Source organism: Budorcas taxicolor, chromosome 18, assembly GCF_023091745.1.
Source record: "Budorcas taxicolor isolate Tak-1 chromosome 18, Takin1.1, whole genome shotgun sequence".
NCBI lineage: Eukaryota > Metazoa > Chordata > Mammalia > Artiodactyla > Bovidae > Budorcas > Budorcas taxicolor.
Genome location: NC_068927.1, coordinates 56,854,338 through 56,983,178, shown reverse-complemented (window position 1 = coordinate 56,983,178; position 128,841 = coordinate 56,854,338). Strand labels below are relative to the sequence as shown.

The 128,841-nt window shown below is 48.6% G+C and overlaps 4 protein-coding genes and 1 non-coding gene across 5 annotated transcripts; 1 reads left to right on the top strand and 4 right to left on the bottom strand.

The window, feature by feature from the left end:
- Window positions 1–41,395: 41,395 nt before the first annotated feature.
- LOC128064237 (U6 spliceosomal RNA) lies at window positions 41,396–41,502 on the bottom strand. The gene has a single exon (XR_008200954.1). It is a non-coding gene; the product is annotated as a U6 spliceosomal RNA (small nuclear RNA).
- A 15,143-nt stretch (window positions 41,503–56,645) lies between these two features.
- TRPM4 (transient receptor potential cation channel subfamily M member 4) lies at window positions 56,646–96,866 on the bottom strand. Its single transcript, XM_052655831.1, has 25 exons — window positions 96,843–96,866; window positions 96,450–96,517; window positions 91,081–91,255; window positions 90,634–90,814; window positions 90,284–90,447; window positions 89,935–90,118; window positions 84,143–84,204; window positions 83,817–84,008; window positions 83,382–83,481; window positions 80,444–80,556; window positions 79,816–80,148; window positions 79,509–79,640; window positions 74,205–74,334; window positions 73,884–74,029; window positions 72,217–72,329; window positions 71,785–71,862; window positions 67,226–67,657; window positions 61,794–61,926; window positions 61,439–61,613; window positions 61,039–61,216; window positions 58,023–58,216; window positions 57,607–57,739; window positions 57,324–57,396; window positions 57,126–57,231; window positions 56,646–56,884 (listed from the first exon to the last, which is right to left on the bottom strand). The coding sequence occupies exons 1-25, from the start codon at window positions 96,864–96,866 to the stop codon at window positions 56,880–56,882; spliced, it is 3,624 nt and encodes a 1,207-aa protein (XP_052511791.1). The 3' UTR covers window positions 56,646–56,879.
- A 1,465-nt stretch (window positions 96,867–98,331) lies between these two features.
- On the top strand, window positions 98,332–102,320 carry HRC (histidine rich calcium binding protein). The gene is made up of 6 exons (XM_052655731.1): window positions 98,332–100,304; window positions 100,380–100,450; window positions 101,009–101,077; window positions 101,353–101,407; window positions 101,864–101,900; window positions 102,083–102,320. The coding sequence occupies exons 1-6, from the start codon at window positions 98,537–98,539 to the stop codon at window positions 102,117–102,119; spliced, it is 2,037 nt and encodes a 678-aa protein (XP_052511691.1). The 5' UTR covers window positions 98,332–98,536; the 3' UTR covers window positions 102,120–102,320.
- Window positions 102,321–103,099: 779 nt separating this feature from the next.
- Window positions 103,100–118,998, bottom strand: PPFIA3 (PTPRF interacting protein alpha 3). Its single transcript, XM_052656723.1, has 28 exons — window positions 118,759–118,998; window positions 118,400–118,501; window positions 117,864–118,028; window positions 117,435–117,509; window positions 116,896–116,970; window positions 116,362–116,583; window positions 115,209–115,355; window positions 114,986–115,120; window positions 114,338–114,421; window positions 114,082–114,213; window positions 113,585–113,647; window positions 113,371–113,450; window positions 112,947–113,091; window positions 112,207–112,400; window positions 110,852–111,074; window positions 109,608–109,771; window positions 109,362–109,489; window positions 108,597–108,690; window positions 108,161–108,242; window positions 107,307–107,507; window positions 106,573–106,635; window positions 106,379–106,405; window positions 105,139–105,314; window positions 104,632–104,729; window positions 104,257–104,432; window positions 104,101–104,169; window positions 103,697–103,868; window positions 103,100–103,256 (listed from the first exon to the last, which is right to left on the bottom strand). The coding sequence occupies exons 1-28, from the start codon at window positions 118,996–118,998 to the stop codon at window positions 103,198–103,200; spliced, it is 3,591 nt and encodes a 1,196-aa protein (XP_052512683.1). The 3' UTR covers window positions 103,100–103,197.
- Window positions 118,999–125,006: 6,008 nt separating this feature from the next.
- On the bottom strand, window positions 125,007–128,613 carry LIN7B (lin-7 homolog B, crumbs cell polarity complex component). Its single transcript, XM_052656406.1, has 6 exons — window positions 128,558–128,613; window positions 128,015–128,133; window positions 127,657–127,728; window positions 126,729–126,938; window positions 125,456–125,619; window positions 125,007–125,109 (listed from the first exon to the last, which is right to left on the bottom strand). The coding sequence occupies exons 1-6, from the start codon at window positions 128,592–128,594 to the stop codon at window positions 125,088–125,090; spliced, it is 624 nt and encodes a 207-aa protein (XP_052512366.1). The 5' UTR covers window positions 128,595–128,613; the 3' UTR covers window positions 125,007–125,087.
- Between the last annotated feature and the right edge of the window lie 228 nt (window positions 128,614–128,841).

Below are 128,841 nucleotides of genomic sequence, written 5' to 3'. Positions count from 1 at the left end.
GTCCATTTTAGTTTGCTGATTCCTAGAATGTCGACATTCACTCTTGCCATCTCCTGTTTGACCACTTCCAATTTGCCTTGATTCATAGACCTGACATTCCAGGTTGGCCACAGGACTGGAAAAGGTCAGTTTTCATTCCAATGCCAAAGAATGCTCAAACTACCGCACAATTGTACTCATCTCACACGCTAGTCAAGTAATGCTCAAAATTCTCCAAGCTAGGCTTCAGCAATACGTGAACCGTGAACTTCCTGATGTTCAAGCTGGTTTTAGAAAAGGCAGAGGAACCAGAGATCAAATTGCCAACATCCGCTGGATCATGGAAAAAGCAAGAGAGTTCCAGAAAAACATCTATTTCTGCTTTATTGACTATGCCAAAGCCTTTGACTGTGTGGATCACAATAAACTGTGGAAAATTCTGAAAGAGGTGGGAGTACCAGACCACCTAACCTGCCTCTTGAGAAATCTGTATGCAGGTCAGGAAGCAACAGTTAGAACTGGACATGGAACAACAGAGTGGTTCCAAATAGGAAAAGGAGTACTGTATATTGTCACCCTGTTTATTTAACTTCTATGCAGAGTACATCATGAGAAACGCTGGATTGGAAGAAACACAAGCTGGAATCAAGATTACCAGGAGAAATATCAATAACCTCAGATATGCAGATGACACCACCCTTATGGCAGAAAGTGAAGAGGAACTAAAAAGCCTCTTGATGAAAGTGACAGAGGAGAGTGAAAAAGTTGGCTTAAAGCTCAACATTCAGAAAACTAAGATCATGGCATCCTATCCCATCACTCCATGGGAAATAGATGGAGAAACAGTGGAAACAGTGTCAGACTTTATTTTTGGGGGCTCCAAAATCACTGCAGATGGTGATTGCAGCCATGAAATTAAAAGACGCTTACTCCTTGGAAGAAAAGTTATGACCAACCTAGATAGTATATTCAAAAGCAGAGACATTACTTTGCCAACTAAGGTCTGTCTAGTCAAGGCTATGGTTTTTCCTGTGGTCACGTATGGATGTGAGAGTTGGACTGTGAAGAAGGCTGAGCACTGAAGAATTGATGCTTTTGAACTGTGGTGTTGGAGAAGACTCTTGAGAGTCCCTTGGACTGCAAGGAGATCCAAGCAGTCCATTCTGAAGGAGATCAACCCTGGGATTTCTTTGGAAGGAATGATGCTAAAGCTGAAACTCCAGTACTTTGGCCACCTCATGCGAAGAGTTGACTCATTGGAAAAGACTTTGATGCTGGGAGGGATTGAGGGCAGGGGAAGGGGACAACCAAGGATGAGATGGCTGGATGGCATCACTGACTCAATGGACGCGAGTCTGAGTGAACTCCAGGAGTTGGTGATGGACAGGGAGGCCTGGCATGTTGCGATTTATGGGGTCTCAAAGAGTCGGACACGACTGAGTGACTGAACTGAACTGAACTGAACTACTCCAACTTGGCCAGTAACAGAAGGTGTCTCTTCATTATTTTTGATACTTTATTCTTTTATATAAATTGTAGAGACTTCCCTTGTGGCCTAGTGGTTAAGACTGCGCTTCCAGTGCAGGGGGTGTGAGTTTGATCCCTGGTCAGGGAACTAAGATCCCACATGCCGCGTGGCACAGCCAAATAAATAGAGAGTAAAATCTTGCTAGCCTTCATGAAAAAAAAAATGTTGAGGTTTTGATTGGAATTGGGGGAGAAATTCCATCTTTATAGAATATTGTGGTGTCCTCCCAAATATTTTATTGTGAAAAAATTCTTAAGCATACAGAAATGTTCAAAGATTTATACAGTGACCATCCATAAACCCATCAACTTAGATTCTACTGTTAACATATTGCCATACTTGATTTATCACATATACACCCATCTGTTCTCATTTGTGGTTTTAAATTACATTTTCTTATTGATGAATGAAGTTGAGCATTGAGTATCTTTTCTTCTTTCTTGGCCATTTGTATATCTTCTTTGATAATATGCCTGTTTGAGCTTTGTGTTCCCTTCCCTCCACTTTTTCCCTTCCTGCCTTTTGTTATTTATTTGTGGATGTTTATATATTTATTTTTTTCTTAAATTTAAATTTATTTATTTTAATTGGAAGCTAATTACTTTACAATATTGTATTGTATTGGTTTTGCCATACATCAACATGAATCTGCTACGGGTGTTTCCCATCCTGAACCCCCCTCCCACCTCCCTCCCCATACCATCCCTCTGGGTCATTCCAGTGCACCAGCCCCAAGCATCCTGTATCCTGCATCGAACCTGGACTGGCAATTCGTTTCTTATATGATATTATACATGTTTCAATGCCATTCTCCCAAATCATCCCACCCTTTCCCTCTCCCACAGAGTCCAAAAGACTGTTCTATACATCTGTGTCTCTTTTGCTGTCTCGCATACAGGGTTATCATTACCATCTTTCTAAATTTCATATATATGCATTAGTACACTGTATTGGTGTTTTTCTTTCTGGCTTACTCCACTCTGTATAATAGGCTCCAGTTTCATCCACCTCATTAGAACGAATTCAAATGTATTCTTTTTAATGGCTGAGTAATACTCCATTGTGTATATGTACCATAGCTTTCTTATCCATTAATCTGCTGATGGACATCTAGGTTGCTTCCATGTCCTGGCTGTGGGTGTTTTTTAAAAAATAAATTTTAGAGGAAAAACATGCCCTTTTTGATTATGTATTTTGTTAGCTTCCTACTGTTGCTGTAACAATAACTACAAACTTAGTGGCTTAACACAACATGAATGTATTATCTTACAGTTATGCAGGTCAGAAATCTGAAATCAGTTTCACTGAACTAAAAGCAAGTTGTCAGCAGGCCTATGTTCTTTACATAGGACCTAAGCTTTGCCATTTCCTAGCGTTTTCCACATACTAGAATTTATCTACATTCCTTGAATCATGGCTCCTTTCTACATATTCAAAAGATATCACTCTGATTTCTGCTTCTGCTATCCTATTTCCTTTTGTGATTTGGAATCTGCTGTCTCCTTCTTTCCCTTACAAGGACCCAGTAATTACATTGTGTCCAACATAGATAATCCCAAATAGTCTCCCCATTTCAAGATCCATAATTTAATCGCATAGAAATGTGAGGTAACATATTGGCAGGTTCCAGGAATTAGGATGTGGATATCCTGATAGAGGGCATGATTCTGTTCACCATGTATGTTGCAGATATCTCCTGTGACTTGTCTGTGTTTACTCAATTAATGGTAACTTTTGATTGAAAAACATTTCTATTTTTAATTTTGCCCAATATGTCAAACTTTTCCTTTATGCCTAGTGCTTTTTGTGTACTGTCTAAGAAATCTGTGGCTACCCTCAAGTCATACAGATATTCCCCTGGGGTTTTCATCTTAAATCTTATTGTTTTACCTTTTGTATAACTACAGTCTGCTCTGAATATATTTTTATTTAATGTGTGAAGTTGAGGAGGCCAAGGTTCATTTATTTCTATATAGATATCCAATTGCACAAGCAACTAGCCATTCACTGAAAGCAGTGTCCTTTCTCTACAGCTTTGCAGTGCCATCTTCGTTGTAAATCAGGTGTCTGTATATGTGTGAGTGTGTTTCTGAGCTCTCCCACTGGTATCCAAAGAATTTTCTGTGATAATGGAAATTTCTATATCTGTCCTTCTAATATGGTATCCTTGTGTCTACTGAGCATTTGATATGTGGCAATATGACTGAGGAACTAAATTGTTAATGTTACTTAGTTTTAATTTAGATAGCCCCTGGCTAGTAGTTATCATATTGGACAGTGTAGCATATTACTCCATTGATTTATTTGTGCCGTAGATCCTTCTATCAATACCATACTCTTTTAATGACTATATCTTTATAATTAGTCTTTACATTTTTTCTTCTCCATCAAGATTGTGTTAACCAGTTTAGGCCTTTTGCTTTTCATGTACACTTTAGAATTCGCTTGTTAATTTTCTCAAAGACCCTGCTATGATTTTAATAAGAATTATATTGAATCTATAGACCAAATTGGGCAACGTGGATGTTGTTAGACTTCTGAGACTTCCAATTCATGAACATGTTAGGGCTTCTTTATTCTCTCAACAACATTTTATAGTTTGTGTGTGTGTGTAAAGGTCTTGCTTATTTTTCGTTATAAAGTTATTCCTCATAAAATTATTTTAAGTCTTTTGGTATTGTAGATGGTATTGTTTTAAGTTATTATTTCCTAGAGATCTTTTCTAGAGTGGAGACTCCATATTCTTACCACATAAGGATAAGAAGGTTGGGGCGGCCTCAGGGATTTTTTGCCGGATTAATCTCATTTTCCCTTAGCTCATAAACCTAAAGTCTGCAGTTCTTAATGTCCTTAAGGTCAGTGAGGAAGAAGGCCCCATCCCTGCAGAAGCAAGAATTAGAGTTCACCCAGGATGACAACTGTTAATGAAGACACGGAGGCTCAGGAAGAGAAATCTCAGCTGTCTGTACCTTCAACTTCCATATCCCTGACAGCTACTACCTCAGCTTACCAGTTAATGTCCGAGATACCTACTGAGGACAGCCAGAAGTTTGACCTTCTGTCAGCACACGTTTGGTCTGATGAGGATAATGAAGACATACTGGAGACCCCAAACAAAGATGAGCCAAAGGATGAAGCCCCTCATCAACGACCAATCTGGGCCAATAAAATTGAGTATCTCCTGGCCCAGGTGGGCTTCTCTGTGGGGCTGAGCACCATCTGGCGCTTTCCTTATCTGTGTTTTCACAATGGAGGTGGTAAGCCTGGGGACCAGAAATCATGGACCCACAAGGGGGTGAGGAGCCAGAGACCTGTTCTGGCTCCTCTGGGGTCTCTGAGATATGTAGGGGCTGAGGATTTGGGAAACTGGCCTAGGCAGGGGCCAGGTACCAAAACCCTAGAACCTTGGGAGGATGGGAGCAGGATGTCTGAATACTTAGTTTCACAAGAATGGTGAAGCTAGAGGCCTGGGTCAAGGCAAGAGAGACTAAGTATCTTGGTCTTCCAGGAATTGGGGGCTAGACACCTGGGACTGCGAGGGATATGGAAGCAGTTGACCCTTGATGCCTGTGGCCCTGAGGGAGGTCACTAGTGGGGAACATGTCTTCCTGGACCTATGAAGAAGTCCAGGCCAGATGGTTGGTTCTAAGAGCTCCTCCTTGAATCCCCTGCACAGGCAGTTTTATCATCATCTACATCCTGATGATGTTTTTGGTTGGGATTCCTCTCCTCTTCCTGGAGATGGCAGCTGGTCAGAGGATGCGTCAGGGCAGCATTGGTGTGTGGAAGGTCATCAGCCCCTGGATTGGTGGTGTAGGGTATACAAGCTTCATGGTGAGGAGCCCTGGGCTGCCCAGGCCTACCCTTTACACCCCTTCCCCATCCTAACCCTCATCCTGGAATGGGTCCCATGACTTCGCTTCCAAGCGTGAAGTCTGTCCAGTTCCCCAGCTCTCCCTCCGGCGAGCCTACCTTTTTCCCATCTCCAGAACTCTTCATGGTCCCTAGGTGTGCGTCATCGTGGGCTTGTACTACAGTGTGCTCATGGCATGGAATCTCTTCTATTTGGTTCAGTCTTTCCAGTCTCCACTACCTTGGTTATTGTGCCCCGTATCAAAGAATTCCAGTATTGGTGAGAAGTGAGGGGAGAACAGGGCAACTGGGAGGGCTGAGAGGACAGAGGAATGACGTAGGAAAAGGATCCTTGGCAGAATACGATGAAATGGGACTGGAAGGAGTAGGTGGGTGTGAAGAAGGGGGAGGCACACCTGGTCTTGCAGTTTCCTCCATGGCCAGCTCACCACAGATTCTGAATGTGCACGGACCAGCCCCACCACATACTTCTGGTACCGGAAGGTATTGAAGGCCGCAGATGAAATTGAGATAGATGGGAAACCAGTCATGCATTTGAGTGCCTCTGTCCTTGCGATCTGGTTAATCATCTGCATCTCCATGATCAAAGGGCCAAAGTCCACTGGGAAGGTGAGCTCCCCTCTGACTCACTGATGCAGTGGACTTCCTTCTATCTGAGATCCCCTAATATTCTCCTAACTTGATGCCTATACGTCTCCAGCTTCTCATTCCCTCTAATCTAACCTCCCTCTGATTCCCAATAGCCTTTGATCTTAGTCTACAGACTTCTGCCTCTGCTGAACTTTTCTTTGTGAATCATACTTCCTACTCAGATGCTGTATATCTCCGTACTCCTTCCCTACATCATCCTTTTCTCTCTTCTTATCCGGAGTCTCACGATGAAAGGCGCATATTTTGGCCTCAAGAATTTGTTGGCTACCAAGGTAAGGCATCACCCACCCTTCAAGTCTCTTATCCAAATAGTAGGGTTAATAGTCTGATAGAGACCCTCCTAGCTCCCTCTTTCACTCCCTTCTCATCTTCTGTCTCCATCATGGCTTGTCTCTCCCCTCTTTGTATCCCCATTTACATGGTACTTTTCCTTCTCAGGTTCCAGCCCTGTATTCTGCGGAAGTGTGGCGCCGAACAGGAAACCAGCTCTTTTTGTCCTTGGGCCCCGGCTTTGGCAGCTTCACAGCAATCAGCTCGTATATCCCTCGGTCCAATAACTGTGTCATCGATGCCTATGCTGTGGCTTTTCTCAACTTGCTTGCCTCACTGACTACCACAGTGTTTGTATTTGCTGTAATGGGCCACTTGGCCACAGAAAACAACGAAAAATGTTACTTGATGTGAGCCCAATCTTTCATATGGAGATCATCACAAAAACCCAAGTCTTAGAAATAGCCCACACAACTCCAGTCTAGGCTGCCATCACTCAAGGAAGTTGGCTGTCAATATGGGGTCCTCAGATTGGATCATCCTAAACCTTAGAAACACCTGAATCCTACCACCTCTGTCTCTTTCAGAGATGCTTTTCTAAACTAGGAAATTCCCAAAATTGGAAGTTTTCAAAAGTGTGTTCACCCCATCCTTAACTGGAGGCTGCCATGGACAAATTAGAGGATACTTTCAGCTGAACCATTAGACAAAAAAGGGCCTGCTGCCCCAGGGTCCCCATAGCCCGTTCCCCATTTTCTTCTCCTATAACGTTCATTCCAAAAATGCTCGTCAGACGTTTATAAAAACATCTCCTATCTACCAGCCCCTGTGTTGAGCTCTGGCAGCACAGCCAATGGTAAACTAGACTACCATCCCTGACCTCAAGAAAATGAGGAAGCAAATAGTAAACAGATAATCACAAACTAGACGAGGACTAGTAGTAGGGATGATGAGTGGACACAGAGGAGGAGCTACTAACTGGGAGCAGTCAGAGAAGGTTTCCTGGTAGAGGCAATCCTGAGCTGAGTTTGTTTCCTAATAAGTAATCACTAGGAGTGTTCTTTCAAGTGTTTCCAATTCAAGACCCGTATATAAAAACATGCCATTAAAAAAAAAAAATTGGCCTATACCATACTACTTTTCTGCAGTTTGTTGATTTGCCCTCATAAGAGACCATGAATAGATTTCCATGGCAGTAAATAGTGCAGTGAGCTGAGTAAGGATTTGTAGGAATTTGCCAAGTGGAGAATGTTTAGGGGGTAGAATTGGGGTAGACTAAGTGCGGATAGATAGAGTAGGATAGTTCTAAGCAGAGAGAACATCAGGAACCAAAGATACTAAGACGATCGAGAGAGCACAGCAAGTTGAAAAAAGCTTAATAATTGAGGACAGCTGAAGTATAGAAGGTTGAGAGAGTTGTGAGTAAAGAAGTTGAAGAGGCCAGCAGGTCAAGAAAGCTGAGAAGCCATAACATTATCCTGAGATTGTCTAGTAGGAGGTAAAAATCTGAAGACCCTCAATGGTACTGTAGCAAAGACCCCTCCAGGAGTCTGCCTCAGTCAGAAATTCTCTGGCCTCACACAAACATTTCTGTGATTATGAAAATAGGTGTCATGCAGGATCTTGGATACCTAGGATTCAGTACAGGCCCTACTTTAATCAAATCAAAAACTTTAGGCTAGTAATTTCCCTTTTCATCTAGAGGCTGGGGGAGGAGGTTATTATCAAAGGCCGAATGGTTCTATATAATTCTATTCTTGTCCCCAGGAATGCTAAAAAAGTGATGGATCTGGTCATTGCCCAGGTCCTGACGCCTGAGGCCCACCCTCCAGACAGTCTGAACCATGATCCGAGCTCCATCTACCCCAAGTGGCTCAACAACCTTCCTGAACACATCAAAAGCAAAATCCTACCCAATCTGACCGATTGCGACTTATCTAAGGAATTGAATAAGGTAGGTAGGGGGTTGAGGATAGGGCTGTAGAGTTCCCCTCAAAGCCCCCAGAGCACCAGAAACTTCCACATTGCTTAGGTGTCTGTAGAATTCAGAAAGGCAAGTCTCAGAAGCATCTTGGACAACCAAGACCAAGATTCATTGTATCCTTTTGTGATAAGGCAGTTGTAGCCTTTGTAGCACAAAGCACTAGAATTCATATAAGCTTCTTTACCCCAACCCCAAAGAGTTGCTAGACCAGGAGGAAATCTTCATGCCTCAAGGCCAGATGAGTATCATAATATCCATGATCAGGGCTACAGATAGTTTTCTAGAGGAGAGGATGGAAACAGAGTTAGGGCTCCCCCGACCGAGCTCAGAGCCCTCACCGTTCTTTCCTTCATTCACAGGTTATGATCGGTCCAGGTGTGGTCATTGTGGCATTTAGTGACATTGTCTCTTTGTTTTCTGGACCCACCTTCTGGTCCATCATTACCTTCCTGTTGCTGGTGAACCTGGGGCTGAGCACTGCGATAGGAATCATACAAGGCATCATCACCCCTCTCCAGGATACTTTCTCTTCCCTCAGGGAGCATTCAAAGCTGCTCACAGGTACTCTGACCTATGACTCTACTCCCACCTATGGCCATCATTTAGTTTAACCCCAATGGGACTTATACAGCACAGGTTCGATACTGACCTTGATTTATATCTGATGTTTCTCTCCAGTGGGTGTCTGTGTGCCTATGTTCCTGGGCAGCCTCCTTTTTGTGAGGCCCTCAGGCAGCTACTATGTGAACCTACTGGATGACTACTGGGTGTCTCTGCCCCTTTTCTTCATTGTCATCTTGGAGACCATCGCCATGGCCTGGATCTATGGGGCCAGAAGGTAATGTCCCAATCCAGGAACTTCCTGCCACACAGCTAAGAGTCCCTTTTGCTCTCACTGCCAGGCTCTTATCCCAGGGCATATGGAGAGATCCCAGGAGGGTGGGAAAAAAGAAGAGCATGCTGGTTCCAGGGGAATATCAATATAAAGTGGGAAAGTGGCGAGCAGTCTATATCAAGTCCTAGGGGCTCCTGAGCTCTTCTTTCAACCAGGGTAGTGTGGACATCTGAAATGTGTAATCCCTCGCTTCTGAAAGCTTGTTCTGTGGACCAGTCGCATTGGCACCACCTGGAAGCTTATCAGAAATGCAGACCCTCAGGCTCCACCCCAGACCTTTGGATCTGTATCTGTATTTTAACAGGAACCCCAAGTGATTCATACGCACACGACCATTTGAGAAGCCCCGTGTAATCCAACGGTGGCAGTGTTTATAGGTGATAGTGACTCTTGGCATCAGTTTGTTCATTCATGCAACCAGTCACTCTCAAATATTTCTTAGAGCCTCCTATGTGCCAGGCAGGCCTTGTGGTGAGTACTGGGGGATACTGAGATAAATTAAATTTAGTTTCGGCTCTCAGAGTCCAAGGAGAAAGACATATCCTTGAGCAGGACGGAGGCAACTGAGGGCACTCTAGAAACACAGATTTTTATCTAAAGAAGATCGAAGAGTCAGTCAAGGAGAGGATGCATGAATAGAATATAGAAAGATGAAGGAGAAGTTTGTCAAGGGAGAGAAAGAGAGAAGGGTGTTCTAAGCAGAAAGAACTTGAATTGTATGTATTGGGATTAAGAAGGTGCACCAAAGAAAGCTGGATATGTGGGCTTAAAGAATCTACTTTCAGGAAGTTGGGCTTTTATCCTGAAGGGTTATGGAGGAGAGAGATTTAAAAGAAAAACCCTGGGGCTGGGACAGAAACCAGACTGAAAGTGGATGAATTAGCAGCAAGAAGACTGGTTGTGGAGGTGTGAATAGAAAGGTTTAAGAAATGTTAAGGGTTTTCTCCCAGGTTAGGTTTGGACCGACCCCCACACCAAGGCTGGGTAAGGCTTGAATGGGCCTCCCAAAGTCTTGTGGCCCTTCCTCCCAGGTTCCTTACAGACCTGAGTATCATGATGGGCCGCCCCATCTCCCCCATCTATCGTTGGCTGTGGTGTTTTGTGTCTCCATTTGTGCTGCTAGTCCTGTTTTTAAGCACCCTGATTCACCTGTCTGTGAAGGAGATCACCTACTTGGCCTGGGACTCAAGAATTGTGAGCCTCCCCCACCCAGACCCCCCTAAGGTGTGGACGTGAGACTTTTCAGTCCACTTTTTTCCTCCCCACTCCCACTCCTAAATCCACTCTTACAACTAGGACACACTCATCTGATTCCCTGGGGATTCCGTTATTTAGTCTGGTGCCTTGGTTTGGCTCCTATCCCTACCCTCTTCAGCCTTCCACTTTAGAGAACCTGGGGCGTTCTAAACCTTCTTCCCTTTTCTCCATAGTCACATGAGGTGACCCGAATTTATCCATCATGGGCTAAAGCCTTGCTTATATTCTTCGTCATCATCACCGTCCTGCCTGTCCCTGTCTACTTCTTTTACACCGTCATCATTCGGGTGGCTTCTCCTGTCTCCATGAGCCACAGTACGGCCATAATAACCTTCCAGCCTGAAGCTAAGGGGAACTCACCGACGGTTGGTCCACGGCTTCAGTTGAGGCAAAAAAGACAAAAGATTATTAAAATGGATAAACCAAAAACAGAGGGAAAACTTTCTGTCCTGTGAATAAATTCAATTGGAAATAAAGACTTGGTTCATTTGGCACAACATCACTCCTTTATCAAGGTGGAACTGTCTGGTTGGCAGCTTTTATTAGAAGAGGCAAATGCAGAAACTACTAATGTAACTGGACCCAAATACCAGTTTTCCTGGACTGGCAAAGTTTTTCTGGCCTGTTAGGGATTAACATAGCAGTCATTCCCTGTATTTCCCACACTTTCCCTCACCAGACCTATAATAATGGTGTTCTTGACTTCTGGTATTTGGTTAATGGTAACTGCTGATATTACTTCTCCTAGGCTACTTTCCTCTTGGAATTGGTCTGTATAAGGTCTGGTCCCTATGAAATCAGAGGAAAAATAATCCTGGTAAATTAATCAGTTCAGTGAAACTTTACTTTTATCATAAAGAGTATCCCAGTTTCCAGTATTGCCTCCCATTGACTGTTAAATTCAAATGCTAGAACCCCAGGTCCTCTCTTCCTGGTTCTTCTGTAAGTACGCTAGACCAAGTAGAGTCGAGTCCCCGATTACGGCAAAGTAGTTAGCTATCTGCTAATCGGTGACCTTGTCAATATCTTTTAAATACCAAGGGGCTTAAAACTTTACAACATCGTATTTCCTACTAACGTGGGAGTTTGGAAGAAGGATATTTGGCAGGGAATGAGGGGGACAATAGAGGCTGACTGCAGAAACTGAAGAAAACCCAAGGAGGACTCCTTTTGGGCAACGTGACAAAAAAATAAGACAAAGCATGCTTTATTACAAGACACCTAAATGTAGCATAAAATATATCAACCATCCTCTTCAAGTGTGTAAATGAGCTTAGAATAAATTAGAAGAAATCTTTAAGAGGTCAAAAATTAATTCTAAACTTGAACTAAGATAGGTAAGGTAGTAAAGCTAGTAATCACTTTGGGGGAATTGCCACTGTCTGGTAAGTTAGGGATTTTGATTTCAAAGGCTAGGTGTAGACAAAGCCTTGGTTCCATGAAAGGAAAAGAAACCCCTGTACATAGAAAGCTTAAGCACTGCACTCTCTGTGAAAGAGTTAAATAACAATAAAATGCATATGTCTGTTGCTGTCTTTGATAGGAGAGAAATAGTTTATTTTTTGAGAATTTGTAACTCTTACATGCAATTTTGGTTCAAATTCACACAACTGGCGTAATCTGAAAAATCCAAGTTTGGATGAGCATAAAAGGTGTCTGGTGGATAGCACATTGCCCCAGAACCTGTCATAAGTACATATAAATAATCTTGCGGAAACACAACTTCTACCAGGCTTCATAGGATTCCCACCAATAAACTACCAATGAACATGAGATAACAAAAAGAAATCACAAAATACGCAAGGAAATGAGGCACCCTAAAGGGAGGATTAGCAGAATCAACAATGAGCAGAATCAGACCTGCAAAAACCTTATATATCAGAATTATCAAGTATATAATATAGAATAAATGTGCTTAATATATTTAAAGACATAAAGAGTTGAAATTAAGAACAAGGAGCAAGAGATTCTCAGAAATGATCAGGGTATTTGAAAAAGGACCAAAAAGAACTTTTAGAAATGAAAAAACCGTTTGGATTTAAAACATCAATGGGTAGGTCAAACAACAAATTAGAAAACGAAGAAGAGAGACAAATCTAAAGAGAGCATAATGATGTAGCACAGAGAAACTGTAGCATTAAAAATATGAGTTTAAACCTAAGTGTCCACTGACAGATGAATGGATAAAGATGTGGTGGTGCTGCTGCTGCTAAGTCGCTTCAGTCGTGTCCGACTCTGTGAGACCCCATAGACGGCAGCCCACCAGGCTCCTCCGTCCCTGGGATTCTCCAGGCAAGAACACTGGAGTGGGCTGCCATTTCCTTCTCCAATGCATGAGAGTGAAAAGTTAAAGTGAAGTCGCTCAGTCATGTCCGACTCTTCTCAACCCCATGGACTGCAGCCCACCAGGCTCCTCTACCCATGGGATTTTCCAGGCAAGAGTACTGGAGTGGGGTGCCATTGCCTTCTCCGAAAGATGTGGTACATATATACAATTGAATATTACTCAGTCGTAAGAAGGAATGGAATTGGGTCATTTGTAGAGATGTGGATGAACCTAGAGTCTGCCATACACAATGAAGTAAGTCAGAAAGAGAAACACAAATGTCCTACATTAATACACATATGTGGAATCCAGAAAAATGGTACAGATGAACCTAGTTCCAGGGCAGGAATAGAGATGCAGACAGAGAACGGACGTGTGGACACAGGGCAGGGGAAGGTGGGATGGATTGGAGGACTGGATTTGACATAAATACACTACTGTGTGTAAAGTAGAGAGCTAATGGGAACCTGTGGTGTAGCACAGAGAGCTGCTCAGCTTGATGCTCTATGGTGACCTGGATGGGTGGGACTGGGTGTGGGGGAGATCCCGAGAGGGAGGGGATATATGTATGCATATAACTGATACATATAGCTGATTTATGTCATTGTGCAGCAGAAACAGGAGAAGGGAATGGCAACCCACTCCAGTACTCTTGCCTGGAAAATCCCATGGATGGAGGGGCCTGGTAGGCTGTAGTCCACGGGGTTGCACAGAGTCGGACACGACTGAAGCGACTTAGCAGTAGCAGCAGCAGAAACACAACATTGTAAAGCAATTATACTCCAATTAAAAAAAAATATGAGTTTAAGAGACATGGAGGATAGTGGGACAAAGTTCAACACACCTCTAATAGGAATTCCAAAAAGAGATCTTTGAAAGACTACGGGAGAGACAATATACAAAGACAAATAAAAAGATGACCATATTCCCCAAATCAAGGAAAGACTCAAATCTTTGGACTGAGGAAACATAACAAATTGAAAAGATTAAACAAAAGGAAACCGCAGTATCCCCAAAATAAAGAGCAACCAGGCAGAAAAGACATTACCTATAAAGTATCAACAGAAACAATAAAAATCTATTATTAGGACTGGAAAAGAGTTTTATCTGAGCCAAACTGAGAGCTACAGCCCTGGAAATACAGAGTCAAGAAGCACTTGAATTGTGTTCTGCTAGACTACAAGATGGAGGTGGCTTATAAAGGCAAAAACTGCAAAATTATATGTTTTTTTAATCAAGATTATAATCAGAGGCTGCAAGAAATAAAGATGCTTATTAAGCAAGGATTGGTTGGGGTCCAAAATGGTTGCCTAGTTTTACGGAAAGACCTTGAGATCTCAGGTTGCAGCTGACAGCTGCTAGCAGACACTGTTTTGAGAATGGCTGGTGGAGTCTTTGAGTCTGATACAGTCCAGAAAATTCAAGTTCTCAGTGATGGAGGAACCTGTCTGAAACCATATCAACAATGGCCATCCAGCTCCAATTTGGATGCCTGAACTGCAATTACTCCATTTTTACTTTTTAAAATGCATTATTTTCTTTAATGGTTAAAGCAGATGTACAATGACTCGAAGGACATGAGTTTGATCAAGCTTCGGAAGTTGCTGATGGACAGGGAAGCCTGGCATGCTGCAGTTCATGGAATGGCAAAGAGTCGGACACGACTGAGCGACTGAACTGAACTGAACTGAGCCATATATGTTTGATAGGCCACAGGCGGGCTGTTTTGGTTATCATAAAGCTTAAGTTACATCATGTATAAGTTAGAATGACTTTCATCTACCTCAATATGTGAAAATTTCTTCCATCAAAAGGAATGACAGGACTTCCCTGTTGGTACAGTGGATAGGAATCCGCCTGCCAATTCAGGGGACACAGGTTTGATCCCTGCTCCAGGAAGAAGCCCTCGCAATGCAGCGAAGAGTAGCCCTGCTCTCGGGAACTGGAGAAGGCCCTCCTGCAGCAGCAAAGATGCAACGCAGCCAAAAATAAATAAATAAAATGTACAAAAAGGAATGACAGTCCACAGCTGGTTTCTTATCAACTACAAGAGAATCCAGGGTACAGCAGAAGAGTATCTGCCAAGAAGTAAAAGTAACTGTCAATTTAAAAACGTAAATCTAGCAAAAACAATTTCTCCAGAACAAAGCAGAATAGAGATTTTTCAGGGAAGCGCAACAGTTTTCCACCCACAAATCTCTGGTAAAGAACATACTTCAAGGAGGACTTCCCTGGTGGTCCAGTGGTTAAGAATCCACCTGCCAGTGTATGGGACACAGGTTTGATCTCTGATCCAAGAAGATTCCACATGCTGTGGGGCAACTAAGCCTGTGCATTGTAACTACTGAAGCCCAAGGGCGGTAGAGCTCATGCTCCACAACAAGAGAAGCCACTGCAATGAGAGGCCTGTGCATTACAGCTGGAGAGGAGCCCTCGAACGTGGTAATGAAGACCCAGTGCAGCAAAAAAAAACTAATAATTTTTTTAAATAAAAATTTTTTTTAATTTTAAAAAAGACTGCATCTCAAGAAGTAGTAAAATGATCCCAGAAGGCAGCTCTGAGACCTGAGACAGAAGAAATGCTGAGCCAAGAAAATGATGATAATGTGGGTAAATGTAAACACATATTAACACTTATAAAGCAATAATAGCAATAGTTAATTTATAAGATTAAAAAACTGACAAATAGCTAAAACACTGGGCAGCTATATATAACACATAGCTAGAGATGGAGAATGATAAACTCAGCAGAATGATAAACACTGATCTTTAGACTTTGATAAAAATGCATGTTAAAATTTCAAGGATAGCTACTAAAAAAGGAACAATTTATAATTTCTATATTAGCTAAGGTAAATAATGATAGCCTCTCTAACAGATCAAACAAAATCTCAATGACTTCCAACAATCAAATTTTAGTTCCGGCTTACATCAGACTACAATACACTATAGCCTGGAATGGGGGTGGTGCTCTTTCTTTCATCTTAGGGCTCTTCCCTCCTCTAGGTTCTGGAGTTCTTTCCAGTGAGCTGGTGCATGTGGAAAGAGGGTGAGTTTTATGGGCCAGATCTGAAAGTGAAGCATGTCCCTTTTGTTCACACTCTATTCACCAGAACAAGAAGGCTGCAAGAACCGGGGAACACTGCTATTAGAGAACACTAGTAGCTGCTGCTGCATTCACACACCAGCAGCAGGGGTGGGAATCAGTCCAAAAGAATGCAAAACAAAATCTCAAAAGTTAATAAAGAGAACATGGGACGAGCAGAAGATAAAATATTAGAAATAAATCCACACATACTAGTAATTGCAATTATTTACACATGGACTAGTAAAAAGGCAAATATTGAAGACTGAATTGTTTTAAACCCAGCTCACTGCTATTCATGTGTTGTTGTTCAGTCACTCAGTCGTGTCTGACCCTTTGCAAGCCCATGGACTGCAGCATGCCAGGATTCCATGTTCTTCACTATCTCCTGGAGTGTGCTCAAACTCATGTCCATTGAGTCGATGATGCCATCCAACCATCTCATCCTCTGTCACCCTCTTCTCCTCTTACCTTCAATCTTTCCCAACATCAGAGTCTTTTCCAATGAGTCAGCTCTTCCCATCAGGTGGCCAAAGTATTGGAGCTTCAGTTTCAGTATGAGGCCTTCCAATGAGTATTCAGGGTTGATTTCCTTTAGGACCGACTGGTTTGGTCTCCTTGCTGTCCAAGTGATTCTCAAGAATCTTCTCCAACACCACAGTTCAGTTCTTCAGCACTCAGCCTTCTTTATTGTCCAACTCTCACATCCATACATGACCACTGGAAAAACCATAGCTTTAACTAGACAGACCTTTGTCAGCAAAGTAATGTCTCCGCTTTTTAATATGCTGTCTAGGTTGGTCATAGCGTCTTTTAATTTCATGGCTGCAGTCACCATCTGCAGTGATTTTGGAGCCCAAAAAAGTAGTCTCTCACTGTTTTCATTGTTTCCCCATCTATTTGCCACGAAGTGAGGGGACCAGATGCCATGATCTTCTTTGTAGTGGGAATTCCCAATAATGTACTTTCACAGCCTTGAGAAATTTCACAGAAGCAGCACCTGGGAAAACAGTATATATTAAGAAACTATGTTAATGATTATCTTTCACGTTTTTCTTAAGAATAATCACCTTGTTACAAACTCCAAGGCCAGACCCAGAATGGAGTATGACTGGGATCATGAAAGCAAGGACCGTAGAACACCGGGTCGGCGCCAGGCATTTATGCTGCCTGCTCACTTGCTAGTTCCTGAGACTAGCCCAGAAGGGAACGGTCTGGGGTAAACACAAGGAGACCTGGACTATGTCAGCGTAGTCCATGACATTTAGGAGTACGTGATTAACACAGCATGAGTCTTGAAAAAAAAAAAAATCTGAGAAAGTCTTGTAGTCTGCAATTAGGAATAAAAGCTGGACTCAGAGTGGACTCTGCACCTCAGTGCAACAGAGGTTGCAGGTCCCTGGACCCATTGCAACAGATTTTCTTCATTCTCGTTGCTCGTTCCTGGACCATTTAGGGCAACACTTAGTTTTTTGAAAGTTGAGTTTTAAGCCAACTTTTTCATTCTCCTTTTTCACTTTCATCAAAAGGCTCTTTAGTTTTTCTTCGCTTTCTGCCATAAGAGTGGTGTCATCTGCATATCTGAGTTTATTGATATTTCTCCTGGCAATCTTGATTCCAGCTTGTGCTTCATCTAGCCCAGCATTTCTCATGATGTACTCTGCATATAAGTTAAATAAGCAGGGTGACAATATACAGCCCTGACTTACTCCTTTCCTGATTTGGAACCAGTCTGTTGTCCAATGTCCAGTTCCAACTGTTGCTTCTTGACCTGCATACAGAGTTCTCAGGAGGCAGATCAGGTGGTCTGGTATTCCCACCTCTTTAAGAATTTTCCACAGTTTGTTGTGGTCCACACAGTCAAAGGCTTTGGCATAGTCAATAAAGCAGAAATAGATGATTTTCTGGAACTCTCTTGCTTTTTTGATGATCCAACAGATGTTGGATCCAGCAATTTGATCTCTGGTTCCTCTGCCTTTTCTAAGTCCAGCTTGAACATTTGGAAGTTCATGGTTCATGTACTGTTGAAGCCTGGCTTGTGGAATTTTGAGCATTACTTTGCTAGCATGTGAGATGAATTCAATTGTGCAGTAGTTTGAACATTCTTTAGCATTGCCTTTCTTTGGGATTGGAATGAAAATTGACCTTTTCCAGTCCTGTGGCCACTGCTGAGTTTTCCAAATTTGCTGGCATATTGAGTGCGCACTTTAACAGCAGCGTCTTCTAGGATTTGACATGGCTCAACTGGAATTCCGTCACCTCCATTAGCTTTGTTCGTAGTGATGCCTCCTAAGTCCCACTTGACTTTGCACTCCAAAATGTCTGGCTCTAGTCCAGTGATCACCCCATCATGGTTATCTGGGTCATTAAGATCTTTTTTATACAGTTCTTCTGTGTATTCTTGCCACCTCTTCTTAATCTCTTCTGCTTCTGTCAGGTCCATACCATTTCTGTCCTTTATTGAGCCCATCTTTGCATGAAATGTTCCCCTGGTACCTCCAACTTTCTTGAAGAGATCTCTAGTCTTTCCCATTCTATTGTTTTCTTCTATTTCTTTGCAGTGTTCATTTAGGAAGGCTTTCTTATCTCTCCTTGCTATTCTTTGGAACTCTGCATTCAAATGGGCATATCTTTCCTTTTCTCCTTTGCCTTTCGCTTCTCTTCTTTTCTCAGGTATTTGTAATACCTCCTCAGGCAACCATTTTGCCTTTTTGCATTTCTTTTTCTTGGAGATGGTCTTGATCACTGTCTCCTGTACAGTCTCACAAACCTCTGTCCATAGTTCTTTGGGCACTCTGTCTATCAGATCTAATCCCTTGAATTTGTTACTTCCACTGTATAATCATAAGGGATTTGATTTAGGTCATACATGAATGGTCTAGTAGTTTTCCCTACTTTCTTCAATCTAAGCCTGAATTTGGCAATAAGGAGTTCACAATCTGAGCCACAGTCAGCCCCAGGTCTTGTTTTTGCTGACTGTATAGAGCTTCTCCATCTTTGGCTGCAAAGAATATAATCAATCTGATTTTGGTATTGACCATCTGGTGATGTCCATGTGTAGCATCTTCTCTTGTGTTGTGGAAGAGGGTGTTTGCTATGACCAGTGCGTTCTCTTGGCAAATTCTGTTAGCCTTTGACCTGCTTCATTTTATACTCCAAGGCCAAATTTGCCTGTTACTCCAGGTATCTCGTGACTTTCTACTTTTGCATTCTAGTCCCCTGTGATGAAAAGGACATCTTTTTTAGGTGTTAGTTCTAGAAGGTCTTGTAGGTCTTCACAGAACCATTCAACTTCAGCTTCTTCAGCATTACTGGTTGGGGTATAGACTTGGATTACTGTGATATTGAATGGTTTGCCTTGGAAATGAACAGAGATCATTCTGTCATTTTTGAGACTGCACCCAAGTACTGCATTTTGGACTCTTTTGTTGACTATGATCACTGCTCCATTTATTCTATGGGATTCTTGCTCACAGTAGTAGATACACCCATTCCAGTCCCTTTTAGTTCACTGATTCCTAAAATGTTGATGTTCACTCTTGCCATCTCCTGTTTGACCACTTCCAATTTACCTTGCACAGACATTACTTTGCTAACAAAGGTCCATCTAATCAAGGCTATGGTTTTTCCAGTAGTCATGTATGGATGTGAGAGTTGGACTATATAGAAAGCTGAGTGCCAAAGAATTGATGCTTTTGAACTGTGGTGTTGGAGAAGATTCTTGAGAGTCCCTTGGACTACAAGGAGTTCCAACCAGTCCATCCTCAAGGAAATCAGTCCTGAATATTCATTCAAAGGACTGATGCTGAAGCTGAAACTCCAATACTTTGGCCACCTGATCCAAAGAACTGACTCATTTGAAAAGACCCTGATGCTGAGAAAGATTGAAGGCAGGAGGAGAAGGGGATGACAGAGGATGACATGGTTGGATGGCATCACTGACTCAATGGACCATGAGTTTGAGTAAGCTCTGGGAGTTGGTGATGGACACAGAAGCCTGGCGTGCTGCAGTTCATGGGGTCGCAAAGAGTCGGACATGACTGAGCGACTGAACTGAACTGAATTTACCTTGATTCATGAACCTAACATTCCAGGTTCCTACACAATATTGTTCTTTACAGCATTGAACTTCCATCACCAGTCACATCCACAACTGGGCATTGTTTTCACTTTGGCGCCATCTCTTCATTCTTTCTGGAGTTATTTCTCCACTCTTCTCCAGTAGCATATTGGGCACCTACCAACCCGGGGAGTTCATCTTTCAGTGTCATATCTTTTTGCCTTTTCATACTATTCATGGGGTTCTCAAGGCAAGAATACTGAAGTGGTTTGCCATTCCCTTCTCCAGTGGACCAAGTTTTGTCAGAACTCCATCATGACCCGTCCACCTTGGGTGGCCCTACACAACATAGCTCATAGTTTCATTGAGTTAGATAAGGCTGTGGTCCATGTGATCAGTTTGATTAGTTTTCTGTGACTGTGGTTTTCATTCTGTCTGCCCTCTGATGAGGATAAGAAGCTTATGGAAGCTTCCTGATAGGAGAGACTGCCTGATGGGTCTTGTTCTGATGGGTGAGGCCATGCTCAGTAAATCTTTAATCCAATTTTCTGTGGATGGTCAGGGCTGTGTCCCCCCGCTGTTGTTTGACCTGAGACCAAACTATGGTGGAGATAATGAAGATAATGGTGACTCCGAGGTAATACACAAATGCTTGCACTTTGTTAATTGCACCTTGTGATTTCATGGCTGCAGTCACCGTCCACAGTGATTTTGAAACCCAAGAAAATATAATCTGTCACTGCCTCCACTTTTTCCTCTTCTATTTGCCAGGAAGTGATGTGACCAGATGCTATAATCTTAGTTTTTTGAATGTTGAATTTTAAGCCTCCTCTTTCACCCTCATCAAGAGGCTGTTTAGTTCCTCTTCACTTTCTGCCATTAGAGTGGTATCATCTGCATATCTAAGAAATATCTTGTTGATATTTCTCCTGGCACTCTTGATTCCAGGTTGTGGTTCATCCAACCTAGCATTTCGAATGATTTACTCTGCATATAAATTAAATAAACAGGATGACAATATACAGCCTTGATGTACTCCTTTCCCAATTCTGAACCAGTTTGTTTTTCCGTGTAAGGTTTTAACTGTTGCTTCTTGACTGGCATACAGGTTTCTCAGGAGACAGGTAAAGTGGTCTGGTATTCCCATCTCTTTAAGAATTTTCCAGTTTGTTGTGATTCACATAAGTCAAAGGCTTTTGTGTAGTCAATGAAGCAGAAGTAGATGTTTTTCTGGAATTCCCTTGCTTTCTCTATGATCCAGTGAATGTTGGCAGTTTGATCTCTGGTTCCTCTGCCGTTTTCTTTGTGGATCATACTTTGAGTTATATGGTTTAATTGACATTAGAACCATCTGTTAATTTAAAGGTTAAACAAAACTCAGCACTGAACCCATCTGGTCCCAGTGCCTGCATCCATGGTAGATCTTTACTCATCTTCTAAATCATTTCTGTTGATTCCTCCTACCCTCAAATTCTTGGGTCATTTTTAACAGTTTAAACTTGCTAAATAATGTCAGTGTCCTCTAGGGTTTTAGATTTGTTGACCTAGAATTTCATATAGGATTCCCTTAAAATTCTAATTTTGGTGACGATGTTGCTTTTCTCATTCTTAATGTTGTATACTTTTATTTTTACTTTTTAAAATCTGGCTCACAAGCAGCATTTGGATTATTTAGATTTTTTTTTTAACTTTTTTCACTTTCTGTTGTATTAATTTCACCTTTTTTCAATTATACTACTTCTAGCTTGTTTGGGTGTTATTCTGATTTCTTAGGGGGAATATTAAGTTCTTTTTATGCTTCATCTTTAGTAATGAATTCACCTATTAAAACCCAGAGATGCAATACCACCAAACTACTATCTGCCTAGCAACAGGTGATCTCACTCCAGCCACAGCAAGGGAGCCTTCTCAAAGAATAAACTTGGAGAGAAGATGCTCCAAGAAGGCAGGGATGATGGGGTGAAAGGAGTGGGAAGAACTGAACTATGCATCACACCTAAGCGCGCAGATCGTCAGGTTTCAAAGCTCTGGGAACCGTGGGGAACGCGGCTCCCTTCAGAGAGATAAGTCCAAGACGTCCGCAGCGGTCTAGGACTGTGGGTCGGAAGCCTAGAAGGGTGAGTCCACAGGGGCTGGGATGGGGGTCTGAAGAGGGCAGGCACCGCAGATGCGAGCGCATTTTCAAGGGAAATTGCCTAACTCACCTTTCGGCTACAGCGAGATATTAAAATCTCCTCTGACCCCAGTGGCAATGGTTTGCACCGACCTTCATACCCTCGTCGCGTGCCCAGGCCGCCCCCACCACCAAGCGCCCGCAGAAGCGACCGGTCTTGTCCAGATGCGCGTGTCAGTGGCGGGTAAAGGTGGGGGGTGGTCCCAGTTCCTGACCTCTCTGGGAGCCAGGCGTCGGTTCCCCCTTCCTGCACCGCTCCGCCTCTGGACACAGACCTCGGAAGTTACCCTCTCATCTCCCTTTCTTCCCAGGAATTTAGGGGTCCAGGATGCCCTGACCCTGGGAGGGAAGGGTCAGCCCCCAAGGGGGTAGCAAAACGCCAGCGGTTAGAGCAGAAGTCTGGTGGCCCGTCCGCCCCGTCTCTGCTCCCCAGCTCGCCTCCCCTCTCCTCCCCCTTTTTCTCTCCTCAACCAGGCGGATGGGCCCGCCCTGGAGACAACGACTCCCTCCAGCAGGTGATGGGGCTGAGGCTGGTAGGGTTGCGTGATAGGCGCGGCCTTCACTGACTCTAGACTCCTGGTACTCTCCCGTCTGAATCAAAGAGCAAACTGCAGGTGAGAAGCCTTGAAAGGGTGATAAAGGGGTGGCTGCTGTTGGAGGTAGGGTGGGGGCTGGGAGTCGGAGGGGGAAGCAGTGGGCTGTTCAGGAAGGGCCCTGGGTGCTAAACTAAACCTGGTGTGAAGCATACTCAGGAAGATTTAAGCAGACCACAGATTTGGTCAGGTTTATATAATGACTCCAGAATATTACGTCACCATCAAAAATCATATTTTAAAAGAATGCCTTATTACCTAGGAAAATACTCATTATATACTCATGTTATAATGGAAATGTATATTATATATATCCAATAAATCTCCAATCTGTAAGAAATAACATATATGTTCATACAGTATATATTAATGTATATTTACATACTCTGTGTTACATTTGGGGCTTCCCAGGTGACTCAGTGGTAAAGAATCTGCCTGCAATGCAGGAGACCCTTGGGGTAGGTTTGATCCTTGGGTGGGGAAGATCCCCTGGAGAAGGGAATGACAACCCACTCCAGTATTCTTGCTTGGAGAATTCCATGAACAGGGGAGCCTGGTGGTCTACAGTCCATGGGGTCCCAAAGAGTCAAACACAGACTGATTGACCAACACTTTCACTTTGATGTGACATTTAACAGTATTATCCAATATATATGTTCTGTCATTGTATCTCATTTGTAATAAATAGACATATATCTATTAATAATTGTAGTTTTAAATTTTAATACTTTCAGTTTTAAAAATATTTATTTATTTACTTGGCTGCATCGGGTCTTATTTAAGGCACACGGGATCTTCAGTCTTCGTTTTAACCATGTCTGTTTATGAACAGATATACTAAATTCGAATAAACTCACCTTTACCTATTGTTTTCTGTATGGTTAGCCCTTTCTAAGTTCTGTTTAAGGAATCTTTCTTAACCTCCACATCATGAAGATATTCTCCCATATTAATTTCTTTAGAAGCTTCCTGGATTAATTTTTGTACATTGTGAGATAATAGTCAAATTTTGTTTTTTCAGTATGAATATACATTTTCCCCATCATAATTGCTTAATTCTGTCATGTCCATGATCTGAGTTGACATGGAATACCTCTCCAGTTACTCAAACCTTTTACTTCTCTCAGTAATCATTTGTAGGTTTTGGTATAAAGGTCTTATCTTTCGTTAGATTAGTTCCTAAATGTTTGAAATATCTTCATGTTATTATAAACACTACCTTTAATTTTTTCATTACCTATCTATTTCTTGTTGGTATTAGAAATGCTATTAGTAGTATTCCATTAACTCTGTATTCAGCAACCTTGTTATTGCTCACTTATTAATCCAATTATGCACTTATGGATTCTTTTTTATTTTTCACATAAATAATGACACTTTTCCTTCTCTTTCCAAACTTTATACTCTAAAAAATCTTACTCTACTTGCTAAGACCTCATATCAATTATCTATTGCCATCAAAATGTTGTTTAATACATCACTTCAGAATTCAGTGACTTAAAACAACAGGAACTTATTACTGGGTCTCCTGAGTCATCAGGCTGGGGTCAGCAAATATGTGTGGGGCTACTGACTGATCTAAGCTAGCTTGAGCTGGGACCTCTGGAGTGATTCAGCTCCGGTTTCTATGTCTCTGTTTCAGCAGATTAGCCTAGATGCGTCCTCGTGGTGATAGCAAAAGGGTAAGAGAGCAAGCAGTAACAACAGAGGTTTTGGCAGCCTAGTCTCTGAGTCGGCACACCAGCCTAGATCCAGGTGATAGGAAAGTAGATGACAGCCTCTCTTAGTGAGAGGATCTTCAGAACATTGTGAAGGGAGTAGATGAAGGAAAAATTGAAGATTTGGGGCCATGGATGCTATTAACCTACCCAAATTTTAAATTCAGTTTGACTAGAAGGGATGGTAGTGGGCACCTTGTCTCATTACTGATCTCCAAGGGAAGGCTTTCAAAATTTTATCACGAAGTTTGATGTTTGCTGTAAGCTTTTCTGTAAACAATCTCTATGAAATTAAGAATGTTCAATTTTAGTTGTGGTGCATGGGCTTAGTTGCTCCGAGACATGTGGGATCTTAGTTCCCTGACCAAGGATAGAACCCACGTCCCCTGCGTTGGAAGGAGGATTCAAGGATCTTCATTTTTAGTCCTACTTTCCTAAGAGTTCTTTTTTAATGAATAGTTTTTGCATTTTATCAAAAATTTACACAAATATTGAGATGATCTTATGACCTTATCCTTTGTTGTGTTATCTTGATTGATTAAAAAAAACAAACTTTTAAGCTTCCTTGCATTACTGGAATAAACTCAACTCAATTGTGATGTCATGTTGTTTTTATGTCTTGATGTATTTGATTTGCTAGTATTTTGTTTGGGACATTTGCATTAATGTTCATGAAAGACATAGGAATGTGATTTTCTTTTTTTTTCATAATTCCCTGCCAGGTTTTGGTATTAAGGTTAGGCTGGTCTCACTACTTTTTCTATTCTGAAAGATTTTTATTCAAGATTAGTAGTATTTATTTATTTAATGTTTAGTACAATTCATCAGTAAAATCACCAGGTCAGAAGTTTGCTATGGAGGAATATTGCTAATTAAGAAGCAATTTATTTAAAAGTTATAGGACATGTATCTTTTCAAGTTATGATTTTCTCAGGATATATGCCCAGGAATGGGATTGCTGGATCATATGGTTAGCTCTATTTTTAGTTTTTTAAGGAACTTCTGTACTGTTCTCCATAGTGGCTGTACCAATTTACAGTCCCACCAACAGAGTAAGAGGGTTCCCTTTTCTCCACACCCTCTCCAGCATTTAGCAATTTATTGTTTGTAGAATTTTTTGATGATGGCTACTCTGACCAGTTTGAGGTGATACCTCGTTGTAGATTTGATTTACATTTCTCTGAGTGCTTAGTCACTCAGTCCGACTCATGGCGACCCCATGGACTGTAGCCTGCCAAGTTCCTCTGTCTGTGGGGATTCTCCAGGCAAGAATACTGGAGTGGGTTGCCATGCCCTCCTTCAGGGAATCTTCCCAACCCAGGGCTCGAACCCAGGTCTCCTGCATTGCAGGCAGATTCTTTACTGTCTGAGGCACCAGGGAAGCCCAATAATTAATGATGTGAGCATCTTTTCATGTGCTTTTTGGCCATCTGTATGTCTTCTTTGGAGAAATGTCCGTTTAGATCTTCCAACCGGTTTTTTTTGGCCACACCACGACCAGTTCCCCAACCAGGGATAGAACCTCTACCCTCTGCAGTGGAAGTGCAGAGTCTTAACCACTGAACCACCAAGGAAATCCCTTTCCTCATTTTTGATTGGGCTGTTTGTGAAGTATTTTTTTGTTTGTTTTTAATTAAGCTGCATGAGCTGTTAGTATATCTTGGAGGTTAATTCCTTGTGGTTCTCTTCATTTCAAATATTTTCTCCCAAGTTGTGGCTTGTCTTTTCATTTTGCTTGTGGTTTCTTTTGCTGTGCAGAAACTTTTAAGTTTATTTTTATTTTTGTTTTCAGTGGATCAAGAAAGATCTTGCTGCGACTTATGTCAGAGAGTGTCCTGCTGATGTTTTCCTCTGGGAGTTTTATAGTACCTGGTCTTCTTTCATTCATATTGAGTTTATTTTTGTGTTTGGTGTTAGAGACAGATTTAGGTTTAAATCTACTATCTGATTAGGTGTTTTGTACTTGTCTTATCTATTCTATATTTCTTTTTCTCTTCTTTCTTGCATTATTTGTACATTGATTGTTTTCATTAGCCCATTTTTCTCCTCTGATAGCTTAGGAATTATACATTTAAACTATTGTTTTAATGATTCCCCCACATATTAAAGATATATATTTTTTATCAAATTATATTTATTTGTACTTTTATCCTCTTACTAGACAATGAAAAGTACTTACAGTAATTAAATTCCCATTTACCACCCTCCTAATCTTTGTTGTTATATATTTAATTCTTTACTTAATTAGAACTAAACAAGGTGTTCATGTTTTTTTTTTTCAGTCTCAATTTTATCCACATATTTTCATTTCAGTTATTCTCAGTTCTTTCCTGCATGTCTGACCTTTCTTCTGGGGTAAATTTTCTTCTTCCAGAAGAAACGTCTGTATTATTTTTGTAGTGCCAGGCTTCTGGCAACAAAACTCCATGGTTTTGTTAGTCAGAAAATGTGTTTACTTCATCTTCATTCTTGAAGAATATGTTTTCTAGAAATGGAATTCCAAATTCAAACTTATTTTCTTTCAGCACTTTAAAGATTTAATTCCACTTCCCACTTGCTATAACAGTTATGAAACATTTTGAAATTGATCTATTGCTTATAAGATGAGAAAAAAAACTGAGTGTCAGAGAAATGAAATTATTTTCTCAAAGTCAGTAACTCATGAGAAGGGCCAAGATCGAAACTCTGGCCTTTGTTGGTCTAAAACCTTTTTTAAAAAGTTAGTTTATTTATGTTTGGCTGCTCTGGGTCTTCCTGGCTGCTGGGGCTTTCTGCTAGTTGCAGCGAGCAGGGGCTACTCTTCATTGCAGTGCTCGGACTTCTCATTGCGGTAGCTTCTCTTGTGGAGCAAGGGCTCTGGGGCACATGGGCTTCTAGTTGTAGCAAGTGGGCTCAGTAGTGTGGCTCCCGGGCTGCAGAGCACAGCCTCAATAGTTGCGGTGCACGGGCTAAGTTGCTCAGAGGCATGTGGGATCTTCCCTGACCAGGAATCGAACCTGTGTCTCCTGCATTGGCAGGCAGATTCTTTACCACTGAGCCACCAGGAAAGCCCTCTAAAACCTTTTCTGTCATGGGGTTTTACAGTCTGGTATCTTGAGACATGTTCCTTAAAGTCTGCTCTGCTTGGTGACCCCAAGATTCCCTCAGGAGTTAGTGGGCTTGTAAGAAGAAAGTCATGGAGTCCCTTGAAGAAATATCAGAGGAAGAGTCCCCCAAAGAGCGCCACACTTCCTCAACACCGTCCTGGAAGCTCACAGCCAAGGAGATTCTGGCCACCAAGACCCAAAATTACTTTGCTCAGACTAAAAGAGCTGAGAACATCTTGATCCAGGTTGCCTTCTCCATTGGTTTAAGCAGCATATGGCGGTTCCCTTACCTGTGTCATCTGAATGGAGGAGGTGAGGCCAGGGACCTGGATCCTGAGTTTAAAGAAGGAGTTTTAAGACTGGGCACCTAGGCTCCGGGGATTTGGGGGAAGAGATAACTGGAGATTAAGAGGAGGGGGGCCAGGACTCCTGGCTGTCTGAGCACAGCTCCTGGTTCTCTTCTTCAGGCAGCTTTATCCTCGTGTACTTCTTCATGCTCCTCTTTTTCGGGGTTCCCCTCATGTACATGGAGATGATCATGGGGAAATGTCTGCGCATGGACAGCATCCGGGTCTGGAAGCAGCTTGTCCCCTGGCTGGGCGGCATAGGCTACGCCAGCATACTGGTGAATGAGGGCCCAGCCAGGGGCATCCCAGCCCACCCCTTATGGTCTCCAGGCTCCCTGTCTCCACCCATCCCACCCTGCCTCAGGCCCACTTGTGTCCACCCCCAGGTGTGCATGTTGGTGAGCTTGTACAACAGCATTATCATCACCTGGAGCCTCTCCTACCTAAGGAACTCCTTCCGTTACCCCCTGCCGTGGGACGAGTGCCCACTGGTGAGGAACATCAATGTCACCGGTGAGGAGAGGGTGGGGGAGGCCCAGCAGAGCCAAGGGAGGCAGGGGCACCAAGCAGCAAGAGACAGGGAGTGAGAACTGAAAGGGAGGCAGTGACACGCAGGGCAGCCGCCGGGTGAGGTGGCACCTAAGGGACTGGCTTCCCCCAGACCTTTCTTGCCTTCAGACTGTAACCCACCAGTACTTCTGGTACCACACCACTCTGAACGCCTCCAACCACATTGAAGAAGAGGTCGAGACCCTCGTCCTGAATCTCACCGTGGGTATCTTCACAGTCTGGTTCCTCCTCTTCTTAATCATGATGGTAGGGCTAAAGATTTCAATGCAGGTAAGCCACTCTGACTGCTGGTCTCACTACCCCTTCACCTTTGCCAGGTCCAAACATCCTCAGGCTCCCTGCCCCCACACCATCCACCTCCTTCCTGCTGACTTCTCTTTTCCAGTCCTCATGACCCATGCTCCCCCCGCCCCAACCCAGAGGGTAAGCTCAGAGGTGCCCACACAGCCACTCCATCAGGGTCCTAAGGAAGACGCTGTCACTAAGTGACGTTGTCACTGCTCCTCTCAAAGAGAACTGCTCATCTCCCATCCGTGGCACAGAAGAGCACCTCAGACTGACCCAGCTCCCTCTTCCCCATCTCTCCTCTGCATGTCACTGCATGTGGGGACCTGCAGACAGCCCTGTAGATCAGACCACGGCCTCACGCCCTGAGCCTGGCATACCCCACCTTCCTGCATCTTGACAGTGCCCATTAACCCCTAAAGGAGCCGATTGGCACTGACTTCAAAGTTTCTCATTTAGATTACTTTATTCCAATCCTTATTTCCAACCCACCCCCTTGGCACCTGGATATTCTCCTTCTGTGGAAAAGTAATGTCAGATTATCTTGGTTAACATTACCTGTACCTTCTGACTCCTGTATCTATGCAAGCAATCAACTTTCATGCCAGGCATCCCTGGAAGCCCAGCTCACCATGTCTTTGCAGCCTTCAAAATAAGCCAGTCACACAAAAGTGCGTTTTACTAATGGCTTAGTAGAGCACACTGTGGCAGGGAGGTGAGTTTCCCTCATCAATCTCTGAGCAAAAAAAAAAAAAAAAATTTAATTCCTATTAAGCATATCATCTTCTCACAGTCTCTTTTCCATTTCTTCTTATCCCCTTCAGCTATGAAGGTGTTACATCCAGTCTTCAGCCTCACTGGTTCCTCTCCCCTTTGCAATTCTTGTCCCTAAATTCAAAAATAGGCCAGAAAAACCAAAGCCCATGAATTGATAGTATCCAACTGCACCACAGGGTTTCCCCGGTATGGTAAAGAATCTACTTGCAATGCATCCCTGGGTCAGGAAGATCCCCTGGGGAATGAAATGGCAACCCAATCCAGTATTCTTGCCTGGGAAATCCCATGGACAGAAGAGCCTGGAGAATTAGAGTCCATGGGGTCACGAAAGAGTTGGACAAGACGTAGCAGCTGAACTACAACTGCACCGCCATTTAAAAGCCATCTTTACCTGGGCCTCTGCCTGATTGGTGGATTTTCCCCCCCAGACAACATTGTTGTCTCCTTAGAATAATCCTCCTGTAGCTCCCTCTTGTCACATCCCGGCCACATTAACGCTGCTCACCTCACTGTCTCCGCTCCTGCTGGCCCCTGCTAAAGCTTGCCTCTCTGTCCTATGCTCCCCTCCTGCCCACGTCTCCTGACTTCGGCTCTCTGTCCTGACCTCTTTGACCAGATGCTGATTTTCTCAGTATTCCTTCCCTACATCCTCCTCCTCTGCTTCCTCATCCGAGGTCTCTTCTTGGAAGGTGCAACCACCAGCCTCAGACGTATGGTGACCACAGAGGTGAGGCTGGGTGCTCCAAACCTTCACCCTCCTTCTCTGAGTTTCCTTCCCCTGCATCTTCTCTCCTTCTGTCCCCTGGGTACCTCTTGTCCCTCCTGTTTCCACCCCAGCCTGCCCCCTCTGCCAGTCCACTGGTGGCTCTGCACTCTGAGCCCATTCCCAAACTCCTCTTGCCCACCACCCCGATCGACAGTTCTCTGCCTGGGCCTCGCTGGACCTGTGGCGTCAAGCAGGAGGCCACATGCTCTATTCCCTGGGCCTGGGCATGGGCACCATCATCTTGTTCTCCTACAAGGCTGGAGGTGACAACTACGCACAGGTGGCCTTTTTGGTGGTCCTGGTCAACCTGGTGACGTCATTGCTGACTACGTCCATCGTCTTTATAGTGCTGGGCTTCTGGGCCACCACCAGTGGGCACGCCTGTATCAAACAGTGAGTAGTTGCAGCCTTGCAGATCCAAAAAGAGGCCCCCCTTCCTCTACTTCTGCAGTCCCCCAGCCTCAGGGACCCTCAAACTCAAACCTCTCCAATAGCAACAACAACAACAATATCACGTTACTCTCCGAGAAAAACAGCTAGAAGGGAACAGTCTAATATCCATCACTTTATAGATAAGAAAAGAGTCTCAGATATATGACCGTCCAAAGACTGGGCTTCCCTGGTGGCTTGGGCGGTAACGAATCTGCCTGCCGTGCAGGAGACTTAGGTTCAACCCCTGGGTCAGGTAGATTCCACGACTGTCCAAAGGTTTCTATAAACTGCAAATGATGTAAAGAAATTTTCAGAATCAATTGTTTCAACTCACAGAAATGACTGTTAGAGCATTCTGAGCCACAGTCAGTGGTTGTGGCCCAGGCTGTACATTGGAATCATTTGGGAAGCCTTAGAAAATACTTATGTCTGTGTGCTCCCACCCCACACCCCACCCCCGCAGAAATTCTCATTTACTTGGTCTGGAGTGCATTCAGGCACTGGGATTTTTTTAAGCCTCAAAGTGGAGTTTTTCTTCCAGTTAAGACATTGAAGGATGCAAAAGTCCGTATTTGTAGAGCAGCAGCACTTTTTAGTGGCTAAAATAAAAATCATACTTTGCTGTACAGGTATTGAAGTGCAGTGGACCCAAGAAGACTTAAAGAACTAGATCTATACCAAGAGAACACGAAAGGAAATTCTTGAGGCTGAAGGGAAGTACCCAGTTTGTATTTAGATTTCATAAAAAGTACGCAGAAGAAAAGTAATTTCACCTGTCTAAGCCGTTCTGAACATACTTGCTAGTTTTTCAATAACTGAATAACCTAGCTTCTTTAGTTTAAATTAGTTAAAATTAAATAAAATTTAAAATTCACTTTCTCAGTTGTATTAGCCATATTTCAAGTATTCAAGCCGCATCTCGTTAGTGGCCGCTGTAGACCGCACAGCTCTAGCGTAATCATCCAAAACAAAACAATAAGAGGTATGCGTCAAATACTAGATTCCAAATATCAGTGCCCTCCCCTGCTTCAGCTGTACCAACCAAAACTGTCTCCAGATGTTGTTAAATGTCCCTGGGGAAAAAGATGGGGGTATCACCCTCTGTTGAAAACCATTGTGTTAAGAATATCAACAACAGAAAAAGTTACCATCATCCTTTAAAAAAAAATTATTTATTTCATTTATGACTGCGCTGGGTCGTCTTTGCTGCACACAAGCCTTCTTTAGTTGTAGTGAGCAGGAGCTACCCTCTGGCTACGGTGGGCTTCTCATTGCAGGGGCTTCTCCTGTCGCGGAGTGCAGGCTCTAGGGCGCCTGGGCTCAGTAGTGGAGACTCGCGGACTCTAGAGCACAGGCTCAGTAGTCGTGGCGCATGGGCTCAGCTGTCCCGCAGCGTGTAGAATCCTCCCGGGCCAGGGATCCAACCCATGCCCCCTGCATTGACAGGGGGAAACTCAACCACTGCCAGGGAAGTCCAGTGTCATTCTTAATGGTTAATTATTGAACATTTTCCTCCAATATTAAAAACAAGACAAGGGTACCTCTTTTCACCACATCTCTTCAATATCATAGTGAAGTTCCTAGCAGTGAAAGGAAGCAAAAAAAGAATATAAAAAGAATAGAGCATAGAAAGAACTAAAAGTGTCTTTATTCACAAATGGCATAAGTATATACTTAGAAAACCTAAGAGAATCTCAAAAAAAAAAAAAAAAGAAAACTAAAATAAATAAGTGCATTTAGGAATGTCTCAAAAATAAAAATCCCCATATAAAAACAAACAAATTTTTCTACATGCTAATAGCAAACAGCAGTTAAATTAAAAATTAAAAAAGCAAAACCATTTACATTAGCATCAAAACCCACCAAATACTAAGGCTAAATTTAACAGAATTTGTGCAAGATCTCCATACTGAAAATTACAAAGCGTTGCCGAGAGAAAGACCTAAATAAGTGAAGAGCTATGTTATGTTCATGGGTTTGAAGAATCATTGATGTTAGGATATAAGTTCTCCCCAAACTGCCAAGTGAAATGGCAGTTTCACATCCCAGCAAACTTTACTATAGAACTGACAAGATCACTCTTAAAATGTATATGGAAATGCAAAGGATGTATATTAGTCAAAACGATCTTGAAAAAAAAAACAAAAACAAGTTGGAGACATACTACTTGGAATGTAAATAAGTATTATGCAGTACAATCCAGCAGTCAGGAGCAATAAACTTGATGTACATTCAGCAACGTATGCTAAGTTACTTCAGTCGTGTCCGACTCTGTGCGACCCCATAGACGGCAGCCCACCAGGCTCCCCAGTCCCTGGGACTCTCCAGGCAAGAACACTGGAGTGGGTTGCCATTTCCTTCTCCAATGAATGAAAGTGAAAAGTGAAAGTGAAGTCGCTCAGTCGTGTCCGACCCTCAGCGACCCCATGGACTGCAGCCTTCCAGGCTCCTCCATCCATGGGATTTTCCAGGCAAGAGTACTGGAGTGGGGTGCCATTGCCTTCTCCATCAGCAACGTATAGCTATCAGCAAGAAAAAAAAAAGGGAGAAAAAGGAAAAAACAGAATGCTGTTTATCGCACAACACTTCAGTGATGACACACAAAACAACATATTTTTTCCACGAAGTAATATCCATGCTTGAAATACATGAAAGTGAATCACTATAGAAGCAGAGGAAAGAGTGAAATTCAAAAATGAAAGAGAGTTTGCCTTCCAATGCAGGGGACTCAGGTTCGATCCCGGGCTGGGGAACTAAGATCCCACATGCTGTGGGGCAGCTAAGCCTGTGTGCCTCAGTGGAAGGGTCCATGTACTGCAACTAAGACCTGACACAGCCAAACAAATAAATAGTTTTAAAAAAAAATGAAGGAGAGAAAAGATCAAACACACCACTCCGCTCTGCTGGTTGAGGAAAACGTATTATGAACAGGCCTAATGAACCCAGCACTCCAAACTTAAGGTCCAAAAAGAGAAAATCCTGAGTGTATTCATTTTCTGAGGCTGCCATAACAAAGTTCCACAAACTGGGTGGCTAAAACAACAGAAATGTATTGTCTCACAGCTTTGGAGGCCCGAAGTCTGAGCTCCATGCATTGGCAGGGCTATGTCCCACCTTGGGCTGTAAGGAAGAATTTGTCCCATGCCTCTTCTGGTGATTTGCTGGCAATCTTTGGTGTTCTTCTCTTGTAGATCTTACTGGCATTCTCACAGGGTGTTCTCCATGTCGTGTGCGTGTGTGTGTGTGTGTCTCTGTGTGTGTCCAAATTCCCTCTTGTTATAGAAAGATACCAGTCACAATGGCCCCTCGCCACTACGATACAACCTCATCTTTAATTACTTCCACAACAGTCTTGTTTCCAAATAAGGTCCCTTTCTGAGGTAGTGGAGGGTTAGGACTTCCACCGGATTAATCCGGGAGGCGGGGACACACAATTCATAACACTGAGGAATTAGCTACTGCAAATATAACATCTCCTGCCACTTAGGTGGGGTCCCCAGGCCAACTGGCCCCAAGTCCATGCGGTTATCTTCTGGTCCCTGCCCTTGTTACTCAGCTGCACTCATCTCGGGCAGCTCACTTTCCTCTTCAGTCCTCGACATCCCTGGTCTGCAGTCAGCTCTCCACTACCTTCCCTTTCCTCTCTCCCCGCTTCAGGAGTGTCTCAAAGCTGATGCAGCTGATAGACGAGGGGGTGCTGCCTCATAATGCCAAGCCCCCCCAAGACATCCTGCTGCGGCCCACCCTGGACTACATAAAATGGATCAACAGTCTCCCGGGCCATCTCCGGCGACAGGTCGTCCACCTATCCCCACCCTGCAGCATCAAGGTGCAGAAGGAAATGGTGCGTGTGTGGGAACAGGAGGGGAGTTGGAGTCCTTAACGGCCCCAGAGGACCTAGGGATCTGCATTTCCTAGGGTCCTTGGCCAGGGTGGGGGGCCACCTAACCATCTTCTGAGGCAAGGTAACTGTTATAATCACTTTTCTACCACCATTTCATATGTGCCCAGGCCTCTGGGGAAACTGTCCCTCTAATTCTCACATTGACCTCAGGATCCCCATGTAATAGAGATGGAAACCGAGGCCTCAAGAGATTAAGCTCTTGGATTTATGTAGTCCAGGGTGGGCAGCAGCTCCTGAAACCAAGAAGGGCATTCGGACCATCCGTCACCACTCTGGCCTCTTTCTTCCACCCAAGGCAGACATTGCTAATCGATCACTGCACCACTTCCCTCCCCGCGTCCAGACCGACCACTGCCTCAGAGCCCTTCTCCCCCACAGTTCATGGAGGGCCCCGGCCTGGCATTCGCAGCCTTCTCCCAAGTCATCTCGTTGTTCCCCGGCTCCTCTTTCTGGGCCATCCTCTTCTTCATGGCCCTGCTCATCATAGGCTTGAGCAACTTGCTGAGGCTCTTGGAAGGCATTGTCTTTCCCCTCCAGAACTCCATCTCCATCTTCAGGAATTATCCCAGGATACTCTCAGGTACTGTGGATTCTCACCCCAGTGACAGCCTTGCCTTTGGCCCCTCCTTATCCGGCCACCCCCGGTCTCCAGGGCTCACTTTGACCCCTGAACCCAGCCCTACACATAGACCTCAAGTGTGGCCAAACCTGCCCCTGCCTTAGCGATCGTCTGCTTGGGAGGTTTTCTGGGCAGCCTCGTCTTCACCAGTCGTGCTGGCAGCTACATAATGTACTTGTTTGATGACCTCCTGGTCCCACTGACCCTCATCATCACCGTGGTCTTCCAGAACATGGCCCTGGCTTGGATCTACGGAGCTGGGAGGTGAATGCCCAAGCCCCCGGGGTCTGCCCAGCCAGGGAACCCTCCCCGCAACCTGGGTCTCTGAGGAGAGTTGGGGCCTGGTCTGGTCCCTCAGTCCTTCCCACAGCAGGAAGGTGTGGCTGAGGGTGCAGGGGTACAGGAGGGAGTGATCTGAGGGAAAATCTGAGGCTGGGAGGCCCTAATGGGACAAGCAGTCAGGATCTAGGGGACTCAGGGACCCTGCCATTGGCCACATGGGCTATTCTGAAGACAAAAGGCTGGGAGTGATGCATTCCCCCAGGATTGGGGGTGGGGGGTGTTTCCCATGGTGAGACTAGATGCAAGAGCCAACCCCAAGGAGGGCCTGGCAGGACTTGGCAGCTCTTAAATGTTGAGAAATTGTGAGAGAACCAGACGCTTGGAAAGCCCACCCTCCTAAGAGCCCCAGGCCCCGGCGGCCAGAGGGCTCCCTTCCAGACGTCCCTGACCGTTGCTCCCACCCCAGGTTCAGGGAAGAAATGTTCAGTGAGATGGGCCGCCCTCTGTGGCCCTTCTCCTCATTCCTGTGGTGCTACGTGACCTTGCCAGGGCTGCTGGCCCTCCTCACCATCTACCTCATGCAGCTCTACCAGGGGACACACCTTTACTACACTGCCTGGAATACCAGTGGGGTGAGACTGCCCCACCCTGGCCTCCCATGCCCACCTTGGGGACCCCTTTTCAGAGGACACCTCGCAGGACCCCAAGTCTGGGCTCCTATGGTCTCCAGGGACCCTTTGACCAGCTTGTCAGCCCCGGGGAAACCTGATCCCCAGCATCATGTGAACTGAGACCCCACCACCGCTGCCTCTTCCTTTCACCCTGGTCTCCTCTCTCTCTGCCCCCAGAGCCAGGAAGTGAAACATCCCTACCCGCAGAACAGCCGGGGCTGGGTCATCTTCCTCAGCATCCTCACCTTCCTGCCGATTCCAGCCCACCCACTCCACCAGTGGTGGTCCCTCCAGGACTACGTTGCCCCGGATCCCTTTGAAAAGCTAATGTCTAAAAAGACACCGATGATGTCCTCCATGTCCTCACAGAGGCCGAAGCACCACTCAGTGAAGTCCCAGGAGAGAACCAGCAACACCTCAACCAGAGGGTTAAGCATGTCCTTACTCAGGTCGCTGAAACCTGAGTCAGGGGGTCTCAGCCAGGACTCAGAAAAGTATGAGAGCTCCTCCTGGTTCAGCCTGCCTCTACTGACCTCCCTGTCGTCTTCCTTGACCATAAGGAGTGCCAGCCTCCATGTCTCAAGGCAGGTGAGCCCAACCTCGGCAACCACAGACAACAGCTCCAAGGGCGGGAAGACCAAGGAAGAAAGCCCCAAAAGGAAATCTGTTCAGTAACTCACGACCTGCCCACCTTTTCCAAGGCAGCAAATCTGTCCAATGACTGGCGGCATTTGTGAACATTTTTCTACAGAAATAGCTGGTTCTGCCAAAAAGGAGGGGAAGGGGCACATGGAAAACTTGCCTAGCAATCGATCACATCAGTCATTTGACCTTGGAAGGAAATGGACAACCCAGAAGCTCTTTGCTCCCCTCCACCACTTTTGCTAAGTGGAACACTCTGCTTTGGGCTTGGGGGACTCAGAAGAAGAAGTCACCTCTATTGCTACCAGGACTGGACCTGGTGCCCCTTTCCCCTTGCGAAGTGGGGGCACCATGCTGGCGTGATGGCATGGGCATCACAGCGCTTCCCAGGACCCAACTTCCAGTTACCAAGACAGACAATGTTCTCTCCAACGCCCCCACCTCTGCCACCAGACTGGACTAGTGGGGCGGCTGACCTCTCGGGGGCTGCTCTCTCAGAATGAGGCTGAGACAACAATGCTGTGAGTTAATAAATGGGTCCTCTGGGACCCCACCCCCTATGCACAGGCCTTGGGCATTGTGTTCTTTGGGTGAACAGCCCAGATGTCAGCCTCCACCTGCAAATACACCCTCCAAACTGCCAATCTCTGGCAAACTAAGCATCCAGTCTGGTGATCCCAGTTTCTCCCTGCCTTTGAGACCCTTCTGTGTCCTGGAGTCGAGCCAAATTGTATGGGGAACTTTGCAGCAATCAGTGTCACTCAATCCAGAATGTGTGTTAATCTTTAAAGCTGATTTGGTGATTGGCGGCCATACTGAATCTATCCCATAACTCTCCTCTCACAACTCCTACCAAGAGGGAAGTATGCCTAGAACATTCCGATCCTCGCTAGCTGGCTGTTATGCTTCATTCTTACTTGAGATAGAGGCCTTCAGCCGTAGTAGGTGGGTCACCAGGTTTCCGTGAGATCAGGACCAGGGAATCATAGAGAACTTGGGCTTTATTAGGGTTTTCTGTGGGAGCTAGATAACACCGCCCTGCCTCCTGAATGGGCTTCTTTCGTGGCTCAGCTGGTGAAGAATCTGCCTGCAATGTGGGAGACCTGGGTTCGATCCCTGGGTTGGGAAGATCCCCTGGAGAAGGGCATGGCAACCCACTCCAGTATTCTTGCCTGGAGAATCCGCATGGACATTGGAGCCTGGCGGGCTACAGTCATGGGGTCGCAAAGAGTGGGACACGACTGAGAATCTAAGCACAGCACGGCCTCTCTGAATGTCACATGGAGTTAAGGCAGCTGGGGTGCAGGGATGGAGGACCTAGGCCCTTTCTGGAAGCCACACCCCTTAGTGACTTCCTGGGCAAAAACCCGTCTCTCCCACTGCCTACCCCCAAAGGTCATGACCTTGGGAATCAATGCCAGCTTCCATCATCCCCAACCCTGGTTCCCAATCACTTCTCAAATCTTCATGTGCACCTTTTATTTATCTCAAACATGTCTAAACATCTTTTATGACACTCCTTTATCAGTGCCCACTTTCTGAAAATCATCCCCAACCTAGGTAGAAAATTTACCTGTTCAGTTCAGTTCAGTCACTCAGTCGTGTCCGACTCTGCGACCCCATGAATCGCAGCACACCAGGCCTCCCTGTCCATCACCAACTCCCGGAGTTCACTCAGACTCACGTCCATCGAGTCAGTGATGCCATCCAGCCATCTCATCCTCTGTCGTCCCCTTCTTCTCCTGCCCCCAATCCCTCCTAGCATCAGAGTCTTTTCCAATGAGTCAACTCTTCTCATGAGGTGGCCAAAGTACTGGAGTTTCAGCTTCAGCATCATTCCCTCCGAAGAAGTCCCAGGGCTGATCTCCTTCAGAATGGACTGGTTCCTTGCAGTCCAAGGGACTCTCAAGAGTCTTCTCCAGCACCACAGTTGAAAAGCATCAATTCTTCGGCGCTCAGCTTTCTTCACAGTCCAACTCTCACATCCATACATGACCACTGGAAAAACCATAGCCTTGACTAGACGGACCTTTGTTGGCAAAGTAATGTCTCTGCTTTTCAGCATGCTATCTAGGTTGTTTTTTACCTGTGACCTCCCATTATTCTATATACCTGATGTCAGTTAAGTTTCATTTGTTTTGCTCACTGGTTAAAAAAAAGTAGATGTAAATAGAAACTCTAAATTTTTCTTCCTGCATTCCCAATGAAATGGCTTCTCTAACCCTGTTTGGAGAGCCCTGAAAGAGGCAGAGGCCCCCAGGCCTTTCCTGCCCCGAGACTCCCCTCATGGCCTCCTGCCTCCTCCCTTACTCTTCATGGATCCTGGGTCTAGGATGACTCAGCTCCAGGAGCTGGAGGTGAGTGGAGTGCGTCTGGTCCCCCTTCTACCCTCACCTTCTCCTCTGTGTCTCTCCTCCCCTGTCAGAGTCAGGAAGGGCCACCATGAATCAGTATTGCCAAGCATCTGGTGGGCTAAGAGAAAGGCTAGTGTAGACGATGAGTCCTACACGCAGAGCAGTAAACAGAAGGTGGTTTTATGCGAGGCTGGGGGTGAGTGAGAAGTCCTGGCATGGAGGACACCTTTCCAGATGCTATGAGAAGTCCACTGCCCCTGTTAATACTTGAACAAGGCATTAACAGACAGGCCTGTGGCCAGTGTCCCTCTCCCACCTCTCCTTTCAGGAAGTGGATATTGCAGGAGGCTCGGAGAAAAGAAAGGACAGCCCTGTGGTCAAATCAACCAGTCAGCGACCCAGGTGGAGGGAGAAGCGAGGTGGTCTCGCTCCCAGTCTGGGATCCTTTCATTTTTCATTTCCCCACCAGCTGGTTAAGTGCTTCTTGACCCTTGCGTCTAGGATACCGGCATGCGACCTACATTCCCTGGTCTGAGGGCCTCCCACAAGCTTGGGAGGGAATTGAGGACGTGCGAGGAGGCCTCTGTGTGGAGGGAGATTGGTGATCTTGGGAAATGTGGGGTAGGGGCCTCAGGCCCCTCTGCAGTGGGCTGTGGAGGACGAGGTGTCTTGGCTAGAACGATCCTGCTGCAGCGTGTATGTGGAAGGGTGAGTTTTGTTAACTGTGATCTGAATGACCATGACATTGGCTTGGGGAAGCCACGTGAGGAACTTCAGCAAGTAGTTTCTGCTAAGACAGTTCTGCAAGCTTTTCCTATAAAGGGCCAGATGATATTTCTGGTCTTTGGGAACATGGTCTCTATGGCACAATACTGCCCCTCAGGACTGCTTGCAGGACCCTCCTACCCCACTTCCCAGATACCAAAACCTTCAGATGCTCAAGCCCCTTATATAAAATGATGTAGTATTTGCATATAACCTACACACACCCTCCCGTATGTTTTAAATCGTCTCTAGATTGCTTAATACCTAATATGACATAAATGCTAGGCAAACAATACCCAGTGTGGTAAGTTTTGCATTCTAAAAAATTTTTCATATATTTTTGATCACGTGTGGTTGAACCCATGGATGGTGGAACAGGTGGATGCAAAGGGGGCTGCCTGTATTCTCTTTATTTGATTTTTACAACTCTTAAAAAATGTAAAAACCGCTCTTAGCTCACAAGCCAGATTTATCCCACACACAATGCATGAAGTGTGCCAACTGCTGATCTAGGGCCATATGATGCCTACAAAAGAATGCTGGTGACTAAACCAGGAATCACTTTGAACTCTCTAGTTGGCCCACTTTGTGCCAGGCAGCCACCTGGAGGGTATAACCACGAGGCCGTCCAGCAGAAAGGAAGGTGACCCAAGAATGGTCAGGGGGCAGAATCCTAAATTCTCAAAATGGCCTATAAAACTCCCCCACCCCTTAAATCTCAGGAGATTAATTATCAGGAGGCAGCCAAGAAGAGACGCAGCCTCACTGGGAGGACCACATTCAGTGCCCAACCTGCCCAACTAAGCCGTGTGGAAGAAGGTAGGAGAGGAAGAAGGTAAAGTCAGGAATCTTTTTGAGTTGATTACTTAGGAGATGGGTCCAACAACCATTACACCAGATGCATGTGGACAGGAGGGAGAATAGGAAGTCCCACCTTAGCTTTGACTGCAGTGTCTTCCAAATTTGGCTCTGGGGTTGGATGACTCCTGTGAAGCCTCCTCCACTTATAAATTTAAAAAATTTTTGGCTACCTCGGGTCTTTGCTGCTGCAGGCAGGCTTGGTCTAGCTGCGGCGAGCAGGGGCTGCGCTTCCTTGAGGTGTGCAGGCTTTTCATCATGATGGCTTCTCTTGTGGAGCACGGGCTCTAGGGTGTGGGCTCAGTGCTTGGGTGCACGGGTTTCGTTGCTCGTGGCGTGAAGGAGCTTTCCAGGCCAAGGATGGAACCCATGGCCCCTCCACTGGCAGACAGATTCTCAACCACCGGACCACCAACCACTAGCTTTTTTTTTTTTTGAACCCCCCCTCCCACCTCCCTCCCCATAACATCTCTCTGGGTCATATCCCGCCCCCACCCTGCCCCGTGCATCAGCCCCAAGCATGCTGTATCCTGCATCGGACATAGACTGGCGATTCGATTCTTACATGATAGTATACATGTTTCAATGCCCTTCTCCCAAATCATCCCACCCTCTCCCTCTCCCTCTGAGTCCAAAAGTCCGCTAAAAAATATGGAACGCTTCACGAATTTGCGTGTCATCCTTGCGCAGGGGCCATGCTAATCTTCTCTGTATCGTTCCAATTTTAGTATATGTGCTGCCGAAGCGAGCACCAACCACTAGCTTTTAACTCTGCTCAAAAAGCAGTGATCCAGGCCTAGTCACTTTAGAGAACCTGTGTAAATCGAAGGCCTCACTAAACCAGCAGATTTGCTTTAGGCAGTGTGCGTGTGCGTGTGTGTGTGTGGCAGTGTGGGGGGTGGGGGTTAAGTTTTCTTCAAATAGGAAGCCCCTACTTTTCAATTGCAAAACTGAAATGACCTGAGGATCACCCTAGCTGTGTCCTTGAACATGCCATTGACATTTAACCATTTAATGCCTTAATAGTTGAGCTACCGCAAAATGGAGGCATCAAGTCAGACAGTCATAAGGTCTCCATGGGTCAGGCAGTCCCTTTCAACGGAGCTTCAGTTCAGTTCAGTCGCTCAGTCGTGTTCGACTCTTTGCGACCCCATGGACTACAGCACACCAGACTTGCCTGTCCATCATCACCTCCCGAAGCTTGCTCAAACTCATGTCCATCAAGGTGGTGATGCCATCCAACCATCTCATCCTCTGTCATTCCCTTCTCCTCCCACCTTCAATCTTTCCCAGCATCAGGGTCTTTTCTAATGAGTCGGTTCTTCACATCAGATGGCCAAAAGTATTAGAGTTTCAGCTTCAGCATCAGTCCTTCCAATGAATATTCCTTCAGGATTGACTGGTTGATTTTCTTGGGTTCGATCCCTGTGTCAGGAAGATCCCCTGGAGAAGGAAATGGCAATCCACTCCAGTACTATTGCCTGGAAAATCCCATGGACAGAGGAGCCTGGTAGGCTACAGTCCATGGGGCCGCAAAGAGCCGGACATTACTGAGTGACTTCACTTTCCGTGGTGGTTCAGACGGTAAAGCGTCTGTCCGCAATGTGGAAGACCCGGATTCGATCCCTGGGTCAGGAAGATCTCCGGGAGAAAGAAATGGCAACCCAGTCCAGTAGTCTTGCCTGGAAAATTTCATGGATGGAGGAGCCTGGTGGGCCCCAGTCCTTGGGGTCTCCAAGAGTGGGACGCGAGTGAGCGACTTCTTCACTTTTCTTGAAAGGGGTGTATGTAGCAGATTTGTCCGGCAGGTGGCGCTCTTGTACTGGGAAATGGCTTTTGAGTGCCTCCGTAGCCATGAAGCAGTTAAAACTGATTTTCCTTTCTTCTTCTGGGCTTCCACGTGGTTTCTGTATCCTGCCATAAAGAGGACGACACATGCTACAGTCCCTGGATGGGAGAACACCCTGACACTTGTGGGGCGATCACAGGATGAACACGTAAAACATCAGTCGCTCACTCGTCCAGTCGTATCGGACTTTTCGAGACCCCATGGACTGAAGCCCGCCAGGCTCCTCTGCCCATGGGATTTTCCAGGCAAGAATACTTGAGTGGGTTGCCATGCCCTCCTCCAGGGGATCTTCCCCACCCAGGGATCAAACCTGCGTCTCTTGGGTCTCCTGCATTGGCAGGCAGGTTCTTTACCGCAGAGCCACCTGGGGACTCCAAAATATCAGTACCAATTATCTATTCAATAAAGGAACTGGCTCAAATGCCCCTACTCTGCAAGGTCACTTCAGCTTCCCTTCCCTCGCAGTGACCCTTATCAGTCGAATTCAAGTGCTCTTTCCTCCTTGAGGAACATGCATGAGTCAGGGACTACAGCATCAACTTTAGTGAAATTTCCACCTGGAGGATGTACTGTCTGCAAACTCCACAAAGACTGATCCTTGTTGAACATCCTTTGAATTCAGGGAGTGCAGGACCAACAGTTTGTCTTTTCTAAGCTCTGACATGTCTATTTAAGCCTAGATAGTCCTTAAGATGATGACTTGGACAGTAGGGTCTGTTTTTGTCTTCCTTCAAGACCCATCCATCCATGGTTAACTGTGATTGGTGGAGGGGAGTGCTATAGATGCAGTGGAGGTCATTACTAAAAAAACGTTTTTTCCCAAAGATATACAAATGGCTAAAAAGCACAGAAAAAGAAGTTCAGTGTCATTAGTCATTATGGAAATACAAACCAGACTCACCATGAAATGTCACACAGGATGTATGAAGTCGCTTCAGCCGTATCTGACTCTGTGCAACCCCACAGACTGTAGCCTGATAGCCCCATAAGCGTCAGGGGATTCTTCCATCCAGGACTGTAGCATGTCCTCTTCATGGCAGGCTACAGAAACCATGTAGAAGCCCTGAATAAGAAAGGGAAATCACAGTTTTAATGGGCTGGCTTAATGGCAATGCAGGTACTTCTATGAGATTCTCCAGGCAAGAATACTTAAGTGGGTTGCCATGCCCTCCTCTAGGGGATCTTCCCAATCCAGGGTTCAAACCAGTGCCTCTTACGTCTAACGTACATTGGCAGGAGGGGTTCTTTACCGCTAGCACCACCTGGGAAGCCCACCCACCAGGAGACCGAAACCGAAAAAAAAAAGAAAAGAAAATAACAAGTGTTGGTGTGGATTTGAAGAATTTGGAACCTCATACACTGCTGGTGGGAATGTGAAATGGAGCAGCCACTGTGAAAATCAATTTGGCAGGTCTTCAAAAACTTTAATGTAGAATTGCCAGCAGTTCCACTCCTAGTTATATGTCCCAAAAAAACACTGAAAACAAGTGTTCAAACAAAAAGTTGTATCTGAACATTCATAGCAGCATTACTCACAATATCTAAAAAATACAAACAACCCACATGTTCATCAGTGGGTTGATGGATTTTTTTGAAGTTATAAATCCATACTATGGATATTATTCAGCTCTGGAAAGGATGAAGTTATCCCACAGCATCGATGAACCAGTGTGGTTAGTGAAAGAAGCCAGGCACAGAAGATCACATATTCCGTTTATGTGAAATATACAGAATAGGCAAATCCATAGAGATAAGAGCAGATTGCTGATGAACCAGTGTGGTTAGTGAAAGAAGCCAGGCACAGAAGATCACATATTCCGTTTATGTGAAATATACAGAATAGGCAAATCCATAGAGATAAGAGCAGATTGCTGATGAACCAGTGTGGTTAGTGAAAGAAGCCAGGCACAGAAGATCACATATTCTGTTTATGTTAAATATACAGAATAGGCAAATCCATAGAGATGAGAGCAGATTGCTGGTTGCCAAGGGGCTGGAGACAGGAGAATTAAGCGAGTTCTTACTGGATACAAGGTTACTGTGTAGGGTGATGAAAACATGGAACTCAACAGTGGTAACGATTGCACAACATTGTGAAGGGTCTAAATACCACTGATTTATACACTTAAAAAGGGTTACAATGGTAAATCTAACATGTATTTTACCACACCTGCAAAAATGCAAACTGGAAAGAATAAAATAAAATTGCCTCTACTTACAGGCAACATGACATAGAAAATCCTAAACAATCTGAAAAAAATAATACTAGAACTAGTAAAGTGAGTTCAGCAAAGTCATAGAATACAAGGTCAAGAAACAAAACACTAGCAGTATTTCTGTATACTAGCAACAAGCAATTAGAAGTTCTAAAAAAAATAATATCAAATACAACATCATTTCGTATGGAATGATGGAATACATCCAACAAAATATGTGCAAGATTTGTGTGCTGAAAAGCACAGACATTCATGCCAGAATCAAAGACCTAACCAAGCTAAGATGCATGAATATTCATTGATTAGAAGATACAATACGATCAAGAGGTCAGTCACTTTGAATTGACCTGTTGATTCAACACAAATCCAAACAAAATCCCAACAGGTTGTTTAGAGAAATTGACAACCAGATTCCAAAGTTTATATTAAAAAATAAATCAAAGGAATTAGGGTAACTAAAACAATTTTGGAAAGACAAAGCAAAGCTGGAGGACTCACACTACCCAATTTCAAGATTCATTGTAGTAGAAAGCTACAGTAATTGAAACAGTATGGTATTGGTGAAAAGACTGAGACAGATGTATGGAACAGAATAGAGAGCTCAGAAATAGACCCACACAGGGACTTCTGTGGTGGTCCAGTGTTTAAGACTCCACACTTTCACTTCAGCGGGCATGAGTTAAAAGGTTGGTGGGGCCGGGGCGGGCGGGGGCGGGGGGGTCGGGACTACGATCCCACATGCCTCGCGGTGTGGCCAAAAAAAGAAAAAAGAATCATCTACTGCCAACTGATCTTCAACACAGGTGCCAGGATAATAGCGAGAAGAAGTCTTTTTAACCAATGATGCTGAACAATCAAGTTACCCATGTGCAAAAATACACAACCTTGACTATATGTATGTATAAAACCTAGGTATTTAACCTATGTATAAAAATGAACTCAAAAGAGATTTCAGGGACTTCCCTGGTTGTCCAATGGTTACTACTCTGTGCTTTCACTGCTAAGGGCACGAGTCCAGGAACTGAGATCCCACAAGCGACACTGCACGGCCAAAAAACAAAACCAAAACAGATTGCCGACCTAAGTGTAGAGCCTAAAACTATGAAAGTCAAAGAGAAGATCTTTGTGCCTTGGGTTAGTCAGAGATCTCTCAGGACAAAAAGGCATCTGCCGGGGTCCAGCCACGGTGGATCCAGGGTAATTCGAAGTGGGGACGGAGTCAGCGTCCGAGGAGTTAATTGCTTAATCAAAGATGTAGAGGGAGATTAGAAAGAAATAGTGTAGTAGGAAAATAGTAGTGGAGAAAAAGAGGCTGAATAACTTGGTTTACGTGGGATACCAGTAAAGCTTCGAGACGAGAAGCTTGCACCACCTACGTAGGCCACCGGCGCCCACTTGAATATCGGAAGGTGCCCCACCTTGGGCTTCCTCTCGCGTGGAACTTAAAGGCCAGGGCAAAATTAGCAGGCTTGGCGCGCACCCACGCTCCAGATGGGAATTCAGCCAGAAAAATGGAGAACAAGAAAGAACACGGGGGAATCAGTCTTTCCAGAAACTGATCCGATTTCTTTATTTTTAGGTTTGCTTATATACCTTTTGTTACACATAGAGACAAATGGAAATTTTAAAGTCACGCGAGGGTCAGCAGTCCTGACCTTTATCAAAATCAGGTGCTTCATATAAATGTATACAAAAAGGTCTTAGGGGTTTTTACATCAACTTCTGGCCATGAGGCCTGCTGACATTTTATGATCCTTTCTTTTCTGATAACGGTCAGTCAACCAGAAACTTATTTTCCAGGGGTGATTATTCTTAAACCAGACACCGCCCTTGGTACCAGATAAAGCTGCATTCCTATAGGGTGAGGGTGTAGTGGGTTACAATTAAGAAAGGAATTTACTCAGCCTAAGGTTTAACATGATTTATCTTAAAGGTTAATACTTATTTCTCCTATATGCTAGTTATATATTCATTAACATGTATAAGGGCAGGGGACTTAGCAGCAAACACTGGCCCAATAAATGAAAAACCCTTCACCAATGTGATTTTTATCTTTAGAAAAACCCAATGCTAACTAAGACTTTCAAAATACTCCAAACTCTCTGTGCTGTTTATGGTTGAGAGGTTGTAAACAATCATGTATGTAGTAGCAAGAGCGTGGATAATCCTGTCACACAAGCTAGTCTGCCAGCAGAGAGGTTAGACCTGAGACACCCTTGTCACGCCCAGGAATTTTTATTAACTGGAGCTATAGGTTAACTCCTTCTCCGAGAGAGGTGATGGGGGAGAGCCCCCCGTAAAGTCAGAGGTGTAGGTGAGAGCATAAAACAGTAAAGTAGGCAGACTCTGGTTTTGGGGGTAGATGCTTCGGAACAGGGGGTTTCCTGAGGCTCGATCCCACCTTTGTGTATGTCAAAGCCTCCTTCCTCATGACCTTTGCCATGGGCGGAGTTCCTCATGCTGGCTCCCGGCAGGCATCAACTGTAAAAGAAAATGCTGATAAAATTTCATTATTAATTTAACAATTCTGCTCTCCAAAAGACACTATTAAGAGAATGAAAAAGTAAGCTTTTGAGGGAAAACATTTTCAAAGTACATATCTGATATAGGTGTATCCATAGTACATTAAATTTTATAATTTATTGATAAGAAAACAACTTATTTTTTAAATGGGTGAGAGATTTGAACTGACACTTCACCAAAAGAGCTATACAGATGGCAATAAGCACATGTGAAGATGCTCAACCTCATTAATCATTTGGGAAAGGCAAATTAAGGCCACAACAAGACACCATTACAAACCTATTAGAATGGCTAATTTAAAAAGTACTGATAACAGCAAGTACTAGTGAGAATGCAGAGAAATTGAAATTCTCTCATACATTGTTGGTGGAAATGCAAAAGGTACAACCACTTAGGAAAAGAGTTGAGTCACTTCAAATAAAGTTATACAGGGGGAATTTCCTGGCAGCCCAGTGGTTAAGACTCAGAGCTTTCACTGCTGGGGCCCAGGTTCAATCCCTGGTCAGGAAACAAAGATTCCACTTATTATACGATCCAGACCCCCCTGTCTTAGGTATTCACCCAAAAGAGAAAAACATCTCTGATACTCAGTTTTTCTCTAGTTCAGTCTAGGTTTGCGTATCAGCCCCTTGATTTGTCTTAAGTCTTTGCTCCACAGCAGCTACCAAATCCATTCCAGTTTTTGGCTGCAGCTCTGCACAGCCTTCACAGCTGTCTTCTCTAGCCCAGCTTGTCCCTTTAACGTAGCAGGTCCTCAGCCCTCAGTCACCAAGCACATGCATTCATGAGTTCTCACTGCACCCTGCCACCTCCTTTTCTCTGATGACTTGCAGTCTCTTATCTGGGGTTTTCTTTTCTGTATAAAATAAACCTCTTGTTCAAATGACCTGCTTGTTTAGGATATTAGTGGCTTGCATATTCTACGGATGGCCACTCTCCCTTCCCCATATCTGAGACTGGAGCAGATATAATTTTTTTGTTTGTTTGTATTATTTATTTATTTATTTGGGTTTCCCAGGTGGTGCTAGTAGTAAAGAATTCATCTGCCAATTCAGGAGACGTGAGAAATCGAACCCAGGGTTCAATCCCTGGGTCAGGAAGGTCCCCTGGAATAGGAAATTCCAGTTTTCTTGCCTGGAAATTCCCACGGACAGAGGAGCCTGGCGGGTCCTTGGGCAGGTCATTTGCAGTCCACGGTGTTGCAAAGAGTCAGACACGACTGAGCACGTATTTATTTATTGAGGCTGAGCCTGGTCTCAGTGGCAGCAGGCAGAATCTTCAGTCTTTGTTGTGACATGCAGGATCTTTAATTGAGGCACATGGGACCTAGTTCTTCAACCAGGGGTTGGAGACCCCTGCACTGGGTGCTCGGAGTCTTAACCACTGGACCACCAGGGAAGTCCCCAGAGCAGATATCTCAGGGATATGGTTCTCTTGCATCACAGGATAGTGAATGACGCGCTCAGCAGCCGCTCCAGAGGACCCTAGACTAGCAGATCATAGCTATGCTGCTCAATCTTGGTTGATGGACATCCAGTCACTTACTGGCCTTGCTGGTGACCTACCATCACTCCTAAGAGGGGATATCTTTCACCTTCATAATGGTCCAGGTAAACTCTGTGTGGCTTCAAAAACAGCATCAAGACAAGTGCTTTGTGGCCACAAGTGGTCATGCAAAGGGGTCAGGATACCCACCACACTAAGGCTGTGCAATGGAGAAGTAAAATGGGTGCTTTGTGGGAAAATATACAAGTAGGAAAGATTCAAATATAAATTTATAGTATTTTATAATCCCTCAAGAACACCTAGCCTTCTCTTCAATTCCAGGACATTGTTTCCAAAATTGATTTATGTGTGAAAATGAAGTGCAGGTTATATCTCTCCATCTGATGACTCATGCTCGGATTTCTACGTGCCAGACCTGGGGTTTTCCTGTCATACAAATATTTCAACAGAAATAAATAGGCATCTTCCAGTATATGCAAAAGTAGTAAGTTAAGAGCTACCAGGAGTAACAAGTAAATTTGGCCTGGGAATACAAAAAGCAGGTCAAAAGCTAACAGTTTTGCCAAGAGAATGCACTGGTCATAGCAAACACCCTCTTCCAACAACACAAGAGAAGATTCTACATATGGACATCACCAGAGGGTCAATACCAAAATCACATTGATTATATTCTTTGCAGCCAAAGATGGAGAAACTCTATACAGTGAACAAAAACTAGACCGGGAGCTGACTGGCTCAGATCATGAACTCCTTATTGCCAAATTCAGACTTAAATTGAGGAAAGTAGGGAAAACCAGTAGACCATTCAGGTATGACCTGAATTAAATCCCTTATGATTATATGGTGGAAGTGACAAATAGATTCAAGGGATTAGATCTGATAGGGTGCCTGAAGAACTATGGACGAAGGTTCATGACATTGTACAGGAGACAACGAACAAGACCATACCCGAGAAAAAGAAATGCAAAAAGGCAAAATGGTTGTTTGAGGAGGCCTTTCAAATAGCTGAGAAAAGAGAAGTGAAAGGCAAAGGAGAAAAGGAAAGATATACCTGTTTGAATGCAGAATTCCAAAGAATAGCAAGGAGAGATAAGAAAGCCTTCCTCAGTGATCAATGCAAAGAAATGGAAGAAAACAAAAGAATGCTCAAACTACTGCACAATTGCACTCATCTCACATGCTAGTAAAGTAATGCTCAAAATTCTCCAAGCCAGACTTCAGCAATACGTGAACTGTGAACTTCCTGATGTTCAAGCTGGTTTTAGAAAAGGCAGAGGAACCAGAGATCAAATTGCCAACATCTGCTGGATCATGGAAAAAGCAAGAGAGTTCCAGAAAAACATCTATTTTTGCTTTATTGACTATGCCAAAGCCTTTGACTGTGTGGATCACAATAAACTGTGGACAATTCTGAAAGAGATGGGAATACCAGACCACCTAACCTGCCCCTTGAGAAATCTGTATGCAGGTCAGGAAGCAACAGTTAGAACTGGACATGGAACAACAGACTGGTTCCAAATAGGAAAAGGAGTACATCAAGGCTGTATATTGTCACCTTGCTTATTTAACTTCTATGCAGAGTACATCATGAGAAACGCTGGACTGGAAGAAACACAAGTGGAATCAAGATTGCCAGGAGAAATATCAATAACCTCAGATATGCAGATGACATCACCCTTATGGCAGAAAGTGAAGAGGAGCTAAAAAGCCTCTTGATGAAAGTGACAGAGGAGAGTGAAAAAGTTGGCTTAAAGCTCAACATTCAGAAAACTAAGATCATGGCATCTGGTCCCATCACTTCATGGGAAATAGATGGAGAAACAGTAGAAACAGTGTTAGACTTTATTTTTGGGAGCTCCAAAATCACTGCAGATGGTGACTGCAGCCATGAAATTAAAAGGTGTTTACTCCTTGGAAGAAAAGTTATGACCAACCTAGATAGTATATTCAAAAGCAGAGACATTACTTTGCTGACTAAGGTCCGTCTAGTCAAGGCTATGGTTTTCCCTATGGTCATGTATGGATGTGAGAGTTGGACTGTGAAGAAGGCTGAGGGCCAAAGAATTGATGTGTTTGAACTGTGGTGTTGGAGAAGACTCTTGAGAGTCCCTTGGACTGCAAGGAGATCCAACCAGCCCATTCTGAAGGAGATCAGCCCTGGGATTTCTTTGGAAGGAATGATGCTAAAGCTGAAGCTCCAGTACTTTGGCCACCTCATGCGAAGAGTTGACTCATTGGAAAAGATTCTGATGCTGGGAGGGATTGGGGGCAGGAGGAGAAGGGGACGACCAAGGATGAGATGGCTGGATGGCATCACAGACTCGATGGATGTGAGTCTTAGAGATGGTGATGGGCAGGGAGGCCTGGCGTGCTGCGATTCATGGGGTCGCAAAGAGTCGGACACGACTGAGCGACTGAACTGAACTGAACTGAGAGATCTCTTCAAGAAAATTAGATACCAAGGGAACAATTCATGCAAAGATGGGCACAAGAAATGACAGAAATGGTATGGACCTAACAGAAGCAGAAGAGATTAAGAAGAGGTGGCAAGAATACATAGAAGAACTGTACAAAAAAGATTTTAATGACCCAGATAACCACAATGGTGTGATCAGTGGACTAGAGCCAGACATCTTGGAGTGCAAAGTCAAGTGGGCCTTAGGAAGCATCACTACGAACAAAGCTAGTGGAGGTGATGGAATTCCAGTTGAGCTATTTCAAATCTTAAAAGATGATGCTGTTAAAGTGTTGCACTCAATATGTCAGCAAATCTGGAAAACTCAGCGGTGGCCACAAGACTGGAAAGATCAGTTTTCATTCCAATCCCAAAAAAGGCAATGCCAATGAATGTTCAAACTACCGCACAATTGCACTCATCTCACATGCTAGCAAAGTAATGCTCAAAATTCTCCAAGGCAGGCTTCAACAGTACATGAACTGTGAACTTCCAGATGTTCAAGCTGGATTTAGATGAGGCAGAGGAACCAGAAATCAAATTGCCAACATCCACTGGGTCATTGAAAAAGCAAGAGAGATCCAGAAAAACATCTAATTTTGCTTTATTGACTAAGCCAAAGCCTTTGACTGTGTGGACCACAACAAACTGTGGAAAATTCTTGAAGAGATGGGAATACCAGACCAGCTGACCTGCCTCCTGAGGAACCTGTATGCAGGTCAAGAAGCAACAGTTAGAACCGGACATGGAACAACTGACTGGTTCCAAATGGGGAAAGAAGTACGTCAAGGCTGTATATTGTCACTCTGCTTATTTAACTTATATGCAGAGTACATCGTGAGAAATGCTGGGCTGGATGAAGCACAAGCTGGAATCAAGATTGCTGGGAGAAATAGCAATAACCTCAGATATGCAAATGACACCACCCTTATGGCAGAAAGAGAAAAACTAAAGAGCCCCTTGATGAAGGTGAAAAAGGAGTGTGAAAAAGCTGGCTTAAAACTCAACATTCAGAAAAATAAGATCATGGCATCCAGTCCCATCACTTCACACAGCAAATAGATGGGGAAACAATGGAAACAGTGAGACCTTATTTTGGGGGGCTCCAAAATCACTGCAGCTGGTGACTACAGCCAGGACATGAAAAAACACTTGCTCCTTGGAAGAAAAGCCATGACCAGTCTAGACAGCATATTAAAAAGCAGAGACATTAGTTTGCCTACAAGGGTCTGTATAGTCAAAGCCATGGTTTTTCTAGTAGTCATGTATGGATGTGTAAAGAAGACTGAACACCGAAGAACTGATGCTTTTGAACTGTGGTGTTGGAGAAGACTCTTGAGAGTGCCTTAGACTACAAGAAGATCAAACCAGTCAAACCTAAAAGAAATCAGTCCTGAATATTCATTGGAAGAACTGATGCTGAAGCTCAAACTCCAGTACTTTGGCCACCTGATGTGAAGAACTGACTCATTGGAAAAGACCCTGATGCTGGGAAAGATTGAAGGTGGGAGGAGAAGGGGATGACAGAGGATAAGATGGTTGGATGGCATCACCACCTTGATGGACATGAGTAAACTCTGGGAGTTGGTGATGGACACAGAAGCCTGGCGTGCTGCAGTCCATGGGGTGGCAGGGAGTCAGACGTGACTGAGTGACTGAACTGAACTGGGTATATGAAACATGTTTCAGAAAACTGGGAAAGAAATAGAAGCACAGAGTTAGAACAGAAATAGTAAACTGCAGGAAGCAGATGTCACCCCATGGAGATGTCTCTCCATTGAGAGACAAAGGGAAGAGAATAGAGTTAGCAGAACCTAAACTTTTGGAGAAGTGCTTCTGGGAGCTGAAACCCACTCTAGAAAAGGGGGCTGCCTGGATGGAGTGGGTGTGACTGAGGGCATACACGGAACTTGTCGTGGGAGTGCAGGAGGGGAGATGAAAACTGCAATCAGAGAAAGCCATGCTATGAGGCTGTCCTCAGGAACCAGAAGCAGACAGGAAGCAGCCCGTCCCCTTCTTCCTCCTCCAGTTGCCGTTCTCCTTCTGCTGTTGTTCAGTCACTCAGTCATGTTCGACACTTTGTGACCCATGGACCGCAGCACGCCAGGCTTCCCTGTCCTTCACCATCCCCCAGAGCCTGCTCAAACTCATATCCACTGGGTCAGTGATGCTATCCAACCGTCTGGTTCCCTGTCGTCCTCTTCTCCTCTTGCCTTCATTCTTTCCCAGCATGAGGGTCTTTTCTAAAGAGTCAGCTCTTCGCATCAGATGTCCAAAGAGTTGGAGTTTCAGCTTCAGCATCAGTCCTTCTAATGAATATTCGGGACTGATTTCTTTTAGGTTTGACTGGTTTGATCTTGCAGTCCAAGGCACTCTCAAGAGTCTTCTCCAACACCACAGTTCAAAAGCATCAGTTCTTCGGCGTTCAGTCTTCTTTATGGTCCAACTCTCACATCCATACATGACTACTGGAAAAACCATAGCTTTGACTATACAGACCCTTGTAGGCAAACTAATGTCTCTGCTTTTTAATATGCTGTCTAGACTGGTCATGGCTTTTCTTCCAAGGAGCAAGTGTTTTTTCATGTCCTGGCTGTAGTCACCAGCTGCAGTGATTTTGGAGCCCCGAAAAATAAAGTCTCACTGTTTCCATTGTTTCCCCATCTATTTGCTGTGTGAAGTGATGGGACTGGATGCCATGATCTTATTTTTCTGAATGTTGAGTTTTAAGCCAGCTTTTTCACACTCCTTTTTCACCTTCATCAAGGGGCTCTTTAGTTTTTCTCTTTCTGCCATAAGGGTGGTGTCATTTGCATATCTGAGGTTATTGCTATTTCTCCCAGCAATCTTGATTCCAGCTTGTGCTTCATCCAGCCCAGCATTTCTCACGATGTACTCTGCATATAAGTTAAATAAGCAGAGTGACAATATACAGCCTTGACGTACTTCTTTCCCCATTTGGAACCAGTCAGTTGTTCCATGTCCGGTTCTAACTGTTGCTTCTTGACCTGCATACAGGTTCCTCAGGAGGCAGGTCAGCTGGTCTGGTATTCCCATCTCTTCAAGAATTTTCCACAGTTTGTTGTGGTCCACACAGTCAAAGGCTTTGGCTTAGTCAATAAAGCAAAATTAGATGTTTTTCTGGATCTCTCTTGCTTTTTCAATGACCCAGTGGATGTTGGCAATTTGATTTCTGGTTCCTCTGCCTCATCTAAATCCAGCTTGAACATCTGGAAGTTCACAGTTCATGTACTGTTGAAGCCTGCCTTGGAGAATTTTGAGCATTACTTTGCTAGCATGTGAGATGAGTGCAATTGTGCGGTAGTTTGAACATTCACTGGCATTGCCTTTTTTGGGATTGAAATGAAAATTGATCTTTCCAGTCTTGTGGCCACTGCTGAGTTTTCCAGATTTGCTGACATATTGAGTGCAGCACTTTCATAGCATCATCTTTTAGGATTTGAAAAAGCTGAAATTCTATCACCTCCACTAGCTTTGTTCGTAGTGATGCTTCCTAAGGCCCACTTGACTTTGCACTCCAAGATGTCTGGCTCTAGTCCAGTGATCATACCATCATGGTTATCTGGGTCATTAAGATCTTTTTTGCACAGTTCTGTGTATTCTTGCCCCCTCTTCTTAATCTCTTCTGCTTCTGTTAGGTCCATACCATTTCTGTCCTTTCTTGTGCCCATCTTTGCATGAAATGTTCCCCTGGTACCTCCAACTTTCTTGAAGAGATCCCTAGCCTTTCCCATTCTGTTGTTTTCCTCTATTTCTTTGCATTATTCACTGAGGAAGGCTTTCTTATCTCTCCTTGCTATTCTTTGGAACTCTGCATTGAAATGGGTTTATCTTTCCTTTTCTCCTTTGCCTTTCACTTCTCCCTCTAGCATCCCCTTTGTGCTGTGTGCTGAGTTGCTTCAAATCGGCCTTTCTAGATACTCAGTTCTGTCATCTTGGGGCCCTGCAAGGAGCTTCCCAGGTAGCTCAGCTGGTAAAGAACTGGCCTGCAATGCAAGAGACCCTGGTTCTATTCCTGGAGAAGGGACAGGCTACCCACTTCAGTGTTTTCAGTATTCTTGGGCTTCCCTGGTGGCTCAGACAGTAAAGATTCCCCCTGCAATGCAGGAGACCCGAGTCGCAAAGAGTCCGACACGACCGAGCACATAAGCATATCACAGCAAGTGCTCTTTACAACCCTATGGACTGTAACCCACCTTCTCCAGGCAATAATACTGGAGTGGGTTGCCATTCCCTTCTCTACGGGACCATTTTCTAGCTCTGTGACTTTGTGAGTCACTTAATTTTGATTGTGCCTCAGTTTTCCAATCTGCAAAATGGAGACGTCAGCACTTACCTTATATGGTTTTCATGAGAATTCCTTGATTTATCACCCGTGAAGCACTTAAACACAATGCCAGGCACATAGCACTCTCATTCACTGCTGCTGTTGCCACCATCGTCATTACTGATGATATTACTACTTGGGTTACTGAGAATTGACTCGGTTATCTTCCAGAGATAGCTGGCTGCCACAAAACACTTGGCAACATTTCAAAGCTACTCTGCACCCAAAGTGGCAGACAGTTGGAATTCCTCCAATTTGGAAAAAGGATGTTTTGGTTTTCATTTTTGGATGTGTGTTGTTGGTGGCTTTCTTGCTATTTTACTAATAATTGCTGTCAGTTCAGCCTTGTCATTACCAGTTTAGTTTGTTACGGGTTGTTTAGTTAAATGGCATGTATAATGATGCATATTTGCCTCAATTCCGGGCGTGCGTGGCCTGCAATTTTCCACTAATTAGACTTTTTAAAGACACATATGCAGTTATCTACTCAAATTTGCATCATCTGTTCCCCTATTGCCAAAGCAGATGTACACAGTGCCCACCCACCCCTCCTCCAGGAAATAATTTGCTTTTTATCTCCAAGTTCTTTTTGCACTGGTAGGCAGGAATGGGTGTTGGGGGGTACAGATGGATGGGGTTCTTGTCCCACTGAAGTGAGAGTCATCAAGCAGTGCAGACAAGAGGTGCTGGGCCTGAGTCAGACAGGAGTAGTGGGGCTGAGAGGAAGCAACAGCCCCAGTGAGACCTGAAATGCAGTAGTAGCAAATGGACCAAGGACCCCCAAACACACCCCCAGCTTCAGGTGCCATCCCAAAAGGATCTAGCCACCCACCAATTCCGCAAAGAATCCAGCATTCAGACCCTACTCCTCTCAAAGGGCTTTATTTCCCCAGTGTGGGGAGCTGTGAGTGGACTCTCGTCCCTGTAGTACAAGGACCTGGTAGCCTTCTCCAGTCCAGTGGGCTGAGACACAGCCCTCAGAGAGGGAACGCCTGGGCTCCAGAGGCTTATCCTCCTAGAGTAGGGCTGGTTCTGGGAGGAGCCAGGCCTGCCATGGTCTGCATGGATGACACTCCCTGAGTGACCCTGACAGCATCCAAGGTGGTAGTCCACGGGCATCCGATTCACCTCAAAGACAAGGTCGTCAGGTGCAGGAGTCAAGGACCTGCTAGGCCTTACTCTGGGAGCAAAACTCCCTCTGGCCGCTACTCCTTGACGTCCACCAGCAGGGCTCAGTCTGGGGGAAGAGAGGAGAGAAAAGAAGCGATGGGCATAGAGAGGAAGGCAGAAAAAATGAGAGACTGGCAAAAAGAAAGATGCACAAAAAGCCCAAAGGAGACCAAGAATGAACCAGGGGCAAAGGAAGGCCAGTGAAAGAGAGAAACACTGAGATATGGGAAGAGACCCAGAAAGCAAGGACACAGACGTAGGTGGTGACAGACGCCAGACATACACACAAGTAGACGGTAAACACTGACCTTTGGGCCCAGGTGGGATTGGGGGGGGTGGTCCCCCTGGGGGTAGCAATGTAGAACGGCTCAGGGCCTCAGCTACCCAGCCCAGGACACGGGTACAGTGCTGGACCTGGGGAGCAGCGGAAGACATCGCGGCACCTGATTGGAGTCTGCTGCCCCTCACCCTAGCCATCCTCCTCCAGCCTGGCCCGGAGCCCTCACCTCCTGTTCCAGCCCTTTCAGACGCTTCTCGTACTCGCGGATCTGTCTCAGCTGCTTCAGTGCTGTGTCCACCCTGGGGATCCAGGGTTTTAGGTGGGTGCCAGCAGCCTACCAGCCCCGCCCACCTTGAAAGACCCGCCCCCCGCAGCTCCGCTTTCCTCCCTGGCGTTCTGGGACCCTGCCCCCGTAGGCTCCGCCTCTAGCCTGGGCCTTTGCAGGAAGTCAGTCAAGAGATCGATCCCGGAGGACAGAAGCCCCGCCCAAAGCCAGGCCCCGCCCTCACTTCTGCGACGTGCGCTTCAGACGCTCAGAGTTGCTTTCCCGTCTGTCCCGAGCACGCGCCAGCAAGAAATTTTCCTTTTGCACTGACTCCCATGTCAACAGCCTCCGCTCCGCTTCCTTCGAGAGGTGAACCCCTGGACAGTGGGGCCAGAATAAAGTCAAAGGGACTGCCCATCCTCGGGCCACGCCCGCTCCTAGACCCAGCTTCCCCACCCAAAACCTCGAGCTTCAGTGATCTCCCAGACTGCACTTCCTCACCGTTCTTGGTCTTCCACTAATACCCCACGCCCAGCCCCTTGCCAGAGTAAGCCCTGCCCACTAGTGCTCCTAAGCGTCCTCCTCCTGCATATACATGCTCTTCTTTCCCTTCAGGTTCCGCCCTCCGAGTTTCTCTTTTGGGCCAAGCCGGGCTCTCACGAAAATCCTCGGCGTCTGGGGACGGTGGCAAGCGCGCCCGGCGCCTGCGAAGTCGATGGATGAGGGAGCGCACGTGCGATATGAAAATAAGAGGCGGGGCCAGTGCGGGCCGAGAGTGAAATTCCCGGATGAGGCTGTAGCGCTGCGCCTTCCAGTAGAGGTCGCTGTTGCCCTGCACTTTGCCGAAGGTATGGCTGTAGGAACCAGAGATCAAGAGTCACTAGACGTAGAGGCGCCCCTTGGAAAAGCGGATCAAGATTACGGGTCAGGCAATATCTGTTTGAAACCCCAAGCAGAAGGCAGATGTCAGGATCAATAAAGTCAGAGGCATTTGGTAGCTGGGTTAGGAGGCTCCAGAGTCGGATGTCAGAGATCAAGTTGGGAAAGCTAACACGAATTAGGTAGAGATTGGAGTCAGGCTCACAAGTCAGCCTGGACACAAGTAACTAAAATAAAAAATGAAAATGGGGACATTACTTTCTACCTTATAGAATCCTACTAAAAACCATTATGTGTGTGCTAAGTCGCTTCAGTCGTGTCCAGCTCTTTGCGACCCTATGTGTAGCCTACCAGGCTCCTCCGCCCATGGGATTTTCCAGGCAAGGATACTGGAGTGGGTTGCCATTTCCTTCTCCAGGGGATCTTCTCGACCCAGGGATCGATCCTGGGTCTCCCACATTGTAGGCAGGTGCTTTACCATCTGAGCCACCAGGGAAATTAAAGTCAGATAAAAATATCACGATTATAGACCAATAGCCTTTATGAATATACATGAAAAAACCCTCAACAAAATACTAGAAAACTAATTCAACCGCATATTAAAAGGATTATAAGTGGGATGTGTGCATGCTAAGTTGCTTCAGTCGTGTCCGACTCTCTGCAACCCTATGGACTGTCGCCTGCCAGGCTCCTCTGTCCATCAGATTTTCCAGTTAAGAATACTAGTCATTAGGAAAATGCAAATCAAAATTAAAATGAAATAACAAGTTCATGCCCACTAGGATGTCTATAACCTCTTAATAAGGAAAGCACCTATTAGAAAGGATGTGGAAAAGCCAAACACAGAATTAACACGTGACCCAGCATTCTATTCTAGAAATAAAACCAAAAGAAATAAAAACAGAGACTCAAGCAGATATGTAAACACCAATGTTATTGCAGCATTATCCCCAACAGCCAAAAGATGGAACAACCCAAGTCTCATTAGATGAATGGATCAACTAAATGCCTTTTATCAGTACATCAGTATTGTTCAGCCATTAAAAAAACTGGAGTAGTGGTACATGAAAACCTTATGCCAGACACAAAAGAACAAATACTGTATGACTCTACTTACCTCCAAGAGGCAGAGTCATAGAGACAGAAAGTAAAGTGGAGGTTACCAGGGACTGGGGGGAGGGGAAAATGAGAACTTATCCCGTGCTTAATGGTTACACACTCTGTTTGGAGTGATGAAAATGTTCAGGAAATAGACAGTGGTGGTGGCTGTATAATGTTATAAATGTAATTAATGTCACTGCATTGTACACTTTAAAATGGAGAAGGTGGCAATTTTTATGTTTTATATATATATAGCCACAATTTTAAAAATTTTAATCTTCAGCCTGGACTCAGAAAGCAGATCAGATTCCAAAGTCCAGGTCAAGAGCACACTCTGGCTGGATTTGGGAACAAGCCAGCAGTAGATTTTAATCAGAGTTCAGAGACTAAAACTAGAATTACTTAGACTGGATCAAAAATCATGCTGGGGTCAAGGGTTAAGCTGGGATCAAGAGTCACTCTGGGGTCAAGGTTCATGCTGGGTCAGGCCAGATCATCAGAGAGCAGTAGTGAAGTCGCTCAGTTGTCTCCAACTGTTATGTAGGTCAGGAAGCAAGAGTTAGAACTGGACATGGAACAACTGTTGGTTCCAAATAGGAAAAGGAGTACATCAAGGCTGTATATTGTCATCCTGCTTATTTAACTTCTATGCAGAGTACATCATGGGAAACACTGGGCTGGAAGAAGCACAAGCTGGAATCAAGATTGCCGGGAGAAATATCAATAACGTCAGATATGCAGATGACACCACCCTTATAGCAGAAAGTGAAGAGGAACGAAAAAGCCTCTTAATGAAAGTGAAAGAGGAGAGTGAAAAAGTTGGCTTAAAGCTCAACATTCAGAAAACGAAGATCATGGCATCCGGTTCCATCACTTCATGGCAAATAGATGGGGAAACAGTGGAAACTGTGTCAGACTTTATTTTTGGGGGGCTCCAAAATCACTGCAGATGGTGATTGCAGCAATGAAATTAAAAGACGCTTCCTCCTTGGAAGGAAAGTTATGACCGACCTAGACAGCATATTCAAAAGCAGAGACATTACTTTGCCAACAAAGTTCTGTCTAGTCAAGGCTATGGTTTTTTCAGTGGTCATGTATGGATGTGAGAGACTATAAAGAAAGCTGAGTGCCAAGGAATTGATGCTTTTGAACTGAGGTGTTGGAGAAGACTCTTGAGAGTCGCTTGGACTGCAAGGAGATCCAGCCAGTCCATCCTAAAGGAGATCAGTCCTGGCTGTTCTTTGGAAGGACTGATGCTAAAGTTGAAACTCCAATACTTTGGCCACCTCGTATGAAGAGTTGACTCACTGGAAAAGATTTTGATGCTGGGCAGGATTGGGGGCAGGAGGAGAAGGGGACGACAGGGGATGAGATGGCTGGATGGCATCACCGACTCGATGGACATAAGTTTGAGTGAACTCCGGGAGTTGGTGATGGACAGGGAGGCCTCTCGTGCTGCAATTCATGGGGTCACAAAGAGTCGGACACGACTGAGTAACTGAACTGAACTGTTTGGGACCCCATGGACTGTAGCCTGCCAGGTTTCTCCATCCATGGGATTTTCCAGGCAAGAATACTGGAGTGGATTGCCATTTTCTTCTCCTGGGAATCTTCCCAACCCAGAGATCAAACACAGGTCTCCCACATTGCCGGCAGACTCTTTACCGTCTGAGCCACCAGGGCAGTAGGGACTCACCTGAACATCGCAATGAGCAGATTGAGCAGCAGGATGTTGGCCACCAGCAGGAAGACAACAAGGAGGAGCACCACCAGCCAGTTGGCATAAAGCGAGACGCATTTGCCTGAGAGCTTCCCTTCAGGGTGCCCCCATGAGCCCTGCGCCAGTGAACAGTTGCTGTGCTCCATGAGGGCCACTGTGAAGGGAGACAGTCAGAGATGGAGCCAGAGGGACCGGGACCTAAGGAAGACAGAAATCCAGAGAGGGGAGGAGAGCAAAGACCCGGGGAGAGGGGGACAGAATCCCAGAAAGAGAGGGGGACAGAGACGCAAAGAAAAAGGGGGAAGGGTCAGAGACCCAGAGATAAGGGAGGAGGAGGGGGGCTCACTTGGATGTCAGGTCCCCTCATCCTCCTTACCGTCCATCTCCCCCTGAGGGATCTGCCCAAAGATCTGCAGGTAGGGCCGGTAGAAGACGCGGCGCAGGATATTCGGGAGGCTACGATCCTGGGGCCTAAGGAGCCCCTCAGTGGCCACCCCGTAGGCAACCAGCCACACGCCGAGGAAGAAGAGGAAGAAGAACACATCCTTCACCTGCAGAAGAGGAAGATGAGACCAAGCCTGGCCCCGCCCTTCCCTACTCTAGCCCCGCCCCAGTACCCGAAGCCCCTCCTCCTCACCAGACGCTCAGTTACAGCGAATCCATGACAGCTTCTTGGTCCCGCCCCTTTCATCCTCAGGCCCCGCCCACACCAGCGTGACCCCACCTCTCACCATCTTGCTCACGATGACGATCTTGGGGCCCAGCTGTTTGTTGACTGTGAAGATGTGCAGCAGCCTCAGCGTGAAGATCATGAAGTCAAGGGAGAGGACAGTGCGGCCCATGTCATACAGGCCCGGGGTCAGCCTGGGTATGGGGAGACGCGGCAGACGTCACTCAAAGGTTACAGGGTGCAAAGAAAGCCCCGAGTCTTCCCAGCACAAGACTGAAGACGAGGATGTGGCCTCTCCAGGGCCAGAACTGGGACACTCCCCACTCCAGTTCACGTGGGGCTTACTCAAAATTTGGCACCGTGACATTGCCAATCTGGGCCTCGCAGGGCGCTGGTACCCATTAAATAATGGCTGTGTGAAAAACGGCCTTAGCAAAAAGCTGGGAAGGAGGTCCCTATAACATAAAGTTGAGAAAACTTCAGGTATATTTGCCCAACCTATAAATGCCAAAATATGGAGCCTTCCAGCAAACCAATAAGCAGAAGACAGTGAACCTAACAGGAAAATGGGTAAAGGATAAGGACACACAATTCACAGAAGAAGGTCAAACAGTGAATAATGTCAGCAATCCCTAAGGGGAAAATGAAAATTATATCCCTATTTTGCATCATCGTGTACTTCAACTTTGAAGGGATTAAAAACCTAAAGTTTAAGGTAAGACATTAAATCTTAATAAGAAAATATAGAAGAATATCTTCATGAACTTGAAATAACTGTCATATAAGAAAAAGAGTCCTATATACAAGACACAAAATCATGACAAAAGAAAATACTGAGAAGTTAACTACTTTGAAATATAAAACTTATGCATATTAGATAACATAAATATGATGAACAGAGGCAAAATTTTCTGCCCAAAAATGTATAGCCTAAGTTTGATTCTAAGGGAGTACTAGACAAACTCTAATGGAGGCAAATTCTACAAAATAACTAGTCTGGACTGATCGTAAAAGTTAAAAATGGACTGAAAACCTGTCCCAGATTAGAGACAATTAAGGAGACATGACAACTAAAGGCAACATGGAATCCTGGATTGGCTCCTGATCTAGAAAAAGGACGTCTGTGGACAATTGATGAAATTTAAATAAAATCTCCCGGTTTTGACAGTGTAAGGTGTTGACATTTGGGGGATCTGGATAAATGGTGTATGGGAATGCTTTGTGCTGTTTCTGTAACATTTTTTTATAAGTCTAAGGGTTTTTCAAAATGAAAAGTTAAAGAATAAAGAATGTTTAAAGAACATATGAAAGTGGAAAGACAAGTTGCAGATTGTGAGATGATATTTAGAACAAAACCACCAAGGATTGGGACCCAGAGTATAAGAAGAGCACCTACCAAAAAATACATACATGCACGAGATCAGTGAACACAATAAATTAAAAACTGGGACAGAGAATATGAAAAGACAGGTGACTAAGCACATGTGCCATTAGATACGAAAGTTGCCCAACTTACCCAACTAGGAGTCTTGGATGCGTGAAGTAAAACAAGGAGAGGTCATTTTTACCCATCAGATTGGCAAAACATATAAAGGTTAAATGGGAGAGCTACGAACTCTTAGATTGAAAATATCAGGTATCTTCAAGCATGTCCTCAAGGGGGCAGTGTCTTACCCAGATGGTGGGTGTGTAGCTGGAAGAAGCTATTTTTACAAGGAAAGCAATGAACCTCAAAAATACATACATCCTTTGACTCACAAAGTGTACGTCCAGGATGTAAACTTTTATGACTTTGGAATAATAAAAAATTAGAAACAACTGAAATGCCCATCCAGAAGGGACTGGCAAAATAAAACGGTTCATCCATTCAATTGGAGAATCCTGGAAATCTGTCCTGTGTAAACTGAGATTTTTGGACTTTTTTTCCCCATGCAATAATTCTTCCCCCATCTAGGAAATGATGAGCTTGACAAAAATATCTAAAATATCAGAGGTATTCCTAAAGAATGTTACCACGTGGCCTTAGTCCTTTCCTCTCAGAAGATACTTGATACAAAATACAAGGAATAAACAAAGGCACAATGGTCTATAAAACTTTCTTATCTTGCTGTTTGAAAAAATTATTCATGTCAAGTGACTTTGTACCATTTTTAACACAGCATAGAGGAACCATGCCTTCAGTGTGTCAGAATATTGAAAAGAATAGAGGGTCATCGCTGTCAACTGTCCAGATTATGAAAGGGGGTGTCAGGATCCTTCATCCCCTATAAACAGTCACTAGGTTGTGACCACAAAGTTCTTTGCTGTCTTCAAATGCAGCGGTGTTCTAACAGCTAATACTTTATTTTTAAAAAAATATATCATCAGAGTACTGGACTCAGAGCAGCTAATATCTGATTAAAACTTCATGTTATCTCAAGTAGAAAATGAAAGACACTTTAGAGAGATGTATTTGGTCTGATTCTCTCTCTTGAAGTGCAGAATTTTTGTCCCACTGCCTCATGAAAAGAATTCATTCATTCATTAAACCTGGCAAGGAGAAATCTTTCCTGGCTGCTTTAGCCAGCAACGACTGGCTAAAACCCCTTCTTCAAGAATCGGATGCAGCATTTTTAAAGAATAAGGAATATTTGCAAATACTAACATGGAAAGAATGTCAGGGACATATTATGGAGAAAAAGAAGAGGTTGCAAAAAAATACATAACATATAGTATCTTTGACAGAAAACAACAAAATTCTGTAAAGCAATTATCCTTCAATAAAAGAATAAATTTAAAAAAACATATAGTATCTTCTGTGTATAATATCTGTGTATAGAAGAAGTATGTAAATGCATAGAGAAAGAACGGCAGGATGTTCACCAAACTGTTGATGGAGGTAATTACAGAGAAAAGGAGGAAGCTTGGGAAAAAAATAAAAAAAAGAAGAAGGAATCTTGCAATGGCTGAGGAAGATAATTGGTTTCTGTTTTATTCTCTTCTACATTGGGACATAATCTTGTTCAATAAGGATGTACTTCTGCATTTCTTTGGGAATAGACTATATTCAGAGATGTTTTAAGTTGCTGGGAGATGAAACAGATGGGGCTTGAGGAGTTTATAATCTTGCATTGCAAAGAGAGACGCAAAAGCCGTGACCTAACCTCTATGGAGGGGAGTTCTCAGGATGTTAGGGGAACACAAAGGAGAGACCCAGAGTCTGAGAAGGAAAAAGGAAGACTTTCAGAGACACAGATAGTAAAGCTGAGGCAGAAAGGAAGTACAGAAGGCTGGCCTGGCCAAGGAGAGGAGGGAAAAGCATTTCAGGGTGGGGGAATAGCATGTGCCAAGACCCAAAGACAACATAATGTATTCCCAAGAATATTTTCGTTTCCCTTTGCCCTCTCTCTGGGCACCACACAACATGATCTAGAAACTATAGAATAAATGAACTAACATTATATATACATATAGCCCAACCTGGGCAACAGAAAATACTTCAGGGTAATTCCCCACAATTTATTAATTAGCTAAGAAATAAGCAGAAAGTCAAGATTTTTATGGAGTAAGTGAAAGTGAAAGTCGCTCAATCATGTCCAACTCTTTGCGAGTCCATGGACAGTCCATGGAATTCTCCAGGCCAGAATACGTGAGTTGGTAGCCTTTCCCTTCTCCAGGGGATCTTCCCAACCCAGGAATTGAACTGGGGTCTCCTGCATTGCAGGCAGATTCTTTACCAACTGAGCTATCAGGGAAACCATGATTTATCAGGGAGTAAAAAGTTGATAGAACACTCAGGCTTCCCTGATGAAATTTAAAACTATGAAATTTGACCCAGGAAAATCAGACATGACAGAATTAAAGTCACAAAGTAAAATTCACAAACATAGTTTGAGCAGATTTTAGCAAAATCTGAAATGGATTAAAAACACGAACAGCGAACCAAATACTCGTGAAACTTAACTCGAACAGTAATCAAACTGAAGTAATTTCAGAAACTGAAAAAGAAAATAATTGAAGCTACTTTCACTGCCTTGCAATATGAAATTGATCGAGGCAGTTTAAAGTAACTAGAAAATACTTCCTTGGTAAGAATCTGTCAGTCGAATCCTGATTACCATTTTATAATCATGCAGATTCAAAGTACCGAGGATCAAGGTCAAAGCCACTGGCCTTGTGAAGAAGGAATTGCAAGCAGTTCTCAGAGAGGCTGAAGTGTAGATGAAGAAGAGAGAAAGGAATCAGAGAGGCACCCCTGCAGAGAAGGGCAGACCCAGACCAGGTCCAGGGACTGTGGCGTGGTGCCGGGGAGCCCCGAGAAGCAAGGGAGCTCTGAGAGGCCAGCCCTGGGTATAGAAGGCCCCTTGCAGACCCTGTAGAGGATGGACTAGGGAGGGAAGAGAACGGGGTCCAGGAAGCTGGGCGAGGATCCAGGTGGCACAGGCAGCCATGGAGATGAGCTGGGGATGGGACAGAGGAAATCAGGGGACCCGAGGATGGGGCCTGGGACCGAGGACTGTAGAGGAAGAGGAGGAGAATGTGAGGGTGGCTCTCGGTGTGTGGCCTGGTGTCCGGGGGGCAGGACGGGGGTGCAGCTGCAGGGCCAGGCTGGGACTAGAGAAACATCTTGTGAAGTCCAGATCTCTTAACAGAACAAAGAGCAGTGGGATTCTCATTTTACCCCATCAGCCCCAAAGCCAGATATCCACGTGTGAGCAAACGACTTATAGAACATCTTTAGCCGGTACCTTCAATCAAGGTGGGATCTGAGCCTTTCTTTTTTTTTTAAGAAAAAAAGTTGGGCACCTTTCATATCTAATGGCACATGTAATTTATCACCTGTCTTTTCATATTCTCTGTCCCAGTTTTTAATTTATTGTAAGTTCACTGATCTCATGCATGTATATATTTTTTGGTAGGTGCTCTTCTTATACTCTGGATCCCAATCCTTGGTGGTTTTGTTCTAAATATCATCTCCCAGTCTGCAACTTGTCTTTTCACTTCCATATGTTCTTTAAACACTTTTTTAAGAAAAAAAAAGTGGAGTTGTTTTAAAATTGTGAACCACCATACTGTACATCTGCAACTGATATCACAGGTGGCTCAGTGGTAAAGAATCCGCCTGCCAGTGCAGGAGATGCAGGTTTGATCCCTGAGTCAGGAAGATCCCCTAGGGAAGGAAATGGCAACTCATGCCAGTGTTCTTGCCTGGGAAATCCCATAGACAGAGGAGCCTGGGGGACTACAATCCATGAGTTGCAAAGAGTCAGACACGACTTAGCAACTGAACAACAATATTGTACGCCTACAACTGCTATAATATTGTACATCAATTACACGTCAATAAAAAAAAAAGCAGCAGCAGAATTGGATTTAGCTGCTGCCTGCCGCAGAGAAGCCAAGAGTTGAGGCCCCTAACCCCACCCCTCACCTCCCATCCCCACCCTCTCACCCCCAGGAAGGAAGGGTCAGAGGTCGTCATGGGCAGAGCATGCAAGGTCGCAGGGCACTCACCTGCAGCCCACGCCCAGGACGAAGCAGGTGAGGGCCACCAGGTCGCACTGGTTCCAGGAGTCGGAGAGGTAGAGGTGCAGGCGGCGGCGCAGTGGGGCCCGGTGGGAGTCTGTCCCGGGTCCCCCCATGGCCAGGCTGCCCAGGCCGCTGCCCAGGCCCTGGCGGAACTCCTCGCAGAGCAGGGTGAAGGCCCAGAAGTAGAGCAGCAGCTCCAGGACGCTGGGCCTCTCGGGCTCGAAGTCGATGAGCAGCACGCGCGCAAACAGCAGCAGGAAGAGGAGGTAGCTGACCACATTGCCCATGAAGGCCGTCACCGGCGCCCCCCAGAACTGCGGCCAGCGGCGCAGGCGCGGCAAGCACCCCCCACAGCAGTCCCTGTGTCTGGGTGGCCTCAATACTCCCAAGGGCACCTTCTCAGGGGGGTCTGTGGGCCTGTGCGGGAGAAAGGGGGAGAACGGAGGAGGGCTCAGCCTGATCTCTGCACCTGACCTTCACCACCATCAAGACTCTGAGCTGTCCTACTCTCCTCATCCTGCTTTCCAGTCAGTCCCCACCTTCACGCCTTCTGACATCCTCCATCTCCTAGAGTTTTGACCCCTGATCTAACCTCTTAAATCTACCTTCAACACTGCTGAGCTTCCACCCCTGACTTTTCCCACCCTTCTGACCTCTGGCCTCTGGACTGACCTCTGACTCTTGTCTGGCTTTTGGCTCCAAGTCCCTCTTCTTTCACCCTCACAATCTGACTCTCTGTCTGACCTTGGACCATCTTCCTGACCTCTGGCCCTCAAATATAACCTCTGACCTCCTCATTTCATGACCTCGGTCTCCCAGGTTTGACAACTCTGTTAACTACACTTGCCATCTATCTCTACAGGGCTTCCCAGGTGGCAGCAGTGGTAAGAGATGCGGGTTGGAGCCCTGGGTCAGGAAGATCCCCTGCAGAAGGAAATGGCAACCCACTCCAGGATTCTTGCCTGGGAAATCCCATGGACAGAGTAGCCTGGTGGCCTACAGCCCATGGGGTCACAAAAAGTCAGACACTGAAGTGACTGAGCACGCATCTGCCTCGGCAAGGATTAACTCAGGCCCTGCTGCAGCTGCTGACCTTCAACACCCCTTGAAGGGAATTCAGGGTGGAGAGCAGGAATGAGGCACTCTGTGCTCCGGGTAAAACTGGCAGAACAGGTTTTCCGACAGATATTTTCAGGTGCTGATCTTAGGAACCCAATTCTTGCATCTCCTCATATCTAGAAAAGCACCAGATTCCCTCCCGGAGCTCCATCCCTGAATGTTAACTTCTGACCCACAACCAACAGCAGATTATCCAGCCGCGTTTTCTCAGTTAATTCTTCCTTCTTGATATCTGATCTCTCACTGTATAGCCTTACCTGAATTCTAACCTTCTTGGTCTACTCATATCTCTGGCCCTTTTCACCTGAGTTCTGATACTCTTCCCAGTTACATCCTAATTCTTAATTCTGATCTCAAATCAGAAACAGCAAAATGAATACTACTACTACTACTAAGTTCAGAAAGCTAACAGGAAAAACAAACTGGCTTGGAAAGGCATCCTGTCTTAAAAAAAAAAAAAGGCAGAAAGGAAACCCCAAAGTGGAGACAACCCAAAAGTCCATCAACTGATGAACAGATAAAAGGTAGTGGATCCAAACAATGGAGTATTATCCAGCAGTTAAAAGGGGATGAACCACTGATACATGTTACACAGTGGATAAATCTTGAAAACATGATGCTAAGTTAACGAAACCAGTCATAAAACACCACATAGTATATGACTCCATTTACACGAAATATCCAGAACAGGCAAATCCATAGAGACAGAAAGTAAATTAGTGGTTGCCTGAGGCTGGGGAAGGGAGGAGTGGGGAAGGAGACTGTTAATAGACACAAGATTTCTTGCTGCAGTGATGAAAATATTTTAAAATCAATTTTGTGATGATTTCACAACCCTGTGAATATACTGAAAACGACTGAGAATTGTACACCGTAAGTGGGTGAACTGAAAGTATGGGAACTATATCTCAATAAAGCTGTTCTAAAACAAATAAGCAGAAAGAACAATAAAAGTTAAAGACAGTGAGGTGCACAAAGAAGAACTAGTGACTTCCCCGGCGGTGCAGCGGTTAAGAATCTGTCTGCCAGTGCAGGGAATTCAGGCTCCTAGAGCCCGTGCTCCACAAGAGAAACCACCGGAATGAGAAGCCCACACACCGCAACTAGAGAATAGGCCCCGCTCATGGCAAATACAGAAAGCCCTCGCACAGCAAGGAAGACCCAGTGCAGCCAAAAAAAAAAAAGGAGAATTAGCTACCCAGTAACAGGAGGATATAGACCTGGTAACAAAAATATGTGGTGGGTCAGAATGCTCCCCAAAGTCTGCCATCTTAAATCCAAGCAAGACACACACGGATTCCTGGATGCTTCACTGAGGGAGCGCCAGGAATCTGTCCTTTAAGAAAATTCTCCAGGAAGGTGGCTCTCCACAGCGGCTAAGAGCACAGATTCAGGAATAAGATCTGGGTTCAAATCCCACCTCCCACCACTGGCCAGTCAATCACATGATCTGAGGTGGGTGACATAATGCCGCAGTTATTTCATCTGTAAAATGGGGATAACAATAGATACAATAGCATACAGTTGTTGAGAGAAGTAAATGAACTGATTTCAAAATGGTTTAGTACACTGGCTGCCCACTGTAAGTGTTCTATAACATCATCTATTTTTTATATTTATTTGGCTGTGCCTGGTCTTAGTTGCAGGATGCGGGATCTTCGATTTTCACTGTGATCTTTAGTTGTGGCATGCAAAGTCCTACTTGTGGCTTGTGGGATCCAGTTCCCTGACCAGGGATGGAACCCAGGCCTCCTGCATTGGAAGCATGGAGTCCCAGCCGCTGGACCACTAGGGAAGTCCCCATCATCTCTTGTTATCATTGTCATATGGTACCAATGTTGGGAACTTGCCAGGCAAGGACACCATTATGGATCCTGACACTGGAACCTTCCATCTAACTTATTTCAGAGGTCCGATTTTTTTTTTTTTTAGTTTCCTCTTCTACCTTGACAAATATTTTATATTCTGTGCATTATCTCAAAAAAAAGTATACATAATATATTTAAATTTGACTTGTTTCACAGTAGGTGGTGTGTTTTACAGACTTCTGGCAGTCTGACTATGTTTCTAACAGTTACCAGAAACATTTTTTTCTTCTAGAATATTGGGGCTGAGGTTCCTCCCTTTTCCTATTCAAGTGGTTAAAGTAGAGATGTGTGTGTATGTATGTATATGTTAGTTGCTTGGTCACGTCTGACTCTTCATGACCCCATGGACTGTAGCCCACCAAGCTCCTCTGTCCATGGGATTTCCCAGGCAAGCATACTGGAGTGGGTTGCCATTTCCTCCTCCAGGGGATCTTCTCAACTGTGAATGAGTACACTGTATTACTGTGGACCAAATATTTTGGTTCCCTCCCAGTGGGAGAATTAGGAGCTAAGGAATTACCATATGACTAGTTTTTGCCAATGAAAGGTGGCCAAAAGTGACATGTCACTTCCAAGTGGCGGCTTTAAGGTCCAGTACCTCCCTGGTTGCCACTGGGGCTTCCCCGGTGGCTTAGACGGTAAAGAATCTGCCTGCACTGCTGGAGACCCAGGTTTGATCTCTGGGTAAGGAAGATCCCCTGGAGAAGGGAATGGCTACCCACGTCAGTATTCTTGCCTGGAGAATTCCATGGACAGAGGAGCCTGGAGGGAATCAGGCATGACTAAGAGACTGACACACCTGGTTCTTGTCTCTTCTCCTGCTACCATGAGACCAGCAACACCTCAGCTAGAAGGTGCTTGCTTATCCCAAAGTGCAGACCATGCAGAGCAGAGCCACATACAACCCAAAGACGGAGCATGAATGGCAACACAGTCCTCACTGTTGCCAGCCACTGAGAGTTTGGGATGCTTCGTCACGGCAGCGTTACCCAACCTAACCTGACTAATACCATACAACCTTCTTTTTATAGAAAAGAAAGTTGAGGCTCATGGGCGGAGCCACTTACAAAGTCAAAGTCAGGATTTGAACCCAGGTCCGCTCGACTCCGGACCAAGTCCTTCATGCCTCTGTTCTGCAGAATTACCGAATATTAAGTATTCTATTCCATTTGCATAGGGCTCTGATTTTGAAAACACCTTCGTGGGTACCGCAGCATGGAGATTAAGAGCAAAGTTTTTGGAGACAGAAAAATAAAAGAGGCAAAAGATCCCTAAATGAACCAAATCCACCCAGTTCTACTTGCTCTGTCGAGACAGAAATACGTGTCGCCTGAGGCAAATTGAGTGCCAGTGAGGAACTCCTTGGCAGCAGGACCAAATCTAGAACCAAGCCTTGAGCTTGGCATCTGAGACGCCTCCTCAGTGTTTTCAGTGGCTTCAAGAAACCCCCATCTCCTGAAGCCCCACGTCTCCCCTCTGGCCTTGTTCCCAGTGCCTGGTGCTCCTGGGGCTGCCCTGGGTGCCCCCACCCCTGCAAGGTGCTGGTGCTTCACTCACTCGACAGGCCCTTCCCCATTGATGTCGCCATCCACGTCAAGCATCGGGTCCTTCTGCGTGGGCTCCTCATCTGACTTCCTGGCATGGAGGGATGCCCAGAATGAGGAATAGGGGAGAGGGACGGTAGGAGAGGAGTTCTCCAGAGAGACCCAAACTCAGTCACCCAGAGACATGGCAGGAAGGAGAGGAATTACCCCAAAGGCACCTGCCCACAGAGCCCTGGCCAGAAAGCAGAGGAATTGTATTGAGTCCCCCGAAAGCTCCCCTCCCGCAACGTGCCCCCAGTCTGGGGGAGGGAAAGAATGAACATGGTTGGGGAAAGCACTGGACAGACCACGTAGAAAGGCGGCCAGAATTGAGCAGGAAGGGGAGGCTGATCACCCCACCCCACCCCCAACCCCACCTCCTGCCAATCTAACCCCAGGGACTGACCTGAAGGTGATGAGGTCGGTGTAGATGAGTAGGGGGCAAAAGAAGGCAAGAACCAGGGCCCAGATGGGCGTGGTGCTGTCCATCTCCCCCCACCACTTCTGTGTCAGCAGAGACTGTGAGGGTGGGGAGGATTAGGAGCCTGAATCTCCCTTGCAACCCCCTCCCGAAGACCCCAGGCAAGGATTGGACCCTGCTCCAGAGCCCAGGGCAAATGCTCACTGCAGTGGTGGGGTTGGGGGTGGGGGTGGGGAGGGAAAGGGGTCAAAGGCAAGGACCACCTGTCCCAGATTTTAGTAGAGTTAAACAGCCAACATTTGTAAACACGATACACCAGATACTGGGCTAAGCACTTTGCACAGATCAGCTCACTTAAGCTTCACCACTCCCCCAGGAGGACAGGTACTATTATTTTCTCCTTTTCCATAGATGGGGCACAGGGAGGTTACGGAAGGGGCAAAAACTGGAATCCAGGAGTTTAACCATCATTCAGAGTAAAGGACTCTGGGAAAGTACTTGAAGTGCCAACAAGTCATTCCGACAATGAAGGTGGGACTCCCTGCTGGGTAAGCAAACCTCGTACTTGGGGTGGGACTCACTGAACCCCTGTCAGATTTAGACTAGGGAGACCAAGAGAAGTTTCAAAATGTCAGGATTAAGGACTTCCCTGGTGGGTAGTCCAGTGGTTAAGATTCCACATTTCCACTTCAGGGGGCGTGGGTTCGATCCCTGGTCAGGGAAGTTCCACATGCCACTGTGTGCACCCCAAAAAGAAAGAAAATAGAAACTGACAACCAGAATGTAAAAATGCAAGGCTGACTACAAGTAATGAGGTACGAAATTTACTCCCAATTATCAGAAAGAAGACTTTTTTTTTTCAATGTCAGGATTAGCAGAATGGGAGAGACAGAGGGGGCAAACAGGGCTTCCCAAAGGAAGGGTAGGATTCCCTAAACCAGAGTTTGTCTACACCTAGAACACTAGGTATTTGGCCAGTGAGGCTGTTCTAATTGTTGAAACCTGGAAACGGGGACCTCTCCGGGAAGTGGGAAGGACTTCTTGTGTGAGAGGCAGGACTTCCTACTAAAGTCACCAGTATTCCTGTATCTGGAATAGAATTTTTTTTTTTTTTTTGCCACATTGCACAGGCATGCAGGATCTTAGTTCCCTGATCAGGGCTCAAACTTGTGCCGTGTGCAATGGAAGCACAGAATCCTGATCACTGGACTGCCAGGGAATTCCCTGGAATAGAACTTTAAAAAAAAAATTGTTTATTTTATTTATTTGGCTGTGTCGAGTCTTAGCTGTAGCACGTGGGATGTTTTAGTTGCAGCATGTGGGATCTGACTCCCTGACCAGGGATCAAACCCAGGCCCCCTGCATTAGGAACACAGAGTCCTAGGCATTGAAGTACCAGGAATTCCTGGAATAGAACTTTCTAGAAGAGTATGCTTTGCTGTGGGAAGGTTGGCTTTCCTGTGGCAGGGCGTGGGGCTTCTTTGGGGAAGAGCAAGCTTTCTGGGAGAGGGCTGAGATTTTCTGGAGGAGGGGTGGTCTCCAGGAAGGGGGTCAAGACCACGGACTGCCCATGGTCAAGACCATGGGAGGGGCTCATCCTCCAGACTTCCCAGAGTCCAGCTGAGGACTGTGTGGGTATCTCAGATGCTCACCTGTACCCCATCCTGGGCAAAGAAGGCACGGGCATCCGCCTGTGTGGCGAGCTGCAGGCAAGTGGCATCACCCCAGAGTGGGCAGCGCCGAAGGAGCAGGCGGGCGGATCGTTCCTCGCTGCTGCGGTAGCATTCTCCAAAGAGGTCTGGGTGTGGAACATTCGTGTGAGAGGGAGAAGAGTCGTGGGAAGACAGCAGGAGGGAAGAGATAAGGGGATCGCAGGGGAAGGGGCAGGGTTACTAGAGAAGAAAAGGGGAGACTTACAACCCCCTTTCCTGGCTGCCCCCTGTAGTGCCCCCAGGCACCCATACCCCACGCACCGACACCCAGCCCCTCGAACTTGGCCGCCAGTTCCTTCCTCCGCGCCGCTTCCTCAGCCTCAGTCTCCAGGCGCCCCAACACTCGCAGCAACAAAGAGGCCCCAAGAGCTGAGGCCACAGAATTGGAACCCTGGAGAGACAGAGACAGGGGGTCATGGGTAGGGACAGAGTTTGAAGTGAGATTCACGGAGGCGGCGAAGAAGATGGGAGGAAAGCTTGTGATCAAGGGAAGGGACAGAGGCCAGAGGTCATCAGAAATTAACCAAGGGAATCAGAAACCAAGGATGTCTGCAGATGGATCTGGAAGAAACTGGACGTCAAGGGAACATGTCAGAAGTCAGATGGTTCAGAGACTGCCCAGGCTGGGCCGGAATTAAAAGGACATCAGAGGTTATGGACAGACAGGGAAGCACTCAGAGGTGTCACCTAAATGGCAGAGGAAGAAGGAAGACAGCATCTCACGTCTTGGCCAGACCTGCCAATACAGAGCTACAGGCTAAGTCCGACTCTTTGCGACCATGCGAACTGTAGCCCACCAAGCTCCTCTGTCCAGGAGATTCTCCAGGCAAGAATACTGGAGTAGGTTGCCATTCCCTTCTCCAGGGGATCTTCCCGACCCAGGGATTGAACCTGAGTCTCCTGCATTGCAGGCAGATTCTTTATCACTGAGCCACCTAGTAAGCTGAGAGAGATGGCAGAGGCTGCTGCTGCTGCTAAGTCGCTTCAGTCGTGTCCGACTCCGTGCAGCCCACCAGGCTCCTCCATCCCTGGGATTCTCCAGGCAAGAATACTGGAGTGGGTTGCCATTTCCTTCTCTAGTGCATGCATGCATGCTAAGTCGCCTCAGTCGGAGAGAACCTCAAAACTTGGTCCTTCCACAATGGTAACAAATAAGCTGGCTAAAAAAGAAAAAACTGTCAGGATCAACTTTTTCAGAATTCTGGAATCTAACATAAAATTTACAACAAACAGGAGAATGCTTAATGAAGAAAGATTTCAGTAAAAGAGCACTGTGACATTTTAACTAATCCACTTATCATTGCCAATTCCCCAGCACAGTGGTTGCCTTGAAAAAAATAGCCCATGTTCCTGCTGCAGGTTGTTGTTATCCGAGGGAACAACTCAGATCTTAACTCTTTTTTTTTTTAATGTCTATGGGATCTTCCCGGATCAGGGGTGGAACCCATGACTCTTGCACTGGCAGGCGGATTCCTTACCGCTGAGCCACCAGAGAAGCTCCAGATCTTACTCTTAAATAACTGTGGTTGTGTGTATCAGCCTAGCTGGTGGCTCTCTGAAAGGACGGCTCAAGGGCTGGCTGTTGTTTCACTGTTCTTGCAGCTTCCCCCAGAGCAGAAGTGGCTTCCCAGGTGGTGTTTAAAAACATGTAAGACAAACGTATTAGCCTCGGCTCCTTGACGCAAATAAAAACAGTCAAGGCAAGCGAGAGATACTCTGAACAACCCAGGAGGGCAGAGGGAAGCAGCAGGGAAAGGGGATGCTTGGGGGAGTGGGGGGTTTAAAAAGCTCCTACATGGAGCTTCCCTAGTGGCTCAGTGGACAAGAATCCACCTGGCAATGCAGGAGAAACATGTGGGGAAGACCCCACATGCCGCAGAGCAACTAAGCCCATGTGTCACAACTACTGAGCATCTGCTCTAGAGCCAGAAGCGTGCACACCTGGAGCCTGCGTTCCACAACAAGAGAAGCCATGGCAATAAGAAGCCCACGCACCACGACTAGAATGGAGCCCCCACTCACTGCAGCTAGAGAAAAGGCTGCGCAGCAATAAATTGTGACATGTGTGCGTGCTCAGTCATGTCTCTTTGCCACCCCATCGACTGTAGCCCGCCAGGCTCCTCTGTCCACGGAATTTTCCAGGCAAGAATACTGAAGTGGGTTGCCATTTCCTACTCCAGGGGATCTTCCCAAACCAGGGATCGAACCCACATCTCCCAGGTCTCCCGCGTTTCCCAAGTCTCCTGTGTCTCCTGAATTGACAGGCAGATTCTTTACCACTGAGCCACCAGGAATACAGTTAATAAAGACTCAGTGCAGCCAAAAATAAATAAATTTTTTTAAAGCTGCTGTATATACCAGGAAATCTAGAAAACGGCAAACGACTGAGCCTGGATGCGTGCTCAGAAAAGACTAAGGAAACCCCTAAGCTTTCGCCTCTGGCTGACCTTTAGGCTCAGCCAAAGCAGGAAGCTGAAGCCAAAGCAGAATTGTAAACAGCCTACCCAAGTGTTGAAAGACAGCTCCACAAACAGCCAGTTTGCAAAGTGGGAGAGTTTCATTCCCCCACCTGCATGCATTTAAGGAAATCTCTGTCAAGTCACTATCCGACCACTAAGCTAACAGAACCGGATTTCAGTGCTCATACATAATAAAGAATATGGACTTCACAAAAACAGAAAAGTCACTAAACAAACAACGACAACCCACAAGCAGCAGCAACAACCCCTGAAGAAAGGAGCTAAGCCAGCTTCCAGAGTTGCCATATTATAATAGTCAAAATGTCCTGTTTTCAACAACAAAAAACTATGAGGGTTACAAAGAACCAAGAAAGTATGACTCATTCACAGGACGAAAGAAATTAGGAAGCTGAGTCACTGGAATTACTAGAAAAAGACTTTAAATCAACTGTCTTAAATATGCTCAAAAGGCTAAAGGAAATTATGAACAAAGAGCTAAAGGAACCCAGGAGAACGATGTCTCAGAAAACAGAGAATAGAAATAAAGATATAGGGACCTCCCTGGTGGTCCAGTGGCTAAGACTCCATACTCCTGATGCAGGGAGTCCAAGTTCAATCCCTGGTTAGGGAACTAGATCCCACATGCCACAGCACATGACTGCTGCAACTAAGACCTCTCACAGCCAAATAAATAAATAGATTTTTTTAAAAAAGAAATAAAGATATAGAGATTACAGAAAGTAATCTGTAATTACAAGTAGAAATTCTGGAGCTGAAAAGTGCAATAACTGAAATGAAAAACTCTTTTAAAGGGCTTAAGAGCAGCATTGAGGAGGCAGAAGAGTTTGTAAACTTGAAGATAGGTCCACTGTGATTATCCAGTTTGAGGTGTAGAAAGAAAAAAGAATGAAGAAAAATAAACAGACCTTAAGAGATATGTGGGACACCATTAATGAGATCAACATAGGCATAACGGGAACCCCAAAAGGAGAGAACAGAGAGAAAGAGACAGAAAGGCTATCTGAAGATATAACAGACTGAAACTTCCCACATCTGATGAAATACACGAATCTATACATCCAAGAAGGTGAAGAAATCCAAGTAGGCTAAGTTCAAAGAGATTCACACTAAGAAACATCATAACCAAATTGCTGAAAGCCAAACACAAAGAGAGAATTTTAAAATCAGCAAGACAGAAGTGACTCATGTAAGGTCAAATAATTATACATGATAGTTACAAAACCATAAAACTCTTAGAAACATAGGGATAAAACTTTATGACCTTGTATTTGGCAATGGTTACTTAGATATGCCACCTAAAGCATAAGAAATAAAAAAATAAAAATGACAAATAGGACTTCATCAAAATGTAAAACTTGTGTGCATCAAAGGACACTATCAGTAGAAGAAAAAGACTGCCCACAGAAAGGGAGAATGTATTTGCAAATCATATATCTAATAAGGGATTAATACCCAGAACATATAAAGAATTCTTCAAACTCATCAACAAAAATGATTGACAACCCAATTTAAAAGTGGGCAAAGACTTGAATAGACATTTCTCCAAAAATATATAGATGGCCGAGAATCACATGAAAAGATGCTCAACATCATCAATCGTTAAGAAAATGCAAACCAAAACCACAGTGAGGTACCATTTCACACCCATTAGAATGACAATTATAAAAAAGAAAGAGAGAGAAGAAGGAAGGAAGGGAAAAAAGGGGAAGAGAAAAGCAAGTAACAAGTGATGGTGAAGATGTGGAGAAATTAGAAAACTGTGCCTTGCTGGTAGAACTTTAAAGGGTAACACCATCGTGGAAAACAGAATGGCGGTTCCTCAAAAAATGAAACCTAGATGGTCCAGCAATCCCACTCTCAGAGATGTACTCAAAATAATTGAAAGCAAAGGCGCAAACAGATGTTCACACACCAATCATAGCCGTATTTTCCACGATAGTCGAAAGGTCAAAACAATCCACAGCAGATAAACAGATACAGAAAATATAGTATACCCATATAATGGAATAGTATTCAACCTTTAAAAGGAAGGGTATTCTAACACATGCTATAACACTGCTGAGCCTTCATCTCAGTTTTTTTAAAAAATCTATATTTAGCTGATGACCAGATAACAATCCAAAGTTGAAGAACTCCTGTCACGGTACTTCTTTGACACCAAAATAAGGTCTATCTCTGATCCTACTTGAATTCCATGACCTTCTTTTTAAACTTCTCAGATGTGTCCCAACACCTCAGCTTTAGCCCAGGCCCCCACCTTGGCTGCCTGAAGGACCCCAGCTTTGCTTTCCCGTGCGGAGTCCTTGCCTCTAGTTTTGCCTGCTTCTTGCATTGCAACTGCAGCAACGCACCTAAACTGCAAGAACGATTAAGATGAAATGACGGCCCGTCGTCTGCAGATAACATCTAACTTCCTCGCCAAGGCAACCATCTGGAAGGACGAGATTGAGGCACATGTGCTGCTGTTGTTGTTAGTCTCTAAGACATGTCCAGTCTTTTGCGACCCTGTGGACTGTAGCCTGCCAGGCTCTTGCATCCGTGGGATTTCCCAGACAAGAATACAGGAGTGGGTTGACATTTTCTTCTCCTGGGGGATCTTCCCTACCCAGGTATCCAACCCGAAATCTCCTGCATTTCAGGCAGTTTCTTTACTGCTAAACCACCTGGGAGAAGCCCCGATGCATATGCATGAATGGGGTAAACGCCCAGCATACATGGAGAATGGAAGAATCGAGTTACAAGAAATGCATAATGGGAGAGGCAGGAGAAAGAAGCAGCACTCAGACTCATATATCAAGAATGGAGGGGGACCTCCCCAGCATCCAGTGGTTAAGATTCCTTCTTCCAACGCGGGGGTGGACGGGGATAAGGGTTCGATCCCCGGTCCGGGAACTAGGATCTCACGTGCTGCAGAGTATAGGCAAAATTAAAAATAAATCAGTAAAACTTTAAAAAAAAGAAGAAGAAGAAGAATGAGAGGGGAGTGGCGGGTACCAGAACCTTCCTGCTCAGGCACTGGAGTCCAGTAGAAATAAAGGGCAGGAATGTAGGAGAGAGTAGAATCACAGGTCAAGTCAGCACTCACCATCTCCCAGAAGTACAAGGCCATCTGAGCCCTGTTGAGCAGCAGTGCCCAGAGGAGCAGGTCGCTCCAGGGGGCCTGCCCGGGGACAGCTTCCATCAGTTCCGAGGCAGCCTTGTCTGACAGCATAAACGACTGCAGACGGGAAAGGCGCGATGAGGGTTGGCTCCGCCCCAGACTCTTCCTGACTCCGCCCCAGCCATGAAGCCCACTTCAGTCGCACACCCAGCTCTCTGATCACACCGCCTCCTGCCAGAGCCCCGCCCCCAGGTCCCTCCTTGCTCCCCCTACTCCCACCCTCCTTTCTTACATTCTCTCTGCTGCTGTCGCTCCGGCGGGTGCCCCCGGCGGGGAACGTCGGCGCGCACGTCTTCCCCAGCAGCATGCGCAGCACCTGCCCCACCTTAGGAAACTGTGGCTCCGCAGAGGGTTTAAGGGCTGGGGCTTTGGTGCTTGCACCGTGTGACACTTGGTCCAGAAGGTTGCGGATAAGTGAGTTGGGGGGCGCTGCGTTGTAGAGCTGGGCCAGGCGCACCGGGGTCAGGAAGTGGCCCAGGCTGAGGCCATGGGAGATAAGCAAGCGCACGAACTCCGGCCGGTCGTTCAGGAGGGCGTCCATGAGGGAGGCCTCCAGGTGGAAGGACTGGTGGGGGCGGAATGAATGGGGGAAGAGTTGAGCACAGAGACGGGCAGAAGGCCAGGTGAGGTCAGAGATTAAGGACAGGAGATGGGAGTACAGAACCATGAGTGATGGACAGATGGACGGATGGGGAGAGAGGAAATAAGATAGGGACAGATGGACAACCAGAGATGGGTGGACAATTAAGAGAAGGCTGGAGAGGCCATAATGGAAGACAGAGCCAGATGTCAAAGGAGTTGGAGTGGGGAGAATGCATCCCTTTTGTCAGGATCCCCACCTCCAGGCCCCAACCCCTCACCCGCCACTGGATGTCCCCCCGGAAGAGTTCACTCTGGGCAATGTCCACACGGTTCCAAGCCACAGCCAAACGCAACTCATCCAGGTAAGCTGAGGCTTCAGAGCTCCCACAGGCTGAAAGGGTGACAGGGAGAGGGGGCATGAAGTCAGAGGGGGGGACTGGGAACAGGAGGGGCATATGTATTGCTTCTTCTTGAGATGCCCAACATTTAAACTCGGAATAAAGTGAGTGTTGTTAGGCAGAGTCTGGAGCCTTTAAGAAGCCAGGCTATTACAAGCATAAAGTCATTCAGCTCAGGGACAGAACACGGACCAATGGTTTAGAGGCCCCAAGAAAAGGAAAAGGAATCATGTATATTCACTTTACATTTATTGAGGTAGGCTATGAGCCAGGTGGGCTTCCCTGGTGGCTCAGACTAAAGAATCTGCCTGTGATGCAGGAGACCCGGGTTAGATCCCAGGGTCAGGAAGATCCCCTGGAGAAGGAAATGGCTACCCACTCCAGTCTATGGGGAATTCCATGGATGGAGAAGCCTGGTAGGCTATAGCCCATGGGGTCGCAGACTATAGTCCATGGACTATAGTCCATGGGGTCGGACATGACTTAGCGACTCAACAGCAACAACAACAATGGGCCAGGCAGTGAGAGAGATGGAGAGAGAAACTGGATGCAGGCTCTGCCCTGAAGGAACCTCCTTCCAGGGAAATATGTCTCAGAATCACATAAACACCCTAGAGTGATCAGTCCCCTTGGAGGTGGGTGTAGAATGTGATTAAGGCCAGAGGAGGCTACAGTCAGAGGTATGGAGAGACCCAAGGGAGCCTCCTAGAGGTGGACAATGAGGAAGGGCTTTTGAAAGACTAGCAGGATTTGTAAGTATGTGTCTAAAATGAGAAAAGAATCTGAGGCAGCAGGGGCAGCCCAAGCAAAAGCCTGGGTGCAGGAAAGCACAGGATATGACAGCAAACGTGAGTCACTCTGGCTTCCTGCAACTTGGGAGTATTTGTGAGAAGAAAGAGGAGCACGTAGCAGGAAAAAAAAATCCAAACATTAGCAGGGCTCCAGGAGACCCTGGGGCCATTCAAAAGAACAAGGAAGAACAAGTGGCCTTTAAAACTTTGATCCCAAAGTGTGCAGTCAACCGCGTGTGACCTTGGGCAAGTCACTACCCCACTCTCTGAGCATCGTTTCTTCATCTGCAACCTGAGGAGACAATCCTTCTAGGCAGGGGTGAAGGATCAGAGCAGGATCGGAGAAGGACATGAGCTACCCGCTCAGCCCGGGGCCTGGGTGTTCCTAGACTCTAAGAAGCATCCGGCCCCTTCCCCCATTCCTTCTTCACCTGCCGAAACCCCATCCCTTCAACTCTGCCAACACTGAGCCTGTCCAGCCACCTCCAGTTTCGCCAGCAGAGTGTGATCACTTGCCCTGCTGCAAGCCACGGACTTATACCACCACCCCCTCAAACCACATCTTAGAGAGCGGCTGTGTTTTCTCCCAGGAGGCTGGTGAGTTAACTTCTGTGAAGTGAATCGCATTTGCTCACTGACTGCCATCCTCTATTAAAGGATGTGTCCCCACAAGAAATGGAATCATATTAAGGAGAGCTCCCATTTATCAGACTTCCCCTGGGGCAGGCACTGCTGAGGCTCAAAACACTCCTGCCAGGTATTATCTCAATGTTTTCAGAGACAGAAACTAAAGCTCAGAGAAGGTAAGTCTCTTTCTCAAAGTCACACAGCAGAGAGGGGGGCCACACTGGTATTCAAATTTTAGTTTTATCTGATTCCAAAGTCAAAAATAACTACCTCACCACAGAATATGGTAGATGCAATTGGGGTGGGGACCTGGGGCTCAGAGGGCATTAAAAATTCACACTATGCCTCTTGGGAGTTTTTTTATCTAGGTGAGTGCTTTCCATGTAAAACTCTTCTGACACCAAAATGACCCTCCTCACACACATCTCCACAGGGCCCTGGGGATCCACCTTAGCACTTATTTATCCCACCACCGCATCTTACTAACTCCAGGTTCTACTGGCTCTTCAAGGCCCAGCTCAAATCCCACCTCCCAATTGAATTTTTCTCGCCTTTCTGACAGCAGCTCGTCTCCCATGTCTTTGTCTTGAATTTTACTTAAGACGTGTCCCAACAGCCCTGGTAGGAACTGCTTTTATCTCTGAAGCCTAAGCTAGTCTTGGCTGAATGAATAATGAGCTCCATCATCAGCCTCTACCACGTGGCCATTGCGCTCCCTATCTTGGTTTTCATCATTCATTCCTCTAGTGGGATATCAGAAGTCCCTCACTGCGAGATGGCACTCTGGTTCATCTCTGATGCCAGCACGCCTCAGGGCTTAAAACATATCAGGGGCATGTAGGAAAGGTAGAAAGGGTGAGTGGGTGGATAGATGGAAGAATGGATGGATAAGATGGATGGATGAAAGGATAAATGGATGGATGGATGAAAGGATAAATGGATGGATAGACAAAAGATGGATGGGTGGATGGATGAAAAGATGGATGGGTAAATGAAAGATGAATGGATGGAAGAATGACGAGTGGATGGAACTGTTAACAGAGGAGTGACTAGATTGGTAGAAGGATGGGTGAATGGCAAGATGGATGGATTGTTGAACAGATGGTGGAATGGAAGGATGAAGGGAATAATGGGTAGATAGATCAGTGTACATATGGCTGGCTAGATGGATGAAAGGATGGGTGGACGGATGCAACAGAAAGAAAGCAATGTTGGAACATAATGAACGTATCTTGGGAAAACTGTCCAATAGCACCGTGCAAAGCCCCAAAAGGCACTGACAAAAGGAAAGAGATAAAAAGAGGCACAACTTATTAGAGAGGATGGGTAAAGTGCCGAAGACAGGAGAGTGTCCAAAGTTGAGCTGACAGAAGCAGAGGCTGGGGGATTCCAAGGCTTACCCTTGACAAGGGCCCTTAAAACGATGGTCTCAAATTCCTCAGGGCCATCGTCAGTTGAATAGACTGTCAGCAGCTCCTTCCGAGTCATGATCCTCTCCACCTGCAGAATACCAAATTCTGCCACCCCGACCCAACTCCCTGGTGTTGTCCACAGAGATAAAGGAGAACATTCCCCTGCAGGGCCCCACAGTCTAGGTGCCCAGCACCCTTTACTCCCAGAACCTAGGGGTGTCCAGGCCCCCAGGCCTCTTCTCCCTCAGACCCAGGAGTCCACGTTCCCAGGCTTTCCTCATATCCACAAGGCTGGGCCCCCATTCCCCTTCCCTTGGATCCAGGACTCCAAGTCTTCAGCATCCCCACATCTCAAGAGTCAGGAATCCAGGTCCCCAGCTCTCTCCCATCTCAGGTTCCAGAGTTGGGCCCTCAGTGTCCTACCTGGGCCTGCAGGACCTCAGGGTCCCCATTGGGGAAGAAACGCTTAATCAGATCTCGGGGTTCACGTTGCCTGCCCCCGCCACTCCCTGGAGCCAGAGTGTCCTCCAGAATCTCTGCCAGGCAGTCTGCAGCTCCCCCAGATCCGGCCACCAGGAGACAGGGGAGCTGAGCCTGGGTGGCGTTCTCTATCCGCTACAGAATAAAAGGGGCAGGCAGGTTAGGGAAGGAAAGCATTCACCCTTCCTGGAGCCTATATTCCCAGCCCTTTTCTCCTCCAGGACTTGGGACCCAGGAGTACAGCCCCCAGGCCTCCTGGGCTCCTATACCTTCAACATCTTCTCATCACCATCAATGAGGAGGAGGAGGACAGGGATGTCAATGCCAGTCCCTGCAGGGAGAACAGAGCAGAAAGCTTGGTCAGTTCCCATCAGCCTCTTCTGGGGATGGCAGAGAATCACATTTCCCAGGAGTCCCCGGGGCAAACGCTGGCTTCTGCCTAAAATCCTCAGTCCTGAGACTCATGGGAACTGTCTTGCCTTTGAGGGTGTTGGGAGGGGCCAGATCTTGAAGACAGTAGTGTTCAACTTCTCAAGGGAGGACAGGGCTGGGAACCTGGACTCCAGGGTTCCTGAATGAGGCATGAGTCAATCCTGTGACTGATTAACTGACCTGGAGCCAGGAGAGGATGAAAGTTCAAACAGAAAATGAAGGAAATAAGGAATAGGAAGGACTATCCAAATACAATAAAGATATTTATCAAAGCCCAATAGCAAACTCATAAAAGTTTTCTACTAAGTCTATTCCCATTAAAATAAGAAATGAGACAACATTACTACTAGTCACACTTATCTGGGTGTTTTGAGCTAATGCAATAATACAAGAAAATGAAATAACTGGAGTGAAAACTTGTATCTTTTTTAAGTTGGAAGAGACAAAGGTATTTATTTGAAGAAAAGATGATTTACATTCTCAGAAAATTAGAGAGACTCCACTCAAACTAACTAAATACCAATAAGAGAATTTGGTTAAGTAGATTAATACAAGAAAAATACACAAAAATAAAAAACTTTTTTCCAGCTAGTAAGAATATGTATCTTATCCACATTTCCACAAAAATGATAAAATACCCAGGGATTAATTTGTATAGAAAGTTATGATACTTTTATAAGATTGATAAAACCTTATTTAAGGACAAGGTATGAATAAATGGAAAGGTAAGACATAAATTCAATGCAGTTTGGGGAAAGAGGGAAGTCGAAGGAGGTTGGCAGTGTTTTTCCTCTGTTCTTTTTTAATGGAACAAAATAATTTTAAAATTCATATGAAGGAATAAATATTGAAGAGTTAAGAAATTGTTGAAAAAGGACAGTGAGGAGGAACTTTCTCTGATATATATATTTAAACATCTTTAAACTGCTGTAAACAAAATATGTTTTTGGCGCAGGAATAAATACATAGAGAAGTAGAAGAGGAAAAGGTTTAGAAATAGTTCGGTGTATAAAGGAACTGAATATATAACTGAAGTAACATTTCAATTTAGCTGGGAAAATATAGCTTATTTATTAAATGGTCATGAAGAAAATACAGCTTCCCATTTGGAAGAAAGAAATGTAGACTCTACCTCAAAATATGTAAAGATCATTTCCAGATGGATTAAGGTTTAAATATAAAAGTATACAATATTAAAAAAGAAGACTTAGAATATTTGTGTAGCATTGGAGTTGAATGGACTTTTCTAAAAAGACCAAGGGAAACCAAGGATATGTAAAAGGAACAACAAATATATCTAACCACATTAATATGATCAAATTTTTATGGAAGTAGACACCAGAATTAAAGTATCTTTTAAAAATTTTACAATACATCTAACAGTTAAAGCTCTCCTATCAATAGGATACAAAGAATTCTTATAAAAAGATTTGTAAAAGAATCCAATTCAAAAAGGGCAAAGAATATGAATAGACATTTCATATTCCGTTCATACTGAATAGAAATCTGATCGGCCAACAAAATGTGTTTTTATCTTTTAATAATGGTTAGATAAAACATCAAGTTAAAAGTGTGAAGTCAGGACTTCTCTGGTGGTCCAGCGGTTAAGAATCTGCTTGCCAATGCAGGGGACACGGGTTCAATCCCTGGTCTAGGAAGATTCCACATGCTGCGGGCAACTAAGTCCATGTGCCACAACTGCTGAGCCCAGGCTTCTCAATAAGAGAAGCCACTGCGATGGGAAGCCTATGCATCGCAACGGGAGCATAGACCCCACTCGCAGCAGCCAGAGAAAGCCCAAGTGCAGCAATGAAGACCCAGCACAACCAAAATTAAATTAAAAAAAATTTTTAAGTGATACATCACTTTCTACCCGTCACGTTGGCAAAAAAAAGAAAAATTAAGGCAAGAATATCCAGAGTTGGTTAAGACTGACCGGAAAAGGAAACTCACACATTCTTGCTGAGTGAATGAAAACTGCTACACATTTTGAGAAAGTTACTTAGTACTATTAGTACACACACAGCAATCCCACTTTCAAGATCTACTGTATAGAATTTTAAACACCTGGATGTTGGGAGTTCCCTGGCGGTCCAGTGATTAGTCCTGAGTTGCCTCCCTGGTCGGGGAACTAAGATCCCACAAGTGGTGGGGCACAGCCAGGAAAAATAAATTTTTAATTAAAAAAATTAAAATAAAACACTGGGATGTAATTATGGACATTTATACAAAGATATTTTTTCAGCATTGTTTGCAGTGCCAAACACTGATAGCAGTTTAAGTATCCTCCAATTGAGAAAAATTTAAATAAGAGATGGAACAAACATTATGAAGGAATATCATGCAACCGTTAGGAGGAGATGTAAGATAAAGGAGTTTGGACCTAAAAGGATGGTTGTAAGAAAGTGATACGTATATGTATAGTATAAAAGAAAGAAAGACCATAGAGGTGGAAATATAATCGCATAGGATTTTATAAACATAGAGAAAGGTATAAAAGGATAAACCCCAAACCATATAACACGGATTACCCCAATAGAGGGGGCTGGAGCTGGAAAGGGAATTTTCTAACTTATTTTTTTCTTCTTCTTCTTCTTTGGCCTGCGGGTTATTTACAAACTACAACTCATGCAATGATAAGAATTTCCTTACATACCTTCTCATGGTTTGATTAGCTCCAATAAACACATATTAAAGTTGCCACATATTAAACACATTAATTAAAAAAATAATTAAAATATTAAATTAATATTAAAATATTATGTTGAGTGAAAGGAGGCAATTTCAAAAGGTCATATATCATATTCCATTTATTTATCTTCTGGAAGAGAGAGGCCTAGTGTGATAGAAAACAGATTAGTGACTGGGCACCAAAGGAATGCCTTCATGGGAACAGAACTGGTCTGTGTCCTGATTGTGGAAATGGCCACATGAATCTCTGTACCTATGCCTATCCATCCCAAAAAGTCAGTTTACACCCCAAAAAGATAATTTTAAAAATAAGGTTAAGGGAAACCTCCTACGTTGTTGGTGTGAATGTGAATTGGTGCAGCCACTATGGAGAACAGTAAGGAGGTCCCTTAAAAAACTAAAAATAGAGCTACCATATGATCCAACAATCCCACTCCTGGGCGTATATTTGGAGAAAACCATGATGTGAAAAGATACATGTTCCCCAACGTTCATTGAGCACTATTTACAATAGCCAAGACATGGAAACATCCTAAATGTTTATCGATGGAGAACTGATAAAGAAGATGTGATGTGTATATGTTTATACGTGTGTGTGTGTGTATATGGGCTTCCCTGGCAGCTCAGTGGCAAAAGACTGCACCTGGAAAGCAGGAGACCAGGGTTCGACCCTGGGTTGGGACCATCCCCTGGAGGAGGGCACGGCAACCCACTCCAGTATTCTTGCCTGGGGAATCCCATGGACAGAAGAGCCTGGCGGGCTACAGTCAATGGGCTTGCAAAGAATTGGACATGACTGAGGGACTAAGAACATGTATAAATATATGTGTATATGTATATAAGATGTGATGCGTGTACACATATAATTATAATATATATATTATATATAATGGAACATTACTCAGCCATAAAAAAGAATGAAATAATGTCATTTGCAGCAACATGGGTGGACCTAGAGATTGTCATCCTGAGTGAAGTCAGACAGAAAAAGACAAATATCAGATGATAATTGCTTATATGTGGAATTTGAAAAAATGGTACAAATGGAACTATTTACAAAACAGAGTCACAGATGCAGAAAAAAAACTGATGGTTACCAAGGCGGAAAGCAAGGCAGGAGGGATAAGTTGGGAGATTGGAATCGACATATCACACTAGGTACAAAAAGTGAAAGTGTTAGTCGCTCAGCATATCTGACTCTTTGAGGCCCCATAGACTATAGCCTGCCAGGCTTCTCTGTCTATGGGATTCTCCAGGCGAGAATCCTGGAATAGGTAGCCATTCCCTTCTCCAGGGGGCTCTTCCTAACCCAGGGATCGAACCCAGGTTTCCTGCATTGCAGGCAGATTCTTTGCCGTCTGAAGCACCAGCAAAGCCCATTATGTATAAAGCCCACTATGTATAAAATAGAAAACTAATAAGAACTCTACTCAACGCTCTGTAATGACCTATTTGGGAACAGAATCTAAACAATCATGGATATCTGAATCACTCTGCTGTACAGCAGAAAGGAACACAGCATCGTAAATCAGCTATATTCCAATAAAAATTAATTATATAAAAAAAACCCCTACATGTGTGAGTCACACTCTGGACCCACTGGGCCCGATAAACTAGTGTGTATGCCCTGGATACTTTGACTTTGATCAAGGAGTAGTGGCTGGAAGGAACTTTGAGTTGTCTCTTCTGAGAGGGTGTGTTCTGTGAGTGGGAAGAAAAATAAAATGGTTTGTCAACCAAAAATAAAATAAAATGATAAAAATAAGATTAAAATTGCCCCCAAACTAATTAAATTTCAAGAATTAGGTGGACACCTTTGAAAATATAAGAAACGTTCATAAAGAAGCAGCTTTCTGTTCAGTTGATTTTCTACACTGGACGTTTGTTTGTTTTAGTGATTATGCTCTTGTCTGTATTAGTTCACTGCTTCTACTGCCTCTAGCTGTGTCTTGCTCTTCTGTTTCTAGGATTTTTAAAAATTGGAGACAAATCATTGATGTTCAACCTGCCTTTTCTTTTCTTTATTATATACACATTTAAGTCTACAGGTTTCCCTCTAGGTATTGCATTGTGCTGTGCTATGCTTAGTCGCTCAGCCGTGTCCAACTCTTTGTGACCCCATGGACTGTTAGCCCACCAGGCTCCTCTGTCCATGGGATTCTCCAGGCAAGAATACTGGAGTGGGTTGCCATGCCCTCCTCCAGGGGATCTTCCTAACCCAAGGATCGAACCCAGGTCTCCCACATTGCAGGAGGCCTCTACGGTCTGAGCCACCAGGGAAGCCCAAGAATACTGGCATGGGTAGCCTATCCCTTCTCCAGGGGATCTTCCCGACCCAGGAATCAAATCTGGGTCTCCTGCATTGCAGGCGGATTCTTTACCAGCTGAGCTACCAGGGAAGCCCAAGCATTAGCTGCACCCCCAAACATGTTGGTATGTCATGACATAACCATCACTCAGTTCAAAATAGTACCTAGCTTCTTTTTTTTTCCTTCTCTGATCCATGGGTTAATCACAAACTACAATTCATGCAATGATATGGATGAATCTCACATTGACTATGAGAAGCGAGAATTTAAGACGTGAGGATGGTATGATTCTAGTCACATGAAACAGGTTCAGAACTACCTGACGCTCTGACAAACACGATGAGGTGGCCTTTGGGTGTGGTTAGGAGAAGGCTTGTGAAGGGTGGTATTATTCTGTTTCTTGATCTGGGTCCTGGTTGCCTAAGTGGGTTCAGTTTGTTAAAAACGCATCAAGCTGTCCACCTTTGTGTATTGCAGATTTCAAGATAAAGGATTTTTTTAAACACAGCAAGTGATGGGAGAAGTCCCTTGACCACAGGAAACTCCCCCTGGCTGCAGTCCCCAGATTCCAACCAGAGGGGACCACTGGGATCCTGAGTAGTGAATCCCCAGTGGAGGAAGCCACTCACCTCCTACTCCCGTCTTCTGTTGGGCCAGGTAGGACTCGAAGCCCAAGCGGAAGCGGTTCTCGCCTCCCAGGCGGCCGTGTGTGCCGTCGTCCACCAGGAAGAAGGCCGAGTAGTTGTAGTCGAGAGGGAACTGGACCCCATCCTCTGGGTCTCCGCGCCACCGGTACCTTGCGGGGAATGAGCCCTGGGGGTACAAGTGGCCAGACCAGGGGGTCTCTCCATCAGGGCCAAAGGGACAGACACTAGGCACTCATCCCTCCCCTAACTCTAAGCCCCAGCCCCCTCCTGACTCAGACCCAGGGCTCCATCCAGGTCCCCAGCCCCCGCCTTCCAAGACCCTGAATCCTACCTTGGGGTTGGTGAGGGTGTCTCTATTCCGCACCACGCCCCAGGGGACCACGCCCATGGCCACCACCTTGCTGCCCCCAGTGCTGGCCATCTGGTGGTCCCGCACAGCAGCACCGACATGCCGACCGATGCCTTTGTGCAGCCCTCCGGTGACAATCCAGGCCCCTACACAGGGACACAGAGAGTAGTGGTGAGGTCCAGAGAAAACGCAGGCTGCAAGCAGAGACACAGAAAGAGACCAGAGAGTGAGACAAAAGCCACACAGAGACGGCAGAGAGGAAGACAGGCATTCCAGGGAAATGGGGGGAGATGGGGGGGCCAGGAGGCACAGCCCCACCCCGCCTCAGTCACCTGTGCTCTGGGCAGCCCGCACCAGCCCGCGTCGCAGCAGGTCCTGCAGCCAGGTCTGGAGGATGGGGCCCCCTGACCCCCCCAGCACTGACACCACCAGGTTCGGGGCCCGGAAGCCCCAGACTTTGGTGACCAGAGTATAAACTGTAGCTGGATCCGTGCGGTCCGAGAGCCGGAGGAACTGTGGACACACGAGAGGAGGGGACACAGGGAGAGGGGACAGAGAGAGAGGGACAGAGATGCAGATAGAGGAGCACAGAGACGGGGGGACAAAGACCCAGAGAGAGGAGGACAGACTTACAAAAGACAGAGGGGGTGGAGGGGACAGAGATCCGGGAGAGGTGAAGACAAGGATGGGCAAATGGGGAGACACAGTGTTCAGCTGGGACACTGAGGCACGCAGTCCCACTGGCCAACCCCGGCCTTGCCCAGACATGCCGGCCTCACATTGCTGATCTTGCGGCCAGCACCCAGGAAGTCCAGGTCCCCGAAGGCATCTGTGGGCTTCTCCGTGGTGTGCAAGTCACTGTCCCATACGGTCACCACGGCTGCCCCAAATGCATCCTCCACAGCCACGGATGGGTGGGCACCCCGGGGATGCCCACACTGGCACAAGGTCCCCCTGCAGGGGAAAGAAGAGGATGAACCCCAGGAGTGTCTGCACCGACCCTGCAGAAACGTCCCTATCTCTGTGTGTCCCCCCAGAGGTGCTCACAGTCCATGCTGACCTTGGCACTGCCCCTCCTTGGTAGGGAGAGATTGGGGCAGAACAACCACAGTCACCTCGCCCACCAGCAGGAAGCCACGGCGGCTCAAGCAAGCCTGGGCAGGGAGGTCTCTGTACAGGGCCCGACACTCACTGTTGCCTTCAGGGCCTGAAGTGGGAAAGTTCAGGGGCTGGGGGTCATCAGGGTGACCTTGCTGCCCCCAGTCCAGACAGATGATATTTGCATGAAAAGGGAAATCAGGAGAGTGACTCAGAGAGCATGCAGGTTCTAGAGGTCAAGGCAGCTGTGTGACTTTGAGCAAGTAGCTTCACCTCTCTGAGCCTCAATTTCCCACTCAAATGAAGAGACAATAATAGCACAGCCTACTTTAGAGAACTGTGAGGAGCCAATGAAATAACAACATTTCTTCAGATGGGGGCTGCATACCAGATCCAGTCTCCGTGAACTCCACACAGAGCTTTAAATAACCTTGAATAGCACAGTGAGAAAATCATTCCTTTTTGAGCTCTCCTGATAACTGTCAAGGAGAGAGGCTCAGCTGAGTGCTAGAATATTTGTAATGCCTAACTCTTTACTATTTTTTTTTTAATAACAGAGACAAGTTGGCCTCGGGCTCAGAAACAGGCTGGCAACAGCATCCGTTTAGAAAGTAAATACTTCGGCTTAGTTTTTGTTTTAATTGTCTTCAATGGCTTGTTTCTTTCTCTTTGTGGCAAATGGAATGGATTTTCCATTTATGGTGATCATATATGAGACATTTTCCCCCTAAATAAATATACAATTATCCCTAGTGACCTAATGGGATTGGCACCTGAGTTTTAAAAGAGCAAGCACCGAGGGTTGAGAGGTGAGGGATTGGTTTGGAAAGGTATCTAAATTTCTTTGGTCCCTAATGCCAGAAGGGATTCAGGTATCAGGGGATACTGGCATTTATGTAAACAGTGAGAGAGTGATAGTTGCTCAGTCGTGTCCGACTCTGTGCGACCCCATGGACTGTAGCCTGCCAGGCTTCTCTGTCTACGGAATTCTCCAGGCAAGAATACTGGAATGTAAACAGAGTAAGCTCCAACTTAAACAGACTAATTTTCTAGAATGAATAGCACGAGTGGTCCAAGGATTTAGCAAAAGTTGTAAAGACAATAGGGGCTTCCCAGGTGGCGCTAGTGGTAAAGAACCTGCTAGCCAAGGCAAGAGACAAAAGTTAAGAGACTAGGGTTCAATCCCTGGGTCGGGAAGATCCCCTGAAGGCGAGCATGGCAACCTGCTCCAGCATACTTGCCTGGAGAACCCGATGAACAGAGGGACCTAGCGGGCTACAGTCCATATGGCTGCAGAGAGTCAGACCTGGTTGAAGCGACTTAGCGCGCGCACACACACACACACATACACACACACACACACACACACACACACACGCAAAGACAACAAAAAGAATCAAGCAACCACACTGAATATACCAGCTTCGGGCAGAGTGAGGACTATGGAACACACCTCTCCTCCTTTCTGAGTCAACCGTCAGGGTCCTGGCATGCCTCAGTTTACCCACCTGATCCTTTCACCCATCTCAACCCCATCCCTGGGCGCCCCCCTCCTTTGTTCCTTTCCATCTACTTCCCATGAGCCCTTCCTGGCAAAATTTTTTCAACGAATGTTCCAGAACTTGAATTCTCCAGTACAATAGCCTCTAGCCACACAGCGCTCCTTGTAGTCAAATAAAATTAAACACAATTAAAAATTCAGTTCCACAGTCGCTCTGGCCACATTTCAAGTGACCAGGAGCCACATGTGTGTGGCCAGTGGGTGCCATATTGGATGTGACTATAGAACAGTTTCATCATTCCAGAAAACTCTAGTGGACAGCATTGGCAGATACCCCATCTGCCTGTCTCATCTCCTACCCACCCCTTTCTCTGCGTGGCCACCGAAACCGAAATTGTCCCCGATAAAATCAGCGGTTTACCTGCATGAAAAAATCAGCGGTTACCTGCACGTCTCCAAATACAATGGTTTCTATTCAGGTCTTGTCTGACTCTGACTAAACGACATCAGTCATGGCTAAAAGGCTCTGATTCTAGAAAACTTTTTCCTTGGCAGAGCACGCCCGTTCCCCTGGCTGCCCCGTCCAGCCTCATCTGCGGCTTTCTCTTCCTCTGTGCCTCCTTCGAGTCCAGGTGTTCCAGAGCCAGGGCCACGTGCCTTCCCGACATGGGCCTCAAGCTCAGTGTCCCCAGGGGCCAGGCAGGGGAGAGAAAGAAGCATCAGGGGGAAGATTGTAAGTGGGTGTGCTGGACACCGTCCTGACTTGAGGTAGCATGTCTGTCTTGAAGCATTCAGAGACACGTTTTTAAGGAACCCTCTTCCATGGCAGTGGGTGAGAGGTGGGAGAGGGGTGGAGAGATGGGTCATAGAATTACCCATTCACAACATCCTCCGATTTTATGCTTTCTTCCCACACCTATCCCACTTCCAGTTTCCAATGCCATCTACAGCTGGGACTTCTCAAATCCTTCTCAAATCTAGGATGGAAGTCGCAGACCTTTCCTGAGTCCCTGACCCAGGTCTGCCATGCCCTTGGTTCTCATGCTCCTGGGTTCCCATCTCTGGGGCTCCCAAGCCCCAGACCAGATGTCTGGGGCCATCCTCCCCTTGCCCCTCATTCCACAAATCCATAGGCCCCCAGGCTCTTGCCCCGTGAATCTTTGCCCTGACCCCTCCTCTCTGTGTCCCCACAGCCCCGGCCTGCCTCAGGCTTCTTCTCCTCCCACTTGACCCTTGCCCAACATGGGTCTCAAGCTCATTGTTCCCGAGGGACAGGCAGGGAAGAAAAGAAGCATCAGGGGGAAGATTATAAGTGGGTGTGCTGGACACCGTCCTGACTTGAGGTAGCATGTCTGTCTTGAAGCATTCAGAGACACGTTTTTAAGGAACCCTCTTCCATGGCAGTGGGTGAGAGGTGGGAGAGGGGTGGAGAGATGGGTCATAGAATTACCCATTCACAACATCCTCCGATTTTACGCTTTCTTCCCACGCCCATCCCACTTCCACAGTTTCCAATACCATCTACAGCTGCTGCTGCTAAGTTGCTTCAGTCGTGTCTGACTCTGTGCGACCCCAGAGACGGCAGCCCACCAGGCTCCCCCGTCCCTGGGATTCTCCAGGCAAGAGCACTGGAGTGGGTTGCCATTTCCTTCTCCAATGCATGAAAGTGAAAAGTGAATAGCTAGGACTTCTCAAATCTAGGATGGAAGTCGCAGACCTTTCCTGAGTCCCTGACCCAGGTCTGCCATGCCCTTGGTTCTCATGCTCCTAGGTTCCCATCTCTGGGGCTCCCAAGCCCCAGACCAGATGTCTGGGTCCATCCTCACCTCACCCCTCATTCCACAAATCTGTCAGCCCCCAGGCTCCTGCCCCCTGAATCTTTGCCCTGACCCCTCCTCTCTGTGTCCCCACAGCCCCGGCCTGCCTCAGGCCTCTTCTCCTCCCACTTGACCCTTGCCCAGCCTTTTCCCCGGCTTCCTGAACTCCCATTCATCTTCACGTGGCCCCCAGGGAGTTCCACACCCAGAGCTGACCCTGCCCCTCCCAGGGCTCCCTGGAACACCCAGACCCGGTCCCCAACCCCTCAGGGTGGCATTTGAGGCCCTGTAACTTCTGGTCCCACCCTCTTCCTTGGTTTCCTCTCTCCGATGGCCCTGGCACCCTGAACTCTGCCCTCTCTTCAATCCACAATGTCAACAGAGGGCAATTTATACTTGCTGTTCCCACGCCTGGAATCCAGCCCACCTTCAGCTGTCAAACTCCAACTCTGTCACCTTCAAATGTTCCCTCACTGACCCCTCTTCCTGTGTCCCCTCCCAGCCTTAACCAGATGCTCCCCCAGGGGCCAGCGGTGTGTCCTCCGCAGCTCTCACTTCCTTGCCTTAGAATCATCTTCCTCCCACCAGACCAGAGGTTTCTAAACTTCCTTGACCATCCTTCCCATCAGTAAAAGTTTCTGAGCTGCTGCTGCTGCTGCTGCTAAGTTGCTTCAGTCATGTCCAACTTTGTGCGACCCCAGAGACGGCAGCCCACCAGGCTCCCCCGTCCCTGGGATTCTCCAGGCAAGAACACTGGAGTGGGTTGCCATTTCCTTCTCCAATGCACGAAAGTGAAAACTGAAAGGGAAGTCGCTCAGTCATGTCCGACTCCTAGCGACCCCCCAAATAGTATTTATATTTATGCATCATTCAAGTCATCCTGCACTAATAGAATATATTCATAATAGAACACACCTTAAATTAGGAACACTGACATTTCCCACACCCCAAGGGTGATCTTAAGGACACCAGAAAGCCAGAGCCCCCTTGAGAGACCACCACTGAAGGCCAGGAGCTCCTAAGAGCCGCCACTCTTCACCCCCGCTTACCCAGCACAAGCACAGGGTCTACGCACACTAGTTAGTAACTGCAACCTTCCAGTGGGAGTCACATATATTTGCCAGGGCTTACTAAGCACTGAGTGCTGTTTCAGAAATACCGCAAGCATTAACTTGTTTAATTCTCACAATAGCTTCAGGAACTAGAGCCTGTTTTTACGCGCAGATAATAGATGAGTACAATACCCAGAAAAGTAAAATGATTTGCCGGAAGCCACCTAGCGCCTCAGTTGAAATTTGTGTCTCGGTTCAAATGTGAACTGTGGGAAGGGTCTGTACTCTTGCAAACAGTGCTCCCCCTTGGAAGTGCTGAGTGAGAGTGTCTTGGAGGAATGAAGGAAGGGATGAATGAATGAGACAGGAACAGCCAAGAAAGAAAGACAAGAAAGAGTGACACCAGAAGGCAGACACCCAGAAGGGAAACCGGGAAGGAAAGAAACAGAAGCCTGCCCTGGGGCTTTAACACTGATCCTGAGCGCGAGGCCGGGAAGTTGCAAGTGTTTGCAGACTGACCCAAGGCCTCCCCGATATACAGGGCCACCGGGGAACGCCCTTGGGAGTGTCCGCAGTGACAAGACCCGGGACCGAAAGGACCCGAAGGGCGCGGTTTGCGGTGTGCGGGGCTCAGCGGGCCCGTGACGCTCGAGGGTCTGTCCCCTGGGCGAGCTCCTCACCCCGAATCTGTGGGGTCAGCGACGAAAGTCGTGCACGTCTTCTTCTTGAAGATCTTGGGAATCCAGCTCTGGGGGACAGGAACAAGGGATGAGGGGATCCAACTCAGTCCTGCGGACACAGAGTGACCCGCCCGCGCGCCCTAGCGGGAGATCCGGGAGTCCAGGACCCCAGGGTCATCCTCTCCCGGATTCCGGAGACTCGACCCCCACCCCCAGCCTCCCCCCTTCTATCCGTCCCCAGGGACCCAGGAGTCCCGGCCTCCAGCAATCCCCCCCGCCCCCCGCCCTCCTTTGTCTGACCCAAGAATCCAGGTCTCAAGCGCCCTCCTCCCTGCGAGCAAGGAGGCCCGGCCCAGGCTCCCTGTTCCCGCAGACCCGGGTCCGACGCTGTACCTGCTGCTTCTCCGCACCCACCATGCTGCCGCGGGCACCGCGACCTATCTGGCAGCCCGCAGCCCCTGCACCAACCCGGGGCTCTAGGCGCGCCCGGGACAGACCGGATCCGCCGCCTCCCCGCCCAGCCCGGGGCGGGACCAGGTCTGCGGGGCGGGGAGCACAGGGGAGGCGTAGAGCGGGAGGCGGGGCCGAGGCTGGAACAGGACCCGGGGAAGGGGGTCAGGGACCAGAGAGAGGGGGTCGGGGACCAGAGAGAGGGGGTCGGGGACCAGAGAGAGGGGGCCGGGGACCAGAGAGAGGGGGCCGGGGACCAGAGAGAGGGGGTCGGGGACCAGAGAGAGGGGGCCGGGGACCAGAGAGAGGGAGCCGGGGACCAGAGAGAGGGGGTCGGGGACCAGAGAGAGGGGGCCGGGGACCAGAGAGAGGGGGCCGGGGACCAGAGAGAGGGGGCCGGGGACCCAGAGAGTGAGAGACAGAGTCCAAGAGAGGGGGGACAGAGGTCAGAGAGAGGAGTTCGGGGCGCAGAGAGGAAATGCCAGCGATGAGGGGGAGGGTCCACTGACCACACTGACAAAGTGTTGGGGGGACACAAAGACTTAGGTGGGGGCAGAGAACTGGATGGGTGGAGGGCTACACTGACCCAAAGAGACAGTGAGAAAGGCTCGGATAAGGGGGGGTAGTGTGCACACAGACACACTCAAGAGTGAGAAGAAGGGGACGGAATCCTCAGGATGGAGGACAGGGGTCCTGGGAGAGCAGGAAACAACGGTGGAGAGAGGGAGACCGTGAAGAAGGCTGGGGCCCCAAAGAGCTGAGCAGCAGTGCTGGGGTGAGCAGTGGGAGGTGTGGGTAGGCGAACGGGCAGGGCCGCGTATCCCCTGCCAGCTCTGTGACAGGGACAGCTGTGGCCGCCCGGGTAACCTGAGCCCCCCGCCCCCCTGCGCCACATTTATAGCCCTGGCCTGGCCCCATCCCCTGCCCCCAGATCTGAGTCCCAGGGACAGGAGGTCACGGGTATGTGTGCTGCAGCAGAATGCCTCTCACCCCTCGCCAGGGCCTCCATGCTGGCATCCACCATTTCAGCAGAGCAGCCCATTCTGGCCAGAAACTCCCGGGAATCTAACCCCCCAGTCCTTCCTTGGCAGGGGTCTCTCCCTTCACATACATCCCTCCTGCTCCCCTCCCCCGGGGTCCAGGCTCCCCGACACTGGCCGACTAAAAATCTAGCCACTGTCTTGGCAGCTGCCAAACATGAACGCGTTGGCAGCCCAAAGTCAGAGACCCTCAACTCCTCTCTCCTGGCCAAAGAGAGACCCCTTCATTCACCCCCTACCCAGCTGAGAGGAGGAGGTGCAGGAGGGGAGGGGAGGGAGGGGACTGACCCAGAATAACTCAGGGCCCAGAGTAAATTTAGCCACAGAAAGGGGAGGAGAGAGACCCTATTGGCTGGGAAGTGGGAAGGAGGGCCTGTGAGGGGGGTCAGGGGACTCTGAAGACAGCCTCAGAGGGGTGTCCAGAGGCTGACTGTGAGGGCCAGAGGGCAGAGACGGGGAGGGACACAGCAAAGGAACGACACACGGAGCCAGAAAGGGAAGGAGCCCCAAAGGGACAAGGAGCCCAACATCCATCCTCGCAGCCACAGTCGCAGTGGGAGCCAGCCCTGGGAGCAGCTCCGCTGCCCGTCTGTCCCCATGGGCCTCTGCGGGCCATGGCTGCACGCTTCTGTCCTCTGGGCCGCAGTGGCCAGCCTGCTCCTCCCCCCCGCCATGACCCAGCAGCTGAGAGGGGCTGGACCCGGCCCCAGCAACTGGGACGACCATGCAGGAGCTTCCGGGCCCTCAGAGGACGTGTCGGGCAAGTCTGACCACCCCACGCACAGCCACGGAGGCCATGGAGATGAGAACAGGGATGTTTCCACAGACAGTGGGCACCATTTCTGGGGCCACGGAGACCACGGAGAAGAGGACGAAGATGTCTCCAGAGAATCCCAAGGCCATAGGTACCAAGGCCGCGAGGTGGGAGATGAGAACGTCTCTGACGAGGAGGAGTACCCCGAGCATGCTCAGCAGGCCCACAGACACAGACACCACAGAAAAGAAGACGCGGATGATTCAGCTGAGCGCGGGGACCACTTCCCCAGCCACGAGAGCCAGAGCCATCAAGACGAGGAGGAGGAGGAAGTTGTGTCCAGTGAGCATCACCATCATCACGTCGTCAGGCAGGCCCACCGAGGCCACAGAGAAGAGGAAGATGAAGACGAGGAAGAGGAGAATGTCTCCACTGAGTATGGACAGCAGGTCCACAGACGCCAGGACCGCGGGGAGCAGAAGGACAAAGACGGCTCAGAGGAACATGACCGCGGCCATGGCCCCAGCCACAGACATGGGGGCCACGAAGAAGACGATGACGGCGATGATGCTGTCTCCACCGAGCGCAGACATCAAGTCCACAGGCACCGAGATCACGGGGAGGAGGAGGATGAAGATGACTCAGAGGAACATCACCACCATGGCCCCAGCCACAGATACGGGGGCCACAAAGAAGAAGAAGAAGAAGATGATGATGATGAAGAGGACGATGATATTGTCTACACTGAGCACAGACATCAAGTCCACAGGCACCGAGATCATGGGGAGGAGGAGGATGACGATGACTCAGAGGAACATCACCACCATCATGGTGGCAACAAGGAAGACGAGGATGAGGATGTGTCCATGGAGCACTGGCACCAGGGCCCCAGACATACCCACCATGGCCTTGGAGACGAGGAGGAAGAGGACGAGATCACAGTCAAGTTCAGCCACCATGTTGCAAGCCCCCAACCCCAAGGCCACAAGAGCGCTAAGGAGGAGGACTTCCCGGAAGATTATAAAACAGCAGTCCCTGGCCATGACCACCATGGAGTCCCCAAGGAGGAAGATGAGGACATCTCTGCCAGGCTTGGCCACCAGGCTCCCAGCCACAGGCAGCAAGACCACAGAGATGAGGGGACTGGCCACAGAGGGTCCATCAGGGAAGAGATGAGCCACCGGTCCCCAGAACACATGGGGGTGAAGGATAGAAGCCACTTAAAGGAGAGCGATTCTGAGGAGGACGAGGAAGAGAAGGAAGAGGATCACAGCTCCCGTGAAGAAGCCAACGAAGGTTCAGTGGAGGGAGGAGAAGGCACCCGCCGTGGCAGCCTGGATGACCAGGAGGATGAAGAAGACGAGGAGGAAGGGCATGGCCTCAGCCTGAGCCAGGAGGAGGAGGAAGAGGAGGAGGAGGAAGAGAAGGAGGAAAAGAGAGAAGAGAGAGCTGAGGTTTGGGTCCCACTGAACCAAGACCACCAGGAGGAAGACGAAGAGGAGGCAGGGCTCGAAGAAGATGAACTCCCCTTCACCATCATCCCCAACCCGCTGACCCGGAAGGAGGTGTCTGGAGGTGCCTCCAGTGAGGAGGAGAGTGGCGAGGACACGGGTAAGTGATCTGACTGGTTGGGGGTGGGGAGGGGCGGAGTCAGCCTGGGTCACTGCTGCCCTCTTGTCCCCACAGGTCAGCAGGATGCCCCGGAGTATGGGAACTACCAGCCAGGGTCCCTGTGCGGGTACTGCTCCTTCTGCAACGTATGTCCGCAACCCAGATCCACCCACCAAGCTGTTTCTAGACTTTGGTCCAGGGCTCTGGTGTGCCTGGGGAGGGTCGTGAGCAAGGAGAATCAGGGACAGTTCTGAGTGAACAAAGACACTTCTGGGGCCACCGGGGGGGGGGGGGTGGGCAGACTGGAGGCCAGGAGGCTGGGGAGGAGGGGCTGGGACAACGGTCCAAGAGTGGGAGGTTGAGGCCTGAGCTGCACTTGCAGACCCGAGGACAGGGAGGAGGGTGCAGGGCAGAGCCGGGGGTGATGGTGGGGGTGGGGGGAGGTGGGACAGGACTGGAGACGGTGAGCAGGGAGGGAGGTGGTGAAGAGACTACCCGAACGTTCAGCCCACAGTAACAAGGTGGTGTCGTGGCACCTGGCAATGGGGAAATGAGAGGGTGGAAAGCAGGTTGGGGGAAGATAACTGAGCTCAGTGCTGGAGGTGAGGAGGCTGAGAAGTTGGGGAAACGTCCAGCCGGCAGGGCGGAGGACTGGTGGATGGCTCCCAAACATCTCCGTCTAACCTGGTTCCTCTGGTCCCCAGCGATGCACTGAATGTGAGAACTGTCACTGTGACGAGGAGAACATGGGAGAGCATTGCGACCAGTGCCAGGTGAGACTTCTTCCAGACCCAAAGACCCTCCCAGGCTCAGGGTGGCCCGGGACCAGCTGAGCACCCCCAGCCCCAAATCCTGCCCTCTGCCCTCAAACCGACCTAACCCCTTATTCTTGATGTAGCCTGGACTCCAAACCTCTTCCTACCTCTGACCTTAAGCTCCACCTAGCTAGTCTCCACAGCTAGTCTCCTGCCCTCGTGCTGCCCACGCCCCATCCCGACCCCGCCCCTGACCGCCTCCTACCTCTCTCTCTCCGTATCCTCACCCCCAGCACTGTCAGTTCTGCTATCTCTGCCCGCTGGTCTGCGAAACTCTCTGCTCACCGGGTGAGCATGGGCGGGGCCCAGGAGGAACCCGGTGAAGGGGCGGGGCCTAGCGGGGGCGGAGCCAACTCGAGGAGGGGACCGGAAGGCTGTAGGGCGTGGCCATGTGGGGAGGCGTGGCCGAGGCTGGGCATCTTTGACAGGAATGGGAGGAGCACTGAGGGGTGGGGCCCGCACAGAGGGAAGGTTGGGGAGAGATGCCAAAACTAAAGGGGTTAGGATTGCCTAGAGGATTGAAGGGCGAGCCTAGAACCGAGAGGGTGGGGCCAAAGCAAGAATGGGGCTCCTGAAGCACGAGGGGAAGGAGTGGGCCCTTCAAAGGTGTCCCGGAAGAAGGAATTAATTTGGGAGAAGGAACCCAGAAAGGGGGGGGCGGAGCTAGTCCTGATCCTGGACTGAGTGAAAAGTGACCCCCAAATTCACCCGTGATGTACCCCTCAAGCCTCTTCTCTCCCACAGGAAGCTACGTCGACTATTTCTCCTCGTCCCTGTACCAGTAAGTATGTGGAAGGGAAAGTGTGAGGGCTCCTTTAGAAAGGTGCTGTCCCGCTATGAATTACTGGACAACTCTGGGATTCTATTTCCCCCTTGGTGAAATGGGCAGGTTAAGGACCTCTAAGCGCCCTGGGGTGAGCTAGGGACACTTCGACTGTCCAATCTCTGCGTCCTTCTCTCCAGAGCCCTGGCAGACATGCTGGAAACTCCGGAACCCTGACCCAGCCTCGCGGCTGCGGCGCAGACATACCTCCTTGGCCCTCCAAACCCTTTCCACGAGCCATATTTATTTCTCTGAATAAACGTGCTCCCCGAGACCTCACTGTCAGGCGTGGGGTTGTGGGTTTGAGGGAGAAGAGGCCTGAACTCCTCGAGGTGTTTGGTTTACTAGGTCCTGATAAATAAATCAGTCAACACGGGAGCTTTTTGAAACAGTTCTCTTTACCCGTGATCACTGAGTGACGCCTGGGGCAGGGAGGCCGACCAAGAGTTAGGGGCGAGGGCTCCCCCACCGTCCTTCCTCCCCCCACGCCACGTCGCCCAGTGGCATCATGGAAAGAGGATTCTCCCATGCAAACCCCGGAGCCGGAGCGGAACGGGGAGCGCAGTTCTGCACCCCGTACCCCCGGGGCACGGACACGGCCACAGCACGGGGGGCGGAGGGGCCTCGGGGACACGAGACACTGGGGAGAGAGAGGGAACCCCGCCCGCAGCTGACCCCAGGCACCAGCGACGGGACGCGGCGGGGCGGGGCTGAGTGGCACAAGGGGCGAGGCTTTTAGCAGCGAGTCCCCCCTCCCCTCCTTTCGGACGAAGAAGGAAGACTTGGGCCCCGCAACTGAGAAGAAAGAGGAGGGGTCAGCCTCTCCCCGCATGCGGCCCGGGAGGGAAGCCCCGCCCCCTTCCCGCGGGGAAAGGGCACCCATCTCCCATCGGAAACTGATCAATAAATTACAAAGTAGAGGAAAGGGAGGCGGAAGTTTGGGGCGGGATTTCTTCCTGCCCTCTTCTTCCCCCCTCTCAGTCCAGTGCATGTGGTTTGGTCCAGGCCCAGTCCATTTGTGAGGCGGGGACCAGCATCCCCCTTTCGTCTGTACAGATGGTCCAGTCCGCGGCGCGAGCTCCCCAGTACACTCTCCCCGGCGAGACCATACTGTGGGCAGGAGAGGGAGCAGCCCAGCCTCTGAAAGGTTCTTCCGTCCGAGTGAGGTCACCTGCATTGACGCCAGGCGTGAAGATCCACTGTGCCGCCCCGATCCCCAAGATCGCCCAGTATGGTCCTCACCTGGAAGCCTACACTAGCAGGAATAGGTCCGGACAGAAACGCCATCTGCCCGGGAACTCCCAGAAGTCTGGCCTGGAGGAAGAATGACCGTTGGTTCAGCACACACACACACCCGCCCAGTGAGCATTGGTTCAGTAAAGCGCGCTCACACACACACACACACCCGCCCAGTTCCTCCTCCACCCAAGCGTCCTCCCTTGGATTTCCCCTCCCTAGAAGCCAACGACTCCCTCCAAGTCAGTTTCCATTCCTTTCTCAAAGCCTCAGATTCCTTCAAAATGCCCCAGGTGACACTGGACGAGTTCATTTCCCACCCTGGAAAACGGGGTATGATAGGATTAATCCATTCCACACCCTGGGGAGGGTTGGAGCGGTCCATTTGTCGTGGGTGGGGAAAAAGGGACTAGACCATTTCAGAACTCGGGAAGGCTGGTGGAATGTGGAGATGGTCTCTCCCCCGACACCTAAGAAGGGGAGGGGAGCAGAGGCTGTCCCATTTAGTATCCGCCCACCTTCCGGCTGCAGCTTGCGGAGAGGGAGCCCCGGCGAGCCCAGAGCCCCTGCTGCGGCCGAACGAAAGTTGGGGGGCAACATCTCAGCTGAGTCGGGGGTTACGCCTCGGAGGTCCTTCTCTCGGAACATCTTCCGCCAGGATGGGGAGCGGCTGAAGGACTTGGCACTGTCCTAGGTATAGGGGTGCAGCCAGCTGGTGAAGGACTAGGGCCGCGTTCCCACTCCACTCCTCCTTTTGACCCCACCCCTCTCCGGCTCCCTCCGCTCCTTTAGCCCCGCCCCTTCCCTGGCACCGTCTCCAACCGCGACTCCTTGGGCAAGTCAAGCCCCACCCCTTTAGCTGCGAGTCTAGAGGGGCAGCTGGGAGAGTGGAGTCCCCTACGCTTGCTGCTGCTGCGCCCACCTCATCCAGCCGCCTGTCTGTGCCCAAGGAAATGAGGTTGCTGAATTCCTTTTCCAAGAGCTGCCGGGCCTGCAGGGGAGAGGTGGGTAAGAGGCTGCAGCGTGTAGTCTGCAAGATGGGGATGCTCAGTGTGCCCCGGGCTCAGCGGCAGCTCACCTGTGCATTTTGCGTGGGGATCTGCAGAAGCAAGGCCAGGTCGGAGTAGTCGAAGGTCTCGTCCAGGGCGAGCAGTGCCCCGTGCACCCCGCTCTCCGTGAGGTTCGTGGCGAATTCCTTCAGGCCCAGCCCGGACACCCAACCCATGACCCGCTCATTGGACCACACCATCACGTCTGGGGATGGAAGGGACCCTCAGTTGCACCCTTCCTGGGGCCTGGCCCTTCATTTATCCTGTATCTCCAACCCCATTTCCTCTTCCTGTCTCCACCCCGTCTCCCCTGGCCTCCCTCCCCTTCCCTATTTATGCCTCCTCCAACCCTGTCCCAAACCCCTCCACATGGCTCCCAGCTGGACTCATACTTTTCTACTCACCTCGGATCTGGGTCTGACTCTCTTCCCGCCTCCGCTCCAAGTCCTTCCTGTCATAGTTGAGCCGTTTCAGGCACATGATCCCATAATGCAGGCTCACCCTGAGTAGCAAAGATAGCGGAGTCACAGAAGAGCCCCACAACCCCAGTGACTGTTTTCCCTGTTGCTTGTGGTTTTCTGGAGGCTGGGGAATTGCTCCACTGGATCTGTTCTATCGATTGCTGACCATCCCAGGAGCCGGGATATTTTTTACAAAGCAGTTCCTGTTAGCCAGCCTGTAAGGAGTATGGGGTCAGCTAGCCAGGCTGTCTCAGGACTTGGACTATTCCTATTGGATCACCTTAATGGGTGGAAGGGGCACAGGAATCTGGATTTCCTAACAATCCATGCTAAAGGACCAAAGATAGTCCAAGATGAATTAATTCCCACATCACTGGTCCTAGTTGCCAAAGACTCTAGAAGTGGGGGCTTCCCCCACTTGGACTGTCGCCACGGGCCAGGCAACCTCACCTGTGAAAGCTGTCCACCATCTTGAGCTGGCCCCGGAGTTCCTTCTTGTTAAGGTGATCTAACATTCGGGCATCCACCAGCGACTCCATGAAGTAGCTGCGGTACTGGGGCAGCCCCAGGCTGGGCAGCCAGTCGTTCCCCACCCATTCGTGGTTCATGTCGCCATATGCCAGGATCTGGGGCCATGGGCAGGTGGGGGAGCAGTCAGGCCTTCTGACCCCTTCGCATGTGTGTACGAAGGGGTACAGTCCAACCCTCTCTCTCCGAAATCCAAGGTTGTTCTTTCTCTATCCCATAGCAGGACAATGGCCAGTCTCTGCTCAGGACAACGGGCTATTCAAAACTGTTTTCTTCTCCTTCATAATGACAACACAGGCCCTTGTCTACTCAAAGCATCATCATCACTTGCGAACTTGCTGAAATTGCGGAATCTCAGACCCTAGGCAACTGAATCGAAATCCTCATTCTTACAAGAGCCTCAGGTGATCTGAACAGTACATTTAAGAAGTACTAGTCTAGCATCGTCCCAAGTCAGAACAATTGATCAGTCCAATATCACTACTCCTCCAAGTCCGCACAACAGATTCTTCCAGCGTAGCTCCCTCCCCAACAAAGGATAACGGATTCATCTACCACTCTTGCGCTGTCCCCAAAATACTAGCCCGATGCTACATCTGGCCCAGGACAATATTCTGGATCCACCCCCAAGTCCTTCACTCCTCCCAGCATGAGGAAACAGTCCATACCTCGGGCTATTGGAAACAAAGACCCAACATAGCTCCTGTACCTTTGGTGAGTTCATACCTCTCGCCCTCTTGAGAATAAAATGTACCTCCTTCTACCCAACTTCTTCTCAGCCTGATGTACCCTGCCCACCCACAACCCCGCCCCAAATGCTTTCCCTTTTGCCCCAGTATGGAACAGCCCCACTTCCCTCTGCCTAGGGCAAAGAGCCGCTCAGCGTTTCCCTCTAGTTACAGCAATGAAACAGCCCCTGGAGCCCGCGCAACCAACCATAATGGGATGACCCGTGCACCACTGACAACGGAACAGTCGGGCTTCTACACCAGCCCACCAAGTCACAGTGACAGCCCTGAGCAGAGCTCCGCCAGCGCCCCCCCGCGGTGAGGATGGAATGCTCCGGCGAGGGGCGGGGCGGGGCGGGGCTCGGAGAAGGAGGGGCGTCCATGCAGCGTGCACAGCCTGTTCATGCGCCCGCGACCCGCCCCGCGCCCCCTACCTGCTCCCAGCTGATCTCCTTGGTCTCCTGACCAGTTAGTGGGAAGAGCGGAGAGAAGGGGTGGGTTAAGGGGCAGGCGGAGGAGGGCGGAAAGGACGAACGGACGGACAGACAGCCACAGACTCACCCGCCACCCGGCCCCTGCCCAGGGAAAGTTAGTGCCACCCCCAAGGCCACGGGCAGGGGGCACTCACAGGCTTGGTCGTCGCGGTAAGGGACTCCATCTCCTCGTGTGTCATCCACACGTTTCCTGTGGACTGAGGGGCAAGAGGTGTTATGGAGGTTGGGAAAGAGCTGGACAGGGGAGGGGAAGAGAGTCGTGCTCCTGGAGGAGCCGAATTAGGCATGGGAACACATAATTTTCTGTATGGAACAAAATGATAAAATGTTAGAAGGCAGTAAATGCCATGGGGTTAAAAAAAAAAAAAAGGTGTTCGTGTATGATGGTGGTGGGGACTAGTTTAGCTGTTGAGTTAGGGAGGCCTCTTGGAGGTGGTGACATTTGAGCTGAGACCTCAGGGATGCGCAGGAGCCAGCTCGGAGGTAAAAAACAGGGAGCGGTGCTCCAAGAAAAGGGACCAGCAAGTGTCAAGGAGCAGAGTAGAAAAGGAGCTGGCGAAGGGGCCCCTCATTGTGGGACTTGTAGAGAACCATATGAACTGGGGTTTTTCTCCGGGGTAGGATCTTTCTGCTGCAGTGTGTAAGACAGACTGAGGGTTGGAAGTAGAGGGGAGGCAGGGAGGCCTGAAGGGTGTCCCACCCTCAGAGATAATTCAGGTGAGAGACTGCGGAGCAGGGTATATCTGACAAGACAGAGCTAGAATGAGCGGACTCAGGATTGGCTACCCCGAAGACAGTACTCAGGATTGGCTACTACTCTGAGGATTGGCTACTCCAGCGGGGGCTGGGATTGGCCCTGGACACTCACGGTGCGAGAGGAGGCAGGAGCAGAGGGTGAGGTGAGTGAGACCATCTCCTGGATGGCAAGGCGCAGCTTGAGCCGGTGCAGTGGGTTGCTGATGCCGATCTCGCGCTGGATCTCCGTGTCTGACAAGTTGGCCATGATGGCACCACTCTTGACATTGGCCCGGCAGGCGGCCACATACCATGCAGGCATGCCTACCCACAGCTGGACCAGAGGGAGAAAGGGAGGAAGGGGTGGACATGAGACAGAGAGACAGAGAGACAGAGATATATCACAGGAGAAATGGGAGAAGGACAGAAAGAAAGGGGGAGAGGGAGACCGAGAGGTGGGGAAAGGCAAGTGGGGGAGAAACAGAAAGAAATGAGGAAATTAGCAGTGAGGCAAAGACATCAAGAGTCAGAGGGAGACACAAAGAGACAAAGGACAGTCAGAGAAGGGTGAGCCCAGGGTCAGAGGGGAAAGAGAGATGGGGACAGAGATGAGAGGCAGAGAGGCGGAGAGAAAGAAGCAAAGCACATTGAGAGAGAGACACGGGAAGAAAAACGGGGAATGACAAAAACACAGAGATGAGGAGAGGGAGAAAAATAGAGAAAGAGAATCCCAGAGACAGAGGCATGGGAAGACACAGAGAGAGAGACAATAGGACCAAGATGGGCATGGTGAGGGGTGAGGGGAGAAGGAAAAAAAAGCAACAGGAAGGTCCACAAGAAACCCGACCCCTCCCAGGGCCTCAACCCCCAGCTCCCTTCCCCCGACACCTCTGGGCCAGGAGGATGGCACAGGGTCAGCCAGCCCTGACTGTGGGGTTCTCAGAGGGATTGGGGATGAAGAGTCAGGACATTTCTGGACCCCAGTACCTCTAGCCAGGAGACCACAGTGGGCCCATCCCAAGCAGCAAAAGGCAGGCCCTGACGGCAGGCCTCTTCCAGAAGTTCATGCCTGAAGAGAGAGCGCCATGGCAGGAGGTCTCAGGGGTAGAGACACCTAGCCCTCTCGGATAGCTCCCTTCGCCAACTGCTCCCCTGCCCCGTCCACAAAAACAACTTTTATGAATGTAGAAAACATGGCAGAAGGTTAAAAAAAAAGCCAAATACCTGTGATTCTTTGTAATCCCCCTCCCCCGACACACATGTACACACACACCAAACAAATGAAAAGAGGAGGGGAAAAAAAACCAACCCTCTAGGAGTTCCCAAATTTCCAAGCAAGCTCAGGATCTCGGACGCCCCTTCCCAGAATTTTCTTACTTATGACCAACCCTCCCCCGCACACATACCACACACCCACACTCACTTCCTCTTGTTCCTTCGGTCCTTATCTCCTGGGCCCGTCAGCTTGGCTAGCCCCAGAGGGTCAGTGGCCAGTGTCTCGTCTGAGGGTGTTCCAGCTGGAGGCAGGGAGGGGCCAAAATTTGGAGAGTCTCAGAGGGGAGGCAGAATCTTTGATGCTGGGGGGTTGAGAAGGATGCCAGGAAAGCAGAGGCCCAGAGGGATTAGTAAATGAGGCCACACAGAGGGAGTGATAAAACCACACAGGAACCAATGTCACCTCCTAGGCAAAGAATTGGAGAAATCCCCCAAATAGAGCTGATTCACTAGACTGGCCTTGGTAAGGTGGCAGTGGTATGCTGCTAAATTCTTAACAACTGACTCCCTGGGGAAGAAAAGGTATTTCCTGATTGGTAGTATTTGCCAGTTTCCATGGTGTAAATAATCCCACCAATTTCAGGCTACCGAATGTGATGTCAAAGCAGCTCATAAAATTCCTGAAAATTTGACTAACTTGGATTTCACAAGTCAGACAAGCAAGCTCCTCTCTATTTAAAAAAAAAACAAAAAACCAAAAACAGGTAAATGAAATAACAAATTCATTTGTCCAACCATCACTCAGGCAGGCCTCAGAGTGCCCATCTTGCCCCTTCTCCCCTCAACTTCTGCCAAGGTTCCAGTGCTCAAAATGCATTACCAAATGATTGCAGACAGGATTGTATGTCAAGTGAATATGTAAAGAAGGAGGAAGGAAGGAATAAAGAAAGGGAGAGGAAATCAGGGGACTCACCCAGAGAAGAGCTGTCCCGACCTGGTGGTCCCATCCTCCCCTTCTCCTTCTTGCCAAAGAGACGGCCTATGGATGACTTGATGCTCTTCTTCTTGGGAGCTTTGTGCAGGGAATCTGGGGTGCCCTCACTGGGTGAGCAGGACAGAGTGAAGCTAGATCCCATCTGGTAGGTTCCAAGTCTTTGTCCACTCCCATCTCCTCCTCCCAAGCAAGTCCCTCCCTGTCTCGTCCCTTATTCTTACTGACCTTCCCCGTGATGGCCCTCCATCCTCCAGGGATCCCGCCTGCAGTGCCAAGGCTTGCGTCATTCTCTCAAGGCGGGCAGAGCGAGGAGTGGGAGGTGGGGTGTCTCCTGGGATTGCTGGCCCCTCCCCTCGGGGAGCCACAGCTTCCTCCTTAGGGACATGATTCTGTAGACAGGCAGAGTTGCTACACTGAGTCGGAGGGATCATGTTGGGGGCTCCTCATTAGTTGGGAGGTATGCCAGGTGTCTAGGATACCCCTGATTTGGACTATCACTTCTAAAGATAGGCTAGATTAAGTGGGAGTGAATTGCAGAAATACAAAGGCAATAACTTCAGTCTCTCTGGAGCTTGATGAGCCCATATTTCTACTGTCTTAGCTTCTGGTGTCAGGAGTGGGATCTGCTCAGTTTCAAGGAAATCTAATGAGTTACAAGTTCTGACAATAGGAAAGCTGAGTTTAAGGCAATAAAACAGGGTTATAGCTCTTGTGCCCGTCTCTAAGGTCAATTCTGAGGCCATTATGGTAGTTCTCAAATGTACATTTAGTCACAGACTATATATATATATATATATATTCTGTATCCAGTGGTTGAGTGGTTAAGACTTGGTGCTCTCACTGCTGGAGCCCAGGGTCTGATCCCTGGTTGGAGAACTAAAATCCAGCAAGCTGCATGACACGGCCAAAAAAATTAAAAATAAAAATCCTATGCAGAAATTTAATGCATAAAGTAGGTAAAAGTAAATCAGATCTGACTAAAGTACACGTTAGGGTTCAGGAATCTAGTGACTCAGCCTCCCCTTTGCTCCCCTTTTTTAAATTTTAAAAATTATTTTTAGCTGCCCTGGGTCTTCATTGCTGTGCATATGCTTTCTCTAGTTGCAGTGAGCACAGGCTACTCTTTAGCTGCAGTGCACGAGCTTCTCATTGCAGTCGTTTCTCTTGTTGTGGCGCATGGGCTCTGGAGCCCAGGCTCAATAGTGGTGCACGGGCTTAGCCTTCCCCCAGCATGTGAAATCTTCCTGGAGAAGGGATCGAATCTGTGTCCCCTGCACTGGCAGGCAAATTCCCAACCACTGGACCACCAGGGAAGTCCTCCTTTGCCCTTTGAGTTGAGCTTTTAGGGGAAGCTAAGGTTGCTAACATTGGTGTGATGGTTATTGTTGCTGTTTGTTAGGGAGCCCTGTTTATGACCTCCCTCCACCGCCACCACCACCACCAAGCTGAGGAGACTTAAGAATACTCACAGCTTTGTCGGTGCCCTCACGGGCAGGGCTGGGGGGTGCCAGACGGGGTGTTGAGTGGCCAGAGCTGGGAGGGGAGGGGCTGGCGAGGGTAGAGGTGGTGAGGGAGGGGGGCAGTGAGCAGCTACTGCGGTAGCGGCCCAGTGAGTCCAGGCCAGAGCCTGACACCCGGCTCTCCAGCTCTTCTGCTCTTTGCTCTGTTGTCTCCTTCTCCTCTTGGATTAACCTGAGGAGGGAAATGGGGAGATGGGATGAGAGGACTGAGGCAGGCAATAGGAGAGGGAGCCTGGGGAGACTTCTTGGTGGTCCAGAAGCTAAGACTCCATGGTTCCAATGCAGAGGATCCAGGTTCAATCCCTGGTTGGGGAACTAAGATCCCAATGCTGCACTACACGTCCAAAAGGAGTCTGGGGATCCCAGTGGACCAGGAAGGCTTGGTGGAGCAAAAATAATTCTGGAGAAGGCACAATGAGGTCTTGGTGGATCCCTGATGGCCTCACAGTTTCAAAGGGAGTCAAGGGATCATGTTAGGCTCTGGAGGCTATGGAAAGATTAGGGATGACAGGATGACCAGAGTGTGCCTCAGGATGACCCTGATGATGCTCAAGTGGCTCTGGAAAATCATAAATGGATGACCGTGGGCAAGAGATAAAGTTCTAAGGAGGGTAGAAAGAGCAAGCTCATAACAAGAGAAGGCTGAGATCAGGGACTCTGCAGTCAATCTGGGATCTGGGAAGGTCATAGAGACATTTGGTGAGAGTCAATATCTCCAGTCAGAACGAGCTGGAATGGAAGACGGTAGTCAGGTTGATATGTTTGCTGGGGCCCATGCAAAGTGTGTTATCAGAGAATTGCTAAGTAGGGCAATTGCTGGGGAATCCAAGTAGACCTTATGTGATGGGGGAGTCTAAATAAACTGAGGATTTTTGTTATATCAGGTAAAAATTCTTGTTATCTAGAGTCGAGGTTCAGGTGTTTTGGATTGGGGACCTTGTGTTGAGATTCTTAGGGTACCGGGAGTCTCTGGGTAAAGGTTGCTTGAAGTCAGGAAAGCCATGATATAATGGAGGACTCTTGATGGATTGGATTGTGATTTTTGGTATCTGAGGATGCACTCTTGGGTATTTTTGGGAAATTGTGAGTACTGTTTGTTGGGGGGGGTGGTGTATAATGTATAAATAGCACATAGGAGACTTCTGGGTATTTCCTCAGGGATACCTGAATAGTGTTGGGCTGGGAGAACTCCTTGAGGATGGTTAGGAAAGGAGTTGGGCTTAGGTATTCAGATCAGTCTCCAGAGCCAGAGGGGCTGTGGGCTTAGCTCAGGCAGGACGAGCGAGAACTGGGCCAGTGCTCACTTGATCTCTTTGTTGATGGCCTCCAGCTGCTCCTGAAGCATGATGGCCAGTGTCTGAACATCTGCCTGCCCGCTGGGGGACAGCAGCTCAGCTCCAAACATCCCTTCAGCCTCCTCTTCATCTGAGCCATCCAGCTCGCCAGGGAATGGAGGTGGCATGGACCCCGCAGGGGCAGACCTCTCCCACTCCTGTCTCTGTGTGGAGACAGAAGGATGGCAGGTGGACAGGGGCCAGAGGCAGACACTGGGTCTCCCCTCACTGCTCTGGACCTTTCCCACCCTCCATGACCCCGCCCTCATCCGTTGACACTAACTACCCCCACCCTGTGGTCCAGTCCCGTTTCCCCAGCCCACCTTTCTCTCTTGGTGGGGCCCTTTTTTTGAGCCCCCCCCCCGACACCCCCCACCAACCTCCCCTGAGTCCACTGTTTCTTTTGACACAGCCCAATTCTTTTCTTCACTTAGCCCCATCCATTCTAGGATTCTACACCTTGCACATCACCTGCCCCCCAAACCCTCTTCCCAGCCCATCATTCCTCTAAAGTTCTCACCAGGCAGCAGGACATCCACGTGAGGAGACATCCAGGCAAGTGGGGATGGTGAAAGAAGAGAAGACAGTGTGGGCCCAGGAAGCCTTTCTTCTCCATTAGTCCCCGCCCAGAGCCCTGGATACGGGGCACCACCTCCTGCTGCTGCCCTCCCAGGCCCTGCTCAGCCCAGGCCCCAGAAGCAGCTGCTGACCTTAGAGGGCTCATCCTTGACCCCTGACCAGCGGCCCCTCTTGCTTGCCCGGCCACTGCCAGCCCCATAGGGGTCCAGGTGGGCACCAGAAGGTAAGGTGGGTGCCTGAGAGTAACGGAGCTCCAGGGCACTGCCAGGGAGAGATCTGTGGGCATAGAGAGGGTGGAGACCAAGGGGTCAGGAAAAGGAACTAGAGGTCAGTGGTCATGTGGAAGGGCTTGGGGTCAGAGGACCGGAAGAAGGATCTTATGTTAAAAGTCAGAAAAAAAAGGGTCTGGGGCCAGAGATCATGAAGTCAGGGGTCAAAAATAAGAGGGGCCAGTGGAAGTCTCAGGAGGACAGGGAGGGGAATGGGGAGACTTGGGAAGCAGAAGGGATGTGCTTGGCCAAGGGGGCCCCATGGACACAGGAAAGTTACTGTCACCTGGAGTAGGACGACGGTGGCCTCCCCCGAAGCTGGTCAATCTCCATCTGCATCCGCTCCATCTCAGCCAGGAGCTGCTCCTGGGGGAGGAGGTTGGAGAGGCCAGGTCAGAATCTGCCCCCTTCTGAGATTAGTCCCTCCCAGCCAGGCTGATTCCAGCCCCAGCAAAGCCTGCTCCGTTTCTCTGGCCCTCACCTGCCAGGCTCCTCCCTACCTTGTTGAGCAGCAGCTCATCCTGAAGCTTCTTCATGTTGGCAATCTCCTCGCTTAGTGAGTTCTGTAGGGGGACAGGGGTGCAGTGAGGGGCCAGAACCTGGAAGCAGCCTCCAGTGCATAGAGGCAGGCCTGAGGGGACCCCAAGGGGAATGGATGGGCTGGAATGGTGAGTTAGAGGGTTGTGGAGTGAAGATGCTGCTGAAAAGGGGGAGTCCCTGGGAGCCCAGAATTCAGCATCCTGTGTAATTTCAGCAGATTCAGAGTTTGAGGGCCCATAGGGTTATAGGCTTGGAAAAACACCAAGAATTCAGTGTATAGGTGCCCCAGAATTCAGCTCTAGGGTGTTCAGGTGAAATAGTGCTGGTCCCAGCAATAGAGCAGTCTGTCAGATTTGAATTCCGGATGCCTAGATTTGAGGAGGTCTCAGATAATGGTTTGGGGAAAAGTCTGGGGCCCCAAGATTCCAGTTTATGGAAGTCCTAGATTGGGGCGCACCTTCTCCTCCAGGGCCCCCATGCGCTCCTTGAGATGAAGCTGCAGTCGTTCGTTGGACTCGCTCAGCAGCTTGTCCACTGTCTCGGACAGCCGCTTATTGTGGTCATCGTTCATCTTCTCCCGCTGCCGGGCCTGCCCAGAGGAGAGCAGGGCACAGGCGCTGGAACCCTGAGCGCTGCCCCTGCTCCCAGCTCCCACCCCCTTCAGCCCACCCTCTCATCTAAGGCTCATCCTCCAAGCCTCAAAGCCCCCTCACCCGCTGCAGCTCCTGGTTCTTCTCCTCCAACTGGGCCTCCAGCTGCCGAAGCCGCTCCTCAAAATTCCCATGACGTTCCTCAGCCTAGAAGTTGGAACCCATGGCATCTGACTGTCCCACTAGGACCCGGTCAGGCCCCAGGCCCCACCTCCTCCAAGGCTGGCTTCCAGGCCCCGCCCCTGGAGCTCTAGGCTCCTCCCCAACAAAACTCCAAACCTCGCACTTGAGTCTCAAGCCCTGCCCTCTCTATAAGCTCTGTCCCCTTCTCAGTTCAGGTCCCACCTATCCTTTTAGTCCAAACTAGAAAACAGCCCTGAGTCGGGAAGATCCCCTAGAGGAGGAAATGGCAATTCACTCCAGTATTCTTGCCTGGAGAATCCCATGGACAGAGGAAACTGGCGGGCGCTACAGTCCACAGGGTCGCAGTCGGACACGACTGAACCGACTTAGCAGAGAACATCACCTCCCACCAAACCTCTAGGCCCTTCACCCATTCTAAGTCACGTCCCTTTCTAGACCCCACGCCCTGCCCTTTCTATCTGAATTCAGGCTGTAGGTCGTCAACCCCTCCAGACTCTAGGCCCCGCCTCCCCTAAGCCCCTCCCCTTCGCCCCAGAGACTCCAGGCCCCGCCTCAGGCCTCCCTCACTTTATTGAGAGCCGCCACGCGCTGGGCCAGCTGGGCCTCAATTTCTGGCAAGGTCTCTGCCTTCTGCAGGGTCTGCTGCAGCTTCTGCTTGGCGTCGTCCAGCCATTCGGCCAGCTGACGGCTCTTCTCTTCACTCTGGGGGACACAGACAAGGGAAAGGGAGGAGCTTGGTCATATGGGCCACAGCCTCGCCCCTACCGCCCCTCCCTGGCCGAGCCCCCACCTGTCGGTACAGTGACTCCTTGCTGGCCAACTCGTTTTCCAACTTGTCGTTGGCGTCGTGCAGAGAGGTGGCCTCACGCTGGGCACTCAAGTAGCGCTTCTCTAGCGTTGTGATCCGTTCCTCCATATCCTCCCGCTGTGCCAGCGCCTGCAGAGGGGACAAAGGACCGCGTGGACTACAGCTCCCAGAAGGTCCTGTGGGTAGCCTAGGCTTAGAACCTCAATTCAGGCACTCCAGGGTACACTGGGAAATGAAGTCCCTTGCCATCTGGGCGTCAGAAAGATGGAACCACAACTGCCAAGAGCTCCTGAGAATAGGCAACATTACGTTGCCTGCCCTCTGCCACCTGACAGATAAAATGGCGGTACAGCACCTCCCATAAACTTTTGGGACAGTACTGGCTTATATGGATGACCTAAGGCCCAGGGGATGGAAAGTCTCCACTCTTCTTGGCCCACTCAAAAACCCAAGTCTTACATTTTTCAGCAACTTCTGGCACAACTCAGATTTAGAATCACACAGCAAATGCCCTAGGGTTTCACAGAAAACAAAGGTCCCTTCCATCTGGGAGGCAACATCTCCCAAGACCTCCCAGGGTAGCACAGGTTTATAAAACCAGAGAAGGTGTTCCAGGGTCTCATGGGGGATGGACTTCTGCCTGGAAGCTGGCGTGGTGAGACCACACTTCCTAATAAGCTCTCGGTCCATCCACACTTCAAATCCGAGGTAAAAGCCCCAGTGGATGATGAAAGCAAAAGTGCTCTCTCTTCTTTCTCATTCAGTGCTTTAAAGAATCCATGCCCTACATTTCTCAGCAGTCCCTGCAGCGTGGGAGTTGAGATCAAGGAGCTTCAGCCAGGATGGGGTGAAATACAGCCAATGGAGTTCAACCAAGAGGTGGGAAAGAATTTCCCAATGGTAACATAAAAACTACGGCCAGATACTGGGTGACTACCATGTATGTGCCATGTACCAACTCTCTGACAAGGGCCATAAATCCCATTTTACAGGTGAGGAAACAGGCTCAGAGAGAAGAATCCGCACACCTTGTGGACTGAATCCAGGTTCATGAGTTCTGTAACTATGGGAAGAGGGGAATAGGGAGGGTTGGGGGGAGAGACAGAGGGCAGCCCAGCAGGGGCTCCGGCCTCACCTCCTTGAGGTCGCGCTGGAGCTTGGCGTTAGCTTCCTCGGCCTTACCCAGCTCGCGGTGGGCGGTGCCCAGCTCCTCCTCCAGCTGGCTCATCTGGCGGCACAACACCGCCAAGCGCTCCCGCAGCTGGCACACCTCCGTCCGCTGCCGCTCCAGGGCCTCCTCCAGCTCCGCCGTGCGCCGGTTCGAATCCCCACCAGGACCCAGGCCATTGGCAAGAGTCTGGAATGGGGGCAGTGAGGAAGCAAAGCACAGAACTCAGATTGGGTAACAGAGATAGAATGCAAAGAGAAAGCTGATGGGGGTGAGGGGGAATGAAAGATCAGTTAAGGGCCATGGAGATCACAAATTTAGCTAGCTGACCTGAATCAGAGGTCAAAGGTCAGCAAGAGTCTGAGGGATTCAGATGGCCTAGAGTCTGTGAGAATCATACCAAACATTAAAGGGACCATCACAAAGTCACGGGGCTGAGTAGGACCACAGGCATGGGGGCCAGTGAAGAGCAAAGGAGAGGGAAAGACGTCCACCTCTTACCTGCCCATCCCCATCCTTGCCGGGCTCCTCTAGCCCCGACCGGCGCCTAGACAGCTGCTCTCGAAGGCTCAGAGTCTGGCAACAGGGAAGGGAGATCAGGGTGAAGGGGGTCCTAGAATTCCCGTTTTACTTCCCACTGGCTCTGGTCCTGCTGGGGCTACCCTTATTCCATAGTCTACCCTTCGGCCCTGTGTCCTCATATCTCTCCTTAGCCACCCACCAGAGAGGAAGCCAACCTAATCTTAACCTTAGCCTCCTTGTGCCCAGACTTACCCCACCCAACCATTTCCTCCGAAGTCAGTTCTTTCCCTTAGCCGCCCCCAGCCCTGGTTCTCACCCTAGTCTCACTGTCACAGAGCAGGAATCTACTCCCCTTAGTCCTGCCCAGTGAATTTCACCTTAGGAACCTGGTTCTCCACAGTCCAACCCTATTGGTCCTGTGCCCTAGTCCTGTCCCCAGTAGATTCTAGGACCCGCCCAATCAGCTCCACCCCATTGGTAGTTCATTAGTCCCGCCTCCTTCTTGGCTACACCCCCACCTCCTGATTGCTCAGCTCCAGTTCCTCCTCTAGCACAGCCACCCGCTCCAGCGCCATTCGCAGCCGCTCTCGGACCTGAGGATGGGGGCAAGATCCAGTGAGATGGAGATCAGACCTGAGCAAGCACAGCTGATGCAGAACACCTTGGAATGGACCTGATAGGATGACATTATCATTCCTCTATTTATAATAGGTGTGCAGCCTCAACCAGCTAGCAGGGCAGCCTCGCCCACTGGTATACCCCTATCTTATTACTTTTTTCTATTATCAGGTCTCAGTCTGCAGTAGTCTGTTTCAATCAATTTCAAGACAGTCATCATTCTTCCCACTTGGGCTATTTCCAACCAGTCACAGCCAGAATTTCTGCCATTCAAGACAGCCCAGCCGACCACGGGTTTCTGTTCTATATGCAGTCTCTTATTCTCATACCTTCTCATCCAGGGCCTTGTGATGCTCGAAGAGGGATTTTAGAGCCTTGAGTACTTCCACCTCGGAAGAGACCCCGCCCGGAGACTGGGCCTGGCGCTTTACCACGGTCATGCGCAGTGACCTCTCGTGCCTGGACACCAGGCATTCCAGGTGTTCTAGGAGAAGCTACAGGGATAGAGCACCGGGCCAAGGAAAAGAGTCAAGGTCAGAGAGGCAGAGTGCAGGAGGAGGATTCAGACAGGTGCAGACACAAGGAAGAAGTGGAACCGAGTAAAGAGGTGTGGAGAGACAGGTCCGGAGAAGAGAGGGATAACGGGTCGGTGGTGGGGCGGTCAGGAAGAAGTGGTACAGAAAATGAGAACGGTTATGGAGATCGGGGAGGGGACATGAAGGAAGGAGGGGGCCAGAGGAGACCGCCCAAGTTGTGGAAGCAGGAAGAAGAAAGGAAGGCAAGAGAAGGTATAAAAAGATGGGTCAGGCTGCAATACCCAAGGCCCCGCCCATCCCGCTTAAGTCCCGCCCCCAAGACGCCTCACCCGTGTATTGTTCCGCTCTGCCTTCAGCTCCGCAATTTCTTCCTCCCGTTCCAGTAGCTGCTCCCGACACAAGTTCAGCTCCTTCGTCAGAGCCGCAAACTCCTGTCCAGTGGTGAGCAGAATTGTACAACCAGATCAATCCTTTTCCCATCTCCCTCATTCCGAAAGACTGGGAAGTTAGTAAGTCCCTCCCATCTCGGCCAAGTCCCTCCCCTTCAAGCGACCTAGGCCCCGCCCATCACAGGCAAGCCCCTCCTCCTTCCAAGAGTCAGGTCCCGCCCCTTCCGGCCGCCCTGCCCCTTGCCATCGCGAGCAGAGGCCCCCGCCTCCCTCAGGCCCCGCCCTGGCCCCGCCCAGACCTGGGGCAGCGCGATGCTGAGCTGGCGCTGCAAAGAGTCCTTCTCGTGGCCCAGTTCGCGCAGCCGCAACTGCGCCGTAGCAAGCCCGTCCTGCGCTTCGCGCAGCGTCTCCAGCAGGCGCTCGCGCTCGGTGAGCATCGTGACCATGAGGCGCTCCAGCTCGCCGCCAGCCTCGTCCGGGCCCAGCGCCGAGCCCCGCCGGCCATCCTCGCTGATGGTGGGCATCACCTCGCACATCATGGCGGCGGTGCTGGCCTGCGTGTACCGGGAGAGGGGCAGGGAACCGAGAGCGGCTTCGTCAAAGCGCAGGCAACGAAACTGAGGCACGGTCACTGGGATACTACATAGTGAGAACTGAGGCTAGACAACCCAAGCAACTGCACAGCAGAAACGGAAGCCCATCGATTCCGATCATGGTGCAAGATAAACGGAAACCCAATGCTCTCAGGAAACCAGACCTGGGTGAGAGCACTTGGAGAAACTGAGGTCAGACTTCATCTGACAACGGGGAGCAAACCTAGACTCAGCTTATTGGGAGAAACCAAAGCCGAGGGACCCACTCCCTGAGAGAAAGCGGAACGCTTGGAAGCCCCTCCCCTCCCACCCAAGGGCTTCCCAGGTGGCTCAGTGGTCAAGAATCCACCTGCCAATGCAGGAGACACAGGTTCGATCCCTGGGTGGAGAAGATCCCCTGAAGAAGGGAATGGCAACCCACTCCAGTATTCTTGCCTGGGAAATCCATTGGGTCCCAAAGAGTCGGACATGACTGGATGCATGCACATTCCCCTGCAGTCCAGATCCCGCCCCTGCAAGGGGCTCAGGCCCCGCCCATCACTGGCACTGTGGGAAAATCAGTCTACCTATTCTGGCCCTGCTGAGAATTCCCTTCAACCTCACTGTATGAATGAGAAAACTCAGGCCCAGGAGAGGGAGACTATGTCTTCAGGAGGTCACTGGTAGGTAGTCACCTGTATAATGTCACAAGGATGGTCCTGAACTGCTATTCAGCCCAATTTCTGCCTCCTTCAACTGACCAGATATCTAGATATCTAGTTACAGGAGAATCTAAAGACTCTCTCCAGGCAGAGGGAAAAAAAAGATGGCATGGACCATGCTAGCCATTTCACACTACACGGGAATCCTAGATCCAGCTACTTCTCCCCTCAGGTCATAGGAATCTAGGTTCCCCTGTCCCTTCTGTCTCCCAGAGAGAGGAGTCTGAGCCTCCATCCTTCTCCTCCCCAGGCCCAGAAGTCCGAGACCAGATCCCTCTCCTTCCAGGGCACAAAAGTCTGAGCTTTCAATCTCCAACCGTATACCCAGAAATCTCAGCCTTCAAATTTCTCTTCCCTCAGAATTCAGGCCCCCAGGACCCAGGAGTCTGGGTGCATGAGCCGTGGGCGGGGATGAAGGGAGCGCTCCGAGACACTCCCCCTGCTCACATCAGGTCAGACAGGTCTGGCTGGCCCAGCAGAAAGCAGGAGGGACTTTCACTCTGTTCTCTCCTTTCTTTCTCTCCCTTCAGGCAGAGGAATAACCGGTTCTCAGAGTGGATAATTCCCAGCCCCACCCAATATTTGGACTATATCTACAGCCTGGGACTGGAACCTTGGACTCCAGGGAAGAGAGGTAGGGACTGAGAGCCCCAGGACCTGGGAGGGGAGGCAACTAGATGCCTGTACCCTTGGGTCTTTGAAGAGGTATATCTGGGAATCTAGACATCTGAGTCCCAACATGGGGAGGTCAGATTCAAGAAAATGTTTATAAGAGAGCAAGCCAGCCGTAAGTAAAAAAAAAAAAAAAAAAAAAAAATCAGCATGGTATCTAAAACTCAGAACCTACACATGAGATGCAGCTAGGGATGTTTTCAGGAGGCTGCTCTAGAACTTCAGATTCCCTGAGAAGGAAACAAAACTCAGCAAGGCTAACTGTAGACTCTAGACCCAGTACAGCATGCAGAAAGGATATATGCTTCCACATTTACAATGTGCTTGGGGTAAGAGCGTCACATGGGGCCAAATAGAGGGGCATATTCTGGAACCCAGGTCTAGAACCGTGAACCAGCCAAGAGCAATCCAATAACTCAAAAGAGTGTCTGGTTCACCCCCAGAACCCCAAACATAGAAGGGAGGGTGATGATATCTAAGGACAGACCTAGTGCAATGCTTAACAAACCTAAGTCAGAAGCCAAACAAGAACTCAGAACCTACCAGGGACGAAAATATAACACAGAATATAACAGAGGTCACATTCTTGGTTTCTTCACATGTCTAGATAATGTTAGAACTCAGAGGGCAGAATATTTGCTCTAGAATTCAGAACATGCCCTGGAGCAAAGGAAAAAAACCTAGAAAATAGCAAGGAGTTTGCCTGGAACTTAGAATTGCCTGGGGGAGAATGCTGAAGGAGGCATTCTGGCAATTGAGAATTTACTGGCATAAGGACTGAGCTGGCAATGGAGGTGGGGGTGGGGGTGGTGTGTTCTAGAAATGAGGACATTTCTAGGCTGAAGACTCCAGAACAAGAGAGGGCCTAGAGCATGTTTAGAATGCTGAAGTGGCAGATGGAAGAAGCCCACAGTCCACCAGGGGACAAGTTCTGAGCCAAGGTCACACTGGGGGAAAAGATAGACAGAGAAGGTGGGGATGGATGGGCTTAGAATACAGAACCTGAAGAAGGAAGGCGCAGTGTAATCCTGGGGACTTAAGACTGTAGAACTGGATGGTATATAAAATAGGGAGGTTCAGAGACTTCCCTGGTGGTCGAGTGGTCAGGACTCTGCCCTTTCACTGCAGGGGGTGTAGGTTCGATCCCTGGTTGGGGACCTAAGATCCCGCATACCTCACAGCAAAGCCCAAAAATAAATAAAATGAAATACGGAAACATATTCTAGAACTGATAACGCAGTTTGGAGAAAAGCTACAGCCCATAAATGGAACACACACACACATTCTAGCACTGAGAATGCCCCTGGGAAAAGAACAGAATCTAGAACATTGCCAAGGATGTGGCTAGAACCTAGAACACACCCAAAATGAAATTTTAAAAGAAAATAAGCCCTGGCTTCTTAAAAATTGGAATATGTCAGGAATTACTTGGTGGTCCAGTGGTTAGGACTAGGCACTTTCACTGCTGGGGCCTGGGTTGGATCCCTGGTCAGGGAACTAAGATCTGTGGGGGAGAAAGTGGTGGGGGGAGGAAGGAACATACCTAAGGGAAGGAAAGTGGGCTTGGGAGCTTGGCTTGGGAGCACTAATCAGAAATTTGAATTTACCTGGGGAACATCATGACTTGAATTTAGCATCTGACCTAGAATTTAGAACATACCTTGGGTGAAAAAGGAACAGAGATGTTCACTGAGAATATTCTAGGATTTTGAAAGAATTCCACGAAGCACTGCCAGTGTGCCTGTTTAGTTGGAAATATGGAAGGCAATTCTAGATCACGAAATGAACCTAGGTCACAGAACACATCTGGAGAAAGGGATGTATGCTCGGTTTATCAATCTGAGAATGTACTTGAAGGATGGGGCATCACAATATGAAAAAATCATGATGGGGTGCTGGAAGCATCTCAAGAACCTGGGTCTCAAGGGAAAATATTGGAAACCCCAGGAAGCCCAAAATCTGAGCTGATACGGGCGGGGATGAGGCAGGGGTTTTTCAAGGCCACCAGAGTTGATGGGCAATAGTGAGGCTGTAGGGACTTGGGTCCCTAAGAGTAACAGCTGAGCAGCTAGATACTTTGGAGGTCAGAGTTGAGGAACTGGACTCCTGAATCTTTGTGGAGGCAAAAGACAGGAGATGGAAGTTTGGAGCCTTGAGTCCTTGTTGGAAGGGAGGGCAGGGGTAGATGGCTTTGATGAGCAGTACAGAAGGTGGGGTCTGAATTCCTGGGTCGCTGAGGGGAGACAGGATCAGGGACAGGGCATTTAGGTCTTCAAGGGGGAGGACGGGCAGAAGCCAGCGAATTGCATTAAGAATTGCATTCTGAGCCCCTGAAAGGGAGGAATCATGGCGCCTGAATCCCTAAGGGGGCAGATGCTGGGGTGCCAGGAGGCTGGGTATATTTATTGCAGGGGACCAGGGCTTTGAACTGGGTCTCTAAAGGGGCAAAGGCTGGGAAACTGGATTCCTTCCTGGAGTGGTGAAGGCTACCAGCTGGGGCCTCTAGCCAGAGGAAGTGAGGACTGACAAGGTTTCCAGACCCGGGTAGGATCTGGATCCCCGGATTCCAAGATCCCTAAGGTGGACCAGGCAAGAACATTCAGAAGCCACGACTCCTCAAGTAGCAGCTGGGGTCACCGCAACTGGGGTGCTGAGGATGGGGCTGAGAGCCTGGCCAGAGGAATCCTGAGGCCCGGCCGCCCAGGTCGGGGAGGGCCTGGGTATTCCCGGGTCAAAGGCGCGGCGAGGGGGATCCCCGCGCCGCCGGCGCCCCCTCCCCGGCGGCGGCAGCGGGAGGTGGGGGAGACAAGGCTGCCGAGAATGGTGACCATGGACAGCTCCAGAGCGGGCCTGTGTCCAGGGCGGCCGCTGAGCCGGCCTGGACCGAGGGACTCGGCCGGCTGTACAAGCCGGAGGACCGGAGATGGGCTGACTGGGTCCCCGAATGGGGGACTATGCCGACGCGACCGAGGGAGGGGGGCCGGCGGCTCTAGCTGGGGGAGTCTGACACAGCCTTGGTCGGTGTCGATCTCCCAGGACTGGGCCGAGGAGGAGGATCTTGGTCCAGAGGGGGTTCCCGGGGCTGACCTGGGAAATTAAGGCTCCCGGGCCCTGGAGGAGGCGCAAGGCGGCAGTACGCCTGGGATCCTAGGGTTCGGTTGGTGACTCTGAGAGCCGGGAGGGACACGCCTGAGTCTCTGGGGTCGGGCTGTGAAATCTGGGCTGTGAGGTCCTCGGAGAAGGAGAAGAGAATCCAGGTTCTCGGGGAGGCGGGGGAAGCTCGGCGAGGGGTCCCCCGGGTGGGCGCTGCCAGGCGGGCCCGGCTGGGCTCTTACCTACCTGGTCCGCGGCGGCTGCGGGCGGAGCTGGGCTGCAGGAGGGACGTGGGGGTGGGGTGGGGGGACCGGGCGGGGCCCCTGGCGGCGGCCGGGGCCCGGATCTGTAGCTCTGGAGCCCAGTCTCCGCGGCTCGCGCGGGCTCCGCGTCTCTTGCTCCGGCTTGGGCGCTGGGGTCCCCCTCCCCTTCACGGTCTAACAGCCCTTTACCCCCTAAAATAGCCCCCTCCCCCTGTCACCGTTCAGCCTCCCCCCGCGAGGCCGCAGCCACCAGATCTAGGGGTGCTCACCAGCGCCCCCCAAATCCCACCTTCCCCCGCCAAAAAATTCCTCCTCCCTCCTCCCCCCCGCAACCAGCGCTGGGGCGGTCGTGGCCCCTTTAACAGGAGACAGACAGACGGCGCCGAGTGGCCAATGGGAGGCGGTGTCGGCGCCGGCCGGCGGTTAGGCCCCGCCCCCGCACTGCCTGGGAGGGGTCGCGCGGGCGGAGAGCGGGAGGCGGGGCTAAGGCGGGTCGGCCAATAAGCACGCGGCGTGAGGCGGCTGGGGCGGGAGGCGGAGCCCGGCATGGGGATGATGTCACCTGGAGCGAGTGGCGCGCGGCGTGGAACGCCAGTCGCGACCCCGGATTCTGGCGGTGGCGCGCGCCTGCCCTCGCGCCGCACGGGACAGGAGGGTTGGGCGGGCGGCGAGGTGGGAGTAAAAGATGGCTTTTAAGATGGGGGCGGCTCCCAGAGACACGCGCTCGGGTTATAAGGTGGGGTGAATGCCTGGTCGGCGAGTGCACCTTACTCTGCACCCCATGAGCCCGCCTCGGAAACTGCACGTGGCACCCCCACCTCTCGCGCAGACTATTGCGCGGCCGGCAGGGCTCCCCCGGCGGACTAGGCTAATGGTTCGCTCCGCCCCGCCCACACAGAGGCCGCCCACTGACTCTGGCGCGTTTCAGGACTCCTGTCAGACCAGCTATAGAGAAAGGGGGCTTGGCTTCCGCCCTCAGAATCTCGGAAGGGTAGGGGGGAGTTGTCTTCAGCTCTGATCCCGCGCTCAGACCCAGATCGGGTCCCAGCCTCCATCCTGGACTTATCGTTGGGAAACCGGCCAGCCTCTGTCTTCGGACCTGGCGAAAAGTCTCAAGCTCCGCTCTCAGACCCTGAAAAGGGTCTGGCCTCGACCTCAGCTTCTCTCCCTCCCACATCTCCAGACACTCCAACCCCTGGATGCAGGACAGACACAGACACTCAAGGAGGGTCAAAGATCTTTAAATAAGGAGTTGGTGACAATAAATACTGTACAGGGGAGGGGGTGAGGGTCCAGATCTGTGGTTTCAGCCTCGAGACTCCAAGGACCTAAAAGGAGGGTGAAGAGAGGGGAGCCAAGCTCAGCGGAGAAGACAGTGGTAGGCATGGGAGAGAGAGCCAGGATTGGGGTTCCAGAGCCAAGAGCCCAGGGAAGTGGGTTGAGGGATTCCAGAGAGAGCAGGTTCCCCATCTTGGGGTGGAAGTAAGCTAAGTAGGGGCCCCCAAGGTAGTCAGAATGGTTTGGGGTGAGAGTCGGGGTCAAGGGTCAGAATCCCAGAGAAAGGAGCCAGGGCTAGGGGTGCCAATCAGTGTCTCAGAAATTACCGGCCTGGTCTGGGAGTCTGGGGATGAGGGAGGCAGAGGAGCCCCAGGGGTGTGGTGGCAAAGGGCTCACGAGTAGCTCTGATGTTGCTGGCGCCGCCGGGCGGAACGCATCTTCTCAAAGCGGGCTTCCATCTCCTCCAGCACTCGAGGTGTGTAGCGTACCACCAGCTTCACTGAGCCCTGGGCAGCCTTCAGAAGCTCCACTGCCTTCTCATGCTGCTCACCCTCAACGCTCTGCAGGGACCGTTCAGACAGTTCATCTTTATCCCCTTCCCCCCTGGCAAAGCCTGATGACCCCCAATCCATCCCTCCTGCCCTGTTTTTTGTCCCCACCACCTGGCCCCAGCTCAGACCTCATCCTTGGTGTTCCAGCCCCCAGTCTCTTATTCCCCAGAGTCCCAAGGGGGGTCTTTATATACCTCCAGGCTGAGCAGCCTTCCATTGCTCACAGTCCTCCCAGGCTGACCCCAACCACCTATCTAGCTCTGCCTCCTTCTACTCTAACCATAGTGGTTTTAATTATCTGCATGCCCTAGTCCATCAGAACCAAGTCCTTTCTCTTCAGCTCACAGGAATGCAGAGCCACAGTCCCTGCCTACAGTACCTTCAACCTAACACTCTTCTCCACCAACTCCTACTCATCCTCCAAAACCCAACTCAAGGAGACTTCCCTGGTGGCCCAGTGGCTAAGACTCTGTGCTCCCAATGGAGGGAGCCCAGGTTCACTCCCGGGTCAGAGAACTAGATCCCACATGCTGCAACCAAGACCTAGAGCAGCCAAAAACAAAAAAAAACAAACTCAAATGTTCCTTAATCTCCAAAAACTTCCCTCATTTACACTGGTCTGGTGCCACATCTGGGCTCTCACAGTGCTCTGTGCTTCCTCATTATCTCCCTGGTTTAGGATTATTTCAGCCAGGATCTATCTCCCTCACCAGAGAGGGTGTCCTTGGAGGTAGCAGCAGAGGCCAGTTACTCTCAGCGTGTGTGCATGCTAAGTTGCTTCAGTCGTGTCCAACTCTGCAACCCTATGGACTGTAGCCCGCCGGGCTCCTCTGTCCATGGGATTCTTCAGGCAAGAATACTGGAGTTCGTTTCCATTTCCTTCTCCAGGGGATCTTCCTGATCCAAGGATTAAACCCAAGTCTCCTGCATTGGCAGGCGGATTCTTTACCACTGAGCCACCTGGGAAGCCCCCTAGTTACTCTCAGGGTCTGCAGCAAAGCCCAGAACAGGGTGAGACAAAGGGGCAGTGTTCAGTGTGTTGAGTGAATATGAAAAACAGGGACGCTGCTACCTTGGGCAGACTATGACCCCTAGCCCTGCCTCAGCCCCCAACTCACCACACCATTGACTGACAGTAGCTGGTCCCCACGCTTCAGGCCTCCGTGGCGGTCAGCCACACCCCCAGGGATGACACGGGAGATGTAGATAGGCGAATTCTGCTCCTTGCCCCCCATGATGTTGAAGCCCAGGCCCTCGTCCGTCTTGGGCAGTTCCACTACCCTGGGATGTGCATGGCCCTCACTGGCTGTGAAGGCGGCCACCGTGGCCTGGCAAAGAGAAAGCCTTGGGAGGTGAGGACCCCCCACAATGGGCATACGCATTCAGGTAGAGGCTAGGCCCCCACCCAGGAGAGGGATTTGGCCAGGGAGCTCTTCTCAAGAATGGGGCACCTGCCACACAAGTCAACACAAGATCACTCTGTAGTGACAGGATGTCCATTTTCGTCACTTTGGACACTTCAGACTCAAAGAGAAAGCCTCCATTTGCTGTGTGTGTCTTGAATCTCACTTTTTTGCCAATCTCACTTTTTTACAGAGAGAAACAAAGGCCTGAGAGAATCTCGAGCCTCGAGCAAGCAAACAGCATCTAACCGTGATTTAGTAAGATTTCAGTGTTTAACCCAGCTTCATTGTTTTCATCGTGTAAAGGTTTAAACTTATCTTCTGGTCAGGCATTTCATACTAGTTTCTAATTGTACTTGCTAATTGCCTGGAGAATTCCATGCACGGAGGAGCCCGGTGGGTCACAAAGAGTCGAACACGACTCAGTGACTAAAACTTTCACTTTTCACTTTCAAAGATACCTTTATATGACATTGAAGCTACAAATGTGAGATTATTCAAAATATATTATAAATACTAGTAAAGGTGATAGATATGGCAAAAATCATGAAGGAGGAAACAGGAATGACTGGCTTTAGGAAGACACTGAGCTGGACCATGCGATTCAGTGGATACCATGAGCCATGGGGTGGGGGGAGCCTACCTTGGCCGTGGCGTGGGCCCGGATCTCAGCACTGCCGGTGATGTCCAGCGTGTCGTAGAGCTGCTCATACACCTGGTGAGGACGCAGCCCTGCCTCAGGGAGCCGCCAGCCCAGCTCCTCAACACAGGCGTCCAGGCCCGCAGACCCTCCCACCCAAGGGTCCGCTCCGCCCCCGCAACTCCGAAGCCGCGGAAACTACAACTCCCGAAGAACCCCTGGGCTGAAGCGCGGGCACCACCCCCCAACCCCCAGGAGCGCCGCCCCGGTCGCTGCCGGGAGGCGTAGTCCCTCGGCTCGGGGCGACCAGGAGGAGAACTACGGCCGACCGCCCCGTGCCCCAGCGCCGCGGTGCTCTCACCTCCCGGATGGCAGAGCAGAAGCGGCTCTGCAGGACTCGCTGGAGGGCCTGCAGCTTCTGCGGGGGCAGCTCCCCGCTGCGCTGGAGCCGCTCGAGGAGCTCCACTGCCCGGGACACTTCTGCGGGGCGGGGGCGGGGCGCACAGACACACACAGTCAGAGACGCGAAGACGCAGAGAACCCGGAGAGATTGAGGCCAGAGACCAAGTCAGGGCGAACGCAGACCCGGGAAAGAACAGCCGCGTCCCGGCCGGACACCCGCAGAGTCGCCGCGGGTGGCAGAGGAGAGACTGCGGCCAGCCGGGCGCCCTGCGTGCCCGGGATCCCCACAGACACCCACGCAGAGGTGTGCGTGCAGCGGGCGCCCCCTCCCCGGCCCGCTCGCCCACGGACCCTCCCACACCCCCCGACGGCCGGACTCTCGGCGCCCCGCCCCGCCCACCCCCGCCGGGCCCGCCCACCCGCCGGGGTCTTGCCCGGGGAGGGGCGGGAGACTGGGATGCAGACCCGGGGCCGGGTGGGCAGGGCCGCGGGGCGCGCTTACCCCGTTCCAGCCCCAGCGGCTCCACCAGCGCAGCCATGTCCGCGCCGCCTCTGCGAGGAACCCGCCTGCAGGTCGCCGGCGAGGAGGGCGGGGCTGCTCGAGGCCACGCCCCGGCGACGAGCGCCCCCTGCGGAAGCGGGGCCCGGCGAGCGCGAGCCTGCCCACCCGTCTCGGGTCCTGTCTCGCTGCCCTGCCCTCAGACCCCATCCGGGTGTTGGGTTAGTGACCCCTCCTATTGCAGCTTCTGTCTGCACCACCTTCCATCTCATCTGTCTGTCCTGCCC

Coding starts and splice junctions, on each gene's coding strand:
- PPFIA3 (XM_052656723.1), bottom strand. CDS start 118,998: ATGATGTGCGAGGTGATGCCCACCATCAGCGAGGATGGCCGGCGGGGC. Junction 113,451..113,584: donor ATGAGCTGCTGCTCAACAAG/GTAGGGAGGAGC, acceptor CTCCTCCCCCAG/GAGCAGCTCCTGGCTGAGAT. Junction 104,730..105,138: donor ATGGTGGACAGCTTTCACAG/GTGAGGTTGCCT, acceptor TTTGCTACTCAG/GGTGAGCCTGCATTATGGGA.
- LIN7B (XM_052656406.1), bottom strand. CDS start 128,594: ATGGCTGCGCTGGTGGAGCCGCTGGGGCTGGAACGGG. Junction 125,620..126,728: donor TACTGTCAGTCAATGGTGTG/GTGAGTTGGGGG, acceptor CGGTCCCTGCAG/AGCGTTGAGGGTGAGCAGCA. Junction 125,110..125,455: donor CAGCAACATCAGAGCTACTC/GTGAGCCCTTTG, acceptor CCCTCCTTTTAG/GTCCTTGGAGTCTCGAGGCT.
- HRC (XM_052655731.1), top strand. CDS start 98,537: ATGGGCCTCTGCGGGCCATGGCTGCACGCTTCTGTCCTCTGGGCCGCA. Junction 100,451..101,008: donor GGTACTGCTCCTTCTGCAAC/GTATGTCCGCAA, acceptor TCTGGTCCCCAG/CGATGCACTGAATGTGAGAA. Junction 101,901..102,082: donor TTCTCCTCGTCCCTGTACCA/GTAAGTATGTGG, acceptor CCTTCTCTCCAG/AGCCCTGGCAGACATGCTGG.
- TRPM4 (XM_052655831.1), bottom strand. CDS start 96,866: ATGGTGGGTGCGGAGAAGCAGCAG. Junction 74,335..79,508: donor CCTTGTACTTCTGGGAGATG/GTGAGTGCTGAC, acceptor CTGTCTCTCCAG/GGTTCCAATTCTGTGGCCTC. Junction 72,330..73,883: donor TTGCCCAGGATGGGGTACAG/GTGAGCATCTGA, acceptor CCACCCTCACAG/TCTCTGCTGACACAGAAGTG.